General features: G+C 35.5%; 2 protein-coding genes across 2 annotated transcripts; one reads left to right on the forward strand and one right to left on the reverse strand.

The window, feature by feature from the left end:
* Nucleotides 1–20,444: 20,444 nt before the first annotated feature.
* Nucleotides 20,445–110,677, reverse strand: LOC149545284 (beta-glucuronosyltransferase GlcAT14A-like). The gene is made up of 4 exons (XM_089790618.1): nt 109,839–110,677; nt 108,181–108,256; nt 107,939–108,054; nt 20,445–21,392 (listed from the first exon to the last, which is right to left on the reverse strand). Exons 1-4 carry the CDS (start codon nt 110,428–110,430, stop codon nt 20,878–20,880), a joined length of 1,299 nt encoding a protein of 432 aa, XP_089646744.1. The 5' UTR covers nt 110,431–110,677; the 3' UTR covers nt 20,445–20,877.
* LOC149545285 (uncharacterized) lies at nt 42,613–45,234 on the forward strand. The gene is made up of 4 exons (XM_089790619.1): nt 42,613–43,855; nt 43,971–44,123; nt 44,265–44,665; nt 44,803–45,234. Exons 1-4 carry the CDS (start codon nt 43,642–43,644, stop codon nt 45,217–45,219), a joined length of 1,185 nt encoding a protein of 394 aa, XP_089646745.1. The 5' UTR covers nt 42,613–43,641; the 3' UTR covers nt 45,220–45,234.
* Nucleotides 110,678–144,179: the final 33,502 nt, after the last annotated feature.

Genomic DNA, 144,179 nt, shown 5'->3' on the forward strand with positions numbered 1-144,179 from the left:
AATTCAACATAGCAATATCATGAAGTATCTAGCTTATGATCAATGTACTCAATACCAAGAAACTAAACTAAAATCATTGTCAAAATTCCAACCATGGCCTCAAGAACATAAACATAACAACATGATCTAACCTTCTCAACCAAAGAGATAACATGCTCCATATGAACATACTATAACATGTCAAAACTCTAAACACGTATCAAGAGTATACCATGACATAAAAACACCACGGAACCCCCCCACCTTCTGATGAGGAAGTCGACAGTGCCCTCGAAGAGGGGTATAACCTTCACTGGCCCTTCCTAAACGAGGATGCCGGCAGTGCCCTCAGTAACCCCGTGGATCAAGTAGGGATGAGGATGTCGGCAGTGCCCTCTAAATAGGGGTAACCTTCACGATACACATAAAGGTTCCAGGTCAGGATAACCTGTTAAAAGAAAGCATAAACCACACCTTTACCAAGAACCCTGTAAGTCCTCAAGATGCAATAATCTCCACACACCATGAAGAAAACCATCTCCACACACCATGAAGATAACCAAGAATCTCATGAATTCTCAAAATCTAACCATCTTCACATACCATGAAGATAACCAAGTGCACTATGCAAATCTCAAAGACACTTCTATAGCAATAGGATCTAAGACAAACCTTCAACATTTGAAAACACTCAATAAGTATATCAATGCCAAAAACTCTCACTCAAGCATGGTACCAAGGCATCATAAAATCCATATTCTACATGAAGATCCTCTAAGTCTACACTCACACAACCAAAGCATCAGTACCAAGTGAAACCAAGACCTCCAAACCAAGAAGATGCAAACCAAACTAAGAAATAACCCTACGTTGTCAACTCATCACTACCACAAGCTCCCACTAAACCATGTATTCAAGATATCTATGACATCATGATGAAAAAAACCATCCTCTAACCATGAGAATCGACCAAGACATTAAACCATCAAAGAACTCAAAGTGCACATCATGAGTTCCTCAAAATAAACCAAATAACCATGATCCTCAACCAAGGAGATATACCAACATAACTAAATTAGGAATCCAAGCCAATGAACATAAAGGATGTACCTATATATCCAATTGTTTCATGCCAAAATCCATTGCATTATGATCACATCCATGAACCAAGCATCAGACTCTCAATATGTCCAACATATCAGCATAAAATAGTCAACCACTATCCTCTACCATGATTGTACCTAGTAACAACATCTCTCCCTTTTACATGAAAAAAAAATTAGCAAATTATGTGACTTAGTGCATAGACAACCCAAATCCAATCCACCAATCTGAATATGCACCAATAATGAAAGATCAATAAGCAAAGACAATCTATATCCAAGTCATAAATGCAACCTATAAGTATAGACTACTTACAACACTGCACAACTTGTAGACCCAACAAGTCATCATACATATCCAAATCAAACACTAATAACCATATCATCATGAGACCAATCTAAAATATGAACTGACTGTACAATGACATCAAATCCAAATCTCCAAACATACAATGTCATAAACTCACATTGTTACTATAGTTAATATATATCATAAACTGTTTGGATTAATGTACCACCAAATAAACCAGGTCAAACCTACACCAAATCTAGACCAATGTGTATAGCTTTCCAAGAGCTTTTTCGTTGACTACTCGTAGTCCAAAATTTGACTTTGTATGCCCAAGTTATGCCCTGATATGTACTCAAAATAAACAACTTATAACTTGTAGGCTCTTAAAACCTAACAAAATGTCAAAATCATAGAACCAAACCTATACCAAGTTGTAGTACTCTAAATTAGCTTTTCAATGCCTATAAGAAGTCTAAAATCTGATATCCTAAGAGAAAGTTATGGTCAATTTACTACAACAGTCTTTTTACCATTTTCAGTGCAATTTTTTTTTTTTGTAACGAAAATTTCAACAGGAATAAATTTGACAGCCATCACAGGCTGAAACTAAAAAATCTTTCATTTCCTCTGAACATGGCCAAACTAGGGCATATTATACATCAAAATTTATGGAAATTTTGACCTAGATCCAATGATAAGGATTGTTTTTACCCAAGAGGTCATTTCTGCAAGCTCCCCCTAAAACCCTCATCTAAATGAAACATCCAAAAAATCTTTTTGTCCAACAATTTCACATGCCCAAAATTTACCAATATCCCATCATAACAGCTAACCCAAAACCCTTAGATCTATAATAAACAACACATATATCTTGCTCTTTCTTTTATCCTCTCATGCATTCCCATGGATTCAATATAGGGTTACAACAATAAAACCATAGCTCCGATACATCTTGTAAGGAAACTTACAACAAAGAATATAACTGTTTCCACATAACTCATAATAGATTTGAAATAAAATGCAATTAAAATCTACATGCAAGAGAATAGACAACATACCCACAAAAATGTGACATATAACCTGAGAAAACCTCATTGAGGGAAAAATCCAGTCTCCAAAAGCATCCATTGCCATGTATTATTCAACAAAAAACACCATTGCAATACAACCATGGAAGCCTTCAAAGCCATAGCCACAACTGTGCAATCCATGTGAACAAGCATGAATCCACACATCATATGCCATGCTTCCAACCTTCACAAATGCTCCCTTGGCTAGCCTATCAAGCCTTGTCCTGGTCGACTCTTTCCCTTTTGTCTCTTCACACCAGCAACTATCCTTGTGGCTACTTATATATTAGCAAGTCTCACAAAACCACCAAGTGGTATTACATAAATCATATGCTACCTAACCCATTGACCCCACATTCAATATTGAAAATTTAATTCTTTTCCCCAATATTAAATAATTGTATCAAATGTTATCACAGTGTTACAATACAACTCATCAAGTATATCTCATGGGAATCTTTATATGTTGCACGCCTATCTAGGTTCAACATTACATAATAAAATAAAATAATACAACAATATTATGCAATGTATGCAACACCCATTATCTCAACAACAAGGGCACAACAATGAAATCTTCGACAACGTTCACAGCTAAGACTTCTCCACCAATGTTAAGAGCTCTCCATGTTAGAAACAATAGTCCAACAAGATAACTAGGGGGGTGGGTGAATAAGCTATCCAATAATTAAAACATTTATCTTCCGTAAATAAACTTAACCATTCAACCAAAGTAAACAACAACTATAAAAAGATGCACATAGACAATTACACTAGATATGTTGACTAGGGAAATAATTGATTAGAGGGAAAACCCTGGTGGGAATGATGCCTACTAGATGATGTACTAATATAAATATTCTTTGTTAGAGGATGGACTCTGTCAGGAGTCTATAACAACATTTAGTACATACAAGTCCCTGTTAGGAGACTTTGAATCTCTATTAGGAGATTCTAACCCTGTTAGGAGTTGTAGTACAATGTATGCAAGATGAGCCCACTGCCTAAACATGCAATTTCAATTACAAGAAGAGCTCATTTCTCAAATATGCAATTTACTATTATGTTCTTCTTTCCTTTGTTCTATCAACTAAACCAATCATTATCAGACCTTGTAGACCAAGTCACGAACCTCAGATCCAAATATCAAACCTCAGCAATGAAGTTTCCTTCACTTCCGCTCTGCTCTGCTCAAATTCACATTATGCTCTTGTGTTGCTTACAAAATTACCTTTCCATGTCATACTTGATAAATAAAAATGTCCTTCCTTTATACTGAGTGCATAAAAAAATTCCCTGAGTCCACTATTAGACCTTCTAAATTAATTATTGTAGGACCACATTAAGTACATGTTACACTTAGCGATAACATTAATCTTTTGTCTTGCAACTTGAATAACTTTATGTACACGCAATATTATGATGAGAAAATTTAGCCACATCATCACCAACATGTCTTCTTTTTATCCTCAACCTCGATTCTTATAATAACAACTTTGCTAAGATATATAACAATTTTACGAGAACATGCCTCTGTAAGCTCTATCTCAGAACAGACATCACTAAAACTTACATAACTTCTTCCAGACTTATCATTTCTTCATATAATGTTAACTGCATATACTAGATACTCAGACGTATCTCGCATAACCTCAAATAGTAAGAATACTCATCTAGTCATCCATACCAACTTGATCTTTCTGTTGTTTTTATGTCAGATACCACAGGAAAATTGCTATGTTGACATCAATAACAAACTCAGTCATGAATGTAACATATCATCATAGTAACATATCTACAATGCTCCCCCATAAGAATATCATCAGCATTCATGCTTCCAACAATCTCTCCCTTTGGTATTGATGGCAACATAGATGAAAAATATCTAGTTCCAAAAATACCAACTGCAAGAGACTATTAATCTTTCTTTTCAAATCCTCTTCATCAATCATTCTTCCCCTTTAATATATCTCAATGTGCTTTCTGTCAAATGGTCATTATATGATGTACTTCTTCTAAACATGTTGTTCTTCCTCATGATCTTGTCATGATATTTTTCATGTTGAACTTCTCCCCCATTGACATCAATGTCAAAGGTTTCAACAACCATCAAACTCTACAACAACTAATTCTTACTAACTCAAGTGTCTAAAGACACTATTCAAAACAACATCCAACAACAGTCCTAGATGACATTGTCCATCATAGATACTCCCCCATACAAGAAGCATCAGCATTCAGTCTAGACAAAAATAGTGCTCTGTTACACTGGACTAATTCACTCTTGCATCTTCTACTCTAATGTAAGAAGGGGCATAACCCCTAGCATACCTCGCAAATACTCAAAAGTCTCTTTGGGAATAGGCTTGGTGACCATATCTGTAATCTTCTCTTTAGTGCCACATACTCCAATCTAATTTCCTTTTCTACAAATTTTTCTTTCGACATGTGATACTTTATAGAAATGTTCTTGGTCTTGAAATGCAACACTGGATTCTTATACATATTTACCATTCTTGTGTTGTCACAATGTATGACAATAGGTTCATCGATTTTTATCCCTATTGTTAGGATTAAACCATAGACAAAAATAACAATTACATGCAAATATATCCAATAATAAAAAATAATAGATCACATAGAAAAGAACACAAGACACCAAGATTTAATGTGGTTCACCCAAACCCTAGGCTACATCCACTAAGTAGAAAGTTCGATATTATTAGGATCCAGTGATTATAACCTGATTACAATCTGTAATCCCTTACAACTCAATACCACTGCAAGAACCAATTTTGCATCAAAACTATAAAATAATGCCTAACCATAAGCTCTTTTATACAAGTATTTTTAATGCTTTAGGGTTATAATTAATAATTACATGTTGGCCCAAAATCTTTATAAAATAGGGCCCAAAAAAAAATTCAAGGCGATGCCTCGAGCCCCAAAGAATTTATGAAGTATGTACAGTACTTTCCTAATCAGTCACCACAATCAACAATCTCCCACTTGGGGACTAATCAAGCTCCACACTAAATAAAAATCTCCCACTTGGAGATTGATCCTATAGCTATGTTGCTACTCCATGAGGCTCCCACTGGATCAAACCACCCTGGACTCTGGTATTCTTTTATTCATGTTTAGTCTAGAAGATCAATTGAAGCTGAAGAGGAGTTCAACTTCTCCCTTGTTACTACCTTTGTCAACATATCTATAGGATTGTCATTTGTATGTATCTTCTCCAGCTTTACCTGTCCATCCTCTAAAACTAACCGAATGAAATGGTACCGCAACTATATGTGTTTGGTCTTTGAATGTAGAGCTGAATTCTTTGCAAGATGAATGGCACTTTGACTATCTATAAACAAATAATTATCCTTCTCAGGACGTCCCAATTCTTCCAAGAAGAACTGAAGCCATATCATCTCCTTGGTTGTCTCTATAGCAGCTACATACTCTGTCTCTGTAGTGGATAAAGCATTAACCTTTTGTAACTTAAAAAAACCAGCTCACAACTGCCCCACCAATACAAAAGACATAACCTATAGTACTTTTCCTCGTATCAATAGCCCTTGCCAAATTTGAGTCAACATAGCCATGTAAATTAGTAGCAGAGCCCCCAAAGTGTAAATAGTTATTGGATGTTCCTCTCAAATTACTAAGAATCCATTTGATTGCATTCCATTGCTCAATTCCTAGATGATTCATATACCTGCTAACAACTCCCACTGCATGTGCAATATCTGACCTAATACATACCATAGCATACATCAAGCTTCCTATAGCTGAAGCATAGGGTACCTTGGACATCTTATCATCTTCTTCTTCTATCTTGGGAAACATCTCCTTAGTCAACTTCAAATGACCAGTTAAAGGTGTGCTGACAGCTTTAGCATTCTCCATAGAGAAACGTTGCAACACCTTCTCCACATAATCAACCTGAGATAGCATCAATGTTATGTTCTTCCTATCTTCGAAAATCTTCATACCAAGGATTTTTTTTGCTGGCCCCAAATCCTTCATAGCAAATGCATGTGTTAACCAGCATTTTAGCTCCTTAATATGATCCATGTTAGACCCAACTACAAGCATATTATCAACATATAAACATAAAATAATGTAGCTATCATCATTCAACCTCTTAAAATAAACACAATTATCTGAATGACACCTACGATATCCATGCTCATGCATAAAATTGTCAAATTTGAGATAACATTGTTGAGGTGCCTATTTCAAGCCATATCAACTTTTTTTCAATTTGCACACTAAGTTCTCCTTACCTTTGACCTCAAAACCATGTGGTTGAGCCATATATATCTCTTCATTCAAATCACTATGAAGAAAGGTTGTTTTAACATCAAACTGCTCTAAATGCAAATTTTCAGTAGCCACAAGACTTAAAATAGTACGAATAGAAGTCATCTTAACAACAGGAGAAAATATCTCATCAAAATCAATGCCTTTTTGTTGTGCAAATCCTTTCACAATGAACCTAGATTTAAATCTTTTCTTACCTCCATCCTCTTCTTTTAACCTGTAAACCCACTTATTTTGTAAAGCCTTTTTACCTGCAGGCATTTTGCATAAATTTCAAGTTTTATTTTTCAACAAAGAGTCAATTTCTTCTTTTATTGCAGACTCCCACTAAATCTTAGTATCCACCTGCAGTGCTTCATCATAACATTCAGGTTCACCAGCATCTATTAATAAAATAGAATACAAAGAGGGAGAAAATCTTTCTGGAGATCTAATTTGCCTTGTTGACCATCTAACATTCACTGGTGTGTGTGGTATTTTTTGTTGTGGTTGTTGCATATCATAAGGAATGGATGGAACATCAGCTTTTGGAGTATCCTCCAGCACTACATAATCATCTTCTTTCTTCTCATGTTGTTGCAACAGATCTTTGTACAATGCTTTCTCATTGAATATGACATCCATGCTTCTTACAATTTTATAATTTTCAAAATCCCAAAGCCTATAACCAAATTCATTAATGCCATATCCAACAAATACACATTTCTTTGACTTAGCTTCCAACTTGGTTCTATTTTCAAAATTTATATGAGCAAAAGCTTCACAATCGAAGGTCTTAAGAAAAGAATAACTCACTTTCTTACCAATCCATGCTTCGTCCAGAATACCACAACCCAAAGGAGTAGAGGGACCTCTATTAATCAAATATACAGTAGTATTGACAGCCTCCACCCACATGTATAAGGGCAACCTAGCATGCAACCTCATGCTCCTTGCACACTCCATCATAGTCGTGTTCATTCGTTCAACCACTCCATTTTCCTGTGGAGTCCTTAGAAAAATTTTCTATCTACGAATACAATTAGTGGAGCAATAATCTTCAAATTCATGACTGCAATACTCACCACCATTATCAGATCTAAGATATTTTAATTTCTTACCATTCTCATTTTCAACCAAGCATTTCCATTTCTTAAAAGTTTGAAATACATCAAATTTCTACCTAAGGAAATAAATCCATACCTTTCTAGTTGCATCATCAATAAATGTAACATAATAATGAAAGCCTCCAAGGGAAGATACCTAAGCCAGTCCGTATACATCGGTATACACAAACTCTAATTTCTCCTTTTTATTTTCCTTCCCAGTCTTTACAAAACTCACTCTCTTTTATTTTCCATACACACAAATTTCATTGAAATCCATAATAACACATTTTAGACCTGGTAAAACTTTCTTTGAATGAAGTACTTTAATACATTTCTCACTCATGTGCCCAAGTCTGTTGTGCCACAACGATGTATCAGAATTTACAGTAGCTATTTGTTCTCCTTGCTCAACTACAACAACCATTCCTGAACATTCATTTTTCTCTGAAAAAATTAAAGTAGAAGGAACAATATGACCTGTATAAAGATATAAGGTGCCTACTTTCACACCTTTTGCTACTACAAAGGAACCTTTTGAAACCTTCCAATTTTTATCATTAAAAGTAACTACGCAACCCTCATCGCTGAGTTGCCCTTCTGAAATTTAATTCCTACTCAGCCTTGAAACATGTTTTGCCTCATGTAGTAGCCAATGATTCTCATTCTACAACTTAATCTTAACTTTTCTTTTTTCAACAATTTGACAGGGTTCATTATCCCCCAAATAAACAAGTCCAAAATCCTCTTGGACATAATCAATGAAATAACATCTATGAGGTGTAGCATGAAATGAAGCACTAGAATCTAAAACCCATGAATCATCAACACTTTCTAAAGGTAGAAGCAAAGCATCTCCTTCAGATTTGTTAATACCACATTTGTCTCCTTGTCTCTGTCTAATTTATCTCCTTCATTTTTTTTTTATTCCAACAATCTTTCTTTTTATGCCCTGGTTTCCCATAGTACTAGCAGTCGTTCAGTCCTCTCAATTGAGACCTCCTCCCCTTTGACTTTCCTCTTGATTTCTCATGATTTTTGGAATTACTTCCTCTCTAAGTCGTTATGCCCTTACTTTGTGCATTCAAAGCACTTCCTGATGTAGATCCACCTAAGGTTTTCCTATGAGTTTCCTCACTCAAAACAACATCGATCACATAATCATATTTTAGGATACTAGATCTAGGAATAGAATTCCTCATAGCCATTACCAAGCCATTCTAGCTTTTAGGCAAAGAACACAAAATCAAGAGAGCCCTAATTTCCTCCTCAAAATTGATACCCACAAAAGATAACTGACTAGTAATAGTATTAAACTCATTTAAATGATTTGCAACCGATCCATCTTCTACCATTTTCATATTAAATAAATGCTTTATGAGAAATACCTTGTTTGAAGTAGAGGGCTTTTCATATAGTTTCGCTAGGGTTTGCATCAATTCTTCTGTTTTCTTCGCTTTTGTAATATTAAATGCCACTAATGGTGCCAAGCATAATTGAATGCTTCCAAGTGTTTTTCTGTCTAAAAGATCCCATTCATCATTTGACATAGATCCCTGATTCTTGGCTTTGCCTTCCAATGGCTTCCATAAATCCTTCTGATAAAGATAGTCTTCCATTTGCATCTTCCATAACTGAAAGTTCTACCCATTAAACCTGCCAACCCTCAGCTTACCCTTGTCTGCCATTGCTCCCACTCAACCATGAGACTTCCACTCAACCGTGAGACTTTCCGATAGAGGATAACTTAAAAAATAATCTCACTCTGATACCACTTGTTAAGATTAAACCACGGACAAAAATAACAATTACATGCAAATATATCCAATAATAGAAAATAATAGATCGCACATAAAAGAACACAAGACACCAAGATTTAACGTGGTTCACCCAATCCCTAGGCTACATCCACCAAATAGAAAGTATAATATTATTACGATCCAGTGATTATAAGCTGATGACAATATGTAATCCCTTACAACTCAATACTGCTGCAAGAACCAATTTTGCATTACAACTATGAAACAATCCCTAGCCCTAAGCTTTTTTATACAATTATTTTTACCGCTTTAGGGTTATAATTAATAATTGCATGTTGGCCCAAAATCTTGATAAAAATGGCCCAAAAAAAATTCGAAGTTTATGAAGTATGTACAGTACTTTCCTGATCAGTCACCACAATCAACACTTATATCCTTCAACATCTACTTCATCCAAACAACTTGATTGCAATTGTTTGTTGTTGCAACAAATTCTACTTCTGTTGTGCTTTGTGATGTACAATCATGCTTCTTTCTTAACCAAGAAACCAATCTTCCTCCAAGAAAGAAGGCTCCACCACTGGTGCTCTTTATCGCATCCATACTGCCTACCTAATCAACATTAGTGTAAGCACTTAGAGTAAAATCATTAGATCTATCATACCATAATCCAAACTTAGATGTTCCTTTTAGATATCTAAATATCCTTTTGACTGTTGCATGATGTGCTTCTTTGGGATCAGCTTGGAATCTTGCAATAATTCCAACTGTGTTTGCTATATCTGGCCTTGTGTGAGTCAGATATTGCAATCCTTTGATCATAGATTTGTACTTCTTTTTTCTCAACAATAGGTGTCTCATCCTTTGCAGATAACTTGTGTCTAGTTACCATAGGTGTTCCAATGGATTTTCATGTTTCCAAACCAAACATTTTTAATAAATCTTTGAAATACTTGTTTTGAGAAATAAAGATTCTTTCTTTATTCTACTCAATCTATAGTCCTAGAAAATATTTCATTTCTCCTATCATACTCATTTCAAATTCTTTCTTCATCTCTTCAGGAAATTTGTCACTTTCATCATCATTTCCTCCAAATATGATATCATCAACAAATATTATGAAAATCATCAAACCATCATCAATTTCTTTCAAATTCATATTACTATCTGCCATACCTTTATTATATCCAAGCTTTGTCAAATGCTTGTCCAACCTTGCATACCAGGTTCTGGGTGCTTGCTTCAAGCCATACAATGCTTTCTTTAGTTTGCATACTATGTTCATGTCATCTACAAAGGACAACCTTCAGGTTGCTCTATGTACACTTCTTCAAGTTCTCCATTCAGAATTGTTGACTTGACATCCATTTGGTACACTCTGAATTTCTTTTGTGTTGCATAGGCTAAGAATAATCTTATTACTTCTATTCTAGCCACTGGAGCATAGGTCTCATTATAGTCTGTTCCTTCTTGTTGTGAGTAACCTTTACATACCAATCTTGTCTTATTTCTTACAACTTCACCTTGCTCATTCATCTTGTTCCTAAATACCCATTTAGTCCCTATGACATTCTTCTCTACTGGTCTGGGGACTAATTGCCATCTCTCATTTTTAATTATCTAATCCAATTCCTCTTTCATAGCTTGTTTCCAATAATCATCTTTGCATGCTTCATCTACATTTTTAGGTTCAACTTGAGATATCAAACATAGTTCTTTATTAACTCTACTTCTTGTCATCATACATTTATCTCTGATTACAATTATCTACTCAAATGGGTGATTCTTTATCATATTCTTTTCCAAAGTAGGAGTTGTTATCTCAACTCTTAGCTCTACTGAAGGTTCCAAGCTTTGTTCCTACCTTGGCTCTCCTTCATTCCGCAAATCATTGTTAGTCTCAAGAAATACTTCATCATTCCTTGGCTTAATAACAACATCATCATCTGAATTGTAATCAATCATTCTTTCTTGTATCCTAAATTTATTATCAATTCTCACATTTGCACTTTCTATAATAGTCTTAGTTCTTAGATTATAGCATCTATAAGCCTTGCTTTTCAATGAATAACTAAGAAACATACCTTCATCACTTCTAGCATTAAACTTACCAATATCATCATCTCTTTTGATATAACACTTACTACCAAAAATTCTGAAATATTTAATTGTAGGTGAGTGACCAAGCCATAGTTCATAAGGGGTCTTGTTTGTGTCTTTCTTGACTTGCACTATGTTCATAGTGTAAACTGTTGTATTCACAGCTTCTCTCCAAAATATCTTGGATTCATCATTCTCAGCTAACATAGCTCTTGATGCTTCTGTAACTAACCTGTTCATTCTCTCTACAATGTCATTTTGTTCAAGAGTTCTCGAAGTTAATAACTATCTTTTGATTCCATTTTCTTCACAAAACATGTTAAACTCATTTGAAGTAAATTCTCCTCCTCTATTTGATCTTAAACATTTAATCTTCATACCAAATTCATTCTCAACTCTATTCTTGAATATCTTGAACTTATCAAATGCATCAGATTTCTCTTTAAGAAATGCAACCCACATCATTCTAGAAAGGTCATCAACTAGAATCATAAAATACCTTTCACCATAGAATCCTTTAGTCTTTGTAGGACCATCAAAATCTGTGTATACAATCTTCAACTTTTTTGTAGTAGTAAACTTCTTGCTAGGAAAAGAAGTTCTGTTGTGCTTTTTCAAAACACATTCCTTGCAAATTGTGTTAATAAAATTTACAATCTTAGGCGAATCTCTAACTACAAACATAATACTAGTCTTCACAATACTATCAAAGTTTATATGACAATATCTCTTATGCCATAACCAATTGTCATCTACCTTTGCAACCAAACATGTCATTTCAGTAGGATTCAACTTAAATATATTACCTCTCGATCTGGTTCCTGTTCCAATTACCTTTCCATCTTTGTCTCTGATCATGCATGTCTTCTCTGTGAACTGCAATTGATAACCTTTGTCCACTAGTTGTCCAACATGCAAAAGATTGTGCTTCAAACCATCAACAAAATATAAATCCTCAATATTAGTTTTACCATCAAGAGTTATAGATCCAATACCTTTAACTTGGTATGTTGCATTGTTTCCAACTCTGACAATGCCTTCATCCTGACTTTTGAAGTCAACAAACTTATTCATATAACCAGTCATATGATGTGAACAACCACTGTCAATTATCCAATTAGATTTCTTTTCAACCTGTGACACCAAAGCTACTTTCTCTGGACTTTCTTCTTTTATTGCCACAAATCTTATTTCACCATCACTAGCACTTATTACTTGTTCATCAAAATCATTTTCTTCATTTGCATACAAACACTCTCTATCTCTTCTAGATTTGTAATTTCTTTTATACTTTTTCTCTCTTTTAGGACACTTAGATGTATAATGACCATATTCATCACAAGTCCAACATTTAAAGATTTTCTTACTGCTTTTTTCTCTTCTTCCTAGAAGGGCTACACCTTCAATCTTTCTATCCTCTTCAAATCTGTTACTACTAGCAAAATCTCCTCTAGCACTTGTGCTCCTTGATAATCTAGGTTGAATATTCAAAGCACTGAAAGTTGTTTAAGTTCAAGTTAATTCTTCGGACTGTCGAAACTCATTCTCAACTACTTCAAGTCTTCGAAGCAATGTCTCCTTTATGAAATCTTTGGTACAAGATATCAACAACTATATCATTTGAACTGTTGGCTTATATGGTGGTGTTAAGCTCTTCAGTCTTCCATATAACCTCATCATCTTCTTTGGTTCCTCCTTAAGATCTAATACTTACAGTGATTTCTAATATCCTGCCTACATATGTTCTTACAGATTCATCTTCCATCATCTTAGCATCTTGAAATGCACATATCCAATTTCGTAACCCCAATTTCTTAAAATATTCATCACCTTCAAAACTATTTTCCAAAGTTTTCCAAATCAAATGAGAAGTAGCAAGTAATTATACCTGATTGTATTCAATTTTAGGAAGTGTAGTCAATAATGCTTCTCTAGCTCTCATGTCACACATAAAAAGATCTCTTTCTGCCTCGATACAAGTTTCCAAATCATTTTCAACAATGATTGTCTTTGTTGTTTTTGTCAAGATCCAATATCTTGGACCCATACACAAAAAATGTGTCTTCATCTTTTCCTTCCAGTTGTCATAATTTGTTCCATCGAACTTCGGACTATCTTTCCTAAACATGCTTGCATGGATCTCACAAAGTTGTTAAACTTTATCATCAAGGACCTAATGCTCTGATACCAATTGTTAGAAACAATAGTCCACCAAGATAACTAGGTGGGGTGAATCAGTTATCCAACAATTAAAACATTTATCTTCCTTAAATAAACTTCACCATTCAACCAAAGTAAACAACAACCATACAAAGATGCACATAGACAATTACACCAGATATGTTGACTAGGGAAACCCTTGATCAGAGGCAAAACCCTGGTGGGAATGATGCCCACTAGATGATGTACTAATATAAATATTCCTTGTTAGAGGATGGACCTTGTTAGGAGTCTATTACAATATTTAGTACATATGTGTCCCCGTTAGGAGACTTTGAATCCCTGTTAGGAGTTGTAGTACAATGTATGCAAGATAAGCTCATTGCCCAAACATGCAATTTCAATTGCAAGAAGAGCTTACTGCTCAAACATGCAATTTTTTGTTATGTTCTTATTTCCTTTGCTCTATCAACCAAACCAATCACTATCAGACCTTGTAGACTAGGTCACGAACCTCGGATCCAAATATCAAACCTCAGAGCACTCAGCAAAACCTCAACAATGAAGTTTCCTTCACTTCCACTCTGCTTTTCTCAACTTAACATTTTGCTCTTGTGCTACTTAGAAAAGTACTTTTCCATGTCATACTTGATAAAGGAAAATGTTTTTCCTTTATATCAAGTCCATAAAAAAATTCCCTAAGTCAGTTGTTAGACCTTCTTGATTAATATTTTAAGACCACATTAAGAACATGTTACACTTAGCGATAACATTAATCTTCTATCTTGCGACTTGAATAACTTTCTGTACATGCAATATTATGACAAGAAAATTTAGCCATGTCATTGCCAACATGTCCTCTTTATATCCTCAACCTTGATTCTCATAATAACAACTCTACTAAGAGATATAACAAGTTTACCATAACATGTCGTTGTAAACTCTATCTCAGAACAGACATCACCAAAACTTACATCACTTCTTCCAGACCTATCATTTCTTCATTTGACGTTAACTGCATATACTAGATACTCAAACATATCTCCCATAACCTCGGATAGTGAGAATACTCAACTAGTCATCTGTACCAACTTGATCTTTCCACCGTTCTTCTATCAGATACCGCAGAAAAACTGCTATGTTGACATCAATGCCAAACTCAATCATGAATGTAACATATCATCATAGCAACATATCTACAATACTCCCCCATAGGAATATCATCAGCATTCATGATTCCAACACTCCACCCTCGTCCAAAGCTCTCCAACCTCTTTCACATGCAGTTCTCCATAATTGATCAACACAAATGGGGAATGATTTATGTCGTGTTTTCTTCATTTTTTTTGTTTATACTCATGTGGGTGTTGCAATTGCGACACAAATGTCAGTATTGCAACAGCATCGAGGACAATTGTTAAAAAAAATAAAAATCCACAAATTACGTTGTCATCACAAATTGTCTTACAATTTGACCTCAAATGTTCTAGTAAAGTTAAGTGTTTTTAAGATTTTTAGTTTGAAGATAGCAAAACCTGTGGTTGAGGTTCCTACTATTAAAAAATAGTTATTTGATCTTATGATTAAAAGCAAAGGAAGAAGAAAGAAAATTTCTAATCAGATGAAGGCTTGCAACAAGTATGATTCATTTGATCCTAGTAGTTACAGTAGCAAGAGAAGAGCTAATATTTCTAATGATATAGTTGGTTGTAGTAGTAAGTTTAAACAAACTTCTAGGATGATTGATAAGATGATTTTTGGTGCATGGGATTATGCTTTGAATTTCTTCATATGTTAATAAGTCATTATGGAACATCTTGTTTTTGAAAGCTTGGGTGTCTAAAGTAGGTGCATCCTTGGGCTATTGACAATCTTGCATCCTTGGGATATATTACCTTAATCCCTACTTATAGTATCCCCTTAGGAGAATTCATAGACTCATGGCTCATTTTTATCAAGATTCCTCTTCTCGTCTCTTTAGGAACCTTAGTGATCCTATGGTTTCTCGTGACCCTAATCTTTCTATGGAGGATGACTCTTCTCATTCATCTCATGATGAGGATGAGGCTTTAAGGGTTCCTCCTGAATAAGTTCATAAGATTGCTTCTAAGATTGATAAAATGCATGATTGACTTCTTCAAGAGAATCACCATATCAATACTATGGTTGCTTTTAATTCTCTTAAGGAAGTGATCTATAATGATGGACATGGATCTTTTGTGTGGTATTACTCACCTTGTCCACACTCACATTAAGTCTTCAACTCAAGCTGCATATGAAATATGAATGGCTTCATGTATCACTAGTGTTGAACCTACCTTGTCTCTATCCAAACCTATCTTTACCATTATGTTTTGTGTTGCTCCTATTGTGACTACTTATATTCAACCATTTAATCCTTTTATTAGTAGTCTTACTATTTCTTCTCTACCTATGAGTGTTCCACCTTCTTCATTTCCTATCTTAGAACGTTCATACAATAGTGTTCCTTACACTTATCCTAATCCTCCTACCATGGTTCCTAATGTTCCACCTATAGCACATTCTATTCTAGCTAATTTTTACACTCTTCCTAGTGCGTCGAATGTGTCATTGCTGCCTATTTCCTCTATTGATTCCACTATCATTAGTATTGCTCAAATTGTTTCTTCCTTGCAACAACTTGTTTCCCTTACTCAATCCTAGTTTAATGTGCCTACATGTGAATGGGTAGTCTTGCACAAAAATAATGCAAACCAAGAAAAATGGGCAGAGTTCACAAGAAATTTTACAAAAACATATCATAATAGATATTTTTAGAAAGAAACAAGCCATAACCCAGTTAAATTGGTCTAGTTGTTGATAAGCTAGGTTAATTACAAATTTATGTAGAACTGTCATCAGATTAGGTACAATAAAACGAACAATCAGTTGTTCCTAGCTACCAGGATAATATACAATTTTCCAAGGTGATAAAATTGCATAAGTAGATGTATCACATGCATGCCAAGCATGAAGCACATTCCCCAATTTATAACGAATGGTTGGATATAAAGGCTCCATACGTTGGCCCAACAATGGAAGCCAAGGATGTAACCATGCATACATTGTCACACTCTCCTTGCGAGGATCCCAAGTATCTACTGTTGTTAATTTGGGCATCACTATATGATCCATAATGTTATGAAGTACTGAAGTCAATAGTAACTTCTCCCATGTCCCCAGAAAACGTAGCATAGGTTAAGGGTCACTTGTTGTGATGTGGAACCTAATCAGATTCAAAGGTTTATTCGGCACAATTTTCTCCCTACATTATTTCTACAAGGGTTTGAGGGCAGCGCCCCCAAGACGGGGTCAAGGGACAATGCCCTAGGTGCATGACAACTAACCTATGATTGCATGACAACTAACTATGTGAATCTCTTGGTTTTAGGCAATGTAGAAGGACACCATAGCAATACGCAATCTCAATTCATATGCATACGACATCAGGTGGAGCTGAAAAAACCCAACAGATTTGCATTTTTGTTAGAAGTTTGCATAGGCCTATTAAATAAATGTAAGCATGGTGGGTTTTTTTAGCTCCGCATATTGTCCATGCATATAGAACACAGTTGCACGTGCATTCGCAATTCAAAGTGGCATTGACAAGTTCATCAAATCAATCGTATGATGTTAACAAAGAATTTATTAATGGAATGAATGAATTTTATTAATAAATGAATGAATTTTAAATGTTTAACGGGGAATTTAGATGTTGGGGGGTAGGAGGGTGGGGCCAAATGAGCTTCCACCTTCACATGGTTGGTCCTAATTAGTAGAGAATATTAAACTATTCTCGAAACCACGTCAAGCTCAACATTAACCTATGATTACACGACAACTAACTATGTGAATCTATTGGTTTCAAGCAATGCAAAAATACATCATAGTTCAATATGCTAGTGTAAATGCTACTCTAATTCAAATAGCTTTAACATTTTGAGACTAGAACCCTATACACAATTATATGTGAATGATAACCAAAATAGATTGATTTGATAACAAAAACGTGCATCCACACAGATGCCACAACTATAAAGGATACATTGATATCAAGTGGCACTTGTATGACAAATGATTACAAATAGCCATTTACAGACATTTGTAAGACATGTCAAATCTATGTCCCTTGTATAACATTTCTTATATTATTGAGCTTTGCATGTCTAACTTGGTCATGTAGCCTTTGGGATTGCTTCAAATGACTCCCTCTCAAGATAATCTAAAGCTAAACACATATTTGGCTCATTTTGCCTATGGTCCCATGGTATTTTGTACATAAAACATCTGCCCACTGAATTTACAGGTCGATCATGTATAATTGATCTTCATTGTTGCAAAAAAGAACTAATAATCTTCTTAGCAATTAAAGGACCTCATTGGACAAGCAGCAATTTTATTTTTTTAAATAATTTAGCTAGTCGTCACTCCCATGGATAGTCGTCGCTCCAACAGCACAACTGTCGCATACCCGTCGCACCTGCCATGGCCTTTTCCAATGGATAGTTGTCACTCCCACGAAACAATTACCACAATTACAACGGTAAACTGAAAGCTTACATCATCGTAATTGCGACGGTCTGTTGTGGCAACTGGGACAACGTGAAGATGAACTCTTGCCCTTGCCCTCTTCCAAGTTACAATAGTTTAATCCATCGCATTTGCAACGGATGCCCTTGTCGTCGCAATTTGCAAAAACAAAAGTTTGACAGGAGCCAATTCGTGGTATTGTCGCTTGGGCAACGGGTGACCGTTGCAATTCATGCCCAAATGTAGTAGTGTTATTAAAATTAAAATATATTTTGTCTTGTGATACATGTTATTCCACAAGATCTTCATCTTGATGCAACTTGGCATAAGGAACTCCTATTGTTATTGAGTGTTTAGATAATTACCTTAAGTTATAGGCATTTGTAATGGTTATCACATCCCTTAGATGATAAGTGTAATCAGTTGATGTCAAAGTCTTCAACTTGTGCAACATCCCATGATAAAAATGGCATGATTTGATTGCCTCGTAATGCCATTGGTTTGAGCATTGTTGTTTCAAAAATGGGTACTTCTCCTTAACGTCCCATGCATCCTTGATGTTCATTACACACCACAATTAGCTTAAATTTGGACTACAAATGGTGTCCTAATTCCAATGTTATTTGGTGCACGTGTTTTTCTCACTATCGTGATAAGTGTTTGTACTAGAACTTGATCCTTGTCAAATTCTTAAAACCCTAAAAATTTGGAGTCATTTGGACCTAAAGAAATTATCCCCAATGTTGAGGACATCATTTCTTTGTAGCAAAATAACAAACTCAAAGTTCAAAGAAATTTTATCTACAACCTCTTTAAATTTCCAAACCAATTCCAACATGTCCCAAAATCCAAAATGTGTTTCTTTCCTCTACTTTACCATTATGTGATTCTGACATTAACATGATCGTTTCTATACGTACCACTTTGGGATTTGTGTTTAGACCATAGCTCAAATTTAGGTCATGATTTATTAGATGCTTGTGTGATTAGATATACTTAATTTGCGTTTAAATTATTACCTCAAACTTTAAAACATGTTCCAGTTACATAAAAAGATTTCATTTTAAATGAGACTGAAACTTTTAAAAATCACATCAAAGTTGACTACATATCTACTAGAGGGAGAGTATGACAATGAAACTGAAAAAAATCACCTCAAAGTTGCCTATATATCTACTAGAGAGCTACTCTCCAGAACAAAGGAAAATCATGTCAAGTGAGTCTCCAGCACATTGAAAGCATTCACCATATAATGCAGAAGATTGCTTCTAAATTGGGTGTCACCACTGGGATTCCTCTCATGAGGCCATAATTGTTATTCTTTTTTCTTTGGACTCAAATGATTGTGTCGTGGCTCAATCTGAACATTGTGTTATTTCCTTTATATATAATGAGTAAGCTTCCTTGAAATCATAAATTTCAGCCACAAAGAACACAAATGCATTTGACAAAATATATTTAAAATATATGAACATCCCTAACATTCACATATAAACTCCAAGAATGGAGTTTCAATGTGCTTGTAATTTGACCTCAAACCCCGTGCAATCTTTGTTCGGGTACTTATTGGGCTCTTGGGCTGCACTATTTTATTTATGGCCCCCATCTGCGCTGCTAAATTTTGCCATAATTTGGCAATCCATTTGGTGCAGCCCTTAAAACAAAATCTGAAACACTAAATTTAACCAAGCACAAAAAATATTCTAGAATTTTTTCTTATTTTAGTACTTAAGAAAACATATAAAAGCCTATTTTTTAGTTAATTTATCTAGCTGACATATACAGTTTAAAAAATATACATATAAAGGCTATGAATAACAGGAAACCCGTTATTACAGTAAAAAATATTATAATCAATTTACCATTCTTATTTGAAAATTTATTTCTATTAAAAATGTTTGAATCTGATTTCTACACTACCAAAATACTTGTCCAACATAATTTGCACAAAACACAATATTATCAGAGAAAACTATGAACATAAATCAAATTGCCGCCAAAGCAAGGGAGAAAACCCCCCTCTGTGTACTCAAGTGGAAAGTTTTTATTTTGAATCCACAATAATAATAAAAATCATATTTAGAACGACAAATTTTAAATTGTAATCTACTAAACACAAGGATGCTCGTAACTTAAAAACAGGCTTCTCATGCCCTAGTTCTAGAAATTTCTCCTGGCACGAGGAAGAACCTTACAGTTAAGGACAATGCAAGATGAGATAATTCAAAGTTGAAATCTAAATATTGTAATTCAAAAGATCTCTTAACCATATTTTAGTGAGAATAATTTTCAGACAAGTTCTAAACAAAGCTTTGGTGGGAATAATGTCAGCTATACAAATGAATACTCCATAAAGAAAAGAGGCACATTCCCATATCTCCATTTGTGTCTTTTTGGTTCAAGATCCCATGCCGATGAATACAAAATCTAATGCTCCATTTCTGTTGTTCTCCATTTTTATTTACATTGTTTGGACTGTAAGTTTTCAGAGGATATTAACTTTGTCACCAGGCCTTCTAATCTTTTAGCACCTGGCCCAGGTCTAAGGACCATTGGATCACCTTTGACTGTGCAAGGATCTTTACCACCTTCTCTGCTCCCTACACACCACCCACCAGGTGTGAATTGACCCTCAGCACGTCCTAAAAGCTCTTTGTCAATTTTATCCAAAACAGGGTCATCTTTGGGAAATTTCCTAGCAAACGGAGCACCACTTTTAACCATGTTATTAAAATCCTTTGAGGATAACAGCTTTGGGTGTTGTTTAGGGGGGGTATCCCAGGCAATATAATGTAAGTCATGGTTCACTGTGGTATTCCGGAATTCCTGAGCATTGCAGATGACTGTGTGAAAGTATCCTTCTGGGGATGAAATAAAATTTGTATAGTACATGAGAACTGTTCTAGGCAGATTATCCCACCCCCATATACAGAACTCCAAAAATGGACGAGTCAACATAACCCATGCTGATCCTGCAATAAAAGATGTGCATCATATAACCCGATTCAAGTGGTTTTCTAAAATAACGAGGATAACATATAGCACTTTCAACAGTACATGTTTTACTAGACAATCTACCATTCTATTTACCAAACAACATGCAACTAAGATGATAAAACACTTATCTGTTTGGCCATACACAGAATCAAAAGAGAGTCATTAGGTATGATTTACATCAGAATCAAACAATTCAAAGCAAGTAACAATCAGAATTCCCTGAATTAAAGAACTAAGATATATGTTCCCTTGTCGCACGACAGATTAAGAGACCTCCAGGAGAAAATGCCTAACCAATTGCATATATATGAGCAGGAAAATCTTATTTATTATTATCATTGATATAACTATGGCAATATGTAGGAACAAACATGATCAGGCATACCCATGACTGCATTTTATAGAGCATAGTGGAAAAACAAGTTGTAATACTGTAGTTTAATAAAGCAAACAGGAAAAAAACAGCACACAGTAATTCCCACTTCCTGGTAATCCACAATAAATTCCAAATCTCACTTTATTCATTTGAACTATATGTATGTAAATATTGTAAATCAGGGCTAGGCTCCATTGGCTTAAAATTGGTAATCATGTCTCAAAAGGAAAATTTTCAAGTTTTGCATGGTAAACATTCATTACCATCCCTGAAGCAAATTCGTGAAGGACAACAATCCTTACCTTCTGCCAGAACTACAGAATATTAAAGCCTTTGTCCATCATTTTGAGTGGGTCTTTGCAGTTCAAGATTATACACTGAGCAGATCATTGGCAGAACTCACTCAACATAGTCCCTTGCTAGGTCACTAATTCCTAGTTATTTTGTGTGATCAACTTCTTACCTTTAGAATTTTAAGAAAGTTTTATTTCTTAAGGCCAATTAGAAACCCCCTTGATTCAATGAGTTTCCTTTGGGATTTCACAAGTCCTCTGGGACATTCTGGTAGCAACCTTCACGAGGTATATCTTGAAGTTTTTCATTCCAAATCATTGACAAAGCTCTGGCTCTCAAGCTCTACCTTTTCCTCCCTCAGCTTGTTTGTCCTAACCAAACAGGATTTAGTAAGTTTAAGTTCATCCGAGATGATATTATTGTTGTTTCAAGAAGGCACGGAGTGGACTCGCCAATCTCAAAAGCCCACCAGCTTCCTAAAGATAGACTTTGACTGGGCCTACAATCACATTGAATAGTCAATCATCATTGCCATGGTTCATGCACTTGACCTAGGGCCCCCCTTTCATTCAATCTGCGTAGACATTCGTTAATGCCCCTGCTTACATCACAATTTCTAGCTAAAAATTGGTTAGGTAAATTTGTAACTGATGTCATAAAGAGCTAGATGCAGTATAGTAGGAGATGCAAAAAGAAGAAACACGATAGACTGGTCATATTTGTCGTTAATATTCAAGAAATATGCAGAAGTTATGAATGTTAAAAAAAATACCAGTCACAGGAAATGTCACAGTATGTAATAACCACCCCTTTTTTTGTTTTTTGAGGAGACTTGCAAACTACTGAGTCTTATCAATTAGAGTGTAATTTTCAACATAGCACTTTGACAAACACTTAGCAACATACAACAATAAATATGCAAATTCTAGAACCTCCTTATTTGCTGATAAAATATTGATTTTGCAATAGAAATGTTTACATACAATTGTCTTATAGGCTGCAACAAATATTCAAACTGATATTTAACAATTACAATGCCTAAAATGAACAGTATGATGGAAGGAACCTGGAAGTAGTGATCTGCAGATGAAATGACAGCATCTCAACCTTTTAACTAGCAAGAGTGGGCAAGAAAACTCAATGCAACAATGTTCATGCACTGTAGCAGCACTATTCATGACACTGTAACAATTTCACTATTCACACGCACTGTAGCAAAACACTGTTCATGTTCACTATAGCAAAACATTGTTCACGCTCATTGTAGCAAAACTGCTATTCATGGCCACTGTAGCAAAAACACTATTCATATGCACTATAGCAAAATCACTATTTACAAGCACTGTAGTAAAAACACTATTCACACGCACTATAGCAAAATCACTATTCATGGCTGCATAACCTGAATTTCAGAGCTCTTAAATCATGTGTAAAATCACCAATAAATCTGTCATGTCCCCTTCTCAACACTAGTGTTTTGGCACCAGGTTAATCTATCTCCGCATCTAGAGAGATTAACTCCTTTAGCTAACAAGATGCCCACCAGTCAAATCGGAGGTTTTATTTTATATACTTCAGTATTTTATTAAAGTGTGTGGGTAAAGTCACTTTATGTTAGAAAGATATTTACTTTATAAAGTGACTTAAGCGACTACAAGACGAAAATTGTGTTTTATCCCACATTCTTTGCTTCTTTGTTTTTCCCTCACTTTGAGATTATAAAAGGAGCTTGCATTGAGATCTGGACACACAAGAATTTAAGAAGCTCAAATATATTGAAACTCTGGTTACTTAATTGTGACTGGTCTGAACTGTGAGGACGAGACCCCTCAAGTTCAAAGTATCTCCAAGGAAGTTGGATGTTACCCCAACCTTCCTTTCATAAGCAATGGTAAAGTTGGGCAGAAATCGGCAAGTTAGAAGAGTTCAAAGGGCAAGCTAATGGCAAGTGAGTGCAATTGAGAAATCCAACACTACGTAATTTTGAATACATGATTTGCGTAACCATTGGTAGATTGTACTTGGGCGCAAAAGCTAGAAGTTGTATGCCAATTACCCAGAAGGAATAACGTGGAAGGCACCCACGAAATACAATGAGAGAACACGGGCTGCAAACAGAAAGGTCCCATCCCAGTTGCTATTAGAATCAGCTACGTGGGCAAGTCATGCTCTACACAGTAGAGTTTCGGAGTCAAGGAAAGTAACCGTTGAATGTCTCAGAGCTCACGAGTTTGGAGTGTTGGACGGAGGACGTTTGAAGGAAAATAGGGTGGAGGTTGTTTGGGGTGCATACGAGTGAAGCACAGTCGTCTTCTTAATTAGCTCAGTCTATATCTGCGTTGAGAGACTGCGCATTCTTTGCACAAGTTGTGAAAGTCCATTGCCACATCAGAGCACGAGAAGGCTGTATGGTCCTCGATCAATGACCATTGGATTGGAGATTCAAGCCGGACACGGGCTCTCAGTCGCCTAACCACAATACAGGTCGGCCACTATCTACCACCTCTTTCATTTTGTTCTTACTATAGCTATCACTGTGTTTAAGTATAACCTTGGATATTGTAGCTGCATGCCCATTATTTGCATAACCACTATTTGGATTGAATGAATCAGTGCCTCTTATATTGGATTGTCTTTACGAGTGAAACCTTCAAATGCATTTATTGTTAATTAGAAATTCAATCCATGTTGCTTAGTATCAATTTAGAGTGACACAAACAATTTTCAGAGTATTAATTCGTGGCTGAGACTTAAGATTGACAGTCAAATGTTTGCTAAAATGCTATAGTTCAAACTAAATTCGAGGTCAGTTTAATAATTTATTAGCATGATATATGTTCATTCCCACGTTACCTGTGATTGTTTGACAAATTCCTCTCCTGTTTTATATATATATATATATATATTCAGCATTCTAATTACTGAATTTAAGCTCAAATTATTACAATGGTATCAGAGCCACAAGACCTGCCATCTTGTGAGAAATAACAAAATTCTTGCAAACCAATTTCCACCCAAAAATGACATCCAGGGATGAGTAGAAGACACCATAAATTCAGTCACCGACAGCCAGAACAAGCAAATTCTTCAGACCATATCGACATTGAAGACAGTTTTACAGTGGATGAGGCAATAACTTTTGGAACAGGTGAACAAGCTGATATTACTCAACAGATTGATCATTTGGGACAGGCTGAACCAGAGAACAACGTTCAAATGGCACATAATGAAACTGAACAGGACAGGGAAGTTCGAGAAACCTTGCAGGCTATCAGAGATGGACTGAACAACATTGCCAATGCTCTTCAGCAGTTAGCAGGTACTATGCAGCAGTTGGTCCTGGCCCATAGAAGAGCTCTTAGCCATCACAGTGGAGGCGGGAGTATAGCTGGATCTCCTCGAGCAACTAGAGCTCCCACACATAACACTAACAGGCCCTTAATGCCAGTTTTAATGTAGAAGAAGTTGTACCACCAGCAGCTCCAAATCTATTACCGGACAATGTTATGGCAACGTTTGATGAGTGAGATTTGTTTCCGGATCCTATTAAACAAAATCTGACCTTTGTTCAGTATTTAAATCAGAAAAGAGAGACTGATAGGCAGCAGCAGGATCGAAGACCGAGAGCACCTAACAGAGACCTAAAACATGCCATGAACAAATTAACTCTCCCCACCTTTGATGGCAGTGGTCAGACTTCCGCTAGAGCTTGGATTCACAAGCTGGATACCTATTTGACACTTAAGCCCATGGCTGAAGTGGAAGCCATCAGATTTAAACTATGCACCTTGAGAGAGTTGCGTACGATTGGTGGCATCATCGATTAGTCACCCAGGATCATGGGCTCATAACTTCTTACGAAATCTTCAGCTCCAAGCTGATTACTTGCTTTGACAGGAAAGATATTGAAGTCTATTACAAGGATTTGGCTCAATTACTTCAGAGTGGGTCTTTGGATAGGTTCATTGATGAGTTTCAACATATAATGGAGCCGGATATGTCAGAGCAACGCAATGTGATGTTATTCACAGAGGAGTTACAAGACAGGTTTAGGGGTTTGGTTAAGGTACTTAAACCAAACACCCTAGATGACACGATTAAGATCACCCACGATTTGGATTCACCTTCATCGATATTACAGCCTCCAAAGAAACCTTACAGAGGATCTACATCGAGTCAAGGAAACAAAACCCAGATTTGATTTTGAAACGCGCAATGAACTCAGGAGGAAGAAATTGTACTTTACTTGTAGGGAGCCTTGGACCCCCGTTCACAAATGCCTTGGTAAAGGCAAGATTCACTATGTTGAGCTTCTTTCCGAGGATGAAGGGGAGCAATAGGAAGGTGAAGATGTTGAGGACAGTGAGAAGAAGAAGTTGAGGAGCACCCCCTTAAAGATAAAAAGAAGAAAGCCATCACGGAACAGCCTCCAATTATAGCCACTCTTTCTAGTGATCTGGCCTGTCATCCTTTTAGAGTGAAGCGGGTGGTTAAGGGTCACCGCATTGTTTGCCTCTTGGATACAAGAGCCTCACATAATTTCATCAGTACAAGGATGGTATCTAGGAGAGGTTTGCAGACAGTTGACATACCCGAGTTTGAGGTGAAGGTAGCAGGCGGTGAAGTTTTGAGGTGTATAGAGAAAGTAGCCGTTCTTCAGATACAGTTTGATGATTATCTTTTGGAGACTGATTTCTACGTTGTTGATTTGGATGGTTTGGATGCCATTTTGGGTAGACAGTGGTTAAGGACTCTTTGCAGGTACACTTTTGATCACAAGACCATGCAGTTGGAATTCTCATAGGGTGATCGGTTAGTAGTCCTAAAGGCCATACCAGATAGTGGACCCAAATTGATAACAACTCACAAGATGGAGGCCATTTTGAGACATGATGATATAGAATGGGCGACACAGTGCTTCATCTCCTCAAAGGAGACACAGGATACATGACAACAATATCATTGTGACATTTAGACAGTCTTAGATAAGCACAGGAGGGTGTTTGAGAATATACCTTCGGGAATCTCGCCCAAATAGAGGGTTTGAGCATATCATTGAGCTAGAGGAGGATGCCAAACCCGTCATTACCACTCCTTATCGTCACCCCAAGCACTACAAGGAAGAGATAGAGAAGACGATCAAGGAGCTTTTAGATATGGGACATATCCGATCCAGCTCTAGCCCCTTTGCCTCTTTAATGGTGTTGGTTAAGAAGAAGGACGGCACCCTTTGGATGTGTATAGACTATTGCGCCCTGAATAAGAGAACTATTAAAAACATGTATCCAATTCCCCGCATTGATGAGTTATTGGATGAGCTTCATAGGGCAGTTTATTTCTCAAAGATAGACCTTCGATCAGGATACCACCAAATACAAGTCCGAGAGGAGGATGTACATAAAACAGCTTTCAGATGCCACGACAGACACTACGAGTTCTTGGTGAAGCCATTTGGGCTCACTAACGCACCAACCACTTTTCAATCATGCATAAACCATATTTTCAAAAAAGGAAGAGTGTGTTGGTTTTTTTTGATGACATATTAATCTTTAGCAAGACTTGGGAAGAACATTTGCAGCATTTGGATGAGGTCCTCCGTCTCATGGAGGAGCATTTTTTATTCGCAAAAGAGTCTAAGTGCAAATTTGGGTTAACCAAGATTCTCTAATTGGGTCACGTGACTGGTGTCGAGGGGGTTAAGGTGCATCAGGAGAAGATACAAGCAATCCTATATTGGCCACCACCGAGAGATGTATCTGAGTTGCGGGGTTTCCTTGGTCTTTGTTCCTATTATCAACGGTTCGCCAAAAGTTTTTCCCAAGTAGCAGCACCCCTTACCGATCTAACACGAAAAGGGGCATTTAGTTGGATAGAAGGTTCTGAGGCAGCCTTTGATAAACTGAAACACGTGATGAGTACATGTCCAGTGCTAGCACTTCTTGATTTTTCTAAACCCTTCGTTCCAGAGTGTGATGCTTCGAGAAGCGGAATAGGGGCCGTATTGATGCAGGATCGTCATCCCATTGCTTTTGAGAGCAGGAAACTTAGGGGGAGCGAGTTACTATATTCCACTTATGATAAGGAGATGCTGGCCATAATGCATGCTTTGGCCAAATTTAGGCAGTACTTGGTGGGAAGTAAATTTACAGTAAAGACCAATCATAACAGCTTACACTACCTCCTAGAACAGGAGTTGAATGAAAGGTGGTAGAAATGGGTCAGCAATATCCAAGCTTATGATTTTGACATTGAGTATGTCAAGGGGAAAAATAATATAGTTTCTAATGCTCTTTCCCAGAGACCCCTAGTGCTAGAGTATTACGCCATTTCTGAGATTTCAACAGATTGGAGGTCCCACCTATTAGTGGAGTATTCCAAAAATGCTCATGCATGTCAAATTATGGACGGTATACTTCAGGACGAGCAATACAAGGTGATGAATGATGTTATATATTACAAAAATAAAATCTACCTAGTACCCAAATCTAAACTAAAGGCGGATATTATGCACACCATACACGATGCACCATTAGCAGGGCACCCAGGGTTTTTTTAAAACCTACAGGCAGATCAGGGAGAGATTCTCGTGGAAGGGGCTAAAGGATGATATATTACAGCATGTTAGAGAGTGCCAGACTTGTCAGCAGAACAAGTCTGAACAAGGTTTTCCTGCAGGTTTACTTCAGCCTCTCCCTATTCCAGCTCAGAGGTGGGAGAGCGTCTCCATGGATTTTATTACAGGGGCAGGGATTGCATCTTTGTGGTCGTAGAAAAATTGACTAAGTACGCGCACTTCTTCTCGATCGCCGTAGATTGGTCAGCCTCTCAAGTAATTGAGTTGTTCTTTCGAGAGGTTTTCCATCTCCATGGGTTACCCAAGACTATTGTGAGTGATAGGGACAATAGGTTTCTCAACACCTTTTGGCAGGAGATTTTCAAATTTGACAGGTACAGAGTTGACTCCCAGCACTAGCTATCACCTGCAGACAAATGGTCAGACCGAAATAGTGAATAAATGGGTGGAAGGGTACTTGAGAAATTAAATTGCAGGCCAGCAGAGAGCTTGGGTTGGGTGGTTGTATCTAGGGGAGTATTGTTATAACTCCACTTATCATATGTCCATTCAGATGACTCCTTTCCACGCCCTTTATGGTTATGAGCCTCTCTCTTTTATTGATTTGGCCTTACAGGACAGCAAGGCGCCATTGGCCAAAGATTGGATTATAGACTAGTAGGACATCCTCTGAGCTCTCAAGGATAATATTCAGCAGGCATAGAACCAGCAGAAGTTATACGCTGATCAAGTTATATGCTGATCGACATCGTACTAAGTGGAGTTTTGAGTTGGGTGATAGGGTTTTTCTTCGTCTACAGCCATATAGACAGAGCTCCTTGAAGAAAAGTGGGTCAAAGAAACTTAAGCTCAAATTTTACAGACCTTATTGTATCACGAGGAGGGTAGGAGAGGTCGCTTATGAGTTGGATTTGCCAAGTGTCAGCCGAATCCACAATGTTTTTCATGCTTCATGCCTCAAGAAGGCTGTGGGCCAGCAAATTGTACCTCCAGAGAGTGCCCCTGCTTGAGGAGGTGAGTAAGCTTATTTTGGTGTCGAAGGAAGTGATTGAAACCAGGGAGAGAAAGCTGTGTAACAGAACTATCAGGGAATATCTAGTCCGATGGAAAGACTTACCATATGAGGACACCACTTCGGAAGGTGAGTCTATACTGCAGCACCTAGCATTGAGATTGCTTGAGGGCGAGCAATCCTGGGAAGGGAGGATTGTCATGTCCCCTTCTCAACACTAGTGTTTTGGCACAAGGTTAATCTATCTCCACATCCGGATAGATTAACGGCTTTAGCTAACAGGATGCCCACCAGTCACATCGGAGGTTTTATTTTATATACTTCATTATTTTATTAAAGTCCGTGGGTAAAGTCACTTTATGTTATAAAGTTATTTACTTTATAAAGTGACTTAAGTGACTACATGACGAAAATTGTGTTTTATCCTACATTCCTTGCTTCTTTGTTTTTCCTTTACTTCGAGGTTACAAAAGGAGCTTGCATTGGGATCTGGACACACAAGAATTTAAGAAGCTCAAATATATTAAAACTCTAGTTACTTAATTGTGACTGGTCTGAACTGCGAGGACAAGACCCCTCAAGTTTGGAGTATCTCCAAGGAAGTTGGACGTTAGCCGAACCTTCCTTTCATAAGCAGTGATAAAGTTGGGCAGAAATTGGCAAGTTAGAAGACTTCAAAGGGCAAGCTAATGGCAGGTGAGTGCAGTTGAGAAATCCAGCACTACGTAATTTTGAATACATGATTTGTGTAACCATTGTAGATTATACATGTAAGATAGCTTGTTGGAAAGAGCTCAACCAAATCTACCAAGCCAAACACCTGAAATTTCCATATCACTTGACTCCCATTGACTTACTAAAGTTAGTAACTCCTAAAAATATTGCCAAATGAGCTCCCTAACCACTCCATTAGCCTATGGAAGCTCCTGCCATAGGCTAATCTATTGACCTTGACGGTCACATTAAGTAGGGGACATTACAGTCCACCCCCCTTGAAATTGCTTGCCCTCAAGCAATCTCAGTTCTAGATGCTGAAATACTTGCTCTTTTTCCCAAGTAGCATCCTCTTCTGGCAGGTTTCTCCACTTAACAAAGTATTCCTTAACTACCCTGTTCTTAAGAGTCCTCTCTCGAGTATCCAGAATAGCTTCAGGGACCAACACAAGCTTCCCCTCATCCAACGGCAAAAAATCTGCAAAAGGCACTATTCGTTGACCAATGGCTTTCTTAAGTCTCGACACATGAAACACATTATGTACTCGACTGCCCTCCAGAAGCTCAATCTCATAGGCGAACTCGCCCACTCTGCGAGTCACTCTATAGGGGCCATAAAACTTAGGCTTCAGCTTCTTAGCTCCGCTCTTCTTGAGCGTTGACTATCTGTATGGCTATAACCTCAAGTAAACCATATCCCCTACCTCAAAACTATGTTCTACCCTGTGCTAATCAGCATACAACTTTTGTTGATTGAGCTTGTTGTATGTTTTCCCTAAGCACTCTCAGGATATCTTGACTATCCTACAATAAGTCTTTAGCTTTGGGCACTCTACTGTCCCCCAAAACTAAATCGATGAAGCTAGGTGCTTCATAACCATATAGTGCCATGAAAGGAGTCATCTTGATGGACATCTCATATGTGGTATTATAACAATACTCTTTCATATGCAACCATCTGACCCAAGCTCTCTATTGAGCACTCACATAGTTTCTCAAATATCCCTCCACCCATTTATTCACAATCTTCGTTTGCCAATCTGTCTATGGATGGTAACTAGTGTTGGGTGTAAGATCTATACCACACAACCTAAACAATTCTTGCCAAAAAATACTCATAAATTTACTATCCCAGTCACTATCTATGAATCTAGGCAACCCATGTAACCTGAATATCTCTCTGAAGAAAAGATATGCCACCTGTGCTGCTGTGTAAGTGGATAGAATAGAAAAGAAGTGAGCGAATTTTGTCAAGCAGTCTACCACCACATAGGTGCAATCTCTCCCCTGCACTCATGGTAAACTAGTAATGAAGTCCATCGAAATGTTTTCCCATTTCCCATCCGCAATGGGCAAGGGCTTTAGTAAACCTGAAAGAAACATGTGCTCTCCCTTATTCTGCTGACAAACAACACACTCCCTGACATACCTTTGAACATCATCCTTGAGCCCTCTCCATGAGAACCGCTCTCGGATCTGCCTATAGATCTTGAAGACCCCTGGATGCCTAGCTATAGGTGCATCATGAAATGCCCTCAGAATCTCCTCTCTAAACTATGATGTAGGGATCAAATAAACCCTGTCCTGAAATCTGATCAACCCATCCAAGACCGCATACCTGTCATCCTGAATGGTGCCCACAACTATCCCAAAAGCCCAATCATCTCTTGCATACTCCGCCGCAATCCGATCTCTCCAATCTCCTAAAACCTCTACCAGAGCACATAAGTGGGGTCTCCAAGATAAAGCATCAACCACCACATTTTTCTTACCTTTGACAAACTTTAGGTCAAAGTCATAAGCTTGCAATTTGGTAACCCATTTCTGCTACCAGTCATTAAGATCACACTGGCCCATGAAGTATTTAATACTATTGTGATCAATCTTGATCACAAAATGCTCACCTACCAAATAAGATCAGAATTTGGCCAGCGCATGCATTATGGCCAACATCTCCTCATCGTAGATAGAATAGCTCCTCTCAACTCCTTGGAGCTTCCTACTCTCGAAAGCAATGGGGTGTCTCTCCTGCATCAAAAGTGCCCCTATCCCATCTCCTAAAGCATTACACTGAAGTTCAAATGGTTTTGTAAAAACAGGTAGACCTAGAACCGAACAAGATGACATTACCTATTTAAAGTGGTCAAAACATCTTTGTGCTGCCTCTATCCATATGAAGGCCCCCTTCTTGGTGAGATTCGTCAAAGGTGCAGCAATCTGTGAGAATCCCCTAACAAACCTCCTGTAAAAACCACATAAACCAAAGAACCCCTTGAGTTGTGTGAGGTTTTTGGGAGTAGGCCAATCCACAATAGCTCGAATCTTTTCAGGATCAACCCTAACACCATCTGCACTTATGATATGCCCAAGGTAAAGGAGCTCAGTCATGCCAAACTTGCATTTAGATTCCTTGGCATACAACGACTCTCTCTCGAGAATAGATAACACCTCCTCTAGATGTTGTAAGTGCTCCTCCCAAGTCAAACTGAAGACCAAGATGTAATCAAAGAAGATCAAGACAAATCTCCTCAACTGCCTCCTAAATACCTGGTTCATACAACTTTGAAACGTAGCGAGCGCATTGGTTAGCCCAAATAGCATAACCATAAACTCAAAGTGGCCATAGTGACATCGAAAGGTTGTTTTCTCGATGTCCTCTGCTCTTATCCGAATCTGATGGTATCCGGATCATAAATCAATTTTGGTGAAGAAGCATGCCCCATGCAACTCATTAATCAACTCGTCAATCTTAGGAATGGGATACCTGTTTTTAATTGTTTTCGTATTCAGTGCCTTGTAATCGATGCACATGCGCATCGTCCCATCTTTCTTCTTTACCAAAACTATTGTTGAAGCAAAAGGGCTTTTGCTAGGCCTAATGTACCCCATCTCCAACAACTCCTTAATTGCCTTCTCTATCTCATCCTTATGTTTCTAAGGATGACGATAGGGAGTAATCATAACTGGTTTGGCTCCTTCCTTGAGCTCAATAACATGCTCTATCCCCCTATCAGGAGGAATGTAATGGGCACCCAGGAATGCCCAAAAGCTGAATCAACTGCTGAAATTATATTAATTCTAAAAATGCTGCAATCAAGTACACAGAGATGTATTCCAAAGGCCAAACCCTAAGGGAATGACGTCTAGAATGTTACAACAGAGAATGAACGTCCTCTATTGCCAAAAAAGGAGTGTGATTCACACATCCAAGCTCTTATCAAATGCAAGTTATAATCATCCAATACAATAATCCGATGCTAAACAATGAGACTCTCACCCCTATTTATCCTATTCCTTCACCCTTCTAGAAAGAACTAAAACATTAATTAATTGCAGGTGCTAGAAGCTTCCCCCTTCCAATAATTAATGCACTCTCTAGAAACTCCTCTCTTGCAATAATTAATTGTGCTTCTAGAGGCTTCCACCTTTCCAATAATTAATACACACTCTAGATGCATTTCCTTTGTAATACAATAATTAATTAAATTAATTAAATATAAAGCCAACTTTTAATTTTAATTTATTTAATGACTTTATAAGAAATTAATTTAATTTTTTCTTATCCTCCACTTAGACTTTGGAGAACGTGAAGGCCAAAAGATGGGATCATTACAAATCCGCCCTCCTTGAAATTGCTTGTCCTCAAACAATTAACATAATGGACTCCAACCTCCACCTGGATCCCAATTGAAGTAATGTGTGATATCCATATGGACATTAACCCAACTACAAATCAGCATCATTAGGACCAACCACATGTCGTGCAACCTAGCACCCAATACTGGTGAAGAAGTTAGAATGTCACCAAAAGGTAACTCCGTATAAGATCTATAAAATCTCTTCTTCCCAACTGTTGCAACACAAAACTAAATATTTGTAGATGGTGAAAACAAAGCCCAACTCCACTCAAGAGAGTGATCAATATCAACCTCAAACATCAAATTGTCATAAGATAATGTGGCATCCATGTTGAACATAGTACTATCGCAGAAGTGAACATCTACACTTTGTTGATCAATAGTATAATATGACTCTGTCACTATATTACTCACCTCATTAGCAATAATAGGTGTACTATCATTAAAGCACACATCTACAACTGCATGCATACTGCTAAACTCCTTGTTGGATGGTTCAACGGACACAGAAGTGGCTGCTGATAGGACAATATCCTCGCATTCTCCTAATCCCATTATTGTTGCATCGCCATCCTCTGACAAAGCTTCATATGTGGACTCCTGACTATCACCAATAGCATAGCCCGGTGGTGTCTCGATCCCATCTGAAGAATCAACTACCTTCTGCGTTGGAGCAACGCACAAATCATCAATGTTGATGCCCATATGTCTAGCCATAAGTTGCAACATCATATCCATTCGCCTATTCTGCTCCTGTTGCATATGTTGCCTCTTCTCTAATATACCCAATAACTGTCTGAACATCACATCTTGATCTGGACTAATATACATCTTTATCCGGCTATCAATATGATCTCCACAGGATGGCAGGACTTATAGCTCTGATACCACTGTAATGGGCACCCAGGAATGCCCAAAAGCTGAATCAACTGCTGAAATTATATTAATTCTAAAAATGCTGCAATCAAGTACACAGAGATGTATTCCAAAGGCCAAACCCTAAGGGAATGACGTCTAGAATGTTACAACAGAGAATGAACGTCCTTTATTGCCAAAAAAGGAGTGTGATTCACACATCCAAGCTCTTATCAAATGCAAGTTATAATCATCCAATACAATAATCCGATGCTAAACAATGAGACTCTCACCCCTATTTATCCTATTCCTTCACCCTTCTAGAAAGAACTAAAACGTTAATTAATTGAAGGTGCTAGAAGCTTCCCCCTTCCAATAATTAATGCACTCTCTAGAAACTCCTCTCTTGCAATAATTAATTGTGCTTCTAGAGGCTTCCACCTTTCCAATAATTAATACACACTCTAGATGCATCTCCTTTGTAATACAATAATTAATTAAATTAATTAAATATAAAGCCACCTTTTAATTTTAATTTATTTAATGACTTTATAAGAAATTAATTTAATTTTTTCTTATCCTCCACTTAGACTTTGGAGAACGTGAAGGCCAAAAGATGGGATCATTACAAGGAACCCCATGCGAAATCCCGCCAAATATTTTAGTGTGCCTGTCAAGTATCTCCTAGATATCCGGTGGATGACTCTTTCCCCATGGATCCCATGAAGCTGGCATAGTGAAACATTCTACTACCCACTCTATGTCATTATGCCGAAAAAGTCTCTGCATTCTCCTCAAGGAGACTACCCTGCAACTACCATCTGAAAGTCCTCTGAGCATAACAATTTTGCCCTCATGCTGGAATCTCATCTCCAATTTTGCTAGGTTGAGTGTGAACTCAACTAGCTATGCCATCCATGTCATGCCGAGGATGACATCATAGTCTCCCATGTCTACGACATAGAACTCATCCTCCAAGTCATAGCCATCTCCAAACTTGATGTGAAGATTAGATATCTTCTGAGTGCATAATAATTTGTCACTATTAGCTACCATGACTTTAAACCCAGCATGCTCCTCAGTCTGTAAACCTCTTGTAGCTACCAACTGTGCATTAATGAAGTTATGTGTAGCCCTAGTGTCAATGGGAGAAATCACTTTCTGCCCTTGGATAGTACACCTGACCTTAAATGTGATCGCCTTTTGAGCCCCCGTCAACCGTGCCAACGACCTATCATCCTTAGGAATGTCATTCTCCTCTAGAGTGCTACTCTCCTCCAAATCAGAGTGCTGTTCCTCCCCCTTTGACTGTGACTCCTCCGCTGAGAAATACTCCATTTGATTTGCCTTAGCCTTGAGAGGGCACTTATGAGACAAATCCTAAGGCTCTCTGCAATGAAAACATAGCTTCTTCCTCCTTAACTCATTCAGGATGTCATTGTCCAATTTATTATCCCTTTTTGGCTGAGCATCCTTGTGAAAAGATTTTTTGTCCTTTTCTTTATCCTTCTTTAGATGTGAGTCCCTATGCTGAAATCTTCTCCCTAAAGAAGAAGGTGCTAAGTCACGAGCCTTCTTAGTGGCCTCCTGTAATGTACTCAAGTCATGCCCCTTGACCCAAACCCTCAAGGGATCTGAGAGTCCATCCATAAAAAGCACTACTAATCTCCTTTCTGAAATATCTGTAACTAACACAGCTAACCTCTAAAATTCACTAATGTATGTCTCAATTGATTCCCACTACTTGAGCTATGCCAACTCTTTAAACTATAGCTCAAGATCTTTGGTATCAAATCTTTCTATGAGTCTCTCAGTGAACTTCTCATAAGATGTGATCTGATTATGCCCCATGGTTACCATGCCATGGTGCCACCACTCATGCATTGGACCATCCAAATAAATAGTTGCATACTTGATAGCCTCCTCCTCAAGCATCAGATTCAACTGGAAGTATGTATCTACCTTCTGCACCCAAGCTCATGTAGTCATCCCTGAAGCATCATAATACAGTAAAAAAAGTTTTCGAACTTTTTTTCTCAGCTCAAAGTTTTGATTCCTCCCTCCTGCTCTAGGCATGCGTCTCATCCTTACGTCCATGTAATCTCTGAGGCGAATATTTGCCTAAAACTCCAATCCACTAGCCTCCCAGTCCCTCCTAAACTGATCCTATAACTCAGTAATCTACAGTTCGTTTACTGGTTGAACCAGATCTCTAGGTGGGAAGGTGGGTAGAAGAGGTCTCGAGCTCGTTGTCCAAGCTGGGTGTCCAACATGTCTAAAGTTATCAACCTCATTCCCATTGTTGCCATGTCCATGATTATTACCATTAATGTTATTCTCAGGACCATTGTTGTTGCCTCGGCCTCCATTGTTATCATTGCCCCCATTTCCATTGTTTGCATCACCTAGATTAATATTGACGCCCATTTGTCTAGCCATAAGCTACAACATCATATCCATTCACCTATTCTGCTCCGGTTGCATATGCTACCCCTCCTCCAACGTACCCAATAACCGTCTGAACATTACCTCCTCCTAATCAGGACCGGCATTCTTGCCTCCGCCTAGTCCTGTATTCCTATCACCTCGATCACCCATACTATTATCTTGTTCAAAGAATATCTCCTTTGTGTTTGTATGACTAGACTCTATGTCCACCTGCACAAATGAACTAGATTGCTCGCTCTATGAGTCTTGATCTTTGTTGTCTTGCTCTGGTATGGCGGAAGTTAATGATCTTTGTCGCATGCTTGAACATACATTCTAAACCTGTTTTATTTCTAACTTTAGTGTTTTGACATTTCATCAAACACTTTTTCTCTTTATCCGGCTATTCTGAATTCCCTATAAGACTTCCACAAGATGGCAGGACTTAAAGCTCTAATACCACTGTAATAACCACCCCTTTTTTTGTTTTTTGAGGAGACTTGCAAACTACTAAGTATTATCAATTAGAGTGTAATTTTCAACATGGCATTTTGACAAACACTTAGCAACATATAACAATAAATATGCAAAGTCTAGAACCTACTTATTTGCTGATAAAATATTGATTTTGCAATAGAAATGTTTACATACAATTGTCTTATAGGCTACAACAACTATTAAGATTGATATTTAACAACTGCAGTGCCTAAAATGAACAGTATGATGGAAGGAACCTGGAAGTAGTGATCTGCAGATGAAATGACAGCATCTCAACCTTTTAACCGGCAAGAGTGGGCAAAAAAACTCAATGCAACAATGTTCATGCACTGTAGCAACACTATTCACGACACTATAGCAATTTCACTATTCACGAGCACTGAGCAAAACATTGTTCATGCACATTGTAGCAAATCACTATTCATGCGCACTGTAGCAAAATCACTATTCACAGCCACTTTAGCAAAAAACACTATTCACATGCACTATAGCAAAATCACTATTCACGGGCACTGTATCGAAAACACTATTCATGCACACTGTAGCAAAATCACTATTCATGACTACATAACTTAAACTTCAAAGCTCTTAAATCATGTGTAAAATCACCAATAAATCCCACTATGTTTCCTGAATGAAAACACCCAATAATCCTCCTGACTATGTCTTTCAATAGCGAAGAGAATGCTAGCAAAGAGGGGTTTCGTCCTCCAAGCTCAACAATTAGATTTCCCAGAAACCTAATAGCATAATAATAATATTATCCAAGCATGCTCCAACTCATTCCAGCCAAGAGAATATAAAGTCCCCCAAGAAGTTGACTTCATTTGCATAAGCAATGTGGGATAAATGGGAAATACCTTTTTAAAACAACATTATAATAAAGTGACTTAATTGATAACTCTTTTATTTTATTATCACTTTATAATAAAGCAAATTTTTCTTCGGTATTAAAATCGTATAAGAGTCAAACTCAGAATACCATGTATGATAGCTCGTTGGAAAGAGCTCAACCAAATCTACCAAGCCGAACACCTGAAATTTCCATATCACTTGACTCCCATTGACTTACTAAAGTTAGTAACTCCTGAAAATCTTGCCAAATGAGCTCCCTAACCACTCCATTAGCCTACGGAAGCTCATGTCATAGGCTTATCTATTGACCCTAATGGTCACATTAAGTAGGGGACATTACACAGTAACGTGTCAATATCTCTGATTGCAAGTTCATTGTTCACTAGTAATTCTGTATATCCCTTGTTTTTGTTTTGCTGCGCTTATCAAGCATACAGAACTTGCTGTGAGAGATCAAACTTGGTCTTCATATGTACATTCAGAAGGTTGTCTGGTATATTCACACAATCTGCACTTCACATTACTTCAAGTTGTATATAAAACATACATGTGTGCGGATATATATATTCTGCACAGATCCAGTTTTGGTAGACACAAGTATTCTTCTTTGAAGTTTGCAATCTGCATAATGAAATCAAATTGTTCAAAGTTTTGGTTTGTTTTATAAACTGATGGAAACTACTGCACATTTGTTCAACCAATAGAAACTCTTTTTCAGACGTGTAAAGGCTGATGGAAAGGGTGTGAGTGTGTATCATTGATCAGATGTGTAAAGGCCCATTGTAAAAAGAATGAAGCATGGGATTGCTGATGAGAAGATAAAAATAATAAAAAATCCGATGTATGCATAGGCTATTTTGATAAGTCGGTCCCAAGTTGTATGAAGAAATCAGCATTGTAAGATTGGAGAATTCTTTTAAGTATTGATAAATACTGAGAGTTGAATTGTATAATTACAGTGAATGTATTCTGTCTAAAGTTTTGACAGATATCAAGTTGAATGGACTGTGATGAAATACATCTGCAAGTTAGAGAAGTCTTAGTAAGAAAAGAGTATTGTAAAACAAATGTAAATTCTTACGGTTGGTACCTCCAGGATGTTGAGTTGGTGCTCAATTTGAGAAGTTTGTGCTTCTGTCACAGTTGGTGCTCTCAGAGTCTCGAGCAAGGAATTTGGTGACTCCTTAATGTCTCTGCACTTGCATACACTATTTCTATGTAAAGCTGGATTACGAAAGTAGATTGTAGAAACATTTCTCACTGTGTTTTGTCACCTATTATGGGTTTTCCGCATACTTCCATGTGTTGTGACCTCTATGTGTGATTTTTCTCTTATTAATTCTTTTTTTTATGCTTATCGGTTTATCAAAGTTTTTTATTTGTTGAGGATCTGAAATTTAGATTTTCTACTAATTCATCCCCCCTCTCACTTGAAGAATTGTGTTTTACACAATCCACAACTTTTGGTCTTCACAAGCCCATCCATCAAAGTTGTCCTTTGACACCAGCAGTCTATGTTCATGCTGCTAAAGGATTTGACCACTTCCTAGCTCATGTTATCTCCCAATCACTAATCAATGCTATAGGCAATCTTTGCTTCCATAATTGCAATGAGTTGAAGAATTCAGCTCGAAGTGTATTAGACGAGAACTGTTCTGATTTTTGGTAATACCTTTTTCAGTCCAAGGCTCGTCCTCCATAATGTAATCAGTTGTAATAGATAGTGGAGAAAAACTCAGTTGTAATAGATAGTGGAGAAAAACTCAGTTGTTAGGTACCAAATTGTAGAACTTGGTATGATTTTAACCTAGAAGCCAAGAATCTTCTACAAGCACACCACCTATCACAATGAGAAATCAAGAAAGACAATTTGCTTGAAAAAACCTGAGAATTTGGCATTTGCATAAAATGAATTGGGATACAATTGGATTGAATTTATTTTATAGATAGCAAGTCCTCCAAAATTAGGAAAAAGCTGAAAAGGATAGGAAAGAGAATTAAAGCTCCTCTAAGTTCACTTAAGCTATGCGTGCACGTGCAAGCATGTTCTCAACTACACAAGCAAGTGCACAAATATGTAATGCAACAATATGCAAATATGCATGATGCAACAAATATATGTATGATGAAACATACAAGCATGTTTTAACATTCCTCCTAAGTGAAACTTAGCGAGAAGGGGAAAAAATCTCTAAGCATGAAATGCAAGAATGGGTCCCTGCAACAAAAGGTCTAATGAGGTACCCAATGTAAACAACAAGATCTCTCACAACCAAGGAAAAGAAGAAAAACCCCAAAGGGAGAAAACTCCTTTCCAAAAGACAAAAAAGATATTAAAAATAGTACATGTCACAACAATGAAAGGACTCAAAAGCACCCCTAAGTGCCGAGCCAGTCACAAAAGTTCAATGAATGCAGGACCGCGCCCCCCCCCCCCACCCGAGCTCATGGACCACTGATCAATGACTCAAGACAAAACATTATCCACCACCTAAAAACAATACTTCTCCCCTTGGGAAGAAACAAATCCACAGGAGATAGGATTCGTCGCTCTCATAACATGGAAGAAATATGAACCCAAGTCCAAACTATGTGCCACTAGAAAATGTTCCACTGCCACACATTGAAATCAAAAGATGTCAGATCAACTAAAGCAAATCGAAAACACTGTGAAGATACCTGATTAACAACCTCAGAAGGCACTGAAGATGGGATGATCGAAATGCACAATCTGTCATCAAATAGAGAGTGAAGATCCTCAAATATGTCTCCAATGTTTGCAATGTGTGACTCAACAAATAACCCTGCCATATCTAGCAAGAAGTCATCCCATGAAGCTGAAATTGGAAAGGAACTATCAACCTGTTGAATTGAATCAATGGGGATCATGTATGAGCCAATGCCAAGGTCATCATGAACAAAAAAAGATGAAGATTGAAATGGTGTCTCAATGTGAGGAGTGAGAACTGAGAGAAACCTTTGATTTTTTAGAAGATGAAAGACTTCTGACATACTCAAGCATCTCAAAAGTACCATGATCAGAGGGTATGTAATCAGCATGTGCAAGGGGAATAAGACCAGATCCACTACCAAACCAAATCCATTATAGGTGCCAAAATGTTCACGTAAATGACAAGATAGTGAAAACAAAAAAGATTGAATAAAACATACTGGGGGCAAAATCTAGAAAAAGTGATAGACCTGAAGAGCTTTGAGTCAGCTTTGCACCACCACAAGAATCACAAAAATTGGAAATAAATTACAAGCTCGGGAGTTGAAACTGAAGGTCTGACTTTGACTGAATGTTTTGAAAAAATGGAGTTAAATCTGATTATAAGATCACCACCATCGGAAAGTGCTCAGAGCAAACTTTTCAAAGATATCTCATTTGCCCAATTTTGATATCATATGCAAAAATTATACTTGATGTACTAAAACAGGTCCTAAAATCTCAAAACAGGCCACTTGATACCTGTTGATATTAGTCCAAGGAACATTTAAACCATAGTTCCAAAAATCGCCATGAAATCGCCGAAATCGCCGAAATCGCGATAAGATTCATGGCTCCCGATTTTTTTGGAATCGGAAATCGCTGGTGGTGATTTTTTCTTGTGAATCGCCTGAATCGCCAAAATCGGCGATTCATGGCAAAAATCGCCAAAATCGCCATCCTGAATCTCCAGAAATCGGTCGCGGCAGCAAGGATAGAAAGTTCAATTTTTTTTAAAAAACACATGTTTTATTTGCTTTCTAAGTTGACTTTCCTGTTTGTTATAACCCTAAAGAGCCTTCTATTTGCTTAGTATGAGTAGAAGAGAGGAAGAGTGAGAGAGAAGAAGAGAAAAGAGAATCCATAGGTTTCCAACCGGCAAGAAGGAAGAGCACCAAAGAGATCAGAAGTCCATTTGGGGAGGCCATAAATTGCATTGGGAGCATTAAGGAGTCAATATCAACACTCCTCAACTCATTTGCAAGAGGTAAGTGTTGGTTTTTTTTTTGCATGTTAGTGTAGTATGCATTTTTTGTTAAATTTTTTTAGTGTTCATTTGCAAATCTTGAATGTTTTTTATTTTTAGTTTTACTAAATTGCAAACTAGGGTTTGTTGTTTTGTAGTTTTTGTTTATTAGTTGCAAACTTTGATTTTTTACATGAATTTTTTTATTGCAGCAGCCCTTTGCTTTCATTTTCCAATTTCCACAATGGGTAAAAAAGATGAATGCTGGAAATATAATGAAGAGTTTCCTGAGAGAACCAAATATCAAACAAAATGTATATTTTGCAAAGAAAAAATAAATTCGGGAGGTATCTATAGATTGAAATACCACATTGCTGGCATACCTGGCCATGATGTCACAGTTTGCACTCAACAAACCGTTGAGGCAAAACGCTCTTGTTTAGTGGCATTAGAAAAAATTGAACAAGACAAGTTGACTAAGAAAATGCAACTTGAAGGGTTAAGAGGTATTGGCTCCCGTGCTCCCACATCCGCAACCGCATCTACATCTGCAAGTGCATCTGCATCAGCTTCCGCATCCGTAGGTTGTGTTGGGGAGGGTTCTTCTAGGCCTCCTTTTCATCCTAGTGCTAGTGCTCATGTGAGTGTTAGTGGTAGTCAGTCTCATACTGAGACAGAGTCCAACACCAACCTATTGCGGCCTAGAGTGCGGAAAAGCAGAATGGATAGTTACTTTGTGCCCCGCACTACTCCTGGCTCCCAACCCACGCTTAAGGGCATGGGTTTGAACAAGGAGATTCATGACGCTGCCAGAAAAGAGATTTGCAAATTCTGGTACTTTTGCAACATTCCATTTATTGCAGCCAGGTAATTGATTCTTTTTTCTTTGTTATCTTCAAAGTTAAAGTTAAAAGTAAAAGTAAAACTTTAATTATATCTACTTGTTTTATGATTTTAGTTTTTGACATCTAAATTTCTAATCAATATCATTATCTATTTGTGACAGGACTCCTTATTCGCAGAACATGATAGATGCAGTTACCATTTGTGGTCCGGGGTTTAAAGCCCCAACTGAGGCTGAGTTGAGTGGATACCTCCTGGAGGAAATGGTTAAGGATATGAGGCATGAGCTTGAGGACAACCGAAAGGAGTGGATCGAAAAGGGTTGCACCATCATGACTGATGGTTGGACAGATAGGAGGGGAAGAACACTCCTCAATTTTCTTGTATCCTGTGGAGGTGATTGATCATTCTACTTTCCTACATACATAATTTTGAATCGTGATTGACTATTTCAAATTTTGATTTGTTGATTGCTAATAGTAATTATAATTCGTTGTTTTGTTACTTGTAGGATATACCATGTTCCTCAAATCCATTGATGCTTCTGCTCATGTAAAAAACGCCACATACTTATGTGAGGTTATTGAGGAAGTTATAGCAGAGGTGGGGGAACAACATGTGGTGCAAGTGGTGATGGATAATGCAGCAAGTTATGTTGCTGCAGGTAAACTTTTAACTTTTTAAGTTTTGAAAATAAATTTATTTGAATTTTGAACTTTTTCTAATTCTAACTTAGAATTTCTAAGTTTCCTAAGTTCTAACATGTTTGAAATTTGAATTTCTAATTATCTTAAAATTGTTGTAGGCAAACTTTTGATGGAGAGGCACCCCACCATATTTTGGTCCCCTTGTGCAGCACACTGCCTTGACCTCATGTTGGAGGAAATTGGCAAACTTGAGTGGGTCAAGTCATGTGTGGAAAAGGCAAAAAACATATGTAAGTTTATTTATAATCATTCATTTGTCCTTAGCACAATGAGGAAGTACACAGGAGACAAAGAGTTAGCTCGTCCAGAGATCACGAGGTTTGCCTCGAATTTCATCACCTTGCAGTCCTTGTTGATATCAAGGGATGATTTGAGGAGCATGTTTGTTGGGCGGGAGTGGATTTCATCTTCCTATGCTACGACCACTGCAGGGATAGATGTGGTGGATTGCATATTTGATGATGATGGTTTTTGGAAACCTGCTAGAGAAATACTTAAGGTAATTTTATTGCAATTTAACATTTAATATTTTACAGTTTACTATGCTAATTGTTTAATGATTTAGTTTTACCTTATATTATTGAATTATTCTATGTTTAAGTTTTGACTCAAATTTTTGTTTTACTTTATATGTAGGCCACTGAGCCTCTTGTATCTCTCCTACGAACTGCTGATGGGGAGAAGCCCTCTATGGGCTACATATATGAGGGCATGGATAGGGCCAAGGAGGCCATTAGAGCTCAGTATGCAGGAGTGCAGGAGAAGTATGCCCCTATTTGGGACATCATTGATAGGAGATGGCAGAATCAGCTCCACAGACCCATCCATGCAGCAGCTTACTTTTTGAATTCGGCATTTCGTTTCCGTCCTGACTTCAAGGCGGATGAGGAGGTTCTCACCGGATTATATACAGTGATCCAGAGGTTGAGTACTGATGAGGATAGCAGTGCTGCAATTATTGAGCTTGATAAGTTCAATAATAAAGAAGGGTCACTTTTCTCTAGCAGGGTAGCCATAGATGCTCGGGAAACAATACAGCCAGGTAAAAATTAAATAATATATTCAATGTTCATGAATCTAGATTCTAAACTTAAAGTTGATTATGTAATTTTAGAGTTAACTTGTAATTTGTAATTTGTAAATGAGACTAATTATTTTTATTTTCCCTTATTTCAGATAGATGGTGGCAAATGTTTGGGACCACAACCCCAAAACTTCAAAAAATTGCCATTCGTATTCTGAGTCAGCCAAGCAGTGCTTCTGGATGTGAGCGCAGTTGGTCCATGTTCGAGCACATCCACTCGAAGAGGAGAAACAAGTTGACAGTGCAGAGGTTGAATGATCTTGTCTTCGTTCATTACAACCTCCGTCTTAGGATCAGACAGATTTTGGGCACTGACTCCTCTCCGATCATTCTGGAGGAGATTGATCCAGAATCAGAGTGGCTCACAGAGGTTGTAGATCAAGTCTTCACTGAGGAAGACCGTGCGTGGATTGACCAGGTGGATATAGAGGCTGAGGCAGCTAGAGCACGTTCTTCAGGCATTGGTAGACGCACACGTGCACGCACAGACACAGGCCCTAGCAACATTCATGAGCCCATCTTATATGCGGGAGATATGGCTCGACAGTCCTCTAGGACCTACATTAGACGCCTTGCTACTAGGCAGACTGGATACTCAAAGGCTGAGGCTGAGGCTGTAGCCGAGCTTGAGGATGATGTTGAGGATGATGATGACTATGAGCCTGAGGCTTGAGCTGGAGCCTTGTTTTTATATTTTGTTTACAGATATTGATACTGAATCATTGATAGACATATGTTTCAAAGTTTCAAACTTTCATGGATCTTCATCTTAGATTCTTACATAAATTTATGATTTGATGTCTTATGGATCATCTTACATACATTCTATGATTTAAATCATTATGATCATTTGATTTCTATTTACTTCAGCTAGCCTACAATTTACATTTTAGAATCTTAGATAACATAGTTACGTATGTGATGGATTTTATGTTTCATGTTTATGTATGTTAAGTTTTAACTTCTATTTGATGATGTTATAGTGTGCTTAAGTTATATTCAATAAAAGGTGCATGAAATAAGTTTTAAATTGTTAAAATCTTTAAATTTAAAGGGTTTTTTCAAATTTGCCGATTCATCGCCGATTCATTGCCGATTCATTGCCGATTCACGATTCGATTCGGCCTTGCCGATTCCGATCCGATTCCGATTCACGTTTCTTTGATTTAAACTGATATATTTCTGGATTCGATTGTGTAAAGATTTTTTACCATCAACGTTTCGAATCACACCAAGTGATCCATCATCAGGATGAAGAGAGCAAGAGATGTCAAACAAAATGGGTTGCAGAAGTTGACAGACTCAAAGATATAGGGACAAAGGGAGGGGGATTGCACGCACACCAAAGAAGTCAAATGGGGAGATGGTAGGATAGAAGACCAAGAGTGATAGACCAAAATATTCATGTCACCTAAAAATGCTCACCCTAATAGAATATTCTCTATGTTGCTGGAATATACCTCTATGTGCTGGAATATCCTTTATTGAGTTCTGTGAAAAGTACATGCATTTAAAAAATAATTCTCAGATTCCCTAGGCATCACCAAACAAAGTCAACAAGTCATGGGATGCCCAAAAGGTATAACTGCATGTGACCTTTGTAGCATATGGTACAATAAGCATGATGTGACCCCCACCCCTCTATAAAGCACATGTAAAGGTGTCTTGCTTTGATTTCAGTATAAGTTTGTAAAAATGGTTTTTTATTTAGGAAACATATCCTAAAACTAGGCATCTAATATCAAGCATGGATGTTATGCGAAGGTAGGATTCTGCATGGGAGGAGAAAAGGTGGGGCAAATGACTTGAGTGGGCCCCTTTTTGGAATTTTAAATTTTTATGTTCTTTGAATTTAATTTCTTTTTTATTTTATGATTTTTGCATGCAATATGCACGTGAAAAAAATATTTCTTATTTTCTAGTAAAATGTTATTAAAAAACATTCTTTTTCCCCCTTAAAAATGCCTATTTTTTAATTTCTAGGAAAAAAATAAAAGTAAAAAAGAAAAAAGAGATTTAATTTTGAGGAAAAATCTAAATCCTAGTGATAAATATTGTTGTAACTAAATGTATTTCACCCCTTCTTGGAAATCCTATATTACTCGGAACATATTGTTTTGTGCCCTAAATGGTTTTGTCCTAACATTCTATAGTGCCATAAAAGTCTCATTTCTTTTTTTATATTGCAAAAAGCCTATTACATAAAACCATGGTTACCGGGAGACCCGTCTACCCCCTAAAAGTCGCGTCTCAGAGACTTTTCGCATCTCCGGAGACCTCAAAAAAGGTTGGAGACTTCATGAGGAAGTCTCCTGAAGTCTCCCTATCTCCTAATCCAAAAAGTGAAGTCTCCCCGAAGTCTCCTGGTAAAATATAAATGTAAAATATAATATTAAATAATTTTATATATTTTAGCCCTCATTTTAATGTTTTTAATACAAAAATTAAGACCACTGACAATTTAAATGATTAAATCATTTAAAATATTTTATTTAATAAATTAATAACTTTAAAAATATTAGAAACACTTTTAAAATTTTATTTTTATTCAACAATTTAAATGATTAAATCATTTAAAATATTTTTGAAGAGTATGATAGCTGAAGACCTTGAGATGGATGATCACAACCTTGTGCAGTAGATGATAGTACCATCGACATACTAATAATAGATATATTTCTGTTTTTATTTTATTGTACAAAGTGTTCATTTTTGTTTGCATATCAGCAATTCAGCATAAAACTATACTTTTTTGAATTTAAAATTTGAATATGTAATGATAATCTCAACGATTATCAATCTGATATGATGGTGATCATATGCAATATTCGAAAAACAAATATGTCTATGAGATACAATATTGTGATCACGTGAGTTTTGAAATCTTTGACTCTATGAGTCTATTTTAATTTTTAATGTGACATTACTATTATTATTTACTTTAGTCTTACAGTATTACTGTTTTCAAATTTTGTATTTACTTTTAGTATTAGACTCTTTAAACTATTAAGAAAAAAAATTTAAAAAAAAATTTGCCGTCTCCAAGTACCCCCGTCTCCTATTTGAAAAATTGCTGTACCGGAGACCTCAAAGTCTCCCCGTCTCCCGGTGACCTTGCATAAAACATAATCTTTAGATCATATACAAAAATATCTAGCATGCTTCTAGTTAGTGTATTTAAAAGGGAAAAACAAATTTCTGTCAGGAAAAAGAGATTTAAATGTGTGGGCTGCTGGACGAGGATACCTAGATGTCATCACAATACAATCCAAAATATAAAGAAACTTATCCTTGAGGTCTGAATAGAGGCGTTGTAGGGAATCTTTACTACAAAAAAACTAAGGGAGTTATAGAGCATCTTACAGAACTAATGATAGATACAAAGTGTCTTATTCGTATGGAGCATAGTGGAGAAACTCAAGACCCAGCAATTACTGTCAGGCCCAAAATAATTTGGGACCCAAAAAAATCCTAGGAAAGTCAAAGCACTAATGCAGAACATTTTATAATACAAAAACAATTTACATTACTCTACAAAATGATGCATTAGGGCGCTCTGCTAGGGTTTGTACGGCTTTTTTCTGGAACCTTTCGTTTCCGCCACCTGTCATTCCGCATTTACTGCAGGATATTTTTTAGGTTATAATGGCCTTGGCGTTCTCCAGTGTAGCAATTACTGTTGGTGATGGAGCTGCTGTTGTTGGTGTGAATGGCTCCTGATGGACCTCAAATTTTTCATATTGGAAACTTGAAAGAAGTGTGGTTATGGATGTCAAAGATTTCCAGAACACTATATGTAGGGATTATCATCCGTGCAAAATGAGTGGGGTGCTTAAAGGCTTGAAATTCACTTTCTGTCAAATTTTACTGAGGAAGGATCAGAATCATAAGCTCTGTAACAACATAGTAAGATGTCAGTACATGTTGCAGATACAGGGAGGACAGTTTTTGTTGTTTCAATATTTGATGGAGAGGACATTATGCTGCTGTATGCATAGCAGACAAGTTTCGGACAGAATGGTATGCATTTGTAGCTCTGTTTGATGATGCTCCTTGGAGTGCAGAATTGATATCAAAAGATATTGTAAGGCCTTTCCTTTCTTCATGTCTCGGCCCCTGAAACTTTGTCATCAGGTAAAAGGAATGGATGATCATCAGCGAATGGCCAAATGCTTCAGAATACTTTTGCAAAGCATCAGCTGTCCCAATGCGGAGCAAAATTTTTGCTCCTTGGCATTTAGTTCTGTGGAAGAGCATGCAATATGGTTCTTTCAAACCTGTAAGTTATTCTCAATTTGCTTTTTTTACTCTGACCAAGGATGCTGGAGGTGCAGCATCTGTAGTTATTGCACTAGCAACATGATTAGATGGTTTCCCTAACTGATGTGAATACATGGAAGCCTTGTGGCATGGAAACTTATCAATTGGATATCAATTGGAAATGGTAGTCTTTATTCTTCAGTTCGTCAATACATGATGAAACATAATAGTCAGTATAAGTCTGTGGGAGAGATGGATCACAGCTTCATTATAACTGCAAGTACAATAACTATGGTCCTGCGACCTTTTTCTACTCTACAACCATGTTTTTCACAGAATATCCAGTCTGCCTCAAATCAGTCAGATCATCTTGAGAGTTACAGTGCTGAAATAAAAGGTGCTGCAGAGCAATTTTGTGTTTACATACTCACAATCCCTCATCTCACACAGCGACTTCCTGTTGTACTGATGCGTGCTCTTCAACACCTAGCGACTCTCTCACATTTTTTGAAGACATTGGTGGTCAAAGCAGATTTCAAAGGAAGTGATTTTCCTGGAAATGCCAAATTTGGAACAGCCAGACCGAACAGGGATTCCGAGTCTCATATTCTCCAGAAGAAATGTCTGGAAGATGATCGATTCGTATGCAACTCCAGTATATAGGAAGTTTCGTGTCTAATATTACTAATCTGTATCTAATGTATTTCACTTATCTTGCAGGTATGGAATAGATTATGGAGAAAGGTGTGTATGAGAAAGATTTTTTCAGAGTTTTGAAGTATAAAGTTCAGCCCTGTCGGATGCGTTCAATATAGTTATTCGATATGTTTGGAGCAGAGCGTATGTATTTGGTGTGATCATGGCGCAGGAAAAGGGGATCAGAATATACAGGATAATTGTGTAACGCATTCACAGTTATGACAGTGAAGGATGGTTATCGAGTTTGAATATTCAGAGATGAATGGAGTCGGGCGCAGAAGAGTGAAATTACCATGGCGGAAAAACTCATGTGCTAGTAAAGTGACAGATCATCGCATTTATTGATAATCATATATATTGTGTGGGGTTCACAGGAAGAGCAATACACATACTCACCAGAGCCATGTTGCCTTTTCTCTATGCGGCTGTACGTTGGTGTTTGCAGATGTTGGTTTTTATTTGCAGAGATTACAAATGCGCGTGAGAAACCCGGAGACTTGTGCAGATATGTTTTGGAAGAAGCGCCTGAATGAAACGTGGATTTTGATGGCATCCTGAGAACCCTCGCATTCCTAATTCTGGCATCACATGGAGGACAAGTCACAAGTGAGAATGATAATTATGTGCCTTGCCGGGGTATCAAAGTTTAAAATAGTTTATTTTAATTAGCAAAGCATAGAACATGGCACCTGTCGGTGGTTAATGAACCACAGTTGTATTTCAATTTTTTGTTAAGTTGTGATTAGGTGCGCTGAAAGGGTGTGTTGTTCCAGCAAGCACTCTTCCATCCTCTATAAATATAAGGCATAGGGAGTGGTAAAAAATACAATACACAGCCCATATCATTGGAAACTTCCTGCATATTTATTGTGAAGCATACATATTATCGAACTTTTCCAAAGGGAAATTGTTGGAGTATTGAGCAAAGCAGTTGGAGATTGAAAATTATTGAACATAAACACTAAAGTTGTTTGTAATTGAGCTGTATCGAATACAGCATCACCAAATGTGAGTGTCTTCAATACAAGCTATCCAGCAATAAAATCAGTAAGGATTTTATTTGTTTTAAAGTGAGAATGTGTATAGCTTGTCCTTAATGATTTTGATGATTATTTGTTTATGATTTACTATTTCGATAGGTACATAGAATTATCCATTGCTTTTCAGATTTGATAAATACGAATATTGCAGCATATAATCTTTCCTCTATTTGTATCTGTTGTGTCCACATAAAGGTTAAATCATGGCAGACTAGTCTGACTATGCAAAGGTGTAATAATTCGTGGCATCGTAATAATTAAGTTATTAACAAATATAATATCATTAAGTTGTATGTAAGAAGCATATGTTTGACTCTATTATCCATTAAAATTTGGCACTGATCATTAATCTATTCATGATTTTCAGCCCATATGCTGGCAATTCTTTAACTTTTCCTTTTGAAGAGTTTGAATCTTATTCATAATAGTAATTCGTTTTAACTTTTTATTTCAGCAGCACACAGATCTTAATAAAGTAATCAAATTTTGAAGATGAATAGTTATTAATCACAATCCAGAAAGTTACCTTGACACTTGCCAGTTGAGGAGTTTGTTTTTATGTTATAATCCGTTATAAATCATCTTGGACCCGAGTGTTTGCTATCCAGGATTTGGGTGAACAGGCCTTGGTTTGGCGGAGCCAAAAGCACAGAGGATTTGAATCGATTAGATTAATCCTCTTAAGTTGGCCAAAATCAGTTAGATACCCAGCATCGAGCAAGCAAGGCTCGTAGATTTCTAACCAGCAATTTTGATTAGCAACAGCTCCTTCGAGCAAACCTCCGGCAAGTTTGTCCCTAAAGTGTTTCACGAGGTAATTCCTCCCCTGATTTTGTGCTTAATGTGAAATATTTTAATACTACCTATGCATGGCTTGAACAGCAGACCTTGATAGGCTATTTTGTTGGCCACACTCCTTCTGAAAGCATGCTCTGAGAGTGGGTTTCCAAGGTTTGGACCCTCCAGGGTGTCTGTCTTGAGGGGGTTCAGAGTCTCACCAAGGGTTTTTTCTTGTTCCGCTTTGGTAACTCTAGCCAGGTTGACATGTGTTCACCTGAGGTCCCTGGTCTATTAGATCTTTCCTTTTGGTTTTTCAGCATTGGTCTCGAGACTTTACTATCTCTAACGACCACAAGCTTAAGGTCCAAGTTTGGGTTGAGTTTCCTGGTCTCCCAATACCATGTTGGTCGTTTTTGCAAGCTATTGTGCAAACTGTCAGCAAGGTGATTTGCCTTGAACCTAACAAGTTTTTCAACGCTTGCCCTTAGTGTAGGGTTTGTGTGGAGGTAAACCTCTCTCAGGACCTCAAGGAAACTGTGGATATTTGGATTGGTAATACCACCTTCACCCAGAAGGTGCTTTACCTCAATGTTTCAAACACTTACTACCGCTACCAATCTATTGAGGACAAGATTAGGGATTGTCCCTTGCTCAAGCACAACTAAGCAACTAGCCGAAAAGGCTGAGGCTGCGAAAAAAGATGAATGGACTACGATTGTTAAGAAGGGTAAAAGCAACACTGCTTCTTAAGCAAGCCCCTCCCAGGACAATGGTCGGGCCACCTCTACCATGGCACTGCCAATTTCTCAAGAAACTTTGTTGTTAATGGTCTCAATAATAGCCTACTCAATTATCATCAATAGTTCTTACACCAAAATTTGGAATCCTTTAAGATCGTATGATTATGCCATTCCACAGATGCCATACCAACATAGGAATACAAATCCATATTACCCCCCATCGATCATTCTAACAATGTTACGACCAGTCTTGCAAGATCGCGACAAAAATATCATTTCTAGGATTGCTCCTATTAAGCTTGCCTTGCAACTAGTTGCAACACATCTTTGTTGCATTGCTTCATAAATCAACATTGAAGTAGATGTGTGAGGATAACTTCTTGTAGCATTGGCATGGCATACTATCAAAAATTAAGGGAAACTATATTTACTAATTTTAGCGGTTGTCTATAACTACTTAGTCTGTCTAAGATTAGAGAAACCATTGTTATCTACATGTTACTTTTGAGTTCAGGTAGAAGTTTTTTTATCAATTTTTTTAAAACAAAAATCATGGGGTTTTTGAAGGATAGTTTTTTTTAAACATCACATGAGGAAATTTTCTAAGGATTTTACTCGATTTTTTTATATTAAAAAAATTAATGTTGATATATTATAGCAATGGTCAGATACAAGAACTCATTGTCTTCACACAAGGAATTATTGAAACTATTCATATCAAACTAAGCATGCAAAAATCTGTACTTCTCGATTATATTTTCTCTTGATGATTGAGTAATGATATCTTGCATAATATCAATCAGGAAATGATCAGATGCATTCCGTTGAAACATAATGGAATCGAGCAAGTTGATCTATCTATGTCTATACTGATTGGCGATTTGTCTTGATCATGTTTTGGTTTTGGTTAACCAAATTGGTTGTATTATGTTGACTATTGTTTATACCAATAGTCATGTCATGAGCGGACATGAGACGTGTCCTCTCATGACCTGACTATTGGCTTTGTGCCTTTTGGATCAATACTTATATCTAACCGATCAAAGCAAGAGAGGCATCGAAATCAGTTAATGTCTTCTCTAGAGCAGATTGGGAGTTACCAGAAATAAATCTAGACCTGCAAATATTCAGTGTTTGTTATTATAGAAAATTGTATCACTTTAACATGGTATCGGAGCATCTTCGAGCCTCTAGGAATCTGAATGTTTTTGGATGAGTTCTTATCTGAGAACGTTCTAGAGATTACAAAATATTGGATCAGCTGAGTACTTGCCTAATAAATTCGACTTCAAGTTCAAGAATTGATCTACAGTACCTTCACATCACATATCATACAAGGGAATTCATTATGGGATGAAAATTATGAAACATATTTCATAGAGCTTTGAGCGTCCTATCTTTTCACATCCTCAATCCGCACCCATTATTACATCCCAATTTTTGACCTAATTTGAAATATAGCTGTTCAGGTTCACATGAAGTCAGTTGGCAGTTTAATTTGTTATAATTTGGTGAAATGGTAAGATAGTCATTATGATTTCAAGTGAAAATAACATGCTAGTTGATCATTAATCACGAATTCATGGAACTGAGATGAAGGTTAACCGTTATGATTATTTATAATTTAATTACGAAGAATTTCTTTGCAGGAAACATGTGTAAGGGGTGGAAGCATTGTCAGAAAAGAATTAGGCAAGAGCATCACCATCATTGAGCAAATGGGCTAAGGACCTGGCAATTTGAAATAGGATACATCTGCAGGACTCGCATGAGTTATTTAAATAAATAATTGGGTTAAAATATAAAATGTATCTCAAAGGATTTTAATTTATCTTTCATCACATTATTTTAATAAATATTTATATACATGCATATAAATATAAAAATGATTTGGCATCATTATATTTTAATAATTTAATTAAGTGATGTTTACATGTACATTTATAAATATAAGATTATAATAATAATATTTGAAATATAATAAACGTTTAAATTTTAATAATAATGGAATTATTATAATCTTCCAATTCTATTCTTTCTTTTTAATATTTTTGCTTTTAATCGATTAACACTTGGCATGATTAATTAATTTTATATTTTATTTTTTTGGCAATTCGAATTGTCTTAATCTTTCCAACTTCTCTTCCAACCTTTTTATTTTTCATATCTTTAGATTTCAATTTATGATGTTTTTGAATGGTCATCTTGGGAATTAGAGTGGATTTCTTTTCTAACTGACGGGAGCTGGAAAGTCATGGTTAGCTCCTTAAGAGAAGCCATGATGGGAGTCAAGTGAGATTAGACCTCAGCTTGCGTCTATTTCTGCTAAGATTTTCCATATGTTCAATTTGTGTAAGCCGAGTTATATACTATTCTATTTTATTTCCACCATTTCTTGCATCTCCCATAATCAAGTCAGGCATCACACGACTCCCAAACTTGCCTTTATCTGTTATCATTTCCGTATACGTGCTTACAACAAGCTGAGTTCCAAGATTTCCTATTACCACCATTCTTGCATTAACCATATTAAGCCTGATTCAAGATTGTGTGTCTCAAATTGAGCCGAGCAAGAGTCCCAGCAGGAATACGTGTGGGTATCAAATACAAGCCAAGGCCATCAATAACTAGGTTATGAGATGCTTCTGATGTTTTATTTATTTAATATTCTTGAATGTAAGACACAGAGCAGTCGGCTGGGTATAATATAAACTTTAGCACTTCAAAATTCCTTCATTCTCTAAGATTAAGACCGATTGCAGTCGGCTACACCTGTTAGAGCTGAAAGAAATATAACATATGCTTCCGAATTTCATAGTTCCTTCCTCCTTTGTTCGCTATCGGCTGCATATTGTTAGAGCTGAGAAAAATGTGAAATATGTTTTTCATAACTTCTTCCTTTCGTAGATTTTTATGACCAACTGTAGCCGGCTATGCATTTTAGACTGAGATTAATTTACATTCATGCTATTGGTCTCTTACCTTTACTTAGAGTTCTTTGAAGATCTATATGATTAAACACCATTTATGAATTCTAATGATAATTGTTGATACTTAATGATTTGTGAACTGACAATAAAAAGCCATGTTATTGTAGTTTTTTGGTACAAGATCAGAATACTAAAAAAAATCTCTACCACTAAGGAATTCACCAGCAAGAAGCCATGAAACGGTGATGAGATGTAAATAAATCAGAATGATCATGATCTCCCAGGCACCTAGGATTTACCGGCAAGAAGCCATGAAATGGTGAAAAGGTGGAGTAAACCTGAAGAAACCAAAAAGGAACTCAGATATGTATCTAAGAAATGAAACACTTATAGCTCATGTATAATCTTGTTATTGTAATCTCCTGCTATTAAATTGTATGGTGTGTTAAATATCAGAATGCCCAATGGATGGCAAGAGGACCCCTATCTATTCCGAGTAGGGAGGGTCTTTCTCATTAGAGATCGTGTGGGGATAAGATTTGGTTCGAGGTTGGGTGGTAAAGCCCCTAGCAATATTTCACCTTTCTCCAAGATGTCGGACGTGTGTTAGACAGAGATAAGCTATGCATTCAACTGTTCATCGAAAATGAGTTATTTCAAAGTTACACCTAGATGTAAGAGATAGTTTTATGGATTGTTTTTCATTTTTATGAATATCGAATAAATGCATATTTTCTAATCTTCAGTTGCTGCCACAATTAAGTAATCGAAAGGAAAGGAATCTGAAGCCCTAATTGATTGAGTGATAACTGGAACCCTAAATGATACAGTGGTATCGGGAGCCCTAATTGAATCCATAGTGTATCGGAAGCCCTAAGTGATACAATGGTATGAGAAGTCCTAAAAGATCCAATGGTAATCAATGTCATGATTGATACAGTGGTATGTGATGCCCTAATTTTAATATAGTGGTATTTAATCGTAATCATCATTTGATTTTGAGATAGCAGTTTTTAGATAGTAGTAGTTATGTGATATTGTTATAGTGGTATTTGTGGACTAACCTAAGTGGTTGTAGAAGCATCCCTAGTTTTGATTTCGATCTCAAATTTCATGGTATGTGGTTTTTAACTTCTACAATAATTTTCATTGATGGTGTTTTCAAATCTTAGTTAAGAAATTTTGTTTAACTGATTTAACCGTCAATCCCTTTTCATATGAACGAAACTGATTTAATTAACTTCCTATGAAGATGAAGTGATAACTGCATTTTTTTGAGTATGTTAGCTGTTAATTAAGACCCGGGAAAATGGGATGTTACATATGGTATCAAAGCGTTGGGTTCAATGCTGAAACCTTGGGTCCAACACTATTTTTGAGAAACTGAAAAAATGTTGAAAAAGATTTATTGTGCATAACGCATATTGCAATCAAAACTAGAAAAACAATGGGAAATCATTCAGAATAGCTGGGAAGGCTGAAATGATATAAAATGGACAAATGTATAAACTATAATATCATAAAGATGAAACATAATTAAGAAGATAAAATGATTGGCAAGTCAAGTGGTGGAGATCGGGTTTACGAACCCAACTTTGAAATCCTTTGCCAGGGTAGAAATAGGCAGATGTGCCAAACATGTGATCTTTTTTTTGTTTGTCCAGATGCTTCAGTTATTTTGGAGAATATCTATTAAGACACTCAAACCACCTAAATACTCAGATGGCAGGACCAAAATGATACATGTGCCTTATCCTAGGAGGGAAGGCCATTCTCAGTAGAGAATGAGAAGATTAAACTGGGTCCAAATGTCGAGGCTTGCGCAATCCAAACCAGCTCCTATAACTTTGATGAAATGTTATCTAAATCCATGATGATGGCTAAATAATTCTTTATGCAATTAATGCTAAAAACAAATTGTTACATATTTGAACTTGAACTGAAGGAAAACAAAACTATGAACCATGATCCTTTCCGATGTTGATTAAACGACAAAATCATTATGTGCTCCAGTATGGAGTAAACACACTTGCATAATTGAAAACTATCAATGCTTGTTTTCAGATGTAAACTTTTGACGAGATGGGCATGGAAGCCCAAGTCATACAAATGGAAAAGATAAATTTCCAGATATTTACAAAAGAATGATGAGTTACTCATGAGAATCTTATGAATTGATTCAGATGCTTATGATCTTGATTTGATGTATGATGATCTTACATAGTATATCACGTTTTTACCCTTTGACACACTGCTATACATGGATAATACATATGTGATGTTGACTTTACATACTGAGCTATTGTATATCGTTTTTGGAGATATTCTATCAGGAGATGATTGTTCTAATGAAATGTTATGAGACGGACATGAAGACCAAAGTCACATAAATGGAAAAAAATGGATTCACTAACCTATTTCAGGCGATCTGTAAGTTTACAAGGATGATCTACCCATTAATGAGTCTCATATGCTAGATGGTACATATAAGTGATTTAAATTATGATCAAGTTATGATCTAGAACTTACTAGCTGAAGAATTTCAATTTTGATTACTTATCTTACTTTCAGTTACTGACCATGAAAATTTCCTTAAATAAAGATATCAATATGGAATCAAACTAATGATATGGTGAATGTATACATGGGTATGATAGGAATATGAAATAGAATCAATTCAATTGATGCTAAGATGACCACAAGAATGGTAAAGTGAACTCAGGTGAGTACGTGTTTAATTTTATGTTATCATGCAGTTATCTTTCTGTAAGCTTTGAAGTAGAAATGGATCTTGAGTTTCGATTATGATTTTGATTTTGAAAAAGAAATGATATCACAATGCTATTTATGTATATCTTGTATTTGGAATATTCCTTAGTATCTAATTTGCAGAAATCATCGAGGACGATGAAACACAAAGGGGAATGGTACGTTACATTCCAATTTTAAAATACTCCATTATAATGTTCGTTACAAGTTCATCAAGGACGATGAACCACAAGGGGAATGGTATGTTACATCCCGATTTTTGACCTAATTTGAAATATAGCTGTTGAGATTCACATGAAGTCAGTTGGCAATTTAATTTGTTATAATCTGGCGAAATGGTAAGATAGTCATTATGATTTCAAGTGAAGATAACATGCTAGTTGATCATTAATCACGAATTCATGGAATTGAGATGAAGGTTAACCGTTATGATTATTTATGATTAAATAATTTATAATTTAACTACGGAGAATTTCCTTGCAGGAATCACATCGAAGGGGTGGAAGCATTATCAGAAAAGAATTAGGCAAGAGCATCACCGTCACTAAGCAAATGGGTTCAGAATCTGGCGACTTGAAACAGGATACATCTGCAAGACTCGCATGAGTTATTTAAATAAATAATTTAATTAAAATAATTGGGTTAAAATATAAAATGTATCTTAATGGATTTTAATTTATCTTTCATCATATTATTTTAATAAATATTTATATACGTGCATATAAATATAAAAATGATTTGGCATCATTATATTTTAATAATTTAATAAGGTGATGTTTACATGTACATTTATAAATATAAGATTATAATAATAATATTTGAAATATAATAAATGTTTGAATTTTAATAATAATGGAATTATTATAATCTTCCAATTTTATTCTTTCTTTTTAATATTTTTGCTTTTAATCAATTAACACTTGGTGTGATTAACTGATTTTATATTTTTTTTTTTGACAAGTCGAATTGTCTTAATCTTTCCAACTTCTCTTCCAACCTTTTTATTTTTATTATCTTTAGATTTGAATTTATGATGTTTTCAAATGGTCATTTTGGGAATTCGAATGGATTTCCTTTTTAACCGATGGGAGCTGGAAAGTCATGGTTAGCTCCTTAAGAGAAGCTGTGATGGGAGTCAGGTGAGATTAGACCTCAACTTGCGTCTCTTTCTACTAAGATTTTTCATATGTTCAATTTGTGTAAGCCAAGTTACATACTGTTCTATTTTATTTCCGCCATTTCTTGCATCTCCTATAATCAAGTTGGGCATCACACGACTCCCAGACTTGCCTTTATTTGTTATCATTTCCATATACGTGCTTACAACAAGCCGAGTTCCAAGATTTCCTATTACCACCATTCTTGCATTAACCGTATTAAGCCTGATTTGAGATTGTGTGTCTCAAACTAAGCCGAGCAAGAGTCCCAGCAAGAATACGTGTGGGTATCAAATACAAGCCAAGGCCATCAATAACCAAGTTATGAGATGCTTCCGATGTTTTATTTATTTAATATTCTTGAATGTAAGACACAGAGCAGTCGGCAAGGTATAATATAAACTTTAGCATTTCATAATTCCTTCATTCTCTAAGACTAAGACCAATTGCAATCGGCTACAACTGTTCGAGCAGAAAGAAATATAACATATGCTTCTGAATTTCATAGTTCCTTCCTTCTTTGTTTGCTATCAGCTGCATATTGTTAGAGCTGAGAAAAATGTGAAATATGTTTTTCATAACTTCTTCCTTTCATAGATTTTTATGACCAACTGAAGCCGGCTATGCATTTTAGACTGAGATTAATTTACATTCATGCTGTTGGTCTCTTACCTTTACTTAGAGTTCTTTGAAGATCTATATGATTAAACACCATTTATGAATTCTAATGATAATTGTTGATACTTAATGATTGTGTGAACCGACAATAAAAAGCCATGCCATCGTAGTTTTTCCGTACAAGATTAGAATACCAAAAAAATTCTTCAACACCGAGGAATTCACCGGCAAGAAGCCATGAAACGGTGATGAGGCGTAAATAAATCAAAATGATCATGATCTCCCAAGCACCTAGGATTTATTGACAAGAAGCCATGAAATGGTGAAGAGGTGGAGTAAACCTACAGAAACCAAAAAGGAACTCAGATATGAATCTAAGAAATGAAACACTTATAGCTCATGCATAATCTTGTTATTGTAATCTCCTGCTGCCAAGTTGTATGGTGTGTTAAACATCAAAATGCCTAGTGGATGGCAAGATGACCCCTGTCTATTCCAAGTAGGGAGGGCCTTTCTCGTTAGAGATCGTGTGGGGATAAGATTTGGTCTGAGGTTGGGTGGTAAAGCCCCTGGCAATGTTTCACCTTTCTCCAAGATATCGGACGTGTGTTAGACAGAGATAAGCTATGCATTCAACTGTTCATCGAAAATGAGTTATTTCAAAGTTACACCTAGATGTAAGAGATAATTTTATGGATTGTTTTTCATTTTTATGAATATCGAATATAAGCATATTTTCTAATCTTCAATTGCTGCCACAGTTAAGTAATCGAAAGGAAAGGAATCTGAAGCCCTAATTGATTGAGTGATAACTGGAACCCTAAATGATACAATGGTATCGGGAGCCCTACTTGAATCCATAGTATCGGAAGCCCTAAGTGATACAATGGTATTAGAAGCCCTAAAAGATCCAATGGTAATCAATGTCCTGATTGATATAGTGGTATGTGATGCCCTAATTTTAATATAGTGGTATTTAATCGTAATCATCATTTGATTTTGAGATAGTATTTTTCAGATGGTAGTCGTTATGTCATATTGTTATAGTGGTATATGTGGACTAACCCGGGTGATTGCAGAAGCATCCCTAGTTTTGATTTTGATCTCAAATTTCATGGTATGTGGTTTTTAACTTTTGCAGTCATTTTCATTGATGGTGTTTTCAGATCTTAGTTAAGAAATTTTGTTTTTAACTGATTTAACCGTCAATCCCTTTTCATATGAATGAAACTGATTTAACTAACTTCCTATGAAGATGAAGTGATAACTATATTTTTTTGAGTATGTTAGTTGTTAATTAAGACCCAGGAAGACGGGATGTTACACCCATACCTTGTATCAATTCCAAATCATTTGTCTTGAATATGGAAGTAATGAAACAAGGTATGGGTGCAGATTGAGGATGTGGTTTTATAGGGTGTTGTGAGGTGTTGTGGTGTGCCATAGTTGCAGGATAAGGCATTGTGGGTGCAATTCTATAGAAGAGGCTCTATTAAATTCAATGGTGAAATGTGGAAGTATGGGTAACAAAAGTTCAGTGCCAAACTCCTTTACCAATGTTAGCATCCACCTTTCCTCACATGAATGAAAAGTTTATAAGCAGGTTGCATCCTTGGAGTACCACATCTGCAAGTTACGTTCATAATGGATTTGTTAAAATAAAGTTTGGGATAACCATCAATACATAGATGAGCACAAGTCCTATTCCACATAATACTTCAAAGATTTGTCATCCCATGAAATTTAGATGCTGCTAACAAATGCAATTGGCAAATTCTGCAGTTTCTTTTTCACCGTATGCACTGCTTGTAGAACTAAAGTAAAGGCTCATTTGTCTGTAATGACAATGCAAAAATGAAAAGAAACACAAAATGTAACAAGTGAAATGTCTTTAAATGGCCCTTGAAACGGTGACAAAGAAAGCACGCCAGTTACCAGCTGTGTGAGCCATAACCAGGGTATGAACAATGTGGTATTGTAAGATGGTTTCAAAATTTTAAAATAAGCAGATGCAATTGACGGGTGCAATGCCAGAGTGCCAGAGATCGTGCCAACATTTTCCCTCTTTTAAGGAGTCTAAAGAAAAATAGCCAAAGGTATGTGAATGGGTCAATACTTCTTAAATGAGTTTGTGAAGAGTGGTGAAATAGTGCACTGATCAGGGAAATAAAGTATCGATTTGATATTTCAGAAGTGACATATAGATTGGGCGTGTTGAATCAGGTAACATTAATATTTATGACTCCTTGAAATTTAATGGCTACCTTGTACAGAGATGTTAAGGTAAATCTATAATTAAGGAAAAGAAAATATTGTGAAAATTATTGGGAGACATGTGAGTATTACTTCATTTAATATTTCAATTTGGGAGAAGCATTTTCCAGCACAAACAAGGTTAAACATGTTACTATGAGAATGTCATTCTGGAAAAACATTTTACGATACTTTTCTCCCTTAATACTGTTATGAACCATTCATTCAAATTCTTCCACTAAGGTGGTTTGATCATATATGTGAGGCTTCTATCATTCTGGAAAAACATTTTACGATACTGTCTCAGCTATACTGTAAACAAAGCATAAAGGATTATCAAATATTGTGTACAAGGTTGGAATGAAGAACGGTTGTAATCATTAGGAGATCTGACACAGTCAAACAGTCTCATATATAGATCCATATGGAGATCGGATGGAGAAATATGAATATGCAAGTATCATTTGGAGATTGTTTGTTAAAGGGATCTCAGCATCTGATTGCATAAGCAGAAGGCATTGTAAAATTGTCTTATAATTTGTTGCAATAATCGGAATTCTCTAGTTGCCTCAAACCTAGAACAGGAGTTGTAGCATTAAATCAGTCCAAGATATATTGGTAGAATTACTTTTAGAGTATCCCATGGAAATCATCATTGATAACTATTTCCTTCAATGATCTATCATCTTTTGACATTGGTCATAGCCAAAGGATTTAAATACCTGGAACTGTTATCCCTTATTTGGACTAGATCTATTCTCCCTTAGTACTGTTATGAACCATTCATTCAAATTCCTCCACTAAGGTGGTTTGATCATATATGTGAGGCTTCTATTATTATAGAGAATGTCATGTCCCAAAATTTTAATGTAATAATTTAATTTAATTAATTAATTAATTGGTCCCAGAATTAAAATAATATAAAAAAAGGACCTTTAATTAGTTACTTTGATTATTTAATATGGGGCCCAAGTTAATAATATTTGTATTTGTGGTTCCGATTGATTTAGTATATCTTAGAACCATTTTTATTTTAATTATTTCCGTAGGTGTTGCCATCGGCTATCTTTGTAAACCCTCAAGAGTTCCTCCGAAAGGTATTTAAGCACGGCATGTAGGTAGGTAGTAGTTGTTATGTGATTTGGATTATTTCTTTGTACTGTGAATTCCTGTTGGAGTTCTATATTGTTCGTCATTTCAGAAGTGAAAGATCTTCCCTACTTGGCTAATCCGATTTCAGTGAGATTCACCTCTCACCTTATTTTGTTGTGTTCTACTTTGCTTTGGTTCTGGCACATCTAGAGCATCATCTTTGTCTGCGAATATACATTCTGTGTGTAATTATTTGTACTGGCATTTTATCTATTGTTTTTATCTGGCAAATTTGAAGTGCTATTGTTATTTCTCAATGTGCAATCACCTACAATATCATTGTTATTGGTAGCAATTTATCTTACTTGCGTGGATGCATGCGATACCCTAGCACAGTGATTACATCCTATCTCCCTTCGCCCAAACATCATACAGTGTCCAACATTCCACATCCATTGTGTGGCATCCAACATCCACCATACAGTCTCAATTTTGCATCACTATATGGACTCCGACAATACCAAACGGAGTGCTAGCACCAATATTGTATGGGCTTTGGGCATCATCGTACGGATTCTAGCAACGTCATATGGACACCTCCCTGCACTACCGTACAAATACTAGCAATGTTGTACGGGTACCTCCCTGCACTACTGTACAGACTTCTGGCAATTATCATTCCTCACTATACGGTCGTTGTGTACCTAGTAATCCTTAGTCTATACACCATAGGTGAGCTTCACAATTCCTGCATGAAGTTGTTGTCTTTTTCCAGTGTGTATTTGGAACAGAACATTACAGTGGTATCAAGGTTGGTGATTCTGCTAGCCTATTGGGAGAATGGAGAGCTTTGACTTGGATTACACTATGGTTCAGTTTCGAACCGATTGGAGGGCACATCTGCTAGTCGAATACTCCAAGAATACTTTTGCATGCCAACTATTGGATGGTCAAGTACAAGATGACAGATACAAGGAGGTTGGTGAAATCATTTACCACAAAAACAAAATCTAGAGTCCAAGATTTAGAAAATTATTCTGGAAGAAGGTACTTGCACAAATATCATTGAGCCAATGCTTGACGATCAACTTGTCAAAAATTTGGATTATACCAGCTACTCTCTAAATAAGCAAGCTCTTCTTGTAGTTGTTCAGCCTCCTGGTGATGCGGATTTGATCGAGGATTATTTGCAAGAGCAATCTTTACAATTGGCTGATTATGAAGTCTATTCCCCAGTGGCAATCATGATTGATTACACAAATGAGTTTCAAGTTTGGGATCTTGGTGACTCAAGACGGGACAATATTTATATCAAAGTGGCACAGTGAATGCTTAACGACAGTGGGTGTCGTGTGGTGCAAGGGAGCTTTGATGACAATTCACTCATTTTGCCTATGTGTTTGGTTTGGGATCCTGGTGACTCAGGACATGACAATATTTATATCAGAGTGGCACAGCAAAAGTTCAATGACAATGTGGTGTTGCGGAGGATTGATGTCATTTTATTTGTCTCACCTACGCGTTTGATTTGGGATCCTGGAGTTGTTGGTGTTTTGTCTAATGACAGATTGCTTGAGGGCAAGCAATCTTTGGGCAGCGAGGATTTGTCATATCCCCAAATTTTAATGTAATAAATTAATAATTAAATTAAATTAATTAATTAACAAATTGACTAAGTTTGCTCACTTTTATGCTATAGCGACAAATTGGTTGGCCTCTCAGGTAGCCGAGTTATTTTTTCGAGAGGTTTTTCGTCTACATGGTCTCCCTCAAACCATTGTGAGCGATAGAGATAGCAAATTTCTCAACACTTTTTGGCAAGAATTATTCAGATTGGCAGGTATGAAATTGACACCCAACACAAGTTACCACCCACAAACAGACGGGCAAACTGAGATAATAAAAAAATGGGTGAAGGGTTATCTTTGGAACTATATAGCGGGGCAACAGAGAGCTTGGGTTAAATGGTTATATATAGGGGAGTACTACTACAACTCATCCTACTACATGTCCATCTAGATGACACCGTTTTGAGCCCTCTATGGCAGTGAACCATTGTCGTTCGTAGATCTGGCCTTACAGGACAACAGAGCACCGCTAGCTAGAGATTGGATACAGGATCAGTAGGACATTCTCAGATCTCTTTGAGAGAACATTCTACAGGCTCAAAACTGGCAGAAGATGTACGTTGATCACCGTAGGATAGAGCAAAGTTTTGAGTTAGGTGGCATGGTTTACCTTCATCTCCAACCTTACAAGCAAAGCTCCTTGGAGAAGACTAGATCCAAAAAGCTTCATCCTAGATTTTATGGTCCCTATCGCATTACTCAGAGGGTTGGAGAAGTTGCTTATGAGCTGGACTTGCTAGATAACAGTAAAATTCATAACGTTTTCCACATGTCTTGCCTCAAGAAGGTGATTGGTCACCATGTAGTGGCCTCCATTGGACTGCCCCCACTTGATGTGGAAGGGAAGTTGGTTTTGGTTCCAGCCGAGGTGATTGAGATCAAAGAAAGGAAAGTGCATAATAGGTCCATCAAGGAGTATTTAATCGCTGGAAAGATTTTTCATATGAAGATGCCACTTGGGAGAGCGAATCAATCTTGCAGCATCCGGCACTGAAATTGCTTGAGGGCAAGCAATCCCGAGAAGGGAGGACTGTAATGTCCCCTTCTCCACGCTAAGCCTATTGACGCCTTGTTGGTCTATCTTTCAATCCGAATAGGCTAATGGCATTAATCTTGAGGATGTCAACCAATCACAGGAATCTATTTGGTTTCGTTGGGGAGATATTTAAGTTGTGGAGCTTTCTATAGTTAAGTCACTTTATTTTATAAAGTTACTTTATGACTTAAAGTCATTTTATAACAAATGTAACTTAAGTAACTAAAAGACGAAAATGACTTTTATACCACATTGCCCTTGTATTTCTCCTCATATCGAGGTTATAAAAGCAAGGAGCTTCATTGGGATTGTCACCATGAAATGTGATATTATTCAAAATACAAGAAGATTGCTTAAATGTGACTGACTCTCTTATGGACGAAACCCTTTAAGAAGTTTTTGGAGACGGGAGGTAGTCCCAATATTCCTCAAGAAACCACAGCAGGTTCAGGTATGGAAAGTGCGTAATAATAGTGTTCCATCAGTTCCCAAATTCACTAGTAGTCGGTTGGCAGTATTTGTGCATTATTTCTATATAATCACTGGTAAGGCAGTATGATCAAGGATCTGCAATATACAAAGGGGTGAGAAGTTGTGCAACGGCAGAAGCGATAAACACTACTATCTATATGTAAGCAGGGTAGACTTAGTCAAGCCATCACTGAGGTAGACAGTGGATTAAACAGCAGGTTTCGTGGGAAGTGTGACAATAGTGGGAGGCATGAGCAATAACAGTTTCAGTAGGGTGGCAGTCATAGCCTTCACCAGTAGTGATGCCCAAGCTAGAGATCTGAACGCGAAGGTGATAGGGACTAGCACGGTGTCTCAGTGATGGAATGGCAAGCCACAAGCTTGTTGTGAGGTTTTCACACAATCACCACAAAACTTTGGGGACCCCCCTTTTCTAGATCGCCTTAGCAAAAAAATTTCAGAGTTGTCCAAAAATTTTGATTTGAAAATTTTACGCTTTGGACGCCTTCGGGCCAGGAGGGATGTGGTTAGATTTGTTTTTCACCTAGTTTTAACTTGACTTTCCAGAGCGAGTAATTTTATCCTTAAGCCGAACAAATTTCAAAAAACAACAATTGGCAACAAAAATTTACAAATATTTGGATTTAGACGATTTTATTTTCAAAATTGGATGTAATTGTATAATCTTGAGCATTTTCAAAATGAAAATTTTTAGATTTAATTGTTTTGGAAAATCTTGAATTTTTTTTGGTCAAAAAAAAAATTTTGTCAAAGTGAAATTAAATTGGAAAAATCAATTTTGAATCCTAGAAAAATGGTTTATTTTGATTAAAAAATTTAAAAATTGCATTGCAAAGTCAAAAATGGATTAAATTGAAAAAATTTGTATTAAATTGGTTAAAATTTGCATTGAGTATTTTTAAAATATATATGAAGATTGGTAAATTAAATTTGAAAATTGATTTTAATCTGATTTTAATGATATTTTAATTACCAAAACGTTATTAAATGAAAATTCTAACATCTCCGAAGCTTTCTCAATTTTATTTTGCAATTTTTGGTCATAACCGGCAATTAAATATACAAATTTTACTATATGCAAAATTAGTTTTGGCTTGGCATTTAAATTGGGACCATTAATGAGACACTAATTTAATTGTCTTCTCCTATAGGTGCTAGTCGGCCAGCTTGGAGGAGTAAAGGGAAATTGGTATAAGAAGGCTCCTTCCTCTCCCATTTCTTCATTCCATCACATCCTTCTCTTGCTTGGCGATTTTTTTTTGGAGCAGCTTTCTTCTCTAGCTAGGCGATTTTCTAAGGAAGGGCAGTTCTATGGGTTTGGCGATTTTTGCAAGGCAGATTTCAACCTTGGCTGCAAGGCAAACCTGAATATTCTCTATGCTTGGCAATTTTTTCTTAAAAGGAGGCAATTTTCTGCCCTAGCCAATTTTCCTTGAGAACCAGATTTTCATGTGTTTGGCATTCTCCTTCCTCCAAATTGTGCGAATTTCAGACCTTGGCGATTTTGTTGGGGTAGATTTAAGTGTTTTCTTCTTGTTTGGCAATTTTTGGGGAATCTGATTTTCTTGCTAGAGCTGCAATTTCAATTTCAAATCTGGGCAATTTTGTTTGATAGAGGATACATATTTGAAGATCTGATTTTTTGGCAGAGTCTAGGCAGTTTCCAAGAGATCAAAATTCTGATTTTGCAAGGAGGCTTGAATTTTTTAAGGTCTGATCCAAATTCAAAGAGAGCCCGACTATTGGTAAAGATAAAATTAAAGTAAAATTCAATTCATTTTAGAGCTAAAGATTGGTTCAAAAGCAGAATTTACTCCTTGCTCTTGCTTGGTTTCGTTTCTCTTATGTTCTTGCATTCATCATCCACCACTTCATCATCTCATCTATAGGTTAAAGTTTGGAGAGATAAGTGTTGATTCCATGATAGGACACTTGGTGAGGTAGAAATAAGCTAGACCACCCAAGGAATGAAGTTGGGAGATATAAGTGTAGTCCATCCTAAAGTAACGAAGAGGCAGAAATAAGCGGTAGTCCCACCCCTAAGTTGAAGATTGGAGATTGATAAGTTTAGTAATAGGAATTGCCGAGGCAGAAATAAGCTAGATTCCATCGATAGAAAAAAGGTTGGAGATCAATAAAGGTAGTCCATATCACTTAGAACGAAAGGGCAGAAATAAGTGTTTAGGATGGTAGATGTTAGTGCAAGCAAAAACCCCAAGGGAATAGATACCAAAAAAGACAAGGTAGACATGATGCTTAAGACCAACTTCTTCTCGAAAGTGAGGCGAATAAGTGATACCAATATCAACACAATAAACATGATACAGCTAAAGGACAAACTGAAGGAAGGACAATCCCCAGTGGCAAAGAAGATTTACAAAAGCAGAATTGTACACGCAGCGGCCTTCTCTCCTACCTTGCCTTGTCCAGAATTGGTAATGGAATGTGCATCCCAATTTGATTTGGTTAGTAAGTCAATCATTTTTTATGAAGGGAAGAGAGTGTTAGCCAACATTGGCAGACAAGTGATCAAATAAGCATTCAATATCCCCAGTACAAAAGCATGACAGCGGTAATGATGGACCAAGCGGCTAAGTTATTTCAGGATAACCAGGAGGGTTATTTCATTCATCTACCAGATCATCAAAGCTCACCATGACAGATTTCAAATCAAAGTATGGCGATCTCATTGTGCTTCTCAATCGGATCACAGGCCTAGCTCAAGGTATGCAATTTGAAAACTGAATGTACTTCTTTATTGATGAAATTGAAAAAGGGAAAAGAAGATTTGATTGGACTAGGATCATAAGAGAGAATCTAGAATTGCAACTTAGGACCGTACAAAATCAAAAGCAATTCTATATGGCGTCTTATCTATTCTATTTGATTGCGAGATTGTACAAAAATCCAAGACTTAAGGCCTTAGGAGTAATTGGCAATAGGCCGAGGTAGTGTTTGGTGCATGAATGCTATCCACAACTTCATTTGCACCACAACAAAGACTATAAGATATTTTGTGATCTCTTTGCCATGAAAACGGTAAGGATATTGCAAGGGACACCTGCTAAGAGACTCTCGGTGGAAGCAGAAGCAAAAGTCAAGAAGTATGGGAGTCGGTTCATCCAATTTACACAATTCACTTATATTAGAGTAGCAGGAAGCACAATATGTCCCGAGAGACTTTCAAGGTACCCACCCAACAAGGTAATTTTGATGGAATTGGCTAAGCAACTTGAGCATTATGACAGAATAATGAAACTCAAAGGTGAGACAGGTATTACCTTCTCATTTGGAATTGGCAATAATAGTTGTCCCAATCTTGTCGCCTTTGCAGCTGCGGAGAAAGAATTAGAATGGTATCATCTAGCATGGTATAGAGCAAGGCAAGGATTTGATCCTCATGGTTTTATCAAGGCATCTCATGGAAATACATTCAAACATGTTCATACTATAGAAGATTTTTGGGCCAATGCACAGGATGATTTTCACGTAAGAAGGCTAGTTTTCTCAAGATTGTCAGTGAACATGATGAAGGCAATCAAATGGAGAGGCCTTGATATTCTCGATCAACTAGAGGATGATGAAAATGTGTTGAGAGAAGATTATAATACAATGGAGGGAATAGAGTTGAATCTAGAGGATTGGAATGATCATTAAGATCCTTCCTTGGAGGCAGTTACAAGGGCAATTGATTTGCATACCAAGTCGAGTTACAATGGGAAGTTGAGGAAATTGCAAAGTCAAAGGGTACACCTTACTTATGAGAAGATGAAGCCAAAGGAAGGTCTAGCGGAATCAGTCACACAGAAGGGTGAAGGAGGTAGCCAGCAGCAAGGAACAATTAGAGGCAAGAAGAGAGGTTTGGAGGTTGAAAAGGGTAAAGAACATTAGGAACCTCCGACAAAGAGACAGAATGTAGCGCCATCAAGGGAAGGTATAATTGAGGCTAGAGGTGAAGAAGTTAACACAAGTGAACAAGGGGTCGCAATAGAGGTGAGCTCTGATCCAGAATCAAGTGGTTACAGTGATAGCATCGAGTACTCTCCTCTCTCAGAGAATCAGCGTAGAGAGGACATGACAGTTACTAATGGAGAAGAAGATGGGCCAATTGGTATTGAGGAAGTAAGCCAGGCGCCTGTGGTCGTTGGTGATAACCGGCTAATTGAACCAAATCCAAATTTGGGGAGATGCATCGCACCACTATGGTTAAGGCAAATGCTTATGCCAAGAGGCAAGGTAGCAACTGCCAGAATAGTTGAAGACATCCAAGGGTTGATGGAAAAGGGTGATAGCGAGAACCAAAGACAAATTGCAAAAATAGTGGCAAAGGTGATTAGGAGCGACAACGATAGTCATCGAAAGGTTCAGATTGCTATACCAATAGTTAACAAGGCATTGTATGAAAGTGCAGCTCAGGAATACAAGATAGTAGAGCATAACTTGGGAAGAAACACAAATGACATGGAAAGTGAGGAGATCCAGGAAGGCATCATTTCAATCAAAGAAAGGTTGAGGAAGGCACACAAAAGGATTGTAAAGTTGGAGGCTGAGAACAAGTATTGGAGAGATTGCCAACCTATCCAACAGTTGCACCCAGCAGCCCTTCCTCAAGACAGCGGGAGCAATATGGAAGAGATATCGGCTCAACTACGTGAAGTTAAGGATTGGATCCATGATACAATCCAAGATGGGCAAAACTTCTTGCCTTCCTTTGTCTCGACATTCATGTCATTAGTGGCTATTAGAGAAATTCAGAACGTTTGAAGGTGAATGGAAGGATTTCCTTCCAGTCAAGGATTTAGCTATTCCCAGACTACAGGCATTCATTGAGCTACCAAAGAAATATTTGGAAAGGGCCAAGTTGATTGATGAAGGCGGATTGAGTACAGTGGAGTCTTGGTTTGTTGCCTTGACTATCAGATTGAGAATACTTGAAGAGGTACAGAACGAGATTGCACAGCACAGCCTAGGCGTTGACACTTCCATTTCAACCATGATGAGCAATGTTGGTGCTGCACTTGATTTTGAAGATATCAAAGGGGAGAACATCAATGAGACAGAATTCGGATCGAGATTGGATGAGTTGGGGAAGGTTGCCATCAAGAAGGAACAAATTTGGGCACCTTTGCCTCCCTCAATGCCTTTATCGGATATGTAAAAGTGTATGAGAAGGACCATAAGAAGACACTGCAAGCAGCAAGCATCATTACGAATTCAACTAACCTCAAAATGAAACACACACCTTGTCCTCCCATAAAGGAAGTCAACGACAAGCTAGCCAAGTTCATTATTTTGGCTAAAAAGATGAAAGAAAAGGGTAGAACTATTTTAGAAGATCATTTGATGTAAGCCCAAGTGGCAATTTCTCTTTTTTCTTGGATAGGACAATGTCTAATTCTGATTGACTACCATTTTGGTGCCCTCTCATTGGTTGCCACTTTTTCCTTTTTTTTCATTGGTCCATTAATGAGGTGGTGTCTTCTCATTGGCCGATCGGGTGGCAACCCTAATTAGGGTTTCTAGGATCCAATCTAGATCGTTGATTTTGCCTCTATCTCTACCATTGGTTGTAATTTTGGCCTCTATATAAGGCCATTTTCTCTCATTTGTAAAAGGTCGGAGAAAATTGTTGCTAAGATAATGCCAAAATCGCTTTTCTTCTCATTGTTGTGACTTGCATGGTGATTAAGAACTTTTGGTGTTGTTGCATGGTTTCTACTTCCAATAGTTAGAATAAGATTTTCTTTCAAGTTGCTAAAGTAGATTTCATTTCAAGAAGGTTGTTAAGTAGAGAGAAAAGTAGATGGATAGTTGCATGGTAGTATTAGTGGATGTATGATAGGGATCTATAACTAGGTCACTAGCATCCTAGCGGCTTGTTAGGAAGCCTTGTGTGGTAAACTAGTTCTTTTCTTTTAAATCATTGCATCTATGGAGGTAGAGCCGCTGGTTAGCTTTCGTTAGATTCAATCCCCGTCCATTTGCTAATTTTTCCATTCATAGGAGTAGAATAGTACGTAGTATAGTATTTAGAGTTTTGAAGAAGGTTAGGAAGGCATCATTGGTAGACACACCACCCCCATCACCACCACCATCATCATATGGAACTCATACAAAACCATCGTCACCATCATCCCACCAAAAGTCCAAGTTGTCCTCAAACAAATAGTGTAAGGTTGCCTATGTAATTACCAACAAATCACATCGATATACTAAGTTAGTGTCCACAAGTGTAAGGAACATTGGAGTTTTGCTTATGTCTGCATGAGTATTAACTTTTCAAGAGAGGAGTTGAGGATTTGATATTCCATATCAAGTGTTCAATTGCTATATGTTATGTAGTGGTACAAAAACTAACATCAACATTATTTGGCGCTAGAAGGACGGCCTGAAAGTTTTTTTTTTGAGGACTTGTTGGTATTTAACTATGAAGAATAGTACTTCCCAGATCAAATCAACCTAGAGCAACTTGTGGAACACTCCAAGACAGTATTATAGCCAGTTTGTGCTCAACTGCTTGGGAAGAAAGTGAAAGTACTAGAGAGTATTTGGACACCATTGACGTATTGAATCAAGAAGAAAGGAGAGCACAAGCTATTCAAAGGAGAATTCAAAAAAGGTTGGAACGTCAAAGAGAACTAGAAAGGAAGCTTGAAAGAGAAAGGAAAGCGCAAAGACAAGCTCAAGCTATTGTTGAAGAAAACTCAAATTAGAAAATCAAGCGGGATGGGATTATAGTCAAGCTGGATAGAAGAATTGGGCCTTTCTACCTCAAAAGATTTGAGAAATTGCAATCTGATACAAGGCAAAGGATACTGAGATCCACACCACACCAGGAAGAGGATTTACTTGTGTTAGAATTTCATAAGAAATCAAGGAATCGTTGGGTAGCTAATACTTCAAATTTGGCTAGCCCCCCAAGTCAGCCAATTCAAGCAACAATGGCTTAACCACCATGGATTCAAAACAATGCCTCCCCCATTTCATTTCCACAATATCATGACTTACCGAAGAATCTGGCGGTATTCTACTCCAAGTTCTTTGTTAATGACCCTAATCGTACAGTAGAGTAGCATATCAAAGTATTTGAAGATGCACTGTGCAACAGAAGAATTCAACATGAAGATGTGGCGTGCAGGCTTTTCCCTTATTCATTGGGGGAAGACCCTTACTACTGGTTCGTCAATCTACCAGTGTCATCTATAACAGGATGGGTTCAGCTCAGAGAAGCTTTTATTGCAAAATTTGGCATGCCCACCACACCATTGGAGTTGCATAGGATGTTTGTGGACATTAGGAGACATGATAAAGAGTCAATAAGTTCCTTCAACAATCATTTCCACAAGGCCTACACGAGATTGCAAGCCCCTTGCACAATGACAGAGGTAGGTGCTTTGGAGGCATATTACAATGCCTTAGATAGTTAGACAGGTATGTTTACAAGGATGGCAAATCCTGCTCCCACAACATTGAATGAGGCTTACACTAAAGCAATTGGGCCAACAAGGAATGGAACCCCCAAGTGCTAGGTACCCGAATAATCCAGTTCCACAACTTACATACCAGGCACATACAATTCAATTGGTGGTACATTCAGGACCTCTGTTGTGTCATGCACCACCATCGATGCTAGTTTATCTGCAAAGTGCAAGTTCATCCACAAGAACACAAGAAGAAAAGGAGGAAATGAAGGAATTGATCGAGCAAGTCAAGAAGCTATCTACAGAAGTTACTTATTTGAGAAATCAAAACAATCAACTCCAATCTTTCCAGAGGAACAATCAAGGAGGTAGTCAAGGAAACAATTATCAAAATCATGGCGGAAGTTATCAAGGAGGGTATTAGAGAAATCATCAAGAAGGCGGATACCAAAGAAACTATCAGGACAAAGACTACCAAAGAAACAACCAAGGTGGTGATTATCAAAGGAACTATCAAAATAATAACCATCAAGGTAATAGCCAGTCACAAGATCAAGGATACAATAATCAGTCTAACCAAAAGAGGACATGGAACACAGGCCCAAACAATGGAAATGTGGTGTCGCCACTGGATAATCAAGCCTCAGCGGATAGTAGGCCGGTGGATAGAATATTTTTAGCTAAGTCCACCATGTCTAAATATTGCAGATTCCATGAGACGGATCAACATTCGGAGTTAGGATGTGCTGAGTTCAAGAGAGGATCTAACCTATTTCAGAACATAATAGATAAGTCAAACAACCAAGAAGATATTAAGGTCATGGGGTATGAAATTGTCCCATCCTCGGGGCATGATCAGTGCTTGACTTTTGAGGAGATTTTATTTCCACCAGAATTTGAAGCATATGAAGAACACCAAGGGAGATTTCCTCCCGAGTCAGCCAACGGGCCAGTTAACAAGGTAATAGATCAAAATGAATATAACAATGGGTCGGATTTTTCTTTCCCACCTTTGGAAGACACTGTTCTAGTTCAAGAGACAGGTGGGAAACAAACATTTCAACAACCGTCTAGCAATGCAAGGTTTTATCAAAGGAACAATAAGAGGAATGATGGACCCATCACATCCTCCATACCTCCAAACAATTTCAATACGCCTCCACATCCCAATGCAAGTAACGTACCAAATTCTTCAAGGGATGTACCCGAGTACAGACATGGTAACCATAATAATGGAGGTGGAACATAAAATTCCCAACAAATTACGAAACAGAATAATCAAGATGTTTGAGGATCACAGAGTGTCCAGTCAACACAAGAAACAAATAGAAGAAGAACAAGAAACAACGTCGTGAATAATGATGATTTGAAAAGATTAAGACAAAGTGTAATAAAGGAGATGAAGAAGATCAAAATCAATCTCCCTTTGTTTGAATTGTTGAAGATAACAAAGATTAGAGATACATTCCTTAACAGTTTGAAAGATAACAAATCACAAGGATCTCACATTCAAAGTGCAATAACGCATTCTCAAGGGAGGCCTCCTAACTCAATGTATGTGATCCAAGACATTCTAGGAGGGAACATGAGGAATTCATCTCAAGAGATTTCATACGAAGGGATAGAGAATTCTACACAAGGGATTGCATATGGTAACATCAGTGAGTTCAACAGACAGTCGGGGCCTCAACCAGTTTATGTAGCTCAAGGATCAACGCCGGTGGAACCACAGGCTCAAAGGAGTCAAGACCTGGTAAATAATAAGGAAACGATGAAGAAAGAAGTAGTAGTTCAACTGACAGATTTTGGAGTGAAGCCAAAACGAGTACATAAGACACCAGTGGTATATTATCAAGGGAAAGATGAGCCAGCCCCATTCCTGCTATCAATCAGGATATTTGGGAAGCTTCTCCATAATTGCTTGATAGATTCAGGGGCGTCAAGTAATGTCATGCCTTTGCATATTTGTAGAAGTTCAGAAATAACGCCTTTGGGATCGAATAGAAAGGTTACCCAATTGGATAAGACAAAAGTGTTTGTGGTAGGTGAGCTACACAACATACACATGCAATTGGCATCTAATCCGAGGATGGAACACATGGTAGATATTTCAGTGGTAGATGTGGCCGATACCTATGGATTGATCCTAGGTAGGGATTGGGCCAGAAGGTTGAATGGATACATGGCAACTGACTTTTCTCACATGTGGCTCCCATGGAAAGGATTGGCCAACCAAATCAGAATCGATAGCACGCCAAGGTTTAGATTGACAGTTACTCAATATGGGGAACCAAATGAAATATTGTTTGTAGAAACAAATCTAAACACCTATAGACCTAAGAAGGAAGAAGTGTTAACAATGAATATCATAAGTAAAGGAAGGGATTCCACTAAGATCCTGATTGAGCCAAATCCAGATTCTTCATCAGACGATGGTGAAGGCATGTTCGAGAATTTTAAGAACTTTGTGACTAGAACCATACAGCAAGGAGTAGAGTTGGCTAACTGGACATCAATAAGAGACTTATTATTGCCCAACTGGTGCAGAATCCACAATGCTTTCCATTCGGAATTATCTTGCTACTTGTGCACAGTTGCCTTAGAACAAGTAGAGAAGAGAATCCCAGGGGCTCTAAAACAAGATGATCAGCATGGCAAATAGAAGATTGAAACTTTACAAGCTGATGAAACAGAAAGTAGCATGATGGGTGAAACAAAGAACCAAACTACACCACCTAACTTGGAAATGAAAAAAAGTGATGAATCAGACAAGTCCAAGGGTTCCCAAAAGGAGTATCAGGAAAGTGATGGAGTATGGACCCTAAGGTTCGATGGTTCCAAAACTAAGCAAGAAGCTAGAGCCGGATTTGAATTAGTCAGCCCGACAGGGGCAACATATTTGGAGGCACATAGATTGCAACTCCCGTGCACCAACAATATGGCAAAATACGAAGCTTTGATTTTAGGCTTGTTGTATGCTACCAAGAAAGGTGCCAAGATACTATATGTACTTGGAGATTCATATTTAGTAATCGAGCAGATAAAGCAAAAGTTCGCTTGCCATGACAAGAGACTAAAGAGATAGAGAAACCGAGTTTGGGATTTGATAGAGGACTTCAACGCCTTCAGTATCAAGTTTAGCTATAGAGCAAATAACCAGGTGGCTAATGCCCTCACACAAACTGCAAGTTCACTAGCACCAATTAAGTTGGATGGCTTGAAGAAATTTATAGTTGAGTTAGCATCGGTCCCATCAGTACTAGATAATGTCAAGAACTTCCAAGTGCTTGAAGATGATAGACATATCCTCAAATTCTTGACCAATTCGGATGTCTTTACAGCACAAATTATCGATGGTGAAGTGGATGAAGAAGCGGAGATCAACTTAGAAGGAATTATGAGCTTGAAGACAAATACTATTCCAAAGGGAATGATTGAGCTAGAAAGAATATTCGACATGGATCAATTCAACAAAGTGCAATATCAACCCACAAGGGGTGATGAATGCAAAAAGGTAAATTTGGGAACAGAGGATTGTCCCAAAATAGTTCATATTGGGAAAGTTTGCACACCTAAGGAGAAGGCGGATATACTGAGTTTGATGAAGGAATTCCCAGATGTGATTGCTTGGGGATATGAAGATTTGAAAACATACGATCCTTCCATCATCACACATACAATTCCACTGAAGGAAGGAAGTAAGCCATTCAGGCAGCGACAAAGGCCAGTCAATCCTTCCTTAGAACCACTAATATTCCAAGAAGTAAAGAAGCTGCTAAACGCGCGGATCATCTTCCCAATAAGGAAGAAAAACGGAGAAATAAGGTTATGTGTCGATTTCAGGAATTTGAACAGAGCATCAGGAAAGGATAATTATCCATTGCCATCACTAGATGAGGTCTTGCAAATTGTAAATGGAGCACAGATGTCATTTATGGACAGATATTCAGGGTACAATCAAGTGATTGTTGAAAAAGAAGATAGATTGAAGACAGCTATCACCACAAAGTGGGGAACATTTGCATACAGGAGGATGCCTTTTGGCTTGATAAATGCAAGTGCAACATTTCGAAGGGCCATGGATTATGCTTTCAAGGACTTAAAAGACAAGTGCATTATCATTTACATGGATGAAATAACAGTATTTTCAAAGAATAGATAAGATCACATTCTAGATTTAAGGAAAGTTTTCACGAGATGTAAAAGGTCCGGAGTTTCTTTGAATCCGAAGAAATGTATGTTTGGAGTCATCGAGGGAAAACTTTTGGGACATGTAATTTCAATAAGGGGTATCATGATAGATTCAGAAAGAGTAGAGGCAATTTCTAAACTTGGCGTGCCAGCTAGCAAGAAAGAGCTCAAATCATTCTTTGGAAAGATCAACTTCGTGAGGAAGTTCATATTCGTATTTGCTGAGATTGTAAAGCCAATGAATGACATGTTAAAAAAAGATGCAAAGATGGATTGGACTCCAATAGCTAAGAAGGCGTTTGAAGAAATAAAGCAGGCTATCATCAACGCACCAATTCTAATAAGCCCAATTATGAGAGGTCATTCAATATATATTCTTTCGCCTCTGATCAAGCGTGTGCGGCTATTTTAACACAGAAGAATGAAGTAGATGAAGAGCACCCGATAGCGTTCATGAGTGCACCTTTCAGGGAGGCCGAATTGAATTATCCAAATGTGGAGAAACAAGCTTATGCCTTGGTGAAGGCGGTGAAGAAATTCGGGCATTACATCTTAAGAAGCAAAGTACATGCAATTGTGCCTAACATAGCAGTAAAGACTCTTTTAATGCAAAACGAACTTGGAGAAAGAAGAGGCAAGTGGGTCACCACTATCCAAGAATATGACAGAGAAATTCAACCAATGAAATTGGTCAGAGGACAACAGTTGGCGCAGACCATGGCATCAGAAGGACCTGGACTTGCGCAACAAGTTTATGAATAAGAGGATGTGCACCCCGACGAATGGTATCAAGACATAATCAATTATTCGTTAAATCATCGATGCCCTTGACATTTGAATCCAGTACAGAAGCAAGCATTAAGGTTCACGAGCAAAAGATACATGTTGCAAGGAGCAGTGTTATACAAGCAGAATCATGCAGGGATATATTTGAGATGTGTTGGAAAAGAAGCTAGAAACATTTTCGAACATTTTCATGATAAATGGGGAACAAGACATGAATCAGATTTGGCTACAGCACATTGGATACTAAGGGTCGGATACTACTGGCCAACCTTGTTCAAAGACACTCACGAGCACGTAAAGACTTGTCATGTTTGCCAAACTAAGGCAAAGAGAGAAAGGAATCCAACAATGCCTTTGTGGCCGATTATTGAGATGAGATCTTTCGCGATGTGGGGACTTGACTTCATTGGTCCTATCAATCCACCTTCCTCAACACAACACAGGTATATTCTAACCGCAATTGACTACTATACTCGGTGGTCAGAAGCTCAAGCTTTCAAGAATTGCACTGTTGAGGTTGTCATCAAATTTTTAGAGGAAAGAATCACTACCAAGTTTGGGTGTCCTCCTGCTTTTGTATGTGATATTGGTTTTTCTTTCATTTCTTTGAAATTTCATACATTGGCATTCAACCACGGGATCATTTTTAAATTTTCATCAAGTTACTATCCCCAGGGAAATGGCCTAGCGGAATCCACAAACAAGAACCTTTGACCGTGATCGAAAAACTTTTAGACAGAAACCCAAGAGATTGGCACACACAACTGAGATATGCTTTGTGGGCTGATAGAACAAGAGTTAAAGAGTCCATAGGAATCACCCCTTGCTATTTGGTTTATGGACAAGACCCTGTATTCCTAATTCAATTGAAAATTCCAACTTTAAGGTTCATACAAGAGTACCATTATGAGAACGAAGTTAGAGTCCAAGTTAGGTTGGCTCAACTGATGCAAATAGTTGAAAAAAGAGATGAAGCCCTAGAAAACTTTGCAAAACATCAAGGGGTAATAAAAATTGGTTTGACAAAAAAGCACAAAACAAGGCCTTCAAGATCTTTGACTTGGTCTTATATTGGGACAAAGCCCATGAAAGGAAAGGACAACATGATAAATTTGACAAACTTTGGAAGGGTCCTTTCCAGATTTCAGAAATCATCGGGGATAATGCATTTAGACATAAGACATTCATTGGTGAGGATGTCCCATTACCTATCAATGGGTAATTCCTCAAGCATTATTTCCAAGCCTAGGACTCCGTTTGGAGCCCTTTTGTACATAGTTAGTTTAGGTTTGCTTTTGGTTAGTAATTAGTATACTTTTCGTTCTTTAAAGTAGAGTTTGTTTTGGACCATTTGGCCCAAAGGTTAAAGTTTCCCTTTCAGTTGGTTAGAGTAGATTTCTTTTAGTTGTTTAGTTTAGGTGTTGTGAGGGAGCTCGATTTAATTTGCATCAAGTCATTTGACTTGGGATCTTTTAGCTTCCCTCAGTTAGAAAGAAAATTTTGGTTTTGGGCCTTTGCGAGAGCAAAGGGGGTCCATGTTATCACTCGTCGGCAAGGTGTGTAGATTTTACATTTTTGGTGACAAAACATAGTCCGTCTTGTTCATATCTTAAATACATTTGGCAAGGTTCAAAGGTTGAAGGATGTGCTTAGTTGTTAGTATATGATAGGACTTGTACTAAACTTGGGTCGAACTCGATACAGGTTCTTAAGTTATCATTGACATGGTTACAACATTCTGCTCACACTTAATTGCTCTGAGTTCTTGGTGTTTTGAAGTAAAGTTGGACTGGGTAAAATCTTACACCTACTTCAGCGCCACTGTGGTCTTCCAAATCCTCCGCAAGCTTCATTGCCTACAAGCCAAACAAAAGATTTTTTTTTTAAAAGAGAAATATCATGAGAAAAGAAGAAAAAGCGATATCAAAGCAAAAATAAAGATGAAATTTGGTTCAAGGGTGTGCAATCATCTCTACTGGTGCTATAAAAATAATCACTAAAGGTAGAACCATGATTGTGGTGCCACAATGATAACTCCGTCGGGGCTATAGATGCTTGACTGGCAGCAAGGCTCTATCCAGGTTGATTTTGAAGTAAGGATATTATAATAACTAAGTTTGATGGATCTGAGAGATTATCAAGTTCTTGTCAAGTGGGGAATAAATCATTTGCACACACATGACTAACTTATGGTCAGGGTGATTAGGATCAACTTGAGAGTTCTTTCCCTAGTTGAGTGCTTGTCCTTAAGTAAATTTGCGGTAGGCCATCCTGAGATTTTTGTTCTAAGTTGTTTTATTCTTGAAACGTTCAGGAACATTTCACCCGTGAAGTCACCAGATGTTGTGAGATTTTCACACCATTGCCCCAAAACTTTAGCGACCCCCCTTTTTCTAGAGCGCCTTAGTGAAAAAATTTCGGAGTTGTCCAAAAATTTTGATTTTGAAATTTTACACTTTGGACGCCTTCGAGCCAAGAGGAATGTGGTTAGATTTGTTTTTCACCTAGTCTTAACTTGATTTTCCGGAGCGAGTAATTTTATCCTTAGGCCAAACAAATTTCAAAGAACAACACTTGGCAAAATAAATTTACAAATTTTTCGACTTATACGATTTTATTTTGAAAATTGGATGTAATTGTATAATCTTGAGCATTTTCAAAATGAAAAATTTTTAGATTTAATTGCTTTGGAAAATCTTGAAATTTTTTTGGTGAAAAAGAAAATTTTGCGAGAGTGAAATTAAATTGAAAAACTCAATTTTGAATGCTAGAAAAATGGTTTATTTTGATTAAAAAATTAAAAAATTGCATTGCAAAGTCAAAAATGGATTAAAGTGCAAAATTTTGCATTAAATCAATTAAATTTGCTTTGAAGATTTTTAAAATATTTTAAAAGATTGGTAAATTAAATTTGAAAATCGATTTTAATGATATTTTAATTACCAAAACGTTATTAAATAAAAAATTTAACATCTCCAAGGCTTTCTCAATTTTATTTTGCAATTTTTGGTCCTAACTGGGAATTAAATATGCAAATTTCACTATATGCAAAATTAATTTTGGCTTGGCATTTAAGTTGGGACCATTAATGAGACACTAATTTAATTATCTTCTCCTATAGGTGTTAGTCGGCCAGCTTGGAGGAGTAAAGGGAAATTGGTATAAGAAGGCTCCTCCCTCTCCCATTTCTTCATTCCATCACAGCCTTCTCTTGCTTGGCGATTATTTTTTTGGAGCAGCTTTCTTCTCTAGCTAAGCGATTTTCTAAGGAAGGGCAGTTCTATGGATTTGGCGATTTTTGGAGGGCAGATTTCAACCTTGGCAATGACGAAGCAGACCTAAATATTCTCTATGCTTGGCAATTTTTTCACAAAAGGAGGCAATTTTCTGCCCTAACTAATTTGCCTTGAGAACCAGATTTTCATGTGTCTGGCATTCTCCTTCCTCCAAATTGAGCAAATTTCAGACCTTGGCGATTTTGTTGGGGCAGACTTAAGTGTTTTCTTCTTGTTTGGCGATTTTTGGGCAATCTAATTTTCTTGCTAGAGCTGCAATTTCAATTTCAGATCTGGGCAGTTTTGTTTGATAGAGGATACATATTTGAAGATCTGATTTTTTCAGAGTGTGGGAAATTTCCAAGAGATTAAAATTCTGATTTTGCAAGGAGGCTAGAATTTTTTAAGGTCTAATCTAAATTCAAAGAGAGCCTAGCTATTGGTAAAGGTAAAATTAAAGTAAAATTCAATTCATTTTAGAGCTGAAGATTGGTTCAAAGGCGGAATTTACTCCTTGTTCTTGCTTGGTTTTGTTTCCCTTATCTTCTTCATGCATTCATCATCCACCACTTCATCATCCCATCTGTAGGATGAAGTTTGTGAAGTTTGGAGAGATACGTGTAGATTCCATGATAGGACACTTAGCGAGGCAAAAATAAGTTAGACCACCCTAGGAATGAAGTTGGGAGATATAAGTGTAGTCCATCCTAAGGTAACGAAGAGGCAAAAATAAGTGGTAGTCCCACCCCTAGGCTGAAGATTGGAGATTGATAAGTGTAGTGATAGGAATTGGCGACGCAAAAATAAGCTAAATTTTATCGATAGAAAGAAGGTTGGAGATCGATCAAGGTAGTCTATATCACTTAGAACGAAGGGGCAGAAATAAATGTTTAGGATGGTAGATGTTACTACAAACAAGAACCCCAAGGGAACGAATACCAAGAAAGACAAGGAAGACATGATGCCTAAGACCACCTTCTTCTTGAAAGTGAGGCGAATAAGTGATACCAATATCGGCACAATAAACATAATACAGCTAAAAGAAAAACTGAAGGAAGGACAATCCCCCATGACAAAGAAGATTTACAAAAGTGGAATCGTACACGCAGCGGCCTTCCCTCCTACCTTGCCTTGTCCAGAATTGGTAATGGAATGTGCATCCCAATTTGATTTGGTTAGTAAGTCCATAATTTTTTATGAAGGGAAGAGAATGTTAGCCAACATTGGCGAACAAATGATCCACGAAACATTCAATACCCCCCAGTACAAAAGCATGACAATGGTAATGATAGACCAGGCGGCTAAGTTATTTTAGGATAACCAGGAGGGTTATTTCATTCATCTAAAGCAGGATTGGCTACACGAGGGCAAGAAGGGAGTTACCAAATCATCAAGTCTCACGTGTCAAATTTCAAATCAGAGTATGGCAATCTCATTGTGCTTCTCAGTTGGATTATGGGCCTAGCTCAAGGTATGCAATTCGAAAACTGAATGTACTTCTTTATTGATGAAATTGAAAAAGGAAAAAGAAGATTTGATTGGGCAAGGATCATTAGCGAGAATCTAGAATTGCAACTTAAGACTGTACAAAATCAAAAGCAATTCTATATGGCATCCTATCTGTTCTATTTGATTGCGAGATTCTACAAAAATACAGGACTTAAGGCCTTAGGAGTAATTGGCAATAGGTCGGGGTAGTGTTCGATGCATGAATGCTATCCACAACTTCATTTGCACCACAACAAAGACTATAAGATATTTTGTGATGCCTTAGCCATGAAAATGGTAAGGATATTGCAAGAGACACTTGCTAAGAGACTCTCAGTGGAAGCAGAAGCAAAAGTCAAGAAGTATGGGAGTTGGTTCATCCAATTTCCACAATTCACTTATATTAGAGTAGTAGGAAGCACAGTATGCCCCAAGAGTCTTCCAAGGTACCCACTCGACAAGGTAGTTTTAATGGAATTGGCTAGGCAACTTGAGCATTATGATAGAATAATGAAACTCAAAAGTGAGACAGGGATTACCTTCTCATTTGGAATTAGCAATGATAGTTGTCCCAATCCTGTCGCCTCTGCAGCTGCGGAGAAAGAAATAGAATGGTACCATCTAGCATGGTATAGAGCAAGGCAAGGATTTGATCCTAATGGTCTTATCAAGGCATCTCATGGAAATACATTCAAACATGTTCATACTATAGAAGATTTCTGTCCAATGCACGGGATGACTTTCACGTCAGAGAGCTAGCTTTCTCAAGATTGTCAATGAACATGATGAAGGCAATCAGATGGAGAGGCCTTGATATTCCGATCAACTAGAGGATGATGAAAATGTGTTGAGAGAAGATTATAATATAGTGAAGGGAACAGAGTTGAATCTAGTGGATTGGAACGATCATTAGGATCCTTCCTTGGAGGCAGTTACAAGTGCAGTTAATTTCCATACTGAGTCGTGGTACAATGGGAAGTTGAGGAAATTGCAAAGTCAAAGGGTACACCTTACTTATGAGAAGATGAAGCCAAAGGAAGGTCCAAAGGAATCAGTCAAACAATAGGGTGAAGGAGGTAGCTAGCAGCAAGGAACAGTTAGAGGCAAGAAGAGAGGTTTGGAGGTTGAAAAGGGTAAAGAACATTAGGAACCTCCGGCAAAGAGAGAGAATGCAGCGCCATCAAGGGAAAGTATAATTGAGGCTGGAGGTCAAGAAGATAACACAAGTGAGAGGTGAGCTCTGATTCAAAATCAAGTGGTTACAATGATAGCACCGAGTACTCTCCTCTCTCAAAGAATCAGCGTGGAGACGACATCGCAGTTACTAGTGGAGAAGAAGATGGGCCAATTGATATTGAGGAAGTAAGCCAGGCGCCCATGGCCATTGGTGATGATCGGCTAATTAAACCAAATCCAAATTTGGGGAGATGCACCACACCACTACGGTTAAGAAAAATGCTTATGCCAAGAGGCGAGGTAGCAACTGCCCGAACAGTTGAAGACGTCCAAGGGTTGATGGAAAAAGTTGATAGCGTGAACCAAAGACAAATTGCAAAAATAGTGGCAAAGGTAATTAGGAGCGACAGCAATGGTCACTGAAAGGTTCAGATTGCTATACCAACGGTTAACAAGGCATTGGATGAAGTTGTAGCTCAAGAATACGAGCTAGTAGAGCATAACATGGGAAGAAACACGGATGACATGGAATGTGAGGAGATTCAGGAAGGCATCATTTCAATCAGAGAAAGGTTGAGGAAGGCAAATGAAAGGATTGTAAAGTTGGAGATTGAGAACAAGTATTGGAGAGATTACCAGCCTATCCAACAATTGCACCAAGCAGCCCTTCCTCAAGACAGCGGGAGCAACATGGAAGAGACATCGGCTCAGCTGCGTGAAATCAAGGATTGGATCCATGATACAATCCAAGATGGGCAAAACTTCTTGCCTTCCTTTGTCTGGACATTCAGGTCATTAGTGGCTATTAGAGATAAATTCAGAACATTTGAAGGTGAATGGAAGGATTTCCTTCCAGTCAAGGATTTAGCTATTCCCAGACTACAGGCATTCATTGAGCTACCAAAGAAATATTTGGAAAGGGCCAAGTTGATTGATGAAGGAGGATTGAGCACGGTGGAGTCTTGGTTTGTTGCCTTGACTATTAGATTGAGAATACTTGAAGAGGTACAAAACGAGATTGCACAGCACAGCCTAAGTGTTGACACTTCCATTTCAACCATGATAAGCGATGTTGGGGCTAGGCTTGATTTTGAAGATATCAAAGAGGAGAACATCAATGTGATAGAATTCGAATCGAGATTAGATGAGTTGGGGAAGGTTGCCATCAAGAAGAAACATTTGGGCACCCTTGCCTCCCTCAATGCCTTTATCAGATATGCAAAAGAGTATGAGAAGGACCATGAGAAGACACTGCAAGCAGCAAGCAGCATGATGAATTCTGTTGAGCTCAAGATGAAACACACACCTTGTCCTCCCATGAAGGAAGTCAACGACAAGCTAGCCAAGTTCACTACTTTGGCTAAAAAGATGAAAGAAAAGGGTAGAACTATTTTAGAAGATCATTTGATGTAAGCCCAAGTGGCAATTTCTCTTTCTTCTTAGATAGGACAAATGTCTAATTATGATTGGCTACCATTTTGGTGCCTTCTCATTGTTTGTCACTTTTTCCTTTTTTCATTGGTCCATTGATGAGGTGGCGTCTTCTCATTGGCCAATGGGGTGGCAACCCTAATTAGGGTTTCTAGGATCCAATCTAGATTGTTGATTTTGCCTCTTTATCTCTACCGTTGGTTGTAATTTTGGCCTCTATATAAGGCCATTTGCTCTCATTTGTAAAGGGTCGAAGAAAATTGTTACTAAGATAATGCCAAAATCACTTTCTTTCTCATTGTTGTGACTTGCATGGTGATTAAGAACTTTTGGTGTTGTTGCATGGTTTCTACTTCCAATAGTTGGAATAAGATTTTCTTTGAAGTTGCTAAAGTAGATTTCATTTCAAGAAGGTTGTTAAGTAGAGAGAAAACTAGACGGATAGTTGCATGGTAGTATTAGTGGATGTTTGATAGATATCTATAACTAGGCCACTAGCATCCTAACGGCTTGTTGGGAAGCCTTGTGTGGTAAACTAGTTCTTTTCCTTTAAATCACTGCATTTATGGAGGTAGAGTCGCTGGTTAGCTTTCATTAGATTCAATCCCCGTACATTTGTTAATCTTTCCATTCATAGGAGTAGGAGTAGAATAGCAAGTAGTATAGTATTTGGAGTTTTGAAGAAGAAGGTTAAGAAGGCATCATTGGTTGACACAACACCCCCATCACCACCACCATCAACATCAACGGGAACTCATACAAAACCATCGTCACCATCATCCCACCAAAAGTCCAAGTTGTCCTTAAACAAATAGTGTTAGGCCACCTACGTGATTACCAACAAATCACATCGATATACTAAGTTAGTATCAATAGGTGTAAGGAACATTGGAGTATTAACTTTTCAAGAGAGGAGTTGAGGATTTGATATTCCATATCAAGTGTTCAATTGCTATATGTTATGTAGTGGTACAAAAACTGACATCAACAAAGCTTCACCAAATAGCAAGTGTATACAGTTTAGCTGCCACAAGGGATTAAGGAGATCACAGGCCAGACACACCAACTCCCAAGGTCATTTCCAGCCGTAGAGCCGGGTGCCACAATGGTCATAACTGCAGGCCATACGAGTCTGACTAACCGGGTTGGCAAGTAGAGCTCGACCATTATCATGCACGCATGAAGGAGCATGATACCCACGGCAATAACCAAGTGCCAGTGTTATTTAACTTGTATTTGTTTATGTAAATGCCCAGGTTGTGAATTCAGACCAGTATAAGACATTTCCTAATATTATTGTTAAAATCCATTCTGGAATGAAATTCAGAAAACTGAATAATGACTGAATGTGTTTGAAAACATACTGCAGCGTATAAGTTTCCTTGAATATTTACATCATTGCATTATTGTTTGGTCATGTTGCGGGTGAATACAAATTCTGAGGTTAATCGTTCATCTTCACTTCTAACAATAAATAAAGTTTGGTTGGTTCATGCTATTACTGCCCGGGTTTGGATTCTTACACTCAAGGATATATTTCTCACATCTGGGGTTTGACAATTTGTTCGACAAAATTGTTATGTTGTTTTGCAGCAAGTTTTTTGTTTTTGCAATTTTTTAATTTTTATCAGACTTGGGTTCACTTCAACAATTGTTTTTTGAACGGATTTTTTAACAAAATTGTAGGAATTCAAAATTCTGCACATTTTTAGAAAATGAACAATGGGTTTCAAAAACAAGATCCAATTTTTAATCTATTAATGTTTTGTAGCTTTAGTCAGATAGACCTACGGATAATTATATATGAGATATAATGTGTTTATTTTTTATATATATATATTTGTTATTATATTAATTATATAATTAATGAATAGGCATGCCACTTAAAGGGGCATGTCTCTTCATAGCCTTATTCTCAATATAAATGTGAGAAAGATTGCTGCATTTGAAAAAACGAAATACAGAAATAAAAGGCAGTATTTCATTTGCAACAATTCTCTGACATTAATATGGTATCAGAGCCAGGTTCCGTTGAAGAAAGGTTTACCACTTAAAGGAAGATCTTAAAGACCAATTATTTTCCCTTCCTGTGAAGTTGCATTGGTTCCTACGATTGAATACCAATATTACTATTCGAAATAGTTTTCTCATATGTAAAAGTTCAATCTCTAATATTGGCTCTAATGATTCATTGGTTGAGACAAATAAATAAATGCACATCTATTGATGAGGGCTCAAAGTGTAAATATTGATATGTCATCTCATTAAGAATATCTATATTGTGAATACAAAGATTGAATCATTATAAGGAGCAGTATCATTTCCTGTAACTGCCTTGTAATGATTGAATAGATCTTTAACATGGATCTAACATGTCGCCCTTTGCATATGATAATGAGTCTCATAGTAGTTGTTGATAAGAATCACAACTAAATGAGAAAATGGAGGGTTTGAAGAATAACATATGAAAGATATCCCTCGCAGAGCCTTCCTAGGGCACCTATCAATGCAAGAAACTTATGCCGGATGTTGATTTTATTCAGCATGGCTCAAACCGAGGTCTCAAAGAAGATGAAATAGAATCAGGTGGCATGACTCTGAGACAATGGCTGACAAGACCACATAGGATTGTGAGTAGATTTCAATGACTGCTCATATTTGCACAGGTGATAGAGGTCATAAATGCTGCACATTATCAAGGTCTGGTCCTGTAAAACACACAACCTTTGTGCTTACAGTTATCTTCTCTCAATCAAGTATCCATAACTAAATTTGTATACAAATTTCAGACTTGGAATTGCAAAATTTGAGTTTGCAGTTGTTGTTATGAGATTTCTAATGCGTCGTAGATGTCAAAATTCATTGATGTCATCTATATTAAATAAATTATAAACTGCTGGTATCTTCGGCAGAGACATTAAACTTCACATATGCTGCATACTTTAGATTGTACAAAAAAAATATTTTATATACCATTGGAAACAAGGATTCAAACTTAAACAAAGATGTTGAAAGAAAAGATTTGAACAATGGGTTTCTTATATTTTGGTTCTGAAAGACTTGAAGACATTACATAAACAAAACAAGCAGGATCATACTGAATATTTCAGACCCACAACAGAGAATTCAGTAAGGACAAGCAATAAGGTACCAACATTCATAGTCTGCAATAAATACAGACCAAGAGAATTGGAGTACCCATTACAAGCTTTGAACAAGCAAAACAATTCCTGAGAAGTAAGAACAGATCAAGAAGATAAATAAAAGCATTGAAGAAGTTTAACATTTTTCTTTATTGCAAACTTCCTATATTCAGAGCCTTATTAAATAAATTACAGTTAGTGTACGCTGTTGTACATTAGTTTAGTACACTTATTTATGGCGAATTGAAGAAGTCGGAATAAATTATCAATAGGAAGAAGTCCCTTCCAACTTAAATTCAGTCCAAAATTTTATATGATATAAAGAGACATTTATTATAAAAGTTATATCATAGCGGATTGGGCAATACTGTCTATGATGAGATTATACTCTTGTTTAACAGATTTCCACTACCATGAGGTATGTAGTGAAAGTTCAAAAACTGCAATTAGTCATAGCAATGCAATTGGGTAATTATAAGCGATGTCATTAGAACTTGATTAACTAATATCAAGCCAAGCTGATAGAATGATGTCACATTTTGTTGGCAGTAACAGAGGCAAAGACTCTACATTGATGTTACACTAGATGACTGGGTCCAAAGGAGTTCATTCATTGTGCTTTCTGCTACAATTTGCTCCACTGAGGGCCTATTTATCACTACTAAAGTTATGTACGGATCATGGAATGCTACAACTAGCTATTGGATTTCTAGGAAGACCTCATCTACCAACATTAGTCAAATTCCTGAATGTTCCCCTCAATGTTGATGAGGCACAAATTCAAAACGGTGTGTTTTAAAAGGAGGGGATCTCATAGACATGTCTCCTAGCAGGCAACTTCTAAGTGAGCACAGGTTTATAAGGGAGGTGCACATATAACATAAATAAGATAAAACATGAAAGGATCAAATTCATATGGAATATATGCGACACATGTATAAAGGATACATGCATAGATATATGATAAGAAACTTTGACGGAAGTCACTCAGATCATGAGACATATCCTATGAATCATTATAGCTGAAATAGTTTCTGATGTAATGCATATGGACCTTCATTGGAGAAACTTCTATCAAAGATGTGCAGATAAGTATTCATTAGCTTTGAGTATTACTAATCTATACATTCTCTCTCTTAATTGTATTTCCATATGTATTATAAGAGTTATTTGTGTTGACCTTTTCCCTTGTCTCTGAGGATCTTCTTGCAGAAAAGAAAAAAAAATTGGTACATTAGGCATGCTACCTAATATGAGTACCCTTCTATAACAAAAGGGAGTTTGGCAAATCCATCAAAGAGGGAGCAGATAGATGATATGTTTCAGTTTGCTTCCAAGAATCTTGATGATATTGATTCAAAGGCCGGAGGAGACGATGTCAAGATGGATTCTACGGTGATCAGAAACTATAGTAGTTAAAGGACTATGATTCATGGCTAAGTTACCATATTTGCTGGTCCAGCCCCAAATTTGGAAGTTGATTCGCTCAACATTTGAATTCAGTTCAAATTTGTATTCGATTCACATTTTTCTAGAAAATTTGTTGTAAAATCGCCACGCAGAACCCTGGTCGAATGTGACATGACTTTGACCAACTTCATACCTCTCCCAATGATTTGGAAACATATTTATGGTTTTTCCAGCGAATTTTGACCGACTTTCCTGTTATGTTGATGTGAGTTTTGTTTTTTAGTTAAGTTTTTTATTATTATTTTCAGTCTTGCCAAATAGGGCATGGGTGATCTTCTAAAGATCTCCATTGCATTGTATCTATTCATCTACAACTTCCACAAAATTGTTTGGCACCTCCCTTATACAAAATGTGCACACAAAAAAAACAAAAATCAATAAAATTCTGGGACAGAGCTATCCAAACTGGGATAATAATTCTCCTCCATTGTTGATGGCCCTTAGTAATGTTGAAAATGGAACATCTCTACACAATGAAGAAATCTGGTCATGCCACGCTCATTCCATATGGTCCGCCCGTATTAAAAGTCTACTAATCTGAAACTATATGTTATTTTCCTCCTTACTGCATTGTGCATCATCATTAGTTTTCAATGAAATAGGTTTTTGTTTTGTGAAGGATAGTACATTTATATATAACTTTTCATGGAAAAATAAAACGACTCTACTATAAAAGCCGAAATCAATAATTTTAATTGCATATAGAGATATAGAGATATAATTTTAATTGCATTTTTATTATTTTAATAAATGTATATAGAGATATAATTTTGAAGGAAAATTATTATATATATATATATATATATATCATTTTTACATATATATTTTTAAAAAAATTAAAATCTAGTATGGACGAACCCTAAATGAACCCGAACCCAACCCAAAAAAAAACTAAGAGAATGTCAAACCCGCATCCGAACCGGCAACTTAGATTCATGGGATAAAGGTTCATGTATGTAGGATGAAAGACCTTATGCTATCAGGATACCTATTGCACTAGGGAAGCATGACATGACTTGTTGGCAGGAGGTTAGAAGGATGATAACAGATTCAGAGGGAGTCTGACACTTCATCAGTCAGAAAAGTTGATATCAGACTGAGAGGGAGTTTTAACACTTTATTGGTAACCCTTGACAAGGAGGTAAAAAGGTTAGTGTTTCTTCGTGAAGAAGTTCCAAGTGAAATCCCTCGTAATAAATTCTTCTCTATGAGAGATAAGTTTGAGGTGAAAACCTTGTTCTCTGATATGATCCATGGTGGATATCATGACAACACCACGTGATAGTATCCATGGTGACTTCATGTGTATAGACATGCCTCCTGTGTACATCATGAGGAAATGACAACTTCCAAATGATTATCAAATGTACTTGCAGAAGTTATTAAAAGGTGATGACCTTACGATAACTTATATCATGATATACTTTTTATGTAAATGTTGAAATAGATCATGAAAGGCTTTATCTTGTAAATCAACAGTTAAGTGTTAGATGTCATTAAATTGACTGTCTATAAGTTGTTTGTATAGATATATGATAGGTATTTGGTGAATATCTTGCCTTGCTATTCTGGCAGGCCATTATGGCATTGAGTACTTAGTGAATATCATTTAGTTGATGTTCTGATAGGCCATTACTCAAAGTACTTGGTGAATATCATTTGATTGATGTTCTAATACGCCAATACTCATGTTACCTAATATGATATCAAAAGAGTATTTTGGGAATATCATGGGTTGATATTCTGATAGGCCAATACCCCTATGATATTATATAATGGAAGTCTTCTAATGAAAGATTTTCTTGATTTGATTTCCTAATATTATCAATGGTGTAATATTTATCATGTGTTTATCCTCCCTAGTTATGAGGGAGTGTTAATGTTTTGTAGCTTTAATCGGATAAACCTACGGATAATTATATATGAGATATAATGTGTTTATTATTTATAAGGTTATGCCCCTTGAAAGGACATGGCTCTTCATAGCCTTATTCTCAATATAAATGTGAGAGAGATTGCTGCATTTGAAAAATAAAAGGCAATATTATTTCATTTGCAACAATTGTCTAACATAATCAACAATAACTGAAAGTATTTGAGAAGCTGCATTTTTTTTGTGCTTTCTATTTCTCTAGATAGCAACAAAGATGGCTTCTTGACATCATGTTAGAAGGCACTCAAAGGTTCAACAGCAAGGATTACAATACCTAGAAATAGAGGATGCTCACCATTTTTGAGTGCTGATACCTTGATCAGCTTGTTCTTGGCAAATCTACTCACTATATTGTTGAGGGTAAAAATCAAGACAAGTTTGATAAGCATAATCAAAAAGCGGTTATGCAACTCATGTTATCAATCACCGATGAGATACTCCCAAAGTATTTGTTGTCACCAGAATTTGCACCCTCAAGATAAGCACCTAAATACTTAGAAATTCTGGTGAAACATTGGAACAATCACGAGTTTGTGGGTAAACTATGCAGGTGACTGAACCTCCGGATTCTAGGCCAGTTCCTATATGATATTATGATATTTCACCTATACTATGAACTTGTGAGGAAAAGAGGAGAAGAAAGTATGAAAATAAAAACTATTTAAACCAAAAAGGTGATACACCAAAGACAATAATGAAGGATTTTGATGTTTAACAACACAATGGTATGACATACAATGATACAACTTTGATGAAAATCTCTGCATAAAAGTGTTTCAGAAGAGGGCTTTAATGAATAATATCAAAAAGATATAGACCATAATCAATATAATTTCATTAAAATGCACAACTTATGACCTATGCATAGAGGTTCTACTGACACATATAGGTGCGAAAATGAGACATAAACTTTAGAGGTTCTTGATAGAACACAGAAAATTAACATCAAATCACCAGTATTGCACACAAAAATGAGTCCCAAAGTAGATCCAACCAACTGTATTATGCCTTCAGAGGTCAAAAAACATAAACTTCAGAGATACAACTCAGAAAAATGAGTATACAAAGGACAGTAAAATGTCACAATAGTCTATTCCACTTTCAGAACTGCATCCATCCATCCTTTGGTATTACTGTTTCAGGAAACTAAATGCCAAAACTCCTGGTCGAAATCAAAAAACCAGGCTATAATAAGGGAGTCAAAACTTATAAAAAAGATGACTCACTGCTTAACAACTGTACTAAGTCATAACAGAACCTATGAGTCACCTTTGACTGCCCTTAAAAGACTCAAAACATCAACACATGGCCTAAAAAAGCTAGGACAAAGTCAAAATTCGACCCACAGTCCTGGAATGATGCAAAAGCCTTAAATTTGACCTTAAATGATGTTACTAAGTCTTTGAAAATATAATCTCTGAGACTTAGTCTAAGAAACACATGTCACATTGACTTGTTAATCATAAGACTAACTTAGATTCCCCCTTTCTCCTCCTTTAAACACGTCACACTTATAATAATATAAGTAATGCATGTTGGTAAAGGGTTGCCATTAAAACAAAAATATAAAATAGTTTATAAAGTCACTATTAAATATTTTCATTTTTACATTATTTTGCAAAAACAATAAGTGTTTAGAAACACTTATAACACATGGCATATACAAATATTGGAATTAAAATGGGAAAGAAAAAACCCACTTAAGTCCCCTACGGATTTCAAATTTCATATAACGGAAAAAAGGAGGTATGAGTTTGCATACTCTAAAAACAATTTCATTTGCGTTTTCTCTCATTGCACGAATATAGGAGGTCGGCTAGGGTTTGAAATCTGCATTTTTCTCCCTTGCTGAGCACGTTTTTGTTGCATGAAGCCATGATGGAGGTTAAAAAAAATGCATCTCTGCATTTTCTCTTGCCATTTGCCTCTCTTGGAAGGACGTTTTTTAAGGTAACGTCTTGCATCTTATTGTTATTTCCAATCATTTTTGGAAAACGCCATGTCAAATCTGTTATATCTGTTTGTTGTTACATCTTTTTGCTGAAAGAGATTTCATCATTCTGCCATGATAATGTCTGAGGGAGCACTCGAATTAAGTCTGAATCATGCCGTCTACTGTATGAATATTGTTTTTTTTGGAAAGAAAAATCTGGGCATTTCTCATATAACTCTGATTTTTATGGGCACGTTTTTAACATATGCTGTTAAAAAAAAGGCCATGTTACATCTATTTGCAGGTTTCTTTTGACTGTTATACTTTTGCAAAAAAAACAAATGATTTTCATTTTTCTGGGTTTTAGAAGAAGACCAGATCTGACGTCTTCTTGCATTTTTCCTTCATACTCAAGCTTGAAAAAAACTATTTATATAGTGCTAGCTCCGACCATGGCTTTTTCTGAATTTCTTGCTATGTGTTTTGAGGCAGTGTAAGAAATAGTATAATCTTTGCTTGCTGGGTATGTCTGAAGCCAATTTGTAGGCGAGTCTTCTCCATTCATACGACATGGTGGGTGTTTCAGTTAAGGATATTAACACCCTGTTCAGTTCCACTTGAACTACAGTTTCAGAGACACTTGATGTAAACATGTTATTTATGCTTATATTCCTTATGCAATACTTTCTACAAGATCAAACATTCATGTTTGGGGCCAGCAATTCCATTAATAGTTGATGCTTCTTTGGCAACAATCATGATTTGCTACCACAGATAGATTATCTTCGCAGCATGAAGTGGTAGATGCTGACCAATCATTAACAGTCTTATAGATCTCTGTTCTTAATAGTTATTATGATATTTCTACCTTGATGATCCCTTTACAACTTTCATGTTCGCATGACTGTACAATATCTTCAATGTTTTGGCAATTCTTCTGGCTTATATTCTGTCTTAGGAGTTCTTGTTCAGCTTTATTTTGAACTTCAGGAACATCTGATAAATGATTTGCCAAATCTTTTATAGATTCTCAGTTTGGATCAGTATCACACTTATTTATCTGCTTGATGGCATGAACTTCTGAAGGCTTTATTTTTTTTAAAACTCCTTAGTTGTGGCTTCTAAGGCTTGAATCACATTTGAATCACTGCTCTTGTAGTCTTTATCAATCCTGCTGCTTGACTTCTTACTATGCATTCCATTTTCTATAACTGTGCTATTTGCCGGTTCATAATGTAAGTTTTAGCAATTTTAAATTACTAGCACACCTTGAATATTCTGATCAGTATCTCGTTGAATAAGCTTTCTTCTCTTTACTTTGATATTTGAAATAGTATCTTATGAGGTTCGAGCACGGGCTCGTGACACTAACAAACTATTTTTTTTTTTTTAATTGCACATGAACGAATACACTTGTTATTTTTTGTATGTATTCAAAAATGAGAGGAATATGATATGTGCAAGTATGCAGTTATATATAACTAGTCATTGCTTAGATCATAAAGATCTAACCCCACCTCTTCCTCTTGCAGGGAAACGAAGAATCAAGAGCTTACCGGATCAAAAACTGAACCATGGGCAACAATGCAACGACAGAGAACATCTAACCAGTCAAAGTCTGAAAGGCAATGACTGGTTATCTCTGACTTTCTCCCATATGTTTTATTTTTCTTGTTCTTCAGTACATATGAAAGATAGCAACTGTATTCATGACTTGTGCGAAATACTTTGCCTTCAGCATTGCATTATTTTGTAAAATATCAATCGTATATTCGAGAAAACAAGGACATTTATATTCTTTCAAATATCAAATGAAATGTACTTTTAGCAAAATAAAATTTTCATGTCTGAATTTTAACATGTGTTAAAATTAATTAACAGTATTATCTAGCAAGACTATTTCAAAGCTCTAGAGTCACTCGAAGGATCTACATAAGACATCAAATAAAAGCTGAGCTTTCTTCCTTAAAAATATGTTGGTCTCAAGTATCATGAACGACAAGATGTATTTCCAGATCATTTAATGAAGATCATAAACAGTCACGATCAATTGGATGCCATTGGTTAGAATTTGAAAGAAGAGGATATGGTGGTTATCATGCTAAAAAGCTTACCACGATCCTATGACCACTTAACCAAAATTCAACATCACGTCTACCAATGTTGAACTTAAGTTTGACAATTTGTGCATCAAGCTCGTAAAACAGGACAAGTGGAAACAACAATTTGATAGCAGCAGCAAGATAGTCAATATGGAACAGGTTTTTACTGTCAATGACAAAGACAAAGGCAACTCCTTTAAGCAAAAAGGACAAAGCAAACCTGGTGATTCTTCAAAGAATCAAAAAATCTATCACATATCATTATTGTGCTAAACCTAATTATATGAAGAAGTTCTGCAGAAAGCGGTTGGCTGATCAAAAAAGTCCAAGGAGGGTCTCAAAAGTAGGCTCATGTCGCAAAGCATCTAAAAGAGTCTTCAACCTTCTAAGCATTTGTGGCCGAAACTCTAGCAAATTATGTCAAGTATTCTACAGGATAGTTAGTAGAATGACCATTAAGGGACATAAAGTAATAGTGTACTGTCATTTAAATCATTTAGCTAATTGAGTAACTTTCTATTCTATAGTAGTTTGATTAGTTTTTAGCATATTTTCTTTGTGCCTTTAGTTCTCGATTTTTTCCATTATGGAAAGATCCTCCATAATTGATTATATAAAAAGTATTACTCTCCTTCGTTAAGACAACAACCAATTATCATTTCAAAGGTCAGACTACGACTCTCTGTTGATAGCAACACGACTGTAAAGTGGTAGAGCTTTTAACAGGTTGAAAATATACCTTTTTAATCATGTCAAATAAACTGTGTTGTTTGCTATTTATTTACTTCTATAAATCTTTCTATATACTCCATTCTTCTTCTTTATCTTGTTTAAGCAGAATATCCACATTCTATGTGCTACATTCTTTTGCTTTATCCATCTAATCATTATTTCAAATTTTTCTGCAACTCTCTGGACATAAGCTTAATGTGACTTTCTAACTAACTTCAATTGTTTTGGTAGCGCTCAAAGACTTGAGTAATGAATACCAGGAATCAGATATGTTTTTGGGGATTAATGTGCAAGATAGAGTCTCATCTACATCAATTTGGTATTAGAACAACCAAAGATGTTAGTAGAGAATTTATGAGAAAAATTTTGAATAGTGCAAAGGATAGTTGTGGCTATGATTTAAATGTAAGATGGACTTGTTTTATGATGTAAAAAACGAGGATAGCCAAGTTCGAAGGAGAAATTAGACAAAGGAAGAGACAAAAGTAAATAGACGACAAGCTAAGAAAGTTACAAAAAATGGAAGTATGAGCTGGAAGGATTATAGTCGATGTTAGAGCACTATGATGCAACCAAGAATAGGAAATCAAAGAAATATGAAGTTAGAAGCAAATGCATGGAAGGGATATAAGAAGGTAAAAATGTTTCAAGGGATGAACACTCACCTTGTGAGCAAAAGAAATTTAAAATTTTCAAAAAGAAAGGCCAAGGGTTATGATTAGATTAAGAATAGAACTACTAAACAGAGAAGGATTAAATCTTTCAAGGTGGTGGCAGAATAATTAGTGGATGGATGGATTAAATCTGACATGAAAAATGTGAGAGGCACCAAACAGATGAATGGAATGATGATGAAGAGGACAGGTGAGATGACAGGGATGATAGGGATGAAGATGTTGTGTTGTACATTGATAGAAAAGGATGGTTTGTGGTTCAACAAGTAGTTGCAAGCCAATAAAGAAAAGATATGGAAAATTGTAAAGATATCTTAGTGGAAGAGCACACCACGCCTTAATCTTTGGGTCAAAAGGATGGTTCTACCATATAGCTTAAACTCTTACCTTGATGTAGGAGCATCCTAGGGTTGTTAGCAATCTTGCATGTTGGAGGTATTTTGGCTTTGGAGTTGTGGATTCAGTCACCAAAGGAGTGGATGGCCGAGGTGCTCGGTCATTGAAGGGGCTCGGTTGCTGAAGGTGCTCGGCATATAATGTTGCTCGGCAATGCTTGTGGGAGCTTGGCAATGCTTGTGGTTTTGTTGACACTCAACAGTATGGCTTGCGGGATGGAGTTCTCGTGGATTCATTTGCATGGTTTGGTGCATTTATTGCGTAAGGATTGAGATCGTGATGTGGATCGATCGTTGGAGTTTGTGTGGACCTATTTTGGTTTTGGTTAATTGATCTTGAAGTATTTAATAAGTGTTGTAAGCCTTTTAAAGTATTTGGTATTTTATATCTGTTGGAGGCTAACTTGTGGCTCAACATGTATTTAATGTAAAGGGTTATTTAATTTGTAGCTTACTAGGCCGACTTGTGGCTCAACATGTATTTAATGTAAAGGTTCATTTAATTTGTAGCTTACCAGGCCGACTTGTGGCTTAGTTGGGTATAAGTAGGGGATCTTGTGGAGTCTTTAGTCATTATTCATCCAGCTTGGAGAAGAGGCTGAAGTGGAGGAGCGAACTTTGAAGAGCTAGTAGTTGCGGCTTGGGAAACAAGGAGATTGCTTGATGGGCTTTTGAGCACAAGTTTAGATCTTCCTTGGAGGTTTCTACCAAAGTGTGGATCTAGACTAGCTAGAGTTTGGGTTGGATCTTGAAGAATCTTGCAGAACTATTATTATAATTGTTGTATTTGGCCATAATCGGGAAGGCCTTACAACTCGGCACATTGCATGTTAGCAGTTGTTATATGAATAAAGCATTGTGATTTGGTATCAGATCTTGAATTGTTGTTGTGTTTCCATTGTGTGGTTATTTGTTGGGGGCTAGGACATCTCCTTTGGGGATTCTCCTGCCTTGCGCTGTATCAAGTGTTATCAGAGCACAGTTGTTCTTAAATGTGTAGACCGAGCACCGAAGTTGAGGTAGTTTGCACCAGGACTTGGGTAAGGCTAGAAGAGAAGGTTGATCTTGTGGAGCTGACTGATCTTCTAGATTTGTGGACGTATTGCTTTGGGTTTGCAAAGGATCTTGGAAGATGCCTCCAAGAAGATTGGACCCTAAGGTGATTGATGATCTTAGTGATGCTGTGGAAGAAAGAATCTCAGAGAAGGTTAAAACAACTTTTAGATTTGAAATGGAGGAGGTTAAAGCCAGTTTCAGATCTGAGATGGTGCTAATGAAGAGTGATATGATTGCAGAAATCATAAGTGCTATAGGTGGTATACCTCAGCATGTGGGTACTAAAGATGGTTATGAGAAAGTCATTGAAGACTTTGAAGTTGCTGGATTGAGTGGTGAGGACAGAACTGATTGTGAGGAGAGACCTATGGGAAATAGGGTTGGTCAATTTGCTAGGCCTGGATCTCAGCTGAAGTTGAAGCATAAGATGGAGATTTCTAAATTGTCAAGTACTTTGAATCCTGGAGACCTGATTGATTGGATTGGTAAATTAGAAGACTACTTTGAGTTAGAGGATATTGGAGATCCGCTTAGAGTGAGGTTGGCACAAACTAAGTTAAAAGACATACTGCTCTTTGGCGGAAAGAGAAGAGGAAGGTGAAATGAAGATCACCAAATGGAGATTGATAGTGACTAAGTTGAAGGCTAAGTTCATTCATGTTGACTATGAACTTAAGTTGTTTAAAAGGTTGCAGAATCTGAAGCACAAAGATATGACTGTGAAAGATTATAACAAGGAATTCTACGAGTTGACTATTCGGTCTAGGCATAGAGAGTTGTCAAAGGAGAAGGTAGCTTGGTACATTAATGGTTTGAGATTCAATATCCAAGATGAGGTTGGTATGTTAAAGATTGATTCGGTTGAGGATGCTTATTAGTATGCCCTGAAGGCAGAAGATAAGTTGAAGAGGAAAAGTCAAGGTAATTCCAGAGGGAAGGAGAAGCTGGACTACTCAGCAAAGGCTAAACCAAGTGTTGAAGATGAACCAAAACATGTTGATCAGAACAGAAGGACAAGTAGAGGTGAGTTTAAGGGTACTTGCTACATATGTGGTGAAGTAGGACACAGATCTTATGAGTGTTCACAAAAGGTTGGTGATAGAAGAATTGTTGTTGTGAATGAGGCTGAAAACCCTACCAATGAACCTAAGCAAGGAGAGATTTTACTAGCTTGACGAGTACTAATTGGTCAGAGGACACTAGAATCTTGTCAGAGTAATTTGTTCAGGACTCGTTGTAAGTCTGGTGGTAAAGTCTAGAAGGTGATTATGGATGGTGGTAGTACTAATAACCTTGTTGCTGAGGAGATGGTTCAGAAACTTGGTTTGAGAAGAATGAGACATTCTTGTCCTTATTGGATTGGCTGGTTGCAAAATGAGCATGCGTTGGAAGTGAGGTAGCAATACCTTGTCAATTTCCAGATTGGACAATATAAGGATCAAGTGTTGTGTGATATTGTGGACATGAACAATTGTCATTTGTTGCTTGGTAGACCTTAGCAGTATGATTGCAGAGCTGTGCATGATTGTGTCAAGAATGTTTTTACTGTTGAGAAGGGTCGCAAGAAGCATTCCCTGATTCCTTTGCAAAATGAAGAACTCGGTAAAAGGAACCTAAGTATTGGCAGCCGAGTTGAGCTTAAGGATTCTAAAAGGGTTAGAGATCAGTATGGAAAGAAAACTTGTGGAACACTGAGGATGGATGTGAAGAAGTAGAAGTGGAACAAGGGAAAGAGTGTACAAGTTGAGGACTTAGAGGACATGTATGTGAAGAACCATTTTGGTATTTATGTGTTGAATCCCAGAAGATGTTCATCTAGCTACTGAGAACATCTTTTCACACTTGGGGCGTCTGATGCAGGAGCATCCTAGGGTTGTTAGCAATCTTGTATGTTGGAGGCATTTTGGCTTTGGAGTTGTGGACTCAATCACCAAAAGAGTGGTGCTCGGTCGTCATTGGGGTTTAGTGTTGACCGAGCAGCTCGGTCATTGAAGGGGCTTGGCCGTTGAAGGTGCTCGGCATATAATGTTGCTTGATAATGCTTGTGGAAGCTTAACGATGCTTGTGGTTTTGTTGACACTCGGTAATGTGGCTTGCAAGATAGAGTTCTTGTGGATTCATTCACATGATTTGGTGCATTTATTACATGAGGATTGAGATCATAATGTGGCTCGATCATTAGAGTTTGTGTGGACCTATTTTGGTCTTGGTTAATTGATCTTGAAGTATTTAATATTGTAAGCCTTTTAAGGTATTTGGTATTTAATATCTGTTGGAGGCCAACTTGTGGCTCAAAATGTATTTAATGTAAAGGATTATTTAATTTGTAGCTTACTAGGCTGACTTGTGGCTTAATTGGTTATAAGTAACGGGTCTTGTGGAGTCTTTAGTTATTATTCATCCAGCTTGGAAAAGAGGATGAAGTGGAGGAATGAATTTTGAAGAGTTAGTAACTACGGCTCGGGAAACAACGAGATTGCTTGTTGGGCTTGCGAGCACAAGTTTAGATCTTCCTTAGAGGTTCCTACCAAAGTGTGGATCTGGACTAGCTAGAGTTTGGGTTGGATCTTGAGGGATGTTGCATAGCTTTTATTATAATTGTTGTATTTGGCCGTAACCAGGAAGGCCTTGCATCTCGACACATTGTATGTAAACAATTGTTATATGAATAAAGCGTTGGTATCAAATCTTGAATTGTTGTTGTGTTTCTACTATGTGGTTATTTGTTGGTGGCTAGGACATCTCCTTTGGGGATTCTCCTACCTTGCGCTGCGTCATACCTAGATGTTTGACGCAGGGGTGTCCTAAAGTAAAAGCAATCCTTTGTCACCAAGAAAAAGAACAATGGCAATCAAGCTCTTGAATTTCTTAGCTATTTAATTTTCTTGGAGATTTTTTTAAATTAACCGTCTTTGAACTAAGAGGTTTAATTTTTTTTAAAGAATAGGAAAATAATGTGAGTTGTTCCATGAGTCACCATTGAAGTAAGAAGATGTATCTTCTTTAGACATGGATCTAATGTGACTCTTCCCAACAAGCTTATGTTGTTTTTGAACTGTTCATAGACTCTGGTAATGATTACCACATTTAGGATATATTTTTGGAGATCGATATACAGGAACAAAGTATTGTCCGCATTAACTTTTCTTCTTCTCATGCACATTTTTGTTATATTTTTAGTTCATTTTGAGCATAACAACAGATTTGCCTCGCAAGACCATATTTTAGTCCGTATTTCTACTTCTGTCCTTAGTCATACATACCAAGTAGGCATTTGTTAAGTTGTTGCACTTAGCTTTTTCTGATAGAATCACCCGTGGAAAGGTGGTGGGAAATAAAACTCTTTTTATCTAGTATGTAATGTCAACCCCTACTTTACATTTTGTTGTTATTGTCGAACTCTTTTAGAACAGTTTTATACTTGATGATTAGTAGCATTATCTTTTAGATTATCAAATATTGTTTCATATTCAGTTGATTTTATGATGGGACTACTTGGACTATTTACTTTATGTATGCATGATGATGATTATTACAGTGATTTCAGTTATTTGATGATGATTAGTTAGATAGATTATCATACGTGTTTTTTTATGGATACTTACCCCATATTGCATGTTATGGATACTTAACCTTGGCTTCGGCCTCTTATCAATTAACGCTTCAAAAATCAATTAAAGAATGAAAAAGATGTTAATTTATTAAAGAGTTTTAAAATTGCATAAAGTATGCATGAGATTAAAATATAATAAATTAATTAAAAAGAGAAGGCAAGTAAATTTAAATAAAGATATTTAAAATTTCATAAAGTGTGCATAAAGTTTCGAAAAAGATAATAGAGTTAAAAAGATGTGATCAAGGAGTTCTCTCAGGTGATCGCACAATTAGTGCCCCGAATTCAGGAGAGAATTCCTTATCAGCAATTGAGGGTTCATTTTCGAGGGACTGGGAATTTTGGACAATGAATTTTCAGAGAGAAGATTTTCAGACAAAAGATTTATCTCACAATCTTTTGGGTGTTTGCGAATTTAGCATCAAAAGCAAGTAGATTCTTGTGTTTTGTTCACCTAGTTAAATTATGTTATATTCCTGTCTTCTTCGTGATTGTGAATTGTTTATCCGAATTTCATTGTGATGAATCTTTCAATATTGTATTTTGGAATTACTGGTATGCATGTGGGTTTCTTCTGTATACGTGGAGATTAAAATATCATTAGAACCCTCTTTTAGTAGATTTAAAATTAAAAAATTAAACTGGGAAGCATTTTGAACGGAATGGAAATTTTATATTGAAGACTTAATTAGATTGTCGTATTCTTCCTATCAAAGTGTTTGTTAGAACATCTGTAAATATATATATATATATATAACAGCGTTAGATTTTTGGTAGGGGGACTATTCTTATTTATTAAAAAAAAAAGAACGTTTTTTTTAAATATAAAATTTATCAAAAAAAAAAATTAATAATAGAAGGGAAGGTGGGTTTTACCCCACCTCCCCTTAAACCTTGTCGGCAGCATAACTGTTGCTCGCAGGGTACTGCAACAACAGTGGTATACCACTACGGCCGCAAGCCCCTGCGGTAGCAAGGAGGCCGCACGGCAACCACCCTTTTTAGGACAGTCGACTGGCCTTAATCACAAGGTGGGCATGTGTTTTAAAAAGTTATTTTTTAAATTAATTTTATTTAAATTTTAATTGTTATTTATTACTAATTTTAAATAATTTTTATTAATTGTTTATTAATATTTATTAAATTAATTAATAATTAATAAACATTAGTTGGTAAAGAATTCTTTTATTATTAATTAATTAATAATTATTAAGTTAATAATTTAGATTATTATTGAAGTTAATCCAAATTAATGATAAATATCAATTATATTTATTGATATTATTATTTGATAAATTGATTTTTATGGGATTGCGAGTATTCTATTTAATAATCAATGATTATTATTTTAATAAATTAATAAATTATTACCTTTAAATTATCTTGGAATAATTGACTTAAAATCGAATAAGGGTAATGGTGCATTTTATTCGAATATAAGAAATGGGTTAATTTGTAATGGTAAACTGTGAAACTTGTCTACATGAAACATACATTGAAACAAAAACTTTACCTTACTATTAACTGAAAACTATGTGCTTTCAAAATCAAACCAAACTACAAACTACATTGTTATCTATATGTTGTCTATGCTTTGGGTTTGGGTTGACTAGAGTGTTGACCAGTTTTAGGATGTCTACCAAAGACTTGGGAGTTCTGTGATTGTGGTATTATGCTGGTTTGATCTTGATCTTTTAAACTCAACCATGGTAATGTGTTGTTATGCTCTTTGATGAGTTTGGTTATATTGTTTGTTATTGCTTTCAGTGTCCTTGTGGGATAACGACATGAATGTTATGACATATTTGACTTAACCTTTTTGAGTCTTTGATCAGTATTTTTGAAATGTTTTCCAGTTGCTTGTAAAAAACTAATGGGTTATTGTGAATTATCTTTTGATGCTTTCCAGTCACTTGTATAGGACTGAGGTGAAATACTGTGATTCTTTGATTTGCGATTTTATGAGCTTAAGGTAGGTTATCTATATGTAATGTCGGGAAGTGGCTTGCAATGGAGGCCAAGGCCCAAAGTGGCTACAAGGGTAACCCATTGTAAGTTGTTTAATAAGTGAAAACACTACACTAAATGAGAGTAAAATGAACCTAATAAGAGTCTTTGTATGTTCTCACCCATGCCTCGAGTGCTAGTACAGACTAGGATGGGAGTAGAGAGAACGCTTGGTTGCGACCATGTATCGTTAGTATGCTTTGTTAGTACGAAAGGATACTAATGCCGCATAGAGTCACTAGGGGGCTGGGGTCAAGTTAGACTACCAGGGTAACTCTAGCATTGATTCGTGCGATGACACTTGCCCGCTTACATAGTAGATTTCCTTCGTGTCTGTGTTTGCCTCTAGATCTAGATGTCAATTTATCTTGGAACCTTTGAGTTAGATTACTTTTAGGGTTTCCTTGACTTAGATATTACTTTTGTTTTTGGATTGATGTCCTGTTTGGGACTTGAGACTATCTCCTTAGCGCGGTGGGAGTGGGCCTTTTAGGGTTACCACGCGGTCAGGTGGTAGTGCTTTTTACTCTTACCATTGAGATCCATCCGTTGTTGTCGTGGCTTGAATTTCTTGTCTACTTTTCCTTTCATTCTATCTTTGTTTATTATGATGGATAGTTAATCTTTATGGTGGATGATCTTTACTTGTTGTATTGTACTTTGTTTCATGGATCCGAAAGGGATGATGTAACCTATTTTATACAATGTATATTCTTTCAGCCTTTCATACCCTGTGACATGTACAGTGGATGATTGTGCATTCCGAATTTTATTGCCAAGTGGCATTCGGAACAAATCTACATTATTTAAATGGACTTGGACTTGTAATTATTCTTTCATGTGGATGTGTTATTTATTTGACTTAGTATTAATTAAATTCAAATGTGACTCAACATCTTGGGATACTTAAGGAATGTAATCTGTTATGTTTGCTTATGCGTGATTGTATGTTTTGCTTCCGCTACTTTATGATTGATGTGTATGTTGTTATTTAAAAAAATAAAAAATGTTTGGCAAACTTAGTAAAACTTTAGGTTAATTCATTTGGATCCTTTGGCGGGGCGTTACATGGTAGATGTACCAAACAAGGTTGCCACTATTGTAGTAATAATTTTGACTTTGTCAATTCAAACATATTGTGATATCAATGGGCTGAGCTTTCAGCTTTTAAAGAGTTGCTCACCAACTTGTGACTTTTTTCTTATAATCTCAGATTGTCACCTTATCCTAAAGTGCATTTCTTGTGTTCAGATAACCGTACTGTTGAGTGTAGGGCAGTGGTTTATCAATTTGATGTGTTCCTTTATTAACAGATTTATATCTTTATTTTTAGGATTTTAAAATTTATGTAATAATAAATCTACTTCATGAGATTCTTCATTTTTTCATTGGATTTTAAACTTTAGTTTAAAGTTGCCTTTTGCAAGGAATAGATTAAGGGCATCCTAGTCTAGGCTGAATTATTTCATTCAATTTTTATTTTCAGCACTTTTTCATTAACCAAAAAATCAGTACATTAGATTTTACCTCTTCTAGAAAAATTTATGATTTGTTTTAAGAACCCTTCTAAATTTTTATTTTCTCTCTTCTTGGGCTTTACATTTCCTGAAGACAGATAACAAGATGTGATCCAAATTTTGAAGAAATAAATAATTAGGTGTAGTTTATCCAGAAACCTTTCTTAAAAATTAATTTTAAAAAATAATCCGAATAGTTCTAGAGATTAGATTTCATCTTCCCTCTGTGGTAATTTTGAACGCAATCAGTTACGGCTATTCACCTCTGAGGCATACAAGCAAACATCACTCTTTTTCTGCGACAAGATAGCCTTCCTGCAGAAACTAAGAACCTTTACCTTAATAAATGTCAGGGCATTTCCCACTACCACAGAGTGCTACCTAACTGCTGCATCATTAACAATTTATAGTAACTAAATAGTGATTTAGGCAAACTTCTTACATATGGAACCAAAAGAATGCTCTCTAATGCTAAATTTTAATAAAAAATCCCATGACTATGCTAGCACGAAATTTAGAATTCACGAAGTTGAAGTTGTGACCATTTTACAAATAAAAAGTTCAAAAAAAAAACTCAAGCAAAATTACCATTTTGCACAAAATGTTGGGTTAAGTAAAAAGAAATGCTTAATCCTGGAAGTTCAGGCTGAGCCAAACACCATGGTTAAGCATTATCTAGCACATTTAGATCCTACTCATGTGTTCATTTGAAAGAGTAACCAAAGGACTCATTTGAAAACTACAGAAAAATGAGCTCACTGTAATACTGAAAAGTTGAACTTATCCAAGAAAGTTTGATATTGGATAAAGTATCCCAACATTGTTAAGTGCATAGGTAGGAAAATGGCTACCTGTAAATAATCTAAAGGATGTTGGAACTGCCCGATGCTGGGAAGCCCAAAATATGTCAGACTTTTTAGAAAGGTACAATCCTGGATCTATAATAATTGGTTTAGCTCTCTGATACCTGACACCAAATTTTGAATCAAATAACAAGAAACTTGTATTCAAATAATTGACAAAGCACACAGAATATTTGTCTATGATTGTACATAAAATATAACATCAAGAAACTTATACCTCGCACACTTACAATTTCCAGCCAATATCACTTGTATGTTCAATGAAATTGAGACCCCTTGGCAAATAGGTGAAAACATGAAGTAAATCTGCATGTATACCCACAGTCAGTCTCTACTCAAGAAAAGATACTTCAGTGAACTGGATCCCTAATCAAGTTTCTCAGCCTAGAAACTGCAACAATAAAAGCAATGAGAGAAAAAGGTGGGCACTATGTAAAGATGGTGATCAGCCTGCAAAGTACTCACACCCTGTTTGTGTTATAGATACTGGAATTTATTTGAGAAAGTCAGGAATAATTGTTTATTATTTAATATTTGGTGAGTGCGAATGCGTGACTTCAAACTGAGGGCATCATTTGGAAACCATAATTGCTTTAACAAATTTTAGCCAGGGAAATTTGAGTGCACCATCCATAACAGCAGACCTTGGCCAAAGGACTGAGGAAAACAACTGTCATACCTGAGTTTTTACAAATTGATTTAAGGGGAAAAGGGAAGAGTAAACTGAATCTCAAAGCAGCTACAATTCAAAACAGGGCAATTTAAACAGAACAAAAACATGATTCATACTGCAATCATATACCAGGAACACACACACAATTTATTCTTGTTGCTAAATGAAAACCATCAGCTAAATCCCAAAGAAATAATTCAACTCTTGAAGAGTACAATAAGAACCCAACCAATCAAATCATATTAACCTACAATTGTCCTTCACAGATTTGAATGTTATTTATTTCTAATTATAGCTTCAAGTTGTGATTTCTTCACTAGAACTCATGTGAATGATGCAGTTGCCTTTTATTGGTTGTATTACTTATAAGATTAATTAAAAATTGAAAAAGAAGCTATCAAATTTGGGAAAAATGTCTACACGCAAAGAAAATGTGAAAACCCCTAACTGGAACTGGTGTCACCTGAAAAAACAAACCCTGCTAGCTATAGCATAAGATATTACAACGTTCAAGCAGACCAATGAACGATAAATGCAAACTAAGTGAGTAAAACTAGTTCCTACCTGATAATTCAGCTTATACATGTGAACATCAATATTATGATATTATCCATACCAGACAGAGACTCAAATGAATGGTATAAATCCACACCAAGTAATCAAACTGTAAAGAGAGTGCAAAAGTGGAATGTCAGAGTATTCAAAGGGAGGTCCAGGTTCATGACTTGGCTAGTACAAGTTTTTCAACATGTACCAGAGGCAGTCTAAGACTGTAAAATTTATTGCTAGACAAAGAAGGCAACTATCTTACAAGAGGTAAGAGACCCAACCCAATTTCCGAACGATAAAAGCATTGTGAGATAGAGTTAACAAAATAGCAATTGAAGCACAATTTCTGCAAATGCATATATAAATGAGCCTACTGCTCTTGTCGCTTCACAGAGCAAAAGCTATAGATATTGGCGGCGTTCCATTAGTAATCTTCCTGTATAGCGGCATCTTTTTGAGTTGCTTGAACCCACTAGAACTGGGATCTGTTTATAACCAACGGATAGACTTCCAACGGTTTGACATCCAAGATAGACTCCCAACCGTTTGAATCCACTTCATATTTTTGGTCACACGGCGTTGTAAATGCATGGCACTAAGATATGCAACGAACAGAAGGCCCAACGTACAAAAATAACAGTAAAATTAACCAATCAAAGAGCTTACCATCTTGTGTGACAAGGGGATAGTCAGAAGCACTAAGGTTGATGAACCAGTCCCAATCCTTACTTTCCTTCAGCAAAATCGCCACAGCTTGTAGAGTACAAGAAATCATAGTTGGACCTTTATATGTAACTAAATTAGCCTTCCCGACTACATGAACATTCTTTGCTTGTGAAAAAACGGGATCAGATTTCACCAACATTGCCACTTCAAGCCTTTCCCTTGGAGGTGCTTCCAGGTCCAGATGTAAAACATAGTGGTTTCTCGGATGGTAAAGAGCCTGCAATGTTCTTCTCATTCTACCACTGTCTCCCTTTGTACCAGATATCAGATAGGCTATTCTTGGAGGCTTGAGATTCGTGGGAAGATTTTTTTGGCCTAATTCAGATTCGACAAAATACCCACTTGAATCATCTGTCCGTTTGAGTGAAACTAGTTGAAGAGACGAGGATTTTATCCCCTGAGCAGATGTGTTAAACTCACCAATTAGAAAGTACATCAGGATCACAAATATCAGTAAGCTAGAAATCATTGGAAGCAGCCATTTTCTTTCACTGGCTGCTCTACCATTATGAAAATGGGAACTTTTCTTCATACCTAACAGACAAGATTTAAAGTGACTGCGGATGACCAACAAACTCTAGCCAACAGTTCACAAGAATGAAACGAGCAACTACATTGAGAGACTATATACAGTTAACCTAAGACACCCTGATTCCCTGCAAAAATCATACGAATCCAAAAGCTAGGAAATATGGAGAAAAGCAAATTGAACAAAAGTACTCATCTGAAACCAGACCAAAGGAACCAAACAATGAGAGGCGATTGAAAGAGGGAGCGCTACAAAAAATTAATTGAGTGCCACATTTATGGGTTCTCATCGAATGCTTTTTCATTATTTCTGAGATTGAGATTGTATTGGCCATGATGACTCCATCAGAACTAAGGTACTCCGAAAAGTGGGAAAACTGATGCAGCGCACACACAAAAGGTCAAAAGTTAAAAAGATTATACAAAACACTCAATGGAAACTCGTGTCATCATCGATTTGCTGCATCTGCTTCTTCAAGCTGTGAGAATAAGTTGCTACTTGCCGTTGATCACCGAATGCAGATGACTCAGATTCACATCCAAATGAACAATGACGGCAATAAATCCGCCTAAATTATATTTAAATAAAGAACGGAATATTTTAGTTAAATGGATTATTAGGTATGGAAAAGATGGAATGTTCTTGCTTAACAAACGAATAATTAACATCTTCAACCGCTCTGGCAGCAACATTTGATCATATAATTAAAGCTAAAACATTTGATAATCTAATTTAAAAAACCATTTGATCGTGTAAGTTTTTTTTTTTTTTAAATATGGCCTTTCCTTTAAGGTGATTTCATTTCTTAAAAAAATAAACCAAAAAAAATTGGTATTTAATCAAGATTATCGGACTAAATAAATAGGCGATGTAGCTCTTTCATGTTACCAAACCAAAAACTAGGCTTATTATTATTATTAGTCCCTTTTGGCTTATTATTATTATTAGTCCCTGCCAGGATACTATAGCATAGTGGTGATTTTATTACTTCAAATATTATTGTCAATGACAAAGCAATATTTAATTTTTGGTATAATGTTTTGTTATTTCTTTTTTTTTTTTAATAATTTTCCTTTTGGCTTATTATTATTATTAGTCCCTGCCCAATGGCAGGATACTATAGCATAGTGGTGATTTTATTACTTCAAATATTATTGTCAATGACAAAGCAATATTTAATTTTTGGTATAATGTTTTGTTATTTCTTTTTTTTTTTAATAATTTTTATTTACAATATTCTGAATTTTTTATTGGATGATGGCATGAACAGTAGAATTTCCACTCCTCCACATGCAAAAAAAAATTTTGTCTTTGTAATGTTTCTATATTTTTTATGTATTTGGTTCTTGTCACAATTTTAAATGATATTTAATAGTATGCAATTACAACTGTAGCAGTAGTAGTGACATCTTTGATTTTCCTAATATGAGTTGTCTTTTCATGTAGAGAAAATTTATCCTCAATCTTTGGCTTTACCGTCCGCATTAATAGAACATCATATCTATGAGACATATGATAGCACTTTTCTGGGTAAAAATGTGTTCTTAATGTACCTGTGTGTCTTCCAATGAATGCTTTGGTTGTTCGAGTAAAGAAGAATAGTGATATTCATTGAAGTGGTATGACTACCATGTTTTAAAATCTATTTGGAAGGGATTTTTAGTTATAAAAAAAACTCTAGATCTATTCCATTGTTCCTTTTGTGAAGTTGTGCATATTGTTGGAAATACAATAATTTGCATAAATTTTGTTGAGCACTTTGACTCTTGTGCTTTGTCAGTTTGATTTGTCTTTTCATCCCCTTCGATTGTGTGATCCAATCTTCATGAAATCTTAAAAATCTTATCTTTTTTGGATCACAATTGATTTTCCTTACTTCATTTGTGGCAGGTCACATTAATTTGATAAGAAAAATCTAAATTTAGCACATTTGGTCATCTACTAATAAATACATTAGGGAATGTTTCTTGCTGACACTTGACATTGTCGACTATATCTCATCGGTTGATCTATAGAATTGATTGTGAGCTTTCAAATTGAAAGTCATTTTGAGTGATGTGCATTGTTGCATGGTAAGGTTTTTTAATAACAATAATTTGTTTTTCTTTCTTTCTTTTTAGGTTGTGAACTTTTTGAAAGCTTATGTCTTCAAAAGAACATTTGTTTTTACAATGTTCTATAACTGTTGCAACTTTTTTTTGCTCTCTTGGTAATAGCTGCAGAGAGGAGCCTGCGAATCTTATTGAAAATATGTAGCATCACCTGAATTGTTTGAGTTGAGGTACTTTCTTTTCCATGCTTGATTGCATTTTATACTGTTTATTCCTTGTAGTTGTGAACAAGTTGGGCTCCATAATTTGTTTATCTTTTTCTGCGATCCTGAGTATGATATTTATTTATTCTTCCTTTTTTCATTTTGACCTACATGGACTACTTATTTTTATAGGTTATGTTGTAGTAATCTAAGTCATAAAAAATTTGTGTTGGCTCTATAATTTGTTTATCTTTTTCTGCGATCCCAAGTATGATATTTAATTTTTTTCCTTTTTTTCATTTTGACCTACATGGACTACTTATTTTTATAGGTTATGTTGTAGTAATCTAAGTCATAAAAAATTTGTGTTGGCTACAAAGGATCAAACACTTGTTGGGTCTTTGAGGTGCAGAGTTGTGTACTTCTTGTGGGCTAGTAAACTTACAAGTTATATAACTTTGCTGAGACCTTGTGTCTGTAAACTGTGAACTTTCCGTAGTTGTAGTTTTTTTTTAATTCATCCATAAGATGTTCTCTATTTGTAGATTATTTTTTGATCACATTCTCACCCTTCTCAACATCTACACCTTCTTCCTTTCCCCTTCTGACACCTTCGAATCCATATTCATTCTCAATTTGTAACAATCTAAGCAAACGTCAGTCAAACATAGCTACACATGTTTGTGAATCGTAAACCCTCTTCTGTGCAATGTAGAATTTTCTGTAGTACCTGCCCCTAGTTCGCATTTCTGTTATCATTGTCAAATTCTTTAGGCTGATTTTATGCATTGATTAGTTTTAGAGATATTGGATTTACAATATTATGATATTTTTTCATGTCTTTGATTACAAATGTATCAGTTATTATTGCTTAGTTGATTTCATTCATGTGTTGTTAATGATATTTTGATGATCCTAGTTAGTAAATGTGGTTTCTTTCATAAAAATGTTGACATGATGTCTTTAGTGATGATTATGTTGTATGGATAGAGATGCATTATTATATGTACGCATTTGATGTTAGACTTGTGATTTTTACAATACTTACCCCATACTTGCATGTGTATGGTGCGCGTGTTTATTTTATCTTTTTGTCTGAAGTGTTTGATGTGGTTAAGGGAGGGAGTTGTAGTCACCTGCTAGTCGGGATCTACACGATGCACCACTCCCTGCCATTGCCTGTTTAGTTTAGATATAACTATATACATGTACATGCTCGTCTTTTATGCAGGATGCAGGTACCAAGCATCGACTTCCTCGAATTGCCAGGATGAGCGTGCTCTATTACAAATACTCAAATGGTGAGAATGTGAAGATAATGATCAGGTCCAATCCTAGCCATAAGCCTATAATACTTGTCCTGCAAGGAGGACTCGTAACAGACTGTCTACCCTTTTTAAACCGGTGAGTATTTTGTGCGTATGTTGTTTTGTGAGTCTTTGATGAATTTCTATTAATTAAGTCTAATTAATAGATTAAATTAATAATTTAATTTAATGGAAAATTATTATGATATTATGACTATTTAATTATATTTAATTAATTGAGAAATTAATTAAATATAAAGAATTGGATTCGAAGATAAAAGCTATAAGATTAAATTTAGAACGTGATAATATTTATTTAATTTAATAATAATATATTTAGAGTTCATTTTTAAATAAATGCTAAATATTATTGTTATTTAAGTTAATAAATATTTATCAAATTAAACTTTCAAAAATATATTAAAAAGGAAAAAGATATTAATTTATGGAAAAGATTTAAGTTCGCATGAATGAGTTTTAAATATAAGAGATTAATTTAAAAGATAAAATATGTGAACTTGATTAAGATATTTTATTATAGTGTGCATTAGATTAAAGTTAATAAATTAATTTAAAGTAAAGTAAAGTGGAAAGATTAAATAAAGTAATTTAATAATTCACTTAACGTGCATGAAAGGAATAATAAAAGAATATCTTAATTAAAAAGAAAATTAATTGTGCATGAATGAATTAATTAAATAAAATTATTCTAATTTAGAAGTGGTGGTGACAGAAACCCTAAAAGGTAATTAGATTCTATATTAGGGGTTTTCAGGTCATTATTGCACACACAAGTTTTTCAGACACAAGTTTTTATCACACAGGTTTTGGAGAGCAACTCAGAGGGTTTGCGAAAGAAAGGAATTTCTCGTGGCTTGAAGGATTTTGTGTAGGAATTTTCATCTTATTGTCAAAGTTTAGCATCAGTACGAGGTAGGGTTTGAAATTCCATGAATGCATTTTCAATTTGGAAAATATATCTGTGTGCTCCGTGTTTGTTTGGGTGGTTGAAATTCTGTTTGTCGTCTTGATTGTTGTCCAAATCTGATTGATTGATATTAGTCTTTCATTATTCATATTTATGAAGAAAATCGTAGAGAAAATTAATTTAAAACACGTAGGGTTTGAAAGAAAGGCAAATTCTAATTTAGAAAGAAAAAAATTCGATCATTGCCCATATTTGTCCTATCAGAATAAGATGGCAATTGTTTATAAAAAAAAAATTGAAGTAAAATAAAAATGATTTATTTGTTAAATATTAATTGTGATGGTTATTTTTATGAATTATAGAATTAATATAAAATAAATTAATATTAAAAAAAAAAGAGGAAAACTTTTTACAAATACTATAATATTAAAATTTATATATATATATATATATATATATATATTATGTATGGGTCGGGTGGGGAAAACCCCACACCCTCCCCTCTTTAATATTGCTGCCACGCAGCAACCCTGCTGCGTCGATTACTGATGCAGCGTACCTTGCTACGGCAGCAGCAGAATCGCTGCAACGGCCGCCCTTAAAAGGGATGGCACATGCGATTTAAATCGCATTTTCAAAAGTTTGTTTTTTTTTTTTAAGTTTTAACATTATTAATTTTTAATAATAGTTTATTTTTAATGATTTATATTTATTAATTAGTATTAATATATATTAGTTAAATAAATATTAAATGATATTTAATGTGTATTAAATATTAATTAGGTTTTAATTTAGAAAATATTAATGAGTTACAAATTATATTAATATAAATTATGTTTAAATGAATTATTTGTATTAATTAATTGATTAAAATTATGATAATGATTAATTTAAGTCAATTAAATTATTATCATAGTAATGTATCATCATGAATTGATTTTTTTTTAATATTAATTAATTTAATTAAATAGAATTTAATTAGAATTAATTAATAACGAAAGTTGTTTAATTGGGTTATCATAACACTAATTTTTAATAAAATTATAAATTATTTTCTTGGAAAGTAACAAGCATTATTTTTAATCATTTAAATAATTACCTATGGGGCTAATTTTAGAAAACTGTTTTAAAATCAATAAGGTTAAAATTTGATCTAAGAACGGGTATATTATAAGGGTGATATTGAAAGTCTTATACACTTGAAACGTACATTGAACCAAAACGAAAACTTTACTTTTGACTTTGTTGTGTATTATCAAATCAAACCAAACTATGAAACTGTGGTGTTGCTTGTACTATCTATGCTTTTGGATTTTGGGGTTGTTTAGATCTTGACCAGTCTAGGGAGTACACCAGGGGTTGTGAGATTTATGTTATACCATTTATGTGACTGGATGTCATGATATATCTTGTGATTTAAATTGAAATTATGTTTATGAGATTTGCTTGGTGGTACAATTATGTCTACTTGGGTGGGAGAACCATCTTGTTATCAGGTTGCCTGTTAAGGAACTGAGTTTGATCTTTATGGGTGTTGTGGTATGGGACACAACTGTGGATTTATGTGCTTAGGAGAGGTTGTATAGGTACGTGACTTGGGAGTGGCTTGCATAGGGGTCTGGGACCCAAAGTGGTCAGTACCAGGGTAACCTAATGCAAGTTATGTAATAAGTGATAATCTAGTAATTAAAATTTATGGGGGGAAACACACTAAAAAGATAAGTTAGAGATTTTTGATCTACCCATGCCTTGAGTGCTTGTATAGACTAAGGATGGAATGAGATGAGTGCCTCGTCTTCTTGAGAGGGCTCTCTAGTTTCCATATGTGTGATGTTGAGGGTCCGGGGTTCAGAGTAACCAGTCCAGGGTAACTCAACGCTTGAGGGTCCGGGGTCTATTAAGAGATCAGTCCAGGGTAACTCAAGCAGCCATGTGATGACACTCCCTAGTATGTAGCCTGAGTCTCCTCTGTAGATTTGTGTACCTTTGGTGGTGTACTTATCGTTGGTGGTGTATTTATTGTCGGATGTGTTTATTATGGTTATTTACTTTCATTGATGATGATTGGTGATTCATGGATATTGTACTTTTGACATGTGGCTTTTGACTTGAGATGATTATCTTTCGTTGACTTTATCTTATGATCTTGGTATTTGGTTTATACTTGGTTTGTGTATGATGTTTGGTTATGCAGTGTCGGTATTGGATTGAGTGTTCTTACTTCTGGATTATTTTATCTTCTTGAGTAGTATGTGTTACCTTTGAGGTAGTTTTGGCTATTAGGGGTACCTTGCCTAGGAATGTTTTATGTTTGTTTTACCGTATGTGGATCGTTCATTATCTTCCCTGCACGGTGGGAGTGGAAGCCTGACTAGGTAACCATGCGGTCGGAAGGTAGTGCCTTCTTACCATTTGGGTTCCCCTTCACATTGCTAGCTATTGGATGTTTGTTGCAGAAGATGTACCTTTATCATTCTTATTTCTTATCTTAGAGACTTCTTTTCAGATGATGTATATGCGTTATCATGTATCATGATGTATTGTATCTATTCTCACATACCCTGCGACATGTGCAGTGGATGTTATTTATTGGATGTACTTTCATTGTATTAGTTATACTTATGCTTTGCTTATGCGATTATGTATCTGTTATTTCTTTATGATCTTGAGACATTGTACTTGGAACTTAAACTAATTAATTTAAAATTATTAAATGTGACTCAACGTAAAGGAAATCTTGAGGAATTGAAATTGTATCTGTAATTGATTATGTGTATTTGATATGTATGTTCTTATTGCTTCTGCATTAATGTTATCTTGATGTTGTTTAAACTTTTTTTTTAAAAAAATAGTTTAGTAAACATTGTATCATGTTAGGTTTATTTCTCTTGGGTTCCCGAGTGGGGCGTTACATTTTCTAGGAATCTGTAGAATTAAACGCAAAGTTGAATCCAAACTATACTTTGTGACTAGTTGAAATGTACAATTTAAGGATTGGAAAATTATGGAACAATTTACTTCAACTTAAGATGTTGATTTGTGGATCATTATTTGTACCACTTATTAACATCGGCTATAATGGACAGAGAGCTATTTACCAAAAAACAATTGGATAAATATTTCTTACTAGATTTGAGAGTTTATAACTAAAAGTGGTTTGTTCTTATGTACAATTTATTGTAAACTTTTATCAATGGAGTTTGAATTTTTGGGCTTTCATTTTTCCTTGACAAATTTCCCTTCTTCATAGTCCTAAATTCTTGCAGTTTGCCATCCCCAAGTCCCACAAAGAGTGTGTTGCATGATAACTTATATGAGATACCTTCTCTTGGGGCTCAAGTCCAGGCTGTTAGTGTTGGAATTATATGAGATACCTTCTCTTGGGACTCAAGTCCAAGCTGTTAGTGTTGGAATTTTCCCATTGCAACATGAGAGATTTTTTTAAATTTGTCTATTGAGGATGCTCTATAAAGTGTCTATTTGACACCTAAGTTCCAGTTTAGACTAGAGCAATGGGATTGCAACTCGATTACCCATTTTCCACACTTGAAGTATTTAGTGGTCACATTCAAAGCCCATGAAGAGTATTTGAATGTGTAAGCCGTTGTAATACACCTCAAACCTAAATATTTGGGTTGGATGCGCCCTTGCTAAAGCTATTGGAAACATCCAATTTTGCAATTCAAATATGTAGAGGTGGAACTATTGAGATATTCCCCTTTTGCATGCCTAGATTATTTGTTTTTATTTAAGGGCACTCCTTGGTTCACCATAATCACTTTGCCTCCATAATTCATTTTTATCCTCTTTTAGATTATAACTCTATAATGTCTCATGGTATGTTCAAACCAAGTGGACCTTAAATGGCCCTATCTCTAAATACTTGAATTAAAATAGGCTATTTTTTATCCATGTTGTTAATATAGGACATTGAACTATATATGTATATTTATGAACAATTATGTAATGTTTCTGTGTTTATTTATCAATATAAAACAAGTCATGTAAGCTCTGAAGAAGAAGTTACAATTGAATAGTACAAAGCACTCAATGTAGAGACCAATTATGCTTCAACACTAACCTCATAAGAAGAATCTCATGCTACAAAGGCAACTATGTCTATACATGATACTACCTGAGGACATGTAGCTTTTAGTTTCTTTTTTACTTCATCGATCAATTGAAATCCGTGTACAGTTGGGGAATTTATAGGTGATGCTTTTTTTGCACGATTTCCAAGTTTGAAATTAAAGAGGATTGATCCATGACAACACTGCCCATCATAAAAAAAAAATATTAGATTGTGATACTTTACAAAACTCTTCACATATATGAAGTGAATTAAAGTAAGTACTAACCCTAACGAAGCAAGCATGGAAATGCATTCTTATAAGTGATGCAGCTAAGGTAGGCCATACATTACTCAAATGTGAGAAAACCTTGCTCTCCTTATTGTTATGCTACAAAATGTGGTAAACAATACTATCCCTATATGCTTAATTTGTAAACTATTATGAATTCTGCCCACAATTTACCAATCTTGACTATGAATCTGCAATTTTTAGAAATTATTTTTCAGACTTTTCATATAAGTATCCCCGAAAACTATCAACATATTTATGAAAAATCTAAACGTACTACACTTATCAACCACCTTTCTCATTTTTTACTTTCCAAAATTCATGATGATTTGCTCTACAATTCCTTGCATCTAAGAACATGTATCCTTTATCATACATCTCTGAAAAGAATACCACTACTTCCTCTTTGTTTTATTAGTTTGGCACATTGAAGGTTGATAACGATATGAAGTTGAATAGCAACAGAAGAGAGGAACCAAACTTACATGGTTGGAAATGATATGAAGCTGAATAGCAACAAAAGAGAGGAACCAAACTTACATGTGTTATTATTTTCTGTTAGATGTATCACTTTTGCTAAAATTTGATCATAATTTAATTTACTCAAGATAGACTAATATCAACAGGTGTGCATGTGATTGGCAGTACTCCAAACTTCCAGCAAATGAATTGTTGGTTCTTGTGTAGTTTAATACATATTTAAAATTGAAGCCTTCATAGTTATCTTATGCACATTTGGTAAATGTTGTTTAATTCAAAAATACATGGATAAAAATATAAACTAAAAATTATCTTTTAGCAATGACATGAGCTAGAGAATATTTTATTCATTGGAGCGTGTATTTTTATTTTCCCTATGTACTTGTGTGAGACTTAACACATGGATCTTGTAGACAACTAAGCCAGTATATTTAGACTAGAACAAATCACTCTCCTCATATTTGTAGTAGTGGTTAAATCAAACAATGTCTTTGATCATCTATTGAGAATGGTTGTCAAGTGTATGCCATATATCAAACATAAGATTATTACCCAATACATATCTTGTAGGTGTATATATCTCTTCATAAGATCCTAGTTCATATATTATAATGTCCAATAAATTAATTCATCTATATTTGATAATATAACTTGTGTATATATATCTACAATGGTCTCAGATGGTTCGCTACTATATAAATTAGGAATTTCAATATTCCTTTATCCCATGATGTCAGGTCAAGTCTTAGTTTGATTCATTTTTTACTTAAGGCTAATTTCTATTCTTTGATGCCTCTTTACCTCTTCCATCTCGCTTAGGGTCCGTTTGGTTCCTAGAAGATGACAAAAATTGACTTTTTCAAGATCTCGATTTGAAAATTTTTGCGTTTGTTTCAAAATTGGCAAATGAAATTAGCAATCCGGACTTCCTATTTTACCTCAAAACCAGGTTTTCCAACTTCCTACTAGCAAGTAGGAATTAAAAATCAAAACTTGGTTATTTTTTTTAAGGAGTGTAAAAACAATAGATTGGACTACTTTTTGAAATTTGCCTTCAATTCCAAGCTTACGCATAAAAATGTGTCTTCACATGCATCTTCTGAGTGAAACAAACAGTTCAAGTAAAATCCCAAAAATTCGATTGAAGATTTGCAAAACCTTGATTCGACTAAAGCAAGGTTTGTAGAAATCCTGATTTTTTAAATTCCATGAACCAAACGGACCCTTAGGGTTTTGATTTTAGTTGTTGAGACATACATTTACTGTTGGTACAACAAATTGTAACAAGTAATAGAATGTTTCTCAGTTATAGTCATATGTTTTAAAAATAGAAAGTTATAAGAAATTCATATGTTTTTAATCTCGCGAGCCTTAAATTTTAATTATGTTAATTTTAAAAAAAATTAATGATATAATATTTCAATAAATTAAATCTTATTTGTCATTCTAATTTTATAATTTTATGTAATGTCTACTTATGTAATTTTTATATATAACATTATTTAATGAAGAAAAAAATTGTTTACTTTAATCTCTTTAGTAGAAGTTAGAGTTATTCTATTTGTATTTTTACATTCAGCTTGACTATCAAATAGATTTGTATAAATAATATTGTTTTTCTTAAAAAGAATAATAAAATAATTGATTATTACACAATTTATAATAATAAGTTTTAATTTAATTTCTTACCTCACTAATAATAAGTAATTTTAAAAAATCAAGATTTATAATTTTAATACATTGAATTCTAATTTGAAATTACTTTATAAATGAAATTAGCATTTAGGTTGTTCTTATAATGTTTACATGGAATATTATTCTTATTTAAGAAAAATATTTTGCATTTGATTATTCATATATTTATTTTAAGAATATTGCTATCAAATAATAAATTATTATAAATATCATCTAAATCTTCTAACTGTAAGGAATGATTACTTATAATGTAATTTGAAGTAGATATCTACGCAATGTTCTAATGTAATTTTAATATTTTTCAAAATTCCTATAATCATTCAATGTTATGGATGACGAAAATAAATTTTTTCTTAAATTTAAATTTGTGGTAGATCTAGGCTTTTGAGAATGTCTAATAGAATTTATATTCCTAAGTCTGGGTCCCAAGTGGGATTATCCAATAATTGGTGCAATTAAATCTACAACTTTGCAACATGTATTTGTTATAGAATGTGAAAATGTTGAAAGTGCATTGTGCACTGTAATTGGTATAGAATTCATGGAAAATAGATTTGGGACAATAGTGTGTGTAGATATTGTCTCCAAATTATTGACAAACTACATGGACCTTTTAAAAAACTTTCAAATTTTAAAGACATTGGAAAATGCATATCTCAAGCCTTCCTTTAAACCTAATGAAGACTATGATGCCCACATTATCTCATATGTGATAGAGATGAGTAATGCACTCATAGGTGGTTTTGTCTCTCTTGAATCTCTAAGCTCATGTGATGTAATGACTTGTTTCTATTATTCCTTGAAAATAACAATAAGTAGTAGGTACAAACCTATTGTGGATCATGTATTGCTTGCTCATCATTCCCACTTTTTTGACCTTACTACATCAAGAATATATGTTGTTTGCAAAGCAATGATATTTCTACAAATAAATATGTCTCCTTTTGTACTTCCACCTTATGTACCAACCACATGTTCCACGACAGTGTTGTCTACTAGGGTTGATATATAAGCATTTGAGGATTTGTCCACGGGGAGTTGATATGGACGACCATATAATACATATATGTAGATAGTAAATAATATATGGAATCAATAAATAAAAATATTTCATATCAGTCGCACATAAAACAAGTATGAGTGTGTCTATTTTCATGAAATGAGTTAATTTTCATTACAGTTATAATAATGCATACACTATAAATCAATTAAATAAATCTTATTAATTCTAAATTTATGTATCAAAACACTTCATGATTGTTTGGATCTAAATTATGCAATTTAAATTAGAAATTAATAGTCACTTTTTTTTTCAAATATTGTATAGAAGATTATGTAACTAAAACTTGGATAGAAGATTTGGCATATTTATATTTTCTTTAATCTTTTTTATGATAAATAGGACTAGTCAAATATGTATAAGATTAGTAAGGAATCATTATTCTTAAATATCAAATTTTTTATTTGCTTGATTTATTAATTTGTATTCAACTCTCAGGTTGTGGAAGGTTGATCTAGCATTACGAGCTTCAAATAACATTTCAAAGGCAATTTACAAGTATCTGGTACGTTTACTTCCTTTTGTCTCAAAAAAAGAAGAAAAAAAAATAGATTTACTTTTAATCCTCAATATGTTTTCTATGATGTCTTTGTATAAAGTATAGAGGTATAGTAATGTTGGTCTACAGTTGAGAGTCATAAAGAATTAATTGATTTTGAAATAAAGTTATGAAAATAGTGGGGAAAATACAAATAAGTCCAAAAATAGTTATATAATTTAATATAGATTTCTATATTCTTCCAATGCCATGATATAATACTATTAGAAGTAACTAGTCTATCTAAATTCAGACACATTATATGAATAAATTATCTAACATTCCACCTCCTATGTTGGACTTCCAATCATAGTTAAAATTAAAGATGCATGATTGCTTGATGTGCTGAGACACAGTCGTGAAATCTTTTCAAAGCTTTTCTTTATGAATTTAGTATGACATTGTTAATATGTTTTATCATAGTTTGAAATCTTTTTTTACATGTGTTTTCCAACTCTAAAGAAATTTACAAAAAATCACACTCTTTCAAGCATACGGGAAATGAACATGCAAAGGAATGGTCATACCATTCTTAGCTCTTTCTCTATAAATAAAAAATTGCAAATGTCAATTAGAAGACTTGTGGTCATTTTCATAACCTTTTCTGTACAATTATGTTAGAAGATGTCCAGAGTGAAATCTAGCTTACAAATGTCTTTGTATATAGAAGTCTACAAAGACCCAAAATTCGATAACACATATGCATTCACTAGTCTGTACATCATCTCTATATATGATATGTGTACAGATACAGTCTTTTTGAAGGTAGATATTGAAGGTTGTGAAGAAGATTCTTTTGAGTCACATGACAACATTAATCATGTGATGCACATTGGTTTCTAAATCCTTTAAAAAGTGTCTACATAATGTGACATGATATTATGAAGTTTGATGATGTCACTTTTAATGGAGATGTCGAAGCCAACATATATTTTTTGAAAAACAACATTAGTACCTACATTTCTCTTTGCCTTGTGTCTTCAATCATTTTACAATAGTGCACCTCAATTTACATGAATACTATATTTTGAAGGTTCACTCGAAGTGAAGACATACAAAACTCAAAGTTGTTAATATAATTTTTAAATATGTAGGATGAAGGATGACATTGCTTAACAACCATAAAAGTGATATTGCAATTTGAAGTTGGCATCAAAATACAATTGTGATCATTGGAAGTGGATGTCTAATGTTGTGATGAAAAAATGGATTTACTTGAATCAATAATTCTTTTGGAGATTTGCAGTCTCTCAACACTTTATTGTATATTGATTCACACATCTAATTTTATATTGTTGTTGGGTTGTAATGTAATAATCTTCTATATAGTTTTATATGCAATTGAGTTAGTAACATAGTCTATTAAAAATGAGGTAAAATAGGTTACAAAGGAACTAATAAATATTTTGAGACTACGTATTCTCATAGAATACATTAAATACCTATATACCTTTGTTGATCTTAATTTCCTTATCGATTAAATCATCATTCTATAATTTGTAGTTGCTTATAGTAATTTGCACTACTCTCTTAAATGTTTGAATTGATTTGAAGAATGAGTAATAATTTTCAAGGATCATCATGCAAAGTGTGCAATGAGCACAATTGCAACTATGATGTAAAAAAAAATTCTCCAAAAAAATTGGATAAATAATTGATGTACAAACAATACAAAGGTGTGTGAAGATGTCCATGGGGCCACTTTGCTACAAAAATAAGAGACCCTAGAACAAAATGTAGATGTTGGTTGGGGACTTTTGCAACTGCTAAAGAAGATGCTCTTACATATAGGAAAGTTGCATTTCTTATATCTGAAAGCAAAGAAACTTCTTTCTCAAGGAGTGATAGTTTCTAGGCAAACAACTTCTCACATAAACTGAAAAAAAATTGCCAAGAAAGAAACCCAGATAATGAGAACTAGATAAAGTTTAGTACTAGTCCATTGTGTTTTGCACAAGTATACTATCAAAATTCAAACTTACCAAATTTCCCCTTAAAATAGACTATTGTTCCTAAGTTAGTTTCAAAAGACGGTGATAAATATTATAAGCCAAACTCATGTTCCACTGCACTAGATAGCCTTATTAGCCAACGCATATCTACTACAATCCATATTGTCATTGATAAGAAACAACATGAGAATAAAAATGGATTTGAGTGAAATACTCCTATGCCAGATTATGCCCATGGAGACCCTAGTCTATTAGACAATGTTGTAGAAAGATACCTACCAAAGCAACACCTTCAAAGTTTCAAAAATGACGAATGCAAAGGGAATAGTAGTGTTGGTACATATGCAGTTGTTCAGAGTAAACAAGATTATTATGGCAACTATGATTTGTCAAAGAGAAACCATATTATGTCAAATATGGGCATATTGAAGCATTCATCCAGCTCCCAACAACTACAACTTTGTAGTGGTATGTCTAATATCAAATTTTAAATGATGTTGGTCACAATTTTTTTTAAAATATTGTTATTATTTCAACTAACAAAATATCGTGTATACTAATATTTTGTTATCTTTGCACTTACCGATAGGAAAAAGAGAAAAATTTGAAGGTCTTTCACAGTCATGTCCCTCTCCCAGAATGACAGAAATGGCAAATACAAGTGTTTTAGCAATTAATAGTGAATGACAAAAGAAGCATTTTATAGAACAATCAAAATTTGATGGTGCACCTCTGCCTTCCAAAAATTGCAAAAAAATCAAAGTTTACGTAAAAAAGAGTCTAAAAAATGTAAGGAATGCCAAGTACTTGTTAATGAGGTTGTTTATTTGAAAAGATAACTTTTGGAGGTGGAGCAAAGAGTCAATGTCATTGAAAATAAAACATCTAGATTGATGTGTACAAGTGGCTAGTGAAAGATAAAGCATTTGTAAACATGTCATAATCTTTACATAGACTCTGTAAAAAGCCTTTTCTATATGAGACATTGCTGCTCATTTTCTCTTACATTTATATCATATGTTTGAGTTGAATTACTCGAAGATTTTTGTTATTTTTATAGTATTAAATTATTTATACAAAGAGCATTGTAGAGGATTACTATTGCCAATTATAGTAATTGATCTCATCGGTTAAGCACTTGGAATAATGATCACAAGGCATGTACATTTTTAGTATATTCACCTCAAACAACTTCCAACAATGTCATAGTCTACGTGCAATGAAAATGAAAGTGGATAGTGAATTGTACATGTTTGAAATAGTCATAGGTCCAATGCAATCACACATAAGGAACATTTGTTTATAATTATTTTTACAACTCTTGCATATTAATTTCATAACTTAGTTTTTGAAAAAAAGAAAATCTAGGGCAACATATTTTGTTGAATTTGATTTCAAAATCCATAGAAATTTATATAAGCTTATAGTTCATGTGATTGTACTCTTTTAAATTCCAATACAAACTCATGCCTTCTTAGAATTACCTATAATACAGAGTCTTTTTCTTCAATTAGAACATTCATATTTAGATTTGAGAAAAAAATAATGTAACAAAAGTATTATATTGTACTACAAATTGGTTGAATCTAAATAAATAATTAATACCATATTAAATTCTTATTAATGTAGGGTGCAAAAAAATTGGAACTCATTGGTATTCCTTAGTTCTCCATCTACTCTATCTACATTGATGCAATTCAAATATCCAACTCATACATCTACATAATCAATTCAACACAATAGAAAAGAAACAATTGCAATACACCAAACCACCAAGTTTACTAATCAAACTAACAAAAAAACTCTAGTAAACTATATCTAGAAATTGGCAATCCCCATCACAAAAAGGAATAGAAGTGAACCCAAAAAAAAAAATGAAAATCTTGTTTACAGGCATGTGACTTTGACAAAACTCTTGAAGAACATGGATTATATAGGGTGAATGACTTCAAATACAATGTTAGACACTGTTTATTTGATACATTTGAATACTTACTCAAATTCCAGTATACATCAATTCAAATCCACAATTAAATAATAGATTTCTTCATTACTTGCCTTGAAAATGGTGATGAAGAAGCTCAAAATGCTTATTATGATGAATTGCATCCAGAAAGTTTAAAAGAGGTTCACAATGTACAAAAAACAACTACTTATTTGTGAAGAATGCACCTATATGCAAATCAGAGGAACAAATTTGTAGAAGATGGTTTATAGGGAGTTATATTTTGCATACATTGGTTGTCAAAGTGACTTAATATCCATATTTATGTTTGGTCAAGAACTTCTAGAAAATGATACCTAGATTTCAACCACATGCTTGATTATGTTCCATACAACATTCTATTTCATGATGTGAATCCTTTGTGTAGCCATTTCGAGCCCTTGATAACCACTCTGACCCAAAAAAAAAAAAAAAAAACAAAAAACATAAAGTTGCATGAGCTTAAGAGAATCATTAGAGAGAACAACAAAACACAATTTAGCCAAAAAAAAAGGAAACATGAATTTGCAATCAAGAATTTGACTCTCAATGTTGCAAGAAATATTGATGAAAGTCAATGTAATTTAAACGTGTGTGCAATAAAAAGACCAATTAGGAGTCAACATAATAACTTGCATCAGAAAATAAATACCAATGATAGCAATCCAGCTTTCCAAACTGTCAAAGAAAAGAGCATAGAAGTGCATACACAATCATCTATAACAATGAATAGTAAGGAAAAGTTTTTAAAAAAATTTCTCTCAGTAATAGAAAAATATTTCCTAGCAATACAAGACACACCCAAACATCCTTGCTCATTTTGCCAACTTCTACAATTCAAGAAAGATATAAAACAACTTAAAGAGAGGCATAAAGTTGCATACTATAATTTAATGAAATCTAACCCATTATTATTGTTTGGCAACATATGTAAAATATGCCTTGGTAACTTGAAAAAATACAGTACCAAAATATGTTGTTCCATACAACATACGAAAAAATAACCCACTAGACACTATGACAATATTGAGTCAACTAGAGGAATGTTTGGTGTCATTAAGAATTGCATTTGCACAAATTTGGGAACTAAGATATAAGAAATATCAACTTGGTCTAAGAGATTCCATCATAAATGTTCCTGAAAACATCTACAATATTCAAAATGCTCTCCCACTATCACTATAAAACACCGCAACAATTGTTGCGTCTCTGAAAAGATGTTTGCAGTATATAAATGCTTTTCAAAAAGAGATGGTACGACCTAGTGTTATGGTGCAAGATTTACTTAATTGAGCAACACAACACTTTACAAAATGAAAAATGTACAAATAAATCATAATTGGATACAAACATTACACATCAAGACTGACAATGATGACTGTGAAGACAACAACTCTTTTGATTCTAAACCTCAAAGTGATAATGAAGTTGACAATCCAAGTGATTCTCTAATACATGAGTACACAGACTCAAGGTGTATTCATAATATGGTAGAAAAAATTATTGAAATTGCTCCTGTCGAAGATTATTATCCTATTGGAATTTTCAAAGACAAATATGCAAAAGAGATGAATTTTCCAACACTCTTTTTTTGAGAGCCACAAAATCCTGACATAGCAAAAAAGTTTACTTATAAAAAATTAGCCCAATGGAAGCTACTTCATTATCATCAAGATTTTGCATTACATACAACAAATCTTTTCTTCAAAATAATAAAAATATTGATTCAACAAGTGTTATCGACAATGCGGGTATGAATAAGAAAAGGACAATTGAAAGGAAGAAAGTTGCTCGCAAAAGACATAAAACAAAAACCAAATTTAGAAAATATCTCGATTTCAAAAGAATTTAAATATCCCCTGATTATATGAACCAATTAAAAAATTATTGCAACTTTGGAAAATAAGTAATATAACAACACCTTCACATTTGAAAACTTCCTAGATGAATTGCAAATAAGAAAGACTTAGTACATTATTTCATTATGATCAACAATAGAAAAAACCATGCTATTCCTTTAGAGAAAACCCTCTGAAAAATGGAACAACAGTTTCTGTAGACAAATGCCAAAATTATGGAGAGCAAATACAGATGCACAATTTGTTTTAAATGCGTATGCTACAACCATGTATTGTAGCTCATACATGGAAAAGGTTGACAAGTCAATGACACATGCATCCAAAAGAATAAAAGATGACCATCAAACTGAAAATATAAGTGCAATAAGGATGACAAGTAAACTAGATAACACTCCACTAAATTTGCAACAAATGTCAACACAATAAACTACTCATTTAGTTCTATCACTTCTCCTCAATCAAAGTTCATGAAGATATATATTCATTGATACAAGAGCAAACAACGATAGGATATTTGTATTGAAATCAACAACAAAATTGAATTGAGAACCAGATGAATTAAAAAATGTAATAGCAAAATCCCTAATAGACTACTATAGAAATCATCCAAAAAGTATGCATCACCTATGCTTGGTTGAGTTTGTCTCAAAATATAACATAAGAGCAAGTAAGAAAAAGAAAGTATTATATGTTTCATTGACTACAATAGACATAGTGATTTGGAAAACTTTTGTAGAGAGAAATTACTTCTTTTCACACCTTTTAGAGGAAATGAAACAAGTCTAAAAAATAATTTCAAAACTTTGAAATCGGCATTTTCCTTTCATGAGGATACAATAAGACAAAACAATTCTAAATTCTACTGCAAAACAAATTGTGCATGGGGTGATATTGATAAAGAAGCCATTGAAATAAATATCTGAATATTGGAAAAAAAATTACAACAATACAACAACAATGACAGATGATGTATATGACATTCACAGTGATATTCAAGTAGCGACATGTAAGAAAATTCCAAACACAACATATTTAGGATTTGAAATAGTAAAGCACCCACAAATACTTGATAATGTTGAAATTTTTAAAATTAGACAGATGTTGAATAACGAGCAACACGCAATAGTCAAAGATATGGTCATGAAAAAAATCAAACACAATAAAACTTCAATTCACCTATTTCTAACTGGTGGAGCAGGAACAAGTAAAACATTTACAACAAAGGTGATTTATCAGGCACTTTTGCACATATATAACAACACTATCAACAACCCTGATAAACCAAAAGGAATACTTACAAATTATATAGGAAGAGTAGCATACAACATTGGCGGTGTCACAATACATTCAACATTCCATATCCCTTTCAATAAATTAGAATTCCTACCACTCAACAGTGACACAACTGACAAAATGTCAAAACATTAGGACCAACTTAGAGTTTTATTGGTAGATGAAATATCTTTAGTGGGTTCGACTTTCTTGCGCTACATAAACAAATGTTTGAGAGAAATAATGCACACACCAAGTTCTTCTTTTGGAAATTTAGACACAATCTTCTTCGGAGACCCATATCAAGCCCAACCAATACTAGACTCTATTGTATTTGAAAATAGAACTACAGAAAAAGAATTGATGTTTTACAACTTTTAGAAAGAAAATGTCAAATGTTATGCATTACATATGACAATGCATAAAAAAGACAAACACTTTATTCAAATTTTAAACAGAGTTTTCATGGTAGACCAAACTATGGACGACATAAATTTTCTCAACCAACAATGCTTGTGACCAATACCAAATGACCCAACACTCCCTTTCCTTTTCTATAGGAACAGTGATGTAGATGCACACAACACAAAAATGCTAACAATAATGTGTGGAGAATTAATTGTTCTAAACACCATAGATGAATATGAGGACAACACAGATGGCATAAGACTTTGCTCCCATACGACAACTCTTCCAGTTAAAATACAAGTGAAATGAAACATGTTGATAGAGTTGTACTCTGGGAACTATACTACTAGTGATGGTTTAGTGAATGGTTATGATGGTATCTTCAACGATTACACAAAGCATGACAAATTTGACATTGTGTGGATCAAATTTAGTGATCCTAATGTTGGTCAGCAACAAAAAATAAAATATGCAACATACTACAATCAATACATGAACAAAGAATGGATCCCAATTGTACAAATTACTAGACCAATCCAAAAAATCACAATGAGCAAAAACATAACTATTAAAAAATAATTCCCAATACAACTAGCATGTGCACACACAATTTATAGATCCTAGGGAGTGAAGATGGAAGCTTTACCATTTGATTCAACAACTATAAGACAACATGTAATAGCATATACAACATTATTATGTACAAAATCAATACAAAATTTGTTTCTTGTAAATCCTCTAAGCTCTAAATATTTTTGAGTAAAGTGAAAAAATAAATATTGAAATGGAGCATTTGCAATCTACAACATGTTAGCAACTTGACAATGAAGCTACATGCACAAATTGTACACCACATTTGGTCATGTGCACATTAAACACATGAAATCTACATGTTCATGCAAATGATCTATTGAATGACACTAAAATTATGTCCTCAGACATATTGTGCTTGCAAGAACTTCACATGAGTTCATGCTCCAAAAACTTCCCTTCTACAGAGTTCAATGTTCACTTCATCCATGGAATACATGGAATAGTTACATTAATAAGAAATACCATCAAATTGATTAAAACAACATATCACACCTCACAACATATAGAGGGAATAACATTGACTGTACAAAAAATGAACAATATATTCAACATTTGCAATATATATGCAAGGCCAAATGCACCCTTCATAGAGATCAAAAGCATGTTAGACAATCTAACAACCCAAATAGAGCCAAATGCAATCAGCTATATTGCAGGAGATTTCAACATAGACATGACATCTTCTAGCAAAATCAAAAAAACATTAGCATCTCATATGCAACATCTTCACTTCAATTTCTTGCTAGATCATATGCATAGCATGAATAAGCCACTGATTGATCACATTTGGTCAAATACAACATCAAATGTATGTTTTATCCATAGAACTGAAGCTTATTGGTCAGACCATTAATCTACATTTCTTTGAATACATTTACCGCCAATAACTACCTACTTCAAATAATTACATTAAGTTGACATAAGAACACAACATAATCACTCATTTTTCCATTTGTTGTTGCCAAAAAAAACTATGCACTACAACAAATAAAATACGCAATATTACAACATTTTTAAGGAAAAAATCTTCCCACTATTCCATGGCAAACATTTTCACATAACAAATTTTATTCACTATTGTATAAACATTAAACTTTAAAATTCAATAACTACATTCTACAAATTACAAAATATTTCCATGGTAACAAGAAATTTGATACACTAAGCCAATTTCTCCTACCCACAATTTATGCACACAAATCAATGGACGCAAACAAAAGAGTAGGAAAGGCTGAACAAATGAGGTAAGAACAATCTACAAAAAGGTAACCTCTATTTGCTTTCATGAATTTTTCAATTTCATATTCACATGGAAAATGCACTAACATACATGTCAATGCAAGAAAAAGTTAAAACTGTTGGTTGCATTTTTATAAAAGAGTTGAATGTAAGAAAAGGAGGTAACACATTTGAAGGAGATGTCTTAGCTATCTACAAAGCCAACCTTGACAAAGTCAACAAAACACGAGAAGTGCTAGGGGCAGATCTAACAGATCATAACGCAAAGATGACAATAATAATTCATGTCAACACAAACTTAGTACACCAATATGAAGACAAAATAATCCCAGGCATGGGTGTTTCTATAAGTGGATTTGACATTACACCAAAAACAACCTATGATAGAGGTGATTGTGATTGCATTCTTGTACTAAAGGAGACAAGCACAATGGAAACAATCAATCGCATATGCAATGACTACAATTTCATCCCCAGCACTACAATAAGAAACCTCTTGAATAGCACAAGCAACTACCCTATTGGAATGATAAGTGCATTGGTGGTTGCAACACAAAAGCAAGGCAATCTCAACATTCTAGAAATAAAGGATAGCCATTCTGAGGAAGATAGAGCACAGGTAAGAATTAATGGCCATTATTTCTTAAATTATTCTTATTCTAATTAATAGAGCATTTATTATGCAAATATTCCATGTAATATTTTGAACTCTATATCTATATATTTTATGCAGATATAAATCCATCCAAATTTTATTCAACACTTCATCTCAGCAGAAGAACATCTTGCCTGACATGAAACACTAGCATTGCTTTTTAGAAACATTGTAACAAAGACTGACAAAAAACAAACACTTCGTACAAGCCTCTCCATATTTATTTGCAAATTAAATGACAAAATGACATTGCAAATGTTACATGAGATAATGCAAAAAACTAGAGAGGTAATATAAAAATATTGCTAAAATGTAAACAACTATCACTATTAAATGTAACCGACACTAATAGCCTGCACTTTCTAATAGGTGAATGGGAAATTGAAGATTGCAAATCCATTCTCTAGTTCATTTGTTACATTTTATCCACATTGCCAACACATATTTGAAGGATATAGAATCCTCAATGAAGAAACCACATAGTGTATTGGATGCAAGCAGGATGTCAACTATGTGCACAAGTTACACCTAAAGACATTGCTTTTTGGTGAAAATAAACAACCAATCCAATGCTTCATTGACAATAAATTAATTGACCAATTAATCCCATGACTCCATAGCATCAAGTATGAGGAATATATGCAACAAAAATCCAATGTTGTATTCATGCTTAGAGAGCTTTGCATTGAAGGCACTTTCACACTGACCCAAGCCAATGCAATTATGCATGTCAATCTGCTTCAGACCACTCAAACAAGTCAAAAAGTAAGCTAATAAATACATTTAAGGAAGCACTAGAAATAGGAATTATTGGAGAAATGTTTCATATATCAGCAACAACTATGTAACATTTTTCTTTTGCTAATATTGCAGGCTAAAGAAAAATAAATAAATTGCAGACTACTTTATCAAAATAACCTCTGTTAGAAAATTCTTTGAAGCCTCATAAACTAGATTTCTATATTGCTAATATGCTTAGAGACAATATTCTACTAATAGCGTAGGTTAAATACTATAGTAGACATTACTATATCTATGTATCTTATTTTCAAACTTGTTTTTAAATGGTTGTTCGAGGTTCACATCTTTGGAATCCTCTATAGCATCAAACCTATAAAATTAGTTTATATGGTATGAAGTAGATTAAAAAATGAGATAACTATTTCCTAAGTTTGATGTGATATATATGCATAAATTTGATTGTTCTTATGCACGTGAATGAATATAATGGAAATGCTTCTTTGTTAACTTTAGTTACACATCAGTAATGAGAAAGAAGAAGAAAAATCCTTCACATACTATTGGAGAACTTGCATAAGAATTTGTTTTGAATGCCACTGATAATAATTGGACTAGCTAACACATCTCTAGAAAAAGGTCAAAGATGTAAATATAAACAACTATTCAAAAAATAGGAGTTACAGACCAGAGAAAGCTTCTTACAATAAGGTAAGCTTGAGATAGGCAAAAAAGGCTTTCCAGCAAACTCTGGACCCAATCTAAAGAAGTTTGCATATCAATAACTTATGAATGTCCAGGACAGAGTATCTCATAATACCTTGGACAATGTTCTTTGTGACTAAAAGTGATAACATTTTCACAATTTATGATTTATGGCAATGTCATTTTTGTAGGTTTCACCCACTTTTTTTTACCACTATAATCCCTGAAAGCACCATAAGAAAAATTGCCACTATATTTACTATATGTTGCTTATCTACTTGTTTAAGTCTCAGTTATTTTGATAAAAAGTTAGTTAAGCATATAGTGAAGTGTCAAATTTAAACAAATATCCAAATATTTGAAGGTACAGGTCAGTCAAAGTTGGTAACAAAGATGTGAGCTTCAAATAAGTAACAAGAAAGAAAAATTACTTGTTTTCATTTATATAGAGGCCCCAGATCCAATTTAGAGTAATAACAAATCATTAAAATTGAAGGTTTAGAAAGATTAATTACTAAGATCAAAATTGGTTATTTTAAGTTTCATACTATTCAATTCATTAAGACAAAGTCACTCAATTCATGCCCCAATTAGAGTGAAGCACCACACCCACAAAAGTCCCTTTGAAGCGTATGCATTCAAATTAATGTTTTAAACATGTTGAATTAAAAAATATCAATCTCCAAACATCTAGATGTCCTATGTAATGAATCAAAAATCAATAAATACCTAAATCATAAAATATAGTTGCGTCTTTTGGAAAGATTTTTTAAATATCTATGCTACTAAAAATTAATTGGTAATATAATTACAATAATATATGACTTTATATTTAGAGTTTAATGTTTATTTCTATGAGAGTTGCAGTCGTACAGATATCCAACTGTTGTTCTAAATATTAGATAAGAATTTCAAATTGCATATCTCTCACATCTGTATTCTTTTATTTTATAATGTGTAATTAGTTGTGGCAGAGCTATGGAATTGATAAACTTGGGCTTAAAAGATATTTTCTATCTATTGGAACTTATTACTCAGTTGGGTGATTTGTTTTTTGCTCTGATGTGAAACTAAGTGAGCTCAGATCATGTTTTGATGTTATCCATGTCTTCACTTTTGTTCATAACTCTTCTGTGTGACGCACACACACTTTATGAGCAACTTTGAGCCTACTACTCTTGTCACTTGACAATAGACTCCAAATGGTTTGACATACCCTTTCATATTTGTGGTCATACAACATTGTAAATGCATGGCACTAAGAGATGTAGTGATGAGAAGGTCCAACGTACACAAAAAATAGTAAAATAAACCAATCAAAGAGTTACCATCTTATGTGACAAGGGGATAGTCAAAAGCACTTAGGTTGATGAACTTGTCCCAATCCTTACTTTCCTTCAGCAAAATTGCCATAGCTTGTAGAGTACAAGAAATCATAGTTGGACCTTTATATGTAACTAAATTAGCCTTCCCAACTACATGAACATTCTTTTCTTGTGAAAAAATAGGATCAAATTTCACCAACATTGCCACTTTAAGCCTTTCCCTTGGAGGTGCTTCCAGGTCCAGATTTAAAACATAGTGTTTCTTGCATGGTAAAAAGCCTGCAATGTTCTCCTCATTCGACCATTGTCTCCCTTTGTACTAGATATCATTGTTCTCCACATTTGTTGCATTATATCAATGAGATACCTTCTCCTAGGGCTCAAGCCCAGGCTATTAGCGTTGGAATTCTCCCATTGCAACATGGGACAATTTTTTTAATTTGTCTATTTAGGATGCTCTAAATAGTGTCTATTTGACACCTAAGTTCTAGTTTAGACCAAAGTAATGGCATTGCAACCCGATTACCCATTTTCCTCATTCAAAGTATTTAGTGGTCACATTCAAAGCCCAAGAAGAGTATTTGAATGTGTAAGCCATTGTAATACACCTCAAACCTAAATATTTGGCCTGGATGCACCCTTGCTAAAGCTATTGGAAACATCCAATTTTGCATACAAATAGAATAGTACTTTTTGCAATAATTAATCAATCAATGACAAAGAAAGCTAAAAAATAATGAAATATTAGTACATGTGTGATTTCCTATTAGTACATGTTATTAGCTATTAGTACACATGTTATTATTATCTTAAGGCTCTTTAGAATACAATAATTTTGGGGAGAATCTGTAACCACACATAATATCGGGGGTTCTATACCCATATAATAACAGTCATTGGATCTCTTGACAATTACGAAGCATTGTAAGCTTAAATTTTCAATAAAAAGTAAGGTGATTGTTAATATAATCTATGTTAAAAGTAAAATAAAAATTGTCTTATTTTAAAAATTAATACATTAGATTTTAAACTAACATAATGCACAATTTACTACAGAAAAAACCAATTCTTATTTAAATAATTAAACTTAACAAATACTAGCAAAATGGATACTAATAAGTAGCCAATTGAACAAGTTATTTTATTTGAACACTATAAGCTTCAATTCAAAATATATGATGCTAGGAACTAGATTCTTTGCATCCTTGTTGTGGTTGGTATTTGCTCATTGTTTCTCCCAAGAGAGTGAACCAATTTGTTTTGATTTCCAAATTGCCCTATAACCATTTTTATTGAAAACCAAGGCCAGTCTTGTAATAAGAAACATAAGAAGGGTCTATTTAAGTTGAATTGAAAAAGTTTGGGAAAACAATGCCTTTTTCATGGATGTTGAAGCAACAGTTTGATCAATGTGTTCCATGCTTGAAACATGGCTAAAAATTAAACATATTTTAAAGTATGAATTATTTTTATATACTAGCATTTGCACCTAAAATGGGTGCAATGTGATAGCTCCATTTTTCATTAAGCTTGATTTTCAAAATTTTAATGAAAATGTTGAATTGATTGTTAGGGTTGCATATTTCTTGTTTTCATCTGTAGAGGAAACCCTAACATGTTTTGCCCTAATTTAGTTATTTTTATTTTTGTCCAAAACATGAGGTTTAGTGCCCTAGGGTTTGATTTTCATCTCACATTGCAAAAAATCTCCATCAAATTGGTCTATGCCCTAACCCTAGTCTTTGAAATTAAGCAGGTTTTCATTTTGCCCTTATACATCATCTTCTATGATGTTACAATAAGTAGGTTAGCGGAGCATCGTAAGAAGATGTTTTCAATGTTATGATCTCAAGATAAAGGTGTTGTCATTGTATCATGAATGGTAATTTTTGTCTTTCCAATCTTACGATTTCCTTTGTGTCATAAGATCATATTATAGTTTAAAGGTTTAGTTTGCGGTAATTCCTGGTGTTACGACAAGGGAGGCCATCGTGGCATAGGAAACAATGAAAAGAGGTGCTACGATATTACAAAGCAATGTATATCATAGGATCATGAAAGCAATTTTTGAATGTTGCGATGATATGAGGTATCTATAGTTGTAAGATCATAAAGACTTTAAAGGCAAGCAAAGGTGATGGTGCACTGTTAGACAAGTGTCCAGTTTCTAATTGGCTAGAACAGAAGTACGAATGCTAGATATGTGCTCAGTTAGGATCAGTGGGACTGAAAAGGAATTTTATATTGTTATTATGTGGTATGCAGTGTCTCCAATCTTACAATAAAAGGTTTATCGTAAGATCTTAAGGTAATAAAGGTGTTTCGATGTTACGCTGAAGTCGTGGTTGTAAGATCACACATGAAAATTATAAAGACCATGATGCTACAGTGCAAAGGGTTAGCTATTTGTCGTGATATCGTAGAAGCTTGAAAGATCAATAGAGATGTTACGAAATGATAAAACTAACTATGATTGTAGGATCATATGAGGAGAGAGGTTAAACTATGATGCTACAAAGCTATTTGTCGAGAGATCGTAGAAGAAGAAAAGGTTAGTGTTGATGCTGTGGCAATGAGGGACTCGTAAGATTGTAGATGGGTTTTTCTACTGTGTCCAACTAGTCGAAAAGGGTTTTTCAAGGGTTTTTGTAACATTAGGAGACTAATTTTTCAGTTGTAAGATAATACAAGAGGTTTTTTCATTAGTCATGGTCGTAGCATTGTAAGCCCTATTTTGACATTAAAATGATATGCCACTTTTTTGAGCTAGAAATGATGATAAAGTTCTCAACCAATAAGAATTAAGTGCAGTACTAGATAGTAATGACAATGCTCCTTTGAGTTAACAGAATGAGTTGATATCATGTTTCAATCATGTTAAAAATCAATGCAAAGTGAATGTTGATTTGCATATATTAGTTTATAAAGTTTTTCCCACTTCACAATCACAGTTTGCCATTTACAGAGAGAGAATTTGAGTAGTTTTAGAGCTTCCAGTGCATTCTAGATTGTTATTTTCAAAGCTTTTGAGAACAGAGCAATTTCCATATCCTGTATTTTGCTGGCATAAGTGTCAAGATGTTTGACAAAGAAGTGGAAGAGATTCAAGCTTCAGACATGGTTGCTTAAGAGCCTTCAACCTCTAAGGAAGGGAAAACCAGACAAAAGAAACTGAATAGATTCGTTGAAGAATGGATGAAGCTTTTTCCTGGTTCTTCCAATGCCAATTCTGTAAATGGCCAAGCTTTTAGTGATCTATATGCCCTCTATAGAGATGCTATATACCCTAAAAATATGGGTTCAAAGCTTTTTGAATACTTCTATTATAACAGAGAGAAGAAAATTCATGTGTGCAACCCATGGAAGAAGAATCTTGCCAAATTGATATTTCCAGAGGTCTTCATAGATGCAGACTTGATGAAGGCTATATTTTGATGCTACAATCTAGCCATAAAATCCTTCCATAGGAAAGATGGAACCATCGTCTGCACCCTAGACCTAGAATCATTCATTGAGGCCTTTGGATTGGATGGAGCTATGGGTCAACCTATATATATAAAGGATTTATGGAGGAAATTTGAAGAAAACACCAACACATATATTGGTAGATCAATGCTACAACATATTCCCATGGATTTAAAGGAAGTGGGTGATTACCCTAAGAAGGTGGAAACGATGATGCCACTAGACAAATCTAAGAACTATTTTGTTAAGACTATATATGGTGTCCACAAGGTGGTTGGGAAACATGGAATTGACATGGTTTATGGAGCAGAATTCATAATTGCAAGAGATGTATAGAACTCCTACCATGGTGGGGAGTATGATTATGTCAATTACATTCTAGAGGTGATGAAGGAGAATATTGCCAGGGCTCAGAGTGGGGAGTTAAAAGACTTCACCTTCCATCATTATTCATTGTTGATGCACCTGATTCTCTACAAGAATGTAGGATACATAAGCTCTGATTTTATTGATCATACTTCTGATGCAAATGGAGATCTACTAGTGCAGCAGTGGACACGAGTATGGGATAGCACTTACCATTTTCTAATTCTATCTCATTTTTCAATAATTTTAGTGTTGTAATTATGAGAATGTTACATCCAGGATACTTTAGGGCTTCTAATATTTTGAAAGGCCTTTTAAGACCAACCCTACTTCCTAAAGGAAAGAGACTTGACCATAATTGGGGAGATGTTTTCTTATTTCCCACCTTTTCTTTAATGAGAGTCTATGGTTGTCCTCAACCAGCCCATATATTGCCAAAATTTATCCTAGGTTAGGAAGAATTGAATTTATATGGAAATTGTTTATGGTCAATAGGGAATACCTAGGACCCAAAGTGCATAGAGGAACATTTTTGTGTAGTTGTTTTAAGGTTGGGGATTTTACAATTGGGAAAGAGGCCTTGGACTAGATCCACTCTTATCTTCACCACTACAATTTATCTACTAGCCCCTACAGAGTGTATAACCCTGATAACTAGATGAGGGTCACCCTTAAGGAGATGAGAAACTATGTACTGCCCAGCACTAAGGAATTGTCCCATGAGGATGTCATTCCAAATATAGTTGCAGAAGGTGAGGCAGCTGACAAGCTAGCTAAGCTTGATGATGTCTAAGGGTGGAAAGAGAATTGAAAAGAATAGATCCCCAATTCTTAGGATTTTACATGGATATTCCCTATCCTCATAGGATTAGGAAGATGGTCATTGACCATGCTAAAATCATGGCTAAGATGCCAGAGGGACCATTGGGGGAAGAACATAGGGTGTGCCCTGATAGCCTTGAGCCTAATGTAACCCTTAAAGTAGAAGAAGATGATGTTCCTCAAACATCATGAATGGAAAAATGAAATAAAAGATAGAAGATTGTCCACATCCCTACTCAGGTGAAATAAAGGACATTACAAATCTTGCCAGGAAATAGTCAGTGTTTTGCCGACTTGAGACAAAACTACCTCCAAAACAGAGCAAGTGTAGCAAAGAATACCCTCACAGACTTGGAGTTGGTAGCAGCTCAACTATATGATAGAATCATCCAAGCCCAACAGTTCCTTGAGGATGATGAATTCATCAAGTCCACTAAATTTAGAAGCTTCTTATACAAAATCAAACAGAGTGAACTAGTAATGAAGATGAAACCAGGGGAATCTGATGAGCAGAAGATAAAACTTGGGGAGAAGCTACAGGCCTATAATCCTGAGAGTGAAGTAATGACTCTAGAGGAGGCCAAGGATCTAGTATAAAGGAGTGGCATGTTATTGGTGCCTGGATGGGACTTAGAACAAGCATTTATGCTTGACCAAATAAGGAGGCAAGAGAATGTCATTTCACATGAGGCATTTGGTGTAGAAAGACTACAGAGAAGATTTGGTTTTAACATTTATACAAAGTCTCTTGCAGTTTAGAGTATGGCTCCTTCCTCCAATAAGCCAAAGTTGATGGATGTACAGAGTACTGATCATGGTAATATGATTGTATGGAATCTATAGGGTACCTTTGGTACAAATATTTCCAAGGCATTGAAACATTTTTCATTTATGAATGAAGCCAAGGTAGAGGAGATGGAAACAAGATTGTCAAAATCTATACATGATCACATTGACGTGAGGAAGCTCTATGAAGATGAGCTTAGAAGTAGCCATGTATAAAAAGAAAGAATTGTGGAGCTTGAGGCCAAAGTCCAAGAATTGGAAAATGAAGTTGCATCTCTTAGAGAGAAACTTACACAGGCAGAGCAAATAATTGCTACAAATCAGAGGGAAGAGCTTGAAAGTCAACAACAACTAGCCAGGGATACAGTTGAAGCCCTAATACAAATAGAGGATTTGGAAGAAGAGGAGACATTAGAACCAAGAAGAATGAGCATTGATGCTCCATCTACTTAGCAAGGAGTTGATATAAGGACACTTGTCCTTAAGAATATGATGAGCCATAGGATAAAAGTGCTAAAACACATGTCTCAGAGGGCTCATAATTTTTATGTTGCTTTACAAAATGTTGAACAATTTTTCAATGAGGCACTATCATGGCTATCACCCACATTTAATCTTTAGGGGCCATATATTCAATTTCTAGAGAGGTTAATTGTACTAATGGCTAAAAAGCCAAATTTGCCTAACAAAATAATTATCATGAAGTAGGGCCTAGAACTAGTGAAAGAATTGATGGGTTTCTTCACTAGAAAATTGCAAACTATACAATGGAAGTTGAAGGTTTTATCTCAAGGAATACAACCCTGCATACCACCAATTTTGGATAAGTGATAGAATGGAAAGAGTGGTCTTCTTCTTTTGATAATATTTTGACTCAAGAGGCTACAATATCAATTTTTGAAGACATTTCCGACATCCCATATAATAAATTAATCGATTCCCTATTTAAGGCATAAATAGATTTAAATAAGTTTATTATTGAATCCAAAGCGGTCATGGATGCCAGGTGGACCAAAGCCACTCAGGACTTGTAAGAAGTTAAAACTACAGTGTGGCCCACCAAAAGGGAAATTTATGTCTCGAAAGCATTAGGAGAAATTAAAGCTCTGTCGATAGGAAGTAGTTGAGATATTTTGTATACAGGTTAGTGAAGGATGAGGAGGAGAAAAATTAAAGGCTTGATATAAATGTTCTCTTACTACCTCAACTACTTATCTTTTTTCTAGTCAATATTTTGGAAGAATGTTCTATGTACCTTTTTTGTTCCCTTCATCTAAAGTTTTGTATCCATTAACATTTTGACATGTGTCCTCTCATTTGTAGCTTGTTGCAATCCTATATATGGATTTCCAAGATGAAGAGTAGAGGTTGGTTATCTGTATAATTTTCTGATGAGTCATGTATTATTTTGCAATTTGTCCATTTGTTCTATAGTTATCTGAATGAGTCCAGTTATTTGCATACTTGAATACAAAAGGTGAATATTTGGGATCTATGCTTTGTCTCTATGTCATATCATGAGTTTCTATTAGCATTATTAAGATCTAAATAAGAAGGTTTTCCTTAATTATCATTATCTTTAAGCTTTGTCTCTTTTTTCACATATCCATAATCTTGGGACTGAATGAACAAGTTTCATCAGTTTAATGCAATTTAAACAATTGTATATCTCTTGTTGATCGCCGCTAATTTAAAGAATTAGGTAATTGCTTTCTATAATGGATAAGGTTTAGGGTTTGTGAAAAGGATGAGAATTAGAATGAGAATTAGAGTTTAATGTTGACACTTTTAATCACAACTTAATTAAAAAGGTATAAATCTGCTAATCTTTGACTCTATATCCCATTGGATAAGACATTAGTCCATTTAGAAGTTCAAGAATACATTGATGTTTCACTTAATTGTAGAACATTCACAACAACAAATTAATTTACTATTTAATGTATCAAGAACTTAAGTGTTGATCATCACTTATTTGCATCTATTTTTTGTTGTAGTTAGCCACTGTGCTCAGAGAGTTTATCAGCAAATTATAGAAGAATAGTGACCATTTCTATTGTAAGGAATAATCTTGAAAAAATAAAGTATTAAGTCAACTAGATTAATAGGTTTGCCCGCTTTGGCCTTGCAGAGCCTAAAGTCAAGTGAGTCCAAGTGACTATGTTAATGTTGGTCCAGAACTAGGATTTAGCCTTGCTAAATATAGGATCTAGCTAATCCTTAGGCTTGTCCCCATCTTTATTTCCTAGTATCAGGTTTAAATCACTTGATATGTTCCTTACCAAAAAGAACTCCAACACAATGTATTAGCATGTAGCAAAATATATTTAGCATTACATTATTTTAGTAAAAAAATGAAGTTAGACAATAGATAGAAATATAATTTTACCCTTTTCTCCCTCTTTGCAAGTGAAAACTATGTTGAACAATAGGTGAATCCAATTAATTGGTAAAGCATTGGTTTTCATTTTTTTCTTTTTGCTTTGCTATAGAGAAAGATTCCTCAATCGGTCTTTCTCCATTTTTCTTACAACTGTGTATGTATTATTTTACGTTTTTTAGAATATGTCAAAGGAGAACATTAGTTGAATGTGAAGGTTGTTAAATAATTTTACTCTTGACATAGTTGTGAATGTCAAACCTTATTTCTCTGTTCTATGTGTGAGAAATGTGGATCATGTATCTACAAAACCAACACACTTCAATAAGACATTAGATCATAGGGTTAGTATATGGAACAAATCAAAATCAAGCATAAAACCATATGAAACCATCTTATTGCTCTCTAACTAAGGAATGAGTATGTAAATGGAATTAATTGCTCTCAAAATTAAGACCAAATCAGTGACAATAACACCCCTAGAATGAGAGATTCAAACTAGCATGAATGTAAAATTCAAACTTAGAATTGAAATATTAAGCTAGCATGGAGTATAATCAAGCTAAGAAACAAATCCAT

This window comes from Cupressus sempervirens, chromosome 7 (assembly GCF_028749045.1).
Source record: "Cupressus sempervirens isolate cs-2001-9-10 chromosome 7, ASM2874904v1, whole genome shotgun sequence".
In the NCBI taxonomy this organism is placed as follows: domain Eukaryota; kingdom Viridiplantae; phylum Streptophyta; class Pinopsida; order Cupressales; family Cupressaceae; genus Cupressus; species Cupressus sempervirens.

Excerpts from the sequence above, each read along its gene's own strand:
- LOC149545284 (XM_089790618.1), bottom strand. The coding sequence starts at position 110,430 with ATGAAGAAAAGTTCCCATTTTCATAATGGTAGAGCAGCCAGTGAAAGA. Across the intron at positions 108,055-108,180 it reads AGTGATATTGGCTGGAAATT|GTATCAGAGAGCTAAACCAA; the intron begins GTAAGTGTGCGA and ends ATTTGGTGTCAG. Across the intron at positions 21,393-107,938 it reads ATCCTTTAGATTATTTACAG|GATCAGCATGGGTTATGTTG; the intron begins GTAGCCATTTTC and ends CTTTTATTGCAG.
- LOC149545285 (XM_089790619.1), top strand. The coding sequence starts at position 43,642 with ATGATAGATGCAGTTACCATTTGTGGTCCGGGGTTTAAAGCCCCAACT. Across the intron at positions 43,856-43,970 it reads TTTTCTTGTATCCTGTGGAG|GATATACCATGTTCCTCAAA; the intron begins GTGATTGATCAT and ends TGTTACTTGTAG. Across the intron at positions 44,666-44,802 it reads CTGCTAGAGAAATACTTAAG|GCCACTGAGCCTCTTGTATC; the intron begins GTAATTTTATTG and ends CTTTATATGTAG.